The 139,553-nt window shown below is 41.2% G+C and overlaps 6 protein-coding genes across 15 annotated transcripts; 3 read left to right on the top strand and 3 right to left on the bottom strand.

The window, feature by feature from the left end:
* The first annotated feature begins 12,149 nt into the window (after nucleotides 1-12,149).
* On the top strand, nucleotides 12,150-22,944 carry LOC139765941 (creatinase-like). The gene is made up of 9 exons (XM_071693936.1): nucleotides 12,150-12,308; nucleotides 15,110-15,241; nucleotides 16,715-16,841; nucleotides 17,210-17,325; nucleotides 18,947-19,174; nucleotides 19,631-19,778; nucleotides 20,250-20,364; nucleotides 21,147-21,391; nucleotides 21,588-22,944. The coding sequence occupies exons 2-9, from the start codon at nucleotides 15,110-15,112 to the stop codon at nucleotides 21,788-21,790; spliced, it is 1,314 nt and encodes a 437-aa protein (XP_071550037.1). The 5' UTR covers nucleotides 12,150-12,308; the 3' UTR covers nucleotides 21,791-22,944.
* Nucleotides 22,945-25,356: 2,412 nt separating this feature from the next.
* LOC139765940 (creatinase-like) lies at nucleotides 25,357-41,361 on the top strand. 4 transcript variants are annotated; one of them, XM_071693931.1, is made up of 9 exons: nucleotides 25,365-25,515; nucleotides 26,729-26,860; nucleotides 29,614-29,740; nucleotides 30,315-30,430; nucleotides 33,939-34,166; nucleotides 35,317-35,464; nucleotides 35,900-36,014; nucleotides 37,791-38,035; nucleotides 40,910-41,361. In XM_071693931.1, the coding sequence occupies exons 2-9, from the start codon at nucleotides 26,729-26,731 to the stop codon at nucleotides 41,113-41,115; spliced, it is 1,317 nt and encodes a 438-aa protein (XP_071550032.1). In that variant the 5' UTR covers nucleotides 25,365-25,515; the 3' UTR covers nucleotides 41,116-41,361. The 4 variants fall into 4 exon arrangements, with proteins under 4 accessions (XP_071550036.1, XP_071550032.1, XP_071550034.1 ...); XM_071693933.1 differs by having other exon boundaries at nucleotides 40,913-41,361; XM_071693934.1 differs by having other exon boundaries at nucleotides 37,836-38,035.
* Nucleotides 41,362-43,053: 1,692 nt separating this feature from the next.
* LOC139765942 (uncharacterized) lies at nucleotides 43,054-62,596 on the bottom strand. Of its 6 annotated transcripts, none has more exons than XM_071693942.1 (8): nucleotides 62,574-62,596; nucleotides 55,429-55,509; nucleotides 54,473-54,626; nucleotides 50,649-50,811; nucleotides 49,214-49,362; nucleotides 47,415-47,552; nucleotides 44,975-45,166; nucleotides 43,054-43,751 (listed from the first exon to the last, which is right to left on the bottom strand). In XM_071693942.1, exons 2-8 carry the CDS (start codon nucleotides 55,506-55,508, stop codon nucleotides 43,620-43,622), a joined length of 1,008 nt encoding a protein of 335 aa, XP_071550043.1. In that variant the 5' UTR covers nucleotide 55,509; nucleotides 62,574-62,596; the 3' UTR covers nucleotides 43,054-43,619. The 6 variants fall into 6 exon arrangements, with proteins under 6 accessions (XP_071550043.1, XP_071550042.1, XP_071550038.1 ...); XM_071693941.1 differs by lacking the exon at nucleotides 62,574-62,596 and adding an exon at nucleotides 60,704-60,758; XM_071693937.1 differs by lacking the exon at nucleotides 62,574-62,596 and adding an exon at nucleotides 60,550-60,647.
* Nucleotides 62,594-79,905, top strand: LOC139765939 (uncharacterized). Its single transcript, XM_071693930.1, has 7 exons — nucleotides 62,594-62,863; nucleotides 71,530-71,689; nucleotides 73,241-73,417; nucleotides 73,834-74,075; nucleotides 76,917-77,162; nucleotides 77,865-78,337; nucleotides 78,631-79,905. The coding sequence occupies exons 1-7, from the start codon at nucleotides 62,594-62,596 to the stop codon at nucleotides 78,632-78,634; spliced, it is 1,572 nt and encodes a 523-aa protein (XP_071550031.1). The 3' UTR covers nucleotides 78,635-79,905.
* A 7-nt stretch (nucleotides 79,906-79,912) lies between these two features.
* Nucleotides 79,913-108,725, bottom strand: Pgm2a (phosphoglucomutase 2). Of its 2 annotated transcripts, none has more exons than XM_071693929.1 (12): nucleotides 108,555-108,725; nucleotides 98,336-98,503; nucleotides 96,178-96,266; nucleotides 94,916-95,108; nucleotides 93,986-94,255; nucleotides 91,839-92,026; nucleotides 90,843-91,020; nucleotides 87,788-87,901; nucleotides 86,209-86,318; nucleotides 84,003-84,105; nucleotides 83,617-83,843; nucleotides 79,913-82,731 (listed from the first exon to the last, which is right to left on the bottom strand). In XM_071693929.1, exons 1-12 carry the CDS (start codon nucleotides 108,720-108,722, stop codon nucleotides 82,629-82,631), a joined length of 1,911 nt encoding a protein of 636 aa, XP_071550030.1. In that variant the 5' UTR covers nucleotides 108,723-108,725; the 3' UTR covers nucleotides 79,913-82,628. The 2 variants fall into 2 exon arrangements, with proteins under 2 accessions (XP_071550030.1, XP_071550029.1); XM_071693928.1 differs by lacking the exon at nucleotides 108,555-108,725 and adding an exon at nucleotides 102,594-102,816 and having other exon boundaries at nucleotides 81,072-82,731.
* Nucleotides 108,726-112,927: 4,202 nt separating this feature from the next.
* APC10 (anaphase-promoting complex subunit 10) lies at nucleotides 112,928-119,671 on the bottom strand. Its single transcript, XM_071693943.1, has 4 exons — nucleotides 119,513-119,671; nucleotides 116,529-116,656; nucleotides 114,058-114,220; nucleotides 112,928-113,674 (listed from the first exon to the last, which is right to left on the bottom strand). The coding sequence occupies exons 2-4, from the start codon at nucleotides 116,653-116,655 to the stop codon at nucleotides 113,389-113,391; spliced, it is 576 nt and encodes a 191-aa protein (XP_071550044.1). The 5' UTR covers nucleotide 116,656; nucleotides 119,513-119,671; the 3' UTR covers nucleotides 112,928-113,388.
* Between the last annotated feature and the right edge of the window lie 19,882 nt (nucleotides 119,672-139,553).

The following is a 139,553-nucleotide window of genomic DNA, read 5'->3' on the forward strand; positions in this document are numbered from 1 at the left end:
AACGATATCCATCACCATCACCATGATAACGATGTCTATCTCCATCACCATCACTGTGAAAACGATATCCATCACCATCACCATGATAACGATGTCTATCTCCATCACCATCACCATGATAACGATGTCTATCTCCATCACTATGAAAACGATATCCATCACCATCACTATGAAAACGATGGCCATCACCATCACCATGATAACGATGTCTATCTCCATCACTATGAAAACGATGGCCATCACCATCACCATGATAACGATGTCTATCTCCATCACTATGAAAACGATGGCCATCACCATCACCATGATAACGATGTCTATCTCCATCACTATGAAAACGATGGCCATCACCATCACCATGATAACGATGTCTATCTCCATCACTATGAAAACGATATCCATCACCATCACTATGAAAACGATGGCCATCACCATCACCATCACTATGAAAACGATGGCCATCACCATCACCATCACTATGAAAACGATGGCCATCACCATCACCATCACTATGAAAACGATGGCCATCACCATCACCATCACTATGAAAACGATGGCCATCACCATCACCATCACTATGAAAACGATGGCCATCACCATCAACCCACCTCTGGCCCATACCATAACCCCATCTCTGGCCCGTACCATCACCCCACCTCTGGCCCATACCATAACCCCATCTCTGGCCCGTACCATCACCCCACCTCTGGCCCGTACCATCACCCCACCTCTGGCCCGTACCATCACCCTACCTCTGGCCCATACCATAACCCCATCTCTGGCCCGTACCATCACCCCACCTCTGGCCCATACCATAACCCCATCTCTAGCCCGTACCATCACCCCACCTCTGGCCCATACCATAACCCCATCTCTGGCCCGTACCATCACCCCGCCTCTCTTGCCTGCACCATCACCCTAACTGGGCGGCAACATCGTCTTTTTGAAGGCCAAAGTTACGGATGGAGACACAGGAAATGTATAAACAAACTCGCCCGTGATACCGGCACAAATCAAATCAAGGAACAGAAGGACAATACCTGGGTGGAGGCGGCCGACGTGGGTGGAGGAAGGGAGGGTGGGTGGAGGCGGCCGACGTGGGTGGAGGAATGGAGGGCGGATGGAGGAAGGCGACGTGGGTGGAGGAAGGAAGGGTGGGTGGAGGCGGCCCGACGTGGGGGCTGGCACTGTACATATGCCTTAAACTGTGAACAGGAAGACAAAAAGAGGCGGGGGAAGGGGGAGGAGGGGGGCACGTCCTGTAATTACCGTGATGTGAGAGGTGGGGGAGCTGGGGCAGGACCAGCCTACGGAGGGAGGGGTGATGTTGGGGTAAGACCAGCTGGCTAAGGAATGGTGGCTGGGGAAGATCAGGCAAGATGGGAAGAGATAAAGAAGCAAGAGGGAGAGGGATAAGGAGGCAAGACGAACACGAGAGAAGGAGCTAGAGACCAGAGGGTAAAAAAGAAGGGAGGGTCAATGTCAAGAGACTAAGGATGGATCAGCAGGCAAGAGGAACAGAGGATGGCAAGATAAGAGGAATAATCACACAGGGGAGGAGGAGGAGCAGGAGGAGGAAGTGGTCAGGAAGCCATAGGAACTGGCTCAGAAGACAGGGTGAGGAGGAGGAGGAGGAGGAGGAGGAGGAGGAAGGATCAGGAAGACCCAGAGTACATGAAGACAGTGTAGAGGAAGAGACGGGAGCGGGAGGCGGCTGGAGCTGTTATGAAGAGATTAAAAACCTAAGACTTGGGACAAGGGCGTCGTGGGAGGGGGTGGGTGACGCCACCTACAGGAGAGGCGGAGGGGAAGGAAATATGACAGAGGAGAGAGTGAGAGAGACAGAGAGAGAGAGAGGGGAGAGAGTGGGGGCGGGAAAAAAAAAAAAAAGAGGTGAGGAGAGATGCAGGAAGAAGCAGAGGGTGCGACAGGAAAGATCAGCGGCGAGGGAGGACTGTCAATGGGTGTAGACAGGAAGATGACGGAGGGAGAGACGGGCTGGAGTGCAAGATCCCTGACGACACGACTGGCAGAAGAGGGTTCCATAATGGGGCGAGCAGGAAATGTGAACGGAAGACGAATACACGTAACAACCAAGGGAGGAGGAGGAGGAGAGAGAGAGAGAGAGAGAGAGAGAGAGAGAGAGAGAGAGAGAGAGAGAGAGAGAGAGAGAGAGCCTGCAGGGAAGCATGAAGGGAGTATACTTCAAGGTCCCTGGGGGACGAGGTGAAGCCACGAAGCTGTAAATTTGAACCATGGAAGACAAAAAGAAAAAAAATAAAGAAAATCCGATGGAATAATAACGTTCTTTTTATAACAAACCGTGAAGGAGAAAACGGGAAATGAGAACTCTAATAATACAACCTCTATAGGACCCCTAACACCATTCACAACCAGCGAGGCTCACTTCCATACCATAAGAAGCAGGTCCTCTCTTCTCCTTTTCTGTAGACACATTGAGGAAGTTCCCAAACACTCGACGACTGACACAGATGCCAATAATTCATTAGTTTCCTTGACAGGGCCGCGAACACGCCCTCCCACCACCTGGCACCAGAGTTCGTGACCCCTAAGTCAGAAAACCCATATCGGAACTTATCACACGTCTGCTTACATTCGAGATATGATTCTCACACACATCATGATCAGTCTCGGGACCTTCCCTCTGACACCTGCCAATCACTCTGTGATCACCCGATGATCGTCCACCTCCAGGAGGACATTCTCTCTCTCTCTCTCTCTCTCTCTCTCTCTCTCTCTCTCTCTCTCTCTCTCTCTCTCTCCCTAACCTTCTAACTGCAAATATGGTTGTAAAGGCAATCAGACACGAGCACCATCCTCATAGGGATGGCTTCCTCGGCTCTCAGACTAATCATGTTTTCAGTCGGACCTGGAAATATTCAGCTGTTTGCCAAGACCTTCCACAGAGATTGCTTGCCTGGTTGAGGGATGGCCTCTCCCCGCTCTCTCCTACCTCCCTCACTGGGCATTCTCATCGTTGACGTCACCTCTCTGTCTCTGTCTGTCTCTCCATCTATCCCTCTGTCTGTTCTCTTGGTCAGTCTGCCTATAAGTCTATCCCATGAAATACACAAGAGATCTCGGTCAGCGTTAATAACTGTCTCGTTTAACTGATCGACCTAATCCAAGACGACTCGGCCGGGAGGCTGAACCTGGCTAACGGGAGGTAGCCTCCCTCAGGAAGGCTGTTCAGCTGGGGCCCAAGGTGACCTAGTCTACTCTACCTGACCTAACCTAAGCAGGACCGGGTAGGTGGACCCAGGCGAGGGAAGGAGGGGGGGATATGGGTGGGGGTCGTCGTCTTGCGCGGGCGGGAGGACGAGTCCTCCGGGACGGGAGGCTCCACCAGGAGAGGCGCTGCCTGGAATCCTGAATTTCAGCAGGACTGTGGTTGGTTGGCCCCCAAGGCAGACGGTGTTGTGTCCGGTCCTTACGTGGCCTTTACCCCCATGGGTCACTCCCAACGCAGGCCTGGCCCAGCCAAGCCAGACACTACTCTGCCAGTCAATAGCTTCTGAGTTTAATCCTGCCAGGCCATCCAAATCTTGATCAAGAAACAGCATTCACACACCGCTAACAGTGAGTGGAGTGCTACCCACCATCACCAGTGGACCCCCATCGCCCACACGGCGTACACCCCCCTAATGCACAGGACCGTCCCCATCCCCTTAACCCCCTCTACCTGAAGCACCGCCACGACCCACCCCCGTAAGCCAATGAGACCCGGACGGAGGAGGAGGAGGGAGGTCTCTTCATATGAGGCTGTTCATTCATCTTGGCCCCGGCGGAGCATCGATCTGCTGCGGCCATCACCAGGACCCCATCGCTGCCATGTTTGTTTTTCATTACCTAACGTCTTCCGGCTGGAAGGGAAGTGGCCAACCAGGGCCAACCTTAGCTCGGCCAGGTGTTGGTGTGGCCAAACCAGAGACACCTCGCTTGGCCATGTGTGTGTGTGTGTGTGTGTGTGTGTGTGTGCTCGGCCAACCAAAGACACCCAGCCAGGCCAGGTGTGTCTGTGTGTAAGTTCGCCATAGACCACACGTCAAACCACAAACCGAGTTACCTCACCATTCATCACGTTACCTCGCCACAAGCGGCCTTACCTCACCATAAACAACATGTTAGCTCAACATAAGATGCATATTACCTCACCATAAACCACACAGTAACCCATTAGTCGACACAAACAGAGATGCGTTACGACAAGGCTAACCAGACATTGCACAAACCTTTGACGAACCACAAACGGACCCTTGACGAACCACAAACAAACACTCGACGAACCACAGACGGACCCTTGACGAATCACAAAAAGACACATGAACCAGTGTCGAACCTTTGATGAACCATAAACATACCATGGACGAACCACAAACAGACACTTGAACCGCAAACAATCCCTTGACGAACCACAAACAGACACTTGACGAACCACAAACAATCCCTTGACGAACCACAAACAGACACTTGACGAACCACAAACACCCTTGACGAACCACAAACAGACACTCGACGAACCATAACAAACAATTAATTAGGTCTTCTAATTCATCAATCCCTGAGAACGTTTCAGAGTTGGGCAAGTCCCTCCCACCTCCAGCCTCGCCCCTGGCTTGCTCCTCATTAATTAAGGGGACTTAAGGATAATTTTCCCTCGACAAGCTGGCCACCTTTTAATGATGTATTATGAAGTGGTGGGTATGTGGGCGCCTGTGGACGCTGTGTGATGTCTGTGGTGGCTGTAGAGGTTGTGTGGTGAGTGAAGAGGCTGTGTGGCGGCTGTAGATGCTGTGTTATGGTTGTAGGTGCTGTGTGGGGGCTGTAGAGGCTGTGTGGTGGTTGTAGAGGCTGTATGGTGGCTGCAGTTTAAAACAAACTGATAACTTACATTAAACAGTTCTTACAGGGCAGTAGGGACAGATCAATCAGGGGATACGACACGAAAGTAAGCAAGATACTTGTTTAAGAAAAATATCAAGAAATACTTTTATCAGTATAAGGGTCATGGAAGAATGGAATGAAATAAATGAAGACATGACAAAACATAGAAAGCATCCAGATATGGAAGTAGTATAATAGCAGAGAATGTTCAAGAGAGATAGAGGGGGCACGAATGTAAAACTCTCCCTCCCGTACAGGAAAAAAATTGAGTAATTACAGAAAACAAACATCCAATATCGAAGCGACGCATTTTCCTGAGTCATAGATGGAGCTCCGCGCCACTGTTGCTTGCTTCCGAGTTCAATTTTCGGCCGGTATGTTTAGCTGGCGTGTCCCATGGTGATTCCTTACACATCCAACACTGGAATATATTTACAGCTTCCCGGATAATTAGGCTGGGAATTATGGAATAATTTCCAGCAGTTTTTAGCACCTTTTTTTATATGTTTATCACACGGAGGCAGTGGACCAGCCGTAGGTCCGTCACACTCATGGCACCAGCCCACAACAGTGGACCAGCTGTAGGTCCGTCAGAGCCAAGGCTCCAGCACACAGAAGAACACACGTCACAACAGTGGCCCACGTACCGGTGCAGACGTCACAGCAGTGGTCCACCAACGGGTACACACACATCACAACAGTGGCCCACCTCCAGGTAGACACACATCACAACAGTGGCCCGCCCGGCCCATCCCTGCTATTCAAGCGGTTCCCTTCCTTCCTTCCTACACAGGAGAAACGTATGAAATATTACCAGTTACAGCCAGGAAGAGGAGATCCATGAATCACTGTGTATAAGGGCGAGCCGCAGATAATTCTGTTGATGATAATGGCCTTCCTGCCCCAGGAGCCCCACTGTCTGCTGCCAACACCATCGGCGCCGCTCTGTTGTGTCTGCTGCCACCACCGCTGAGACAGCTGTTGTCTACTGCCATCACCAGTGGGACGGTTGTTTCTGCTGCCACACCACCTGTGGCGTCACTGTTCTGTTGCTCTGCCACTGGCTCCCCTGTTGTCTGCTTCCACCACCGCTGGCTCCCCTATCGTCTGCTTCCACCACCCCTGGCTTCACTGTTGTCTGTTTCCACCCCTGACAAACTCTTATCTCTTTGCACTGCTGTTGCCACACACACACACACACACACACACACACACACACACACACACACACACACGGTTCAATAAGCAATTAACTTGTTTCCCCTGCTGATGCTGGGGGTCTGAGCTCTGATTAATCTAATGAAAGGCAAAAAATAGGTTCAGAAATATTAGCGTCCTTCCTGGGAAAACGATAGAAAACAGAGTGTTTTATTTAAGCAGGGTAATCTGGATGGGGTCCAGCCGGCGGCCACTGCTGGCAAGCACCGCGTATACGGACGCTTCGCCTACCTACTGCTTGATTTTGCTGAGAGAGAGAGAGAGAGAGAGAGAGAGAGAGAGAGACGAGTACCTTACGATGAGATTTCGCCATTAAGGCCACCAAAGGCGAATCGCTGAGTTACGCAAGAGTCGCCGCGGCACCAGCGGCAGCAAATGGTTATACGTCACCCTTTCAGAGACAGTGGTCGCCAGTACTTGGTTATACCATCCTTGAGAGACGGTGGGCGTACGTGAGTCAGCGTGGAGACGAGTCGGCCTGAACCATCGCCCAGCCCAAGTTAACCTGTGACATATGTGAACTCTGGATGGACAGACATTTATACATGCGCGTATCAAGATATCCCGAAGGATTGTCTCAACGTCTCGACATGAAGCCATCAAATTGTCTTCGGGAGCGTGTGGAGAGGTCAGTGGAGCAGCTAGGAATGGCTGCAGGTAGGTGAGTGAGGCTGGGTAATACCAGAAGGCGGACGTGCATGTAGCGCTGCGCGCTCATTGGTTGTAACGTGATGCTGGGGCGTGTAGCTGTAGCAGTCTGTTTTCGCCTGTGTTCTGGTTGTTAAGTTTGGGTTGTTATTCTTCGATAATCTGTTGTGCTTCGGCGATGCGTGGTCGTCTTGTCTTATTCATGGCGTGGGATCCTTGAAAGACTGCAGACCTTCCACCACAATTACCACACCCACAGTACCCCCTACCATCGCTACTCCTCCCATTCACACCACAACCGCAAGAACCACCACCATCATGAGCACTTCCATCGCCATCACCGCCACCAGCACCATCAAAACCACCACCATCACCTCCACCACTCACGAACGGAGACCATCTACCACCTACCAATTACCACCATCGCTCACCAGCAACCACCATCTCTAACACCTCTCGGCTGCCCCCCTCATCACAACCACTTTCGGCAACTTAATTAGTTTTCTGGGATGATTGGGGCGAATCCATTGACGGGGTGCGCGGGAGGACGGGAGGAAGGCTGGGGGGGGGGGGGGGGGGTGAGGGCCCTCCATCCCCCCCTTCCCCCTACACCGCCATCCCTGATGACGACAGACTCAGGCCCGGCCTCCCCAACCCTGGGAAGGAGAGGAACACGACCCCCAACCCATCCCTCCACCCCCATGATACGGCTGAGCAACTCCGCCTTCCTCATGCACGGGATCCTTACATTCACCCAACTGGCGCCTGGAACCTGTCACCGCGCAATGGGCGCGTCCTCAACGAACTGGAGCCTTGAGCTTACCATAGACTAGGCTCATCTCGTCACCAAGCTGGAGGCTGAGCTCAACCATCAACTGTTTCAAACCCTCCAACACGACAAGTACCAAGAGCTTTTCATCGATTTGAATCAATTTTCGCAAGGGACAAGCAAATGACCGATGAAGGTGGTACGCTTAGGTTAATATGTTTCTAGTAGCCTCTCTCTCTCTCTCTCTCTCTCTCTCTCTCTCTCTCTCTCTCTCTCTCTCTCTCTCTCTCTCTCTCTCTCTCTCTCTCTCTCTCTCTCTCTCTCCAGCAAGGCCCACCGTCACATCATCTTTAGCTCCCTCCCGCAGCCACTAGGGGTTAGGGGTGATGGGGAGACAACGCAAAGTAGCCCGTGTACTCACTCCCCATCAATTTCCTCCTCTCGTTCCTGCTTTTCGCTACCACCGTGTGTGGAGCGGCGGCGCGGGCGCCTCCTGCAGGGAGATTTGACACTCCCGCAGGAGGTGGGTGAGGAGGATGCAGTGAGGAAACTCATCGTGGGCCCCTCACCTGCTTCCTACCCATCGGGACCTGCTACTCACGAGGGGCCGCCTTCCTCCAGTGTTCGGCCTTGGCACCTGCCAACCACCCACCCTTGCAAGACGGGTCGGTCCCCCTCCTGTCGACCACTCCCTGCTGAATGGCACCAGCCAAACACCGTATTATCCTCTCTCTCTCTCTCTCTCTCTCTCTCTCTCTCTCTCTCTCTCTCTCTCTCTCTCTCTCTCTCTCTCTCTCCATCAGCACAGAAGAAGAGTGCATTTAAGCTCGTGTTATACAGTCGCAATTCCTCTGCCCTTAAGCACTTAATGAAATTACCACACTTACACTTAACACTCCCTAAAATTGCCTTCAGTGACGAGTTTAAGCAAGTACTCTAACTTACTGAGGCTTACTTGCACTTGCTTGCCCGTTCCTGTAGTGGTGGGGTCGGGCAGACACACACACACACACACCAGACCATCCTGTAAAGACCCTCGCTAATACATCCATAATGGTATTTCAGCCTTTTGGTGTTTGCGACTGTGTGGCTTCTCATGTTCCTCTCGCGACGTTCATATCCTCGGCGAGGCAGAGAGTAAAGATAAAATGGACGATGGTGGTGAGTGTTCCATTATGCTCTCTCTCTCTCTCTCTCTCTCTCTCTCTCTCTCTCTCTCTCTCTCTCTCTCTCTCTCTCTCGTGCCCGTGACCCCGGCCACACTCAGGTATTCACTTAATACTTCCCTAATTAATCCATATTAGACCCTTATGGTTTATAGCTCAGTGATTTTCAACCGAGGTGCTGCTACCGCTGCTGCTGTTGTGTGCTGCTCCTGCTGCTGTTGCTGCTGTGGTGCTCCTGCTGCTCCTGCTGTGTGCTGCTGCTGTGCTACTGCTGTTGCTGCTGCTGCTGTGCTGCTCCTGCTGCTGTGTGCTGCTGCTGCTGTGCTGCTGCTGCAGCTGTGCTGCTGCTGCTGCTGTGCTGCTGCTGTGCTACTGCCGCTGTTGCTACTCATATTGTTGTTGTTGATGCTGCTGCCGTTGCTGCTGCTGCTGCTGCTGCTGCTGCTGCTGCTACTACTGCTGCTGTGGTTGTTACTGCTGTTGCTAGTTTTAGCGGTGGTTACTGCTACCATTCCCGCTCCTGTTGTTGATGCTGTTGTTGTTGTTGATGTTATTGCTCCTGTGGATGTTGCTGTTGTTGTTAACGTTTTCTTCAGTCGTGTTATCCTCTGAGCTCTCATGGACCTGCCGTTTTGTTTACTTTCATTCCAATTAATGCGAACACTTCACTGTAATCGTTCAAGTCAATCCGTGGCAAAATCATCACCATATACTCAACAGAGCATGCAAAGACGGTATCAAATCATGCGTGAGAAGCATCAAGGAGGGAGAGGGAGTGATACTCAACATGAACTGCTTGCAATTCCAGTCTGAGAGCACCGCCTGCTGGTGGGGGGTGTGTACTAATCCTACTGTGTTCTTGGGCAGCTTAGCGACTGAATGGCCGACACGTGTGGATTACGGAGCAAATGAAAGATAAAAACCCATGCTCCACTACCCCAAAGTATATCTTGTCCTCCCTGATAACTGAATGAAAAAGCTCAAAATGCATTAGCTTCCTCCTCCCCAACCCCACCCGACTGGAAGACTGTCTTGGGTCTACCTGGGAAATCACATGCCCATCCTACGAATGGAGCGTCGAGCCCCGGCAAAAGACAGACTTTGATATATCACCACAGTTTTCAAACGTCTTAACCATATTCACAAAGGCATGCACAAAATGTGCCATCAAGGGCTGAATTAAGATGAGCGTAGAAATCAAATACTATTTCTTTTTCTTTCTTTTGTCATGAAATAAAAAGTTGTTTGGAAGGAAATATTTCGAAACGAGACAAACATCTTTTCGAAACCAAATACATCTAAATGAAATGTTTCTCTCTGTGTCTAAATGAATACCCAATGGAATGAATATCTACATAAACATCAATCTGCAGACATACATTAGTCTACAATATGAACAACCAATGCATTCCCTACACTACATGTAGGAAAGGGGTAGGAGGAGCAGCCCACCCTCTCCCACCAAACACCTGTCCTCCCCAACCCACGTCATTCTATCTTGATTATCAAGGGGTCTGGGAAAGCGGCCTTTAAGCTTAGGGAAGTTTATTACAGCCTTCTGCACGCAAGTTTATTTCAGCCTTCGGTACTCAACGAAGCGTCTGGCTATCTAAGATAATAAGAATGTTGTCAAGCAGAGGCGAGGCTGTATATCGCTGCTCAGCGTCATATCCACAAGTGAAGAAGGACACGCACACACACACACACACACACACACACACACACACACACACACATGATGTCCAGGTAATAACCTCACCTCGCTCGAAGTGATCCTCGGCCAACCGTATCCATTCCTCTCACAGGAAACTGGCCAGGGATCCAGATCCGTCCTTCCTGGTACTAATGACACATCCCCCTGCAAAATACAGAGACAGTACCCTAAGTCATCGATGCAAGGAGGAGATATACAGGGAAGACACAGAGAATATACTGAGAAGAGCCAGAGAAAAATGATATTTCAGCCTAGCTTCTACCTGACTCGCCGATATCATGTTGAAAAGCTCAAAACAAGTAATACGTAAAGAACATGATATATAATAGAACATGATATAATATATATATATATATATATATATATATATATATATATATATATATATATATATATACACGAACAAAGTGCACATGAACGTGCACTTTCACAGTACATACAAACCTTCAACAGCCAGGATCGAACCCAGGACCCCTGAGTGACAGGCGGGAGCGCTACCACCAACCGCCTATGGCGACTGTTTCCTCAGACCTTAATTGATCCAACAGACAGACGGTGATCCAACGGGCGGGTGGGAGGGCGGCCTCTCTATCATTCTCGCTGGGGGTCGGCCTCCCTCCCTCTCTTCCATCCTTCCCTTTAAAATGTCTCGGGGTGTTTTACCACCTCCCTCTCTCGTCCCCTTCCTCAACCACCCTCGGTCGTCTTGACCCGCACAATTGGTCTCCTCACCTTCACAGCGCTGCCCTTACCCTCCACACTTTCATTCCCTCACCGTCACGCCTCCGGTCACTCACCTTCGCCTCGCCGTTGCTGTCATGCGAAGGAAAACACGTGTCACTTAACCAACTAAACTTTCTCGTCCCAGCTCCAAATGTCCGGCTGAAAAATTACGAAACTGAATTAGGAGGTTCTGGATTCTGGCAGCCGGAGACTCTGCCGGCCAAGTGCCACCCACCCACCACCTGCTGGGTCAGGCGTCACCGTGGCACCGTACCTAGGAGAACCGGTACCGTACCTAGGACAACCGGTACCGTACCTAGGACAACCGGTACCGTACCTAGGAGAACCGGTACCGTACCTAGGACAACCGGTACCGTACCTAGGACAACCGGTACCGTACCTAGGAGAACCGGTACCGTACCTAGGACAACCGGTACCGTACCTAGGACAACCGGTACCGTACCTAGGACAACCGGTACCGTAACTGGGACAACCGGTACCGTACCTAGGAGAACCGGTACCGTACCTAGGACAACCGCCACCGTAACTAGGACAACCAGCACCGTAACTAGGACAACCAGCACCGTAACTAGGACAACCGGTACTGTAACTAGGACAACCAGCACCGTAACTAGGACAACCAGCACCGTAACTAGGACAACCATGTCTGCAAACAAACCGGTTGGTTTCACTACCATTCATTTCACAAGGAGTGATGTAACATCATACATAACAGTTTGTATTAATCATCTTTTCGAGTAAAATAACCATTGCCTTTTTCGGGTTCATGGTGCCTATTTCCGCCTATTTCGACTGTCCGTCTTGCCTATTTCCCTACAGATTTTCAAATCATTTTAGTACCTACAACATCCGGGCTCTAAATACAACACGATCTTTCAGAATATATCATTAATGAAACAGTAAGCACGAAGACTAATCGAAGATACGTGTCATATCAGGAGATGGGCGCGATAACATAACTGCGTCCCTCACCACCCAGTCTACCCCCACCACTCCGCCCGTGACAGCCCACTTAAATGAGGTGCGAAGGCTGTGCACTCCCTACCTGGGTCGACACCGTCCTTAGTGCTGGTCCGCCTTCGTGGTGAAGTGCACGTTATACCGCCCTCCTCCTCGTCCTCCTCCTGAAGTACTCCCCCTCAAGGTAAACGCTGGCGTGGTTGTGCGGCTCTGTGAGTAGAAACTGTGATGGACGAACAGTCTTTACTATTTACTCCTTAGTCAGTTTCTGTATCGTAGTGGCGTCGACTTCTATTTTTTCTCAATACAGGTCCCGTGTTCCACATACCTTAAGCTATATCATTCTTCTATTGTGTTCGATTACGTATTCGTTTTTTTTTTCGTTGTTGTTGTTGTTACTAGGAAACTAGGATTAACCCCAACAGGTCATACCAGTGTTCAAGTCATGAATGAATAATATAATTACCTCCTCATATCTAGCTTCCTTCCTGGCCGATCTATCTCCTTGGCTGTTCATGGTCAGCCTCTCCACCTGCACCACTTTATCCTACACTTTTTCTCCACTTATCAGCGATGTTTTCTCTCACAAATAACCAAGTGCACTCATACGCTGACGACTTTACAACGCATATCTCCACATCCTTCAGTTCTGCTCCTTCTCTCACTCTCTGGAACAACCGGCACCATACTTAAAGACAACCGGCAGCAACGGGCATCGTACCTAGAACGGCCGTAGCTGTATCTAGAGCAGCCGGGCACCGTACTTGGAACAACCGATACCGTATCTCAGGACGGTCGGACTCCACCTCCTCAGCAGCTAAGAGTTCAAGGCAGGTGATAATCCCGTGCGGTTGACCTTCACTACACCAGGGCCGGTGTGAGGGTGTAATGCGGAGCACGATCCCCCGTCCCTGTGCTCGCCCTACCTCCGCCTTTTACGAAGGAGTTTTGGTCGAACTTTGCGGTCATATTCCTTATGGTCAGGAGGCTGCGGCCAGCCCCCCCGAAGACTAGGTAGATCCCTTTTTTACATCCTCCGAGGGCGGGTTTCGTACCACACTACCTTACGAGGGAGATGTAGGGCGCGGACACAAGGTGTCCCTCGTCGGTCTTCAGCTGGTGAAGGCCAGAGAAGCTGAGGAACAAGACTGGATACCCATGACAGGTTTAACAGTGGTACACACTGGGTCATGAGAGCGAGCGACACGGCCCGACTTGCTACAGACAAGAGCGACAAAGCCCGACTTGCCACAGACAAAAGCGACACGGCCCGACTTGCCACAGACAAAAGCGACACGGCCCGACTTGCCACAGACAAGAGCGACAAAGCCCGACTTGCCACAGACAAAAGCGACACGGCCCGACTTGCCACAGACAAAAGCGACACGGCCCGACTTGCCACAGACAAGAGCGACAAAGCCCGACTTGCCACAGACAAAAGCGACACGGCCCGACTTGCCACAGACAAGAGCGACACGGCCCGACTTGCCACAGACAAAAGCGACACGGCCCGACTTGCCACAGACAAGAGCGACACAGCCCGACTTGCCACAGACAAGAGCGACACGGCCCGACTTGCCACAGACAAGAGCGACACAGCCCGACTTGCCACAGAAAAGAGCGACACGGCCCGACTTGCCACAGACAAGAGCGACACAGCCCGACTTGCCATAGCCAAACAAGTGACGTAAGAAGCGTAGTGTGGCCGTGAAGTGGTACATGCGGCGTGGCGGGACCTTGAGATGCTGGGCAGGTGTTTCATAACACGGGCGGTAATGAGAGCGCTCTGCCCGATAGATTATGGCGGGTGCCAGACCTGCGACTCAGTATGGAGAAACACGACGTCATGGATGACAGCAGAAACAGCCTGACGAATTGGTCTGGAAAGCGGAGGAAGCATACTGTAGCCACAAATACTTCCCACGTACTACACACGATACAGTAACCTTACCAATCCATCAGCCAACCACCTGCATTAATAAGATCAGCTGCACACACCGGATGTATGCAGTTATGAAATATGCGATTTTCGTAAAAGATCTTATTCAGTTTGCTTGTTCATTCAGATGTTTTGCGTAGTTTTCGTAAGTCAATATGGTGCCAGGTGATACGATTTTTCCATTTTCCTGAGGTATATTTCATTCACTGGCTCATCATCACCCCAGCCGCGGCCGCCTCGTCCTCCAAATTGTTTACATGTGATGCAATGTCAGCACAATTCCTGCTGCTGGAATGCGCCCAGAGGGCGAGAGTCCTGTGGTTCAGAAGAGTTGACATCTTCCCTGGACGGACACACCTCCTGTGCCTTCTTCGGCCTAATATTTCTGTACCACAGTATTGAGGAGACACAAAAGGCAAAGCGGGCGAAAAACCACAGACGTAACACATCAATTATTACGGTTCTTCGTTGCTAACAGTATTTCCTCTTCCGCCTTGTTCCTTGTGTGAAATTCGGGTTTCGAACGCTTGCTTCCAGGATGATATGAGCGGTCAATTAGTCTGACGTGTCGCCCTGTGGTGTGTTTGTTATTACGGGGAGCTACCGCACTCTACCTTGTTTTTGGTAGAGGCTTCTGCGCTATATCTTATTATTGGTGGGGCTACTGCACCCTACCTAGTAGCTGGGAGGGGCTAATACACTCTACCTTGTTGCTGGGATAGGCTAATGACCCAGTCTTTTAATGGGAAGAGCTCCTGCAGTCCACCTACAGCATCTGACTTTGTTTTCCAATAATCTAAGTAGGAGACCGATTCACTGAGGTACACACTAAATCCTTGTCGGAACATTAATTCATAAGTATTTGTAAATTTGTTGTAGAGACCACTTCAGTTTTGGATGCATCACTTCAGCTTCAGTTTCCAGTGATTTATGCAATCTATGAAGTTTATTTACATCTGAGATTCTACCTAGGTGCTAGGGAAAGACTGATTAGTCCACAACACTAGTTAATTGTAAGTGGTTTATATTATATTGGTGTTGGTCAGATGTCCATGTGGTGCGGCCGACTACTGAGGGCAGCTGGGCGAGGCGTGCAGGCGTCGTGGTCACGGGCGTCCAGCAACGACGTCGCCACCTTCAGGGACACACACACCATGAAGTTTTACAACGGACAGAAGGTGACCAGCCTCTCACGACCCTCACCTCTTCCTCACACATAATGTGGCTTCTGTCGTTCGACGGTGCCGCATATCACCACCTCTTGCATCCAGGATGCCGTCCCTCTCCCTAGTCCATCTCAGGGATAGGCCCAACGTCCAAAAAATCCCTTCCGACCCTTCCTTCCGTCACTTTCAACACTGGACCTCTCTACCTGCCGACATGTCCACACGATCCTCCTCCTCTTGGCTTGAACCCTAACACCCCTCCCTTCTTCCCTCTCCTCCTCAACCTTTCATCGCACTGCTTGACGTGATGCGTTACCCTTTCACGTCCGGACTAACTTCACATTCCAGGGTCCCTCTCCACCACACCCTGGCCCACAATGACGCCCCAGTCCATCCACATTATACCTCAGGCCGCCCACCCACAACCCCACCATGTAGTCCATCCCTCCACACATGAACCACCCTGAACCTGGCATGATCCACAGCCTCACGTCTTGATCTACCTTTACAAATTTGTCCACACCGTCCTGCGCCCCAGTCTGGCTGTCCAGGTCTTGCCTCCCGCTCCCTTTAATTTTCACACAAGGACTGTTTCTATACGAGAAGCTCTGAAGAGTCTTCCATGCATAACACAGTCAGGGTATACCTAAGAGGTACCAGTTTTGAGACATGCCATTTCTAAAGCCATAACTGTTGCATACATTTGCTTTTCCTTTTCTTCTCGGCACCAACTAAGTGCAAAAATATGGTCAACACACCATCTTCCCTTCCTCACAAAGAGGTTCAGCAGTCCTTCTGTTGTGGGGACAATCCACCCGTCTCCGTTCCCTCAGCCACCCTTCTATTTCCCAGGCTTCCTTTGTGTTTCCTGGTCCATCCTGCAATGCTTTTGGTCTGTATTAGACCCTGGTCCACCCTACAAGACTCTGGAACTCTGCCGCACTCCCTGGTCCGTTCTAGTCCAATCACCTGTTTGCTCACCCAATTATTTCGTGGTAATCTAATCATCTTCCCAATCACTTTTGAATTACAACATACATGAATGAGGGCAGCAAGATGGCCTTGACATATATGTAACTTTTGACCAATACAATTAGCAGCTAAAGCACTTAGAGACAAAGGAACATAACAGGAGATAATACTGATAAAAGATCATCCAAGTACTGAAGATATCTGACGGGCAAATGAAGTCCAGATAATGAGCTCATTAAAAGGAAAATGTTATTCAGAGGAAGTCTATAAATGAAATCCATAATTGTCACATTTCTTTCCACTGTGGCGCCATCTGGGTGCCCTGGGCCTTTCTGTCTGCTGTGGACAGGGGGTGATAGAGAGGAAATCATAATTTCATAAAGGCCTACACTTGTCAGCCGATTATACGGCAGGGTTAAAAATACCATGTCAGAGAACAGGTCTGCCCAGTAGCATTGCCTGGTGTCACTACTAAGTTCTTGACCATAATCAGGAGTTGGCTGTGCACCGCAGATGCCGACGGGTCTGTTCACGACAGGAGAGGTTGAGGGGCGCATCACCAAGCTGAGGAAGTATATGGAACAGGAGGGCGTCGCTGCCTGCCTCTTCACATCCATCCACAACATCAACTACTACTCAGGTAAATTCCTACTGCAGTTCCTCCCTTTGCACCACTTTCCTGCATCAGCCACATCTCGTGGGTCACAGAGACTGTTAGGGAAGGCGTTGTACGAACCACATCTCATACATCGTAAACAGACATGAATCTATTTTCCCAATCACATGTTGTAGTTCCCACTTCATACACTGTAAAGACAGGGAAGGATATATTCAGTGTGTCCAGCTACAGTCACATCTTCACTGGAAGATCATAAGTAGAGTCAGATCTTATTAATATCTCTGAATCAATGATTGAGAAGCCTTGATTAAATTCTGTAATCAAACTTTGTACATGCACCAGTGTTTGTAAGCTGATGATGCTGGTTAACAACGTTGTGTTGCCGTCAGGAGGTTTCACCTACTGCGCCTTCGGCAGGCCTTACGGACTCCTTGTGACGCCGGAGAAGCACGTGACCATCTCCGCCCTCATTGACGCCGGTCAGCCCTGGAGACGTTCACTACAGGTGGGCACTTGGACTGGAGTATAACGCTCTTAAACACATTTTCTTTCACGGTAATGACTGCTCCTCCATCATTCTAATGAATATATTTGTTATGGCTCGTCTTTCAGCCTCGGAGGATTACACATAATTAGCATCATTAGGCTGTCTGTTCATCATTACGTTTTTTTAAATATGGGAAGTGATCAATATAACATTACTCCGTCCCTCAGGCACAGATAGTGGTTCAACCATGTTCTACAAACATTCAGATTCCTTGCAAACATTACATTCTTACGTCCACAATTCCAAATGTCACTGACCCCTGTCTCGGGAAAAATATTTCCTTCCGTCCCTTCTCAATAGCCTCTTTAAGTTAGCAATTATGTCCCTTTTGTCCTCTCCAGCCAGCTTTGAAGAATGTATCCTTGTGCAAATCAATTAGTCTACAGACTGGTGTAAGTCTTTACACCAGTCTCATTTCATCTGCTATTAATTCAGGAAGGCAATTTAGGTCTGCCGATTCTCCCACCAATAAAGTCGCACATTTCTGCACTTTCCCACTACTCTACAGCTTCTTTCAGTAGGAATGTCACAAAGGTAGTACATCATGTACAAGTTTTGACCCCACGAAATATGACCCATATTTTCCTGAGCATATATATCCGCTTTCGTCAAAATCTAATAACAAGGGAGGAGGGATACCTATGGCGTCCTAAAGTAATTTGCGAATGTTTTCCAGACGGGTGCATCAAAACATCTACAGAACTTCACTGCACACACAGCTGTAAAAAAAAAAAAAAGTAATGTAACTTACTCGGTGGGTTCTAGGAGGCGTTAATTTCCTTCGTTATGAAGGAGACGGACATCACTTGGTTCCACGCATCGTTGCTCTCGATAGGTAAACAGAACTGAATCCGACTGAATCCAACCCGCACAACAGGTTGGGTTAATTCTTATTTGTATCATATATCCTCCAAACGTTGCTGGTGTCCTTCCTGTGTCCTGCATAGACATTTTGACATTTTCCACACAGTGGCAAATTCACATATATTTATAGACATCAGAAATCCCTATTCACATCTCGAACCTAAAACAATGCATGACTTCATTCAGTGGAGTGTGTTTTCTCAACAACGAAAAAAATATTATCAGATCCCACTTGTCATACTATAGTACTATCGCGTTATCTTGTTTTTACATTGGCTGATATTTCATTTTATCTTAGAACCTCACATTTTCCCTCTCGCTCATATCCCGACTCGCTATCGGGTTATTTATCATCAAATGCTAGAAAACAATACGCGACCGTCCAAAAAAAAAAACTCACTTTACGCCTAGCAGAGAACAAAAATATATATGAAAAAAAATAACAAAGATTCTAAAGCTAGAACATTTACATCCGTTTTCTGACAAACTACCGTGGAACCCACTTCTTATCCTTAAATTGTCATCCTATAGACTTTTGAATATTCCAATGAATATTCTCACAATCACTTCCTCTTCTCTTAACACGTTGCTGAAGAAACAGGTTTATTGCTCGCTGCTGTGCCCGTGTATGTGTGTGTGTGTGTGTAGCTTGCGTTCTGACACTATGGCCAAGTTAATAATGTCTAAGTGAGCTGTGTTGACTGCGTGGTCACAGGACAACATCGTGTACACGGACTGGAAGCGGGGCAACTACTTCCGGGCGGTGGTAGAGGAGTTGGGTGAGGTGCGAGGAATCCTGGGTGTGGAGTTTGACCACATGAGCCTGGATATGAGCCACGGCCTGCGCCAGCACCTGCCCCACAGCAACGAACTGATCGACATCGGCCAGCCCACCATGAGGATGCGTATGGTCAAGAGCAAGGAGGAAATTGCCGTTATTAAGGTAAGATTCTTGAAGAGGTCTACTTCATACTTCCGCCCGTATCAACATTAGGTCTCACCCCTTGGAAAAACGCGATGATTTTTGCTGATTTCATCCTCATTTACTCACCAACAAGTAGCACCTTGACCCTTTCGACATAGGTTTTGAGGCTGTGATGAAGGTGTGAGGAAGATACGTTTTTGTTCAGGGTGAATATATATGCCTCTGGTGGTGTCTCCCTCCATAATAAGCATGAAGGCGAGGAGTGATGGCGCGGAGGAATACACAGCACCAGCTCACGAATGTCAGCGTGTTTGGTTTTTAGTTTCCTTGCCCTCTTGGCCACAAATCTCCATCGAGTGCCACTTGACTAAGACAACAGAAAAGATGGTCGCTTATTTCACAGTAGTTTCAGGTTGTCCTTCACATATGAGATTGTTCTTCCGGGAACTAATTATGTTCTTTTCCCTCCCTTAGACAAGTACAGCCACAGCGGACGTAGGTGGATGGGCGTGCACTGAGGCGCTGGGTGATGGCGTGCCCGAGTACGAGGTAGCTCTAGCCGGCACTCGGGCCATGGTCAGGAACATTGCCAAGCTCTACCCGGACTCTGAGCTGATGGACAGTGAGTAGCTTGGGGATCTGATGATGCCTACGGTTGGTATAGTACAATGTGCACGGATGATGATGGGTGTTGGGATACAAGGGTAATGATGGATGCTTGAGTACTATGGCACTCTGTAATACCCGCTGCTCGGGTACATGGGTGCCACAACAGTGTATCTTAGCTGCCAGGATTTGGTGGCGGATATCACAAGAACGACAGTTACTTGTCAAGGTCTTTTTTCCTGCAGGCTACAGTGTCTGATGTGGGGGGTGTTTGGAGAGCTGTGATTCACAGTAGTAGTACTTTAGTGAGACGATTGCTATGCGTTAACTGACCACTGCTTGCCCAGATGATGGTGGTGATAACAACGGGCGGTTACGAGCGTAACGCCAGTAGTGGCGGCAACCTGACGTGAAACTATAACATAAATGATAACTCCGGAAGCTTCGGCTGAAACGCTAACGTACGTAACCTGGGTGTTTTTTGCAGCGTGGGTGTGGTTCCAATCAGGAATCAACACGGATGGAGCCCACAACCCGGTCACTTCCCGCAAGATTCAGAAGGGAGACATTCTCTCCCTCAACTGCTTCTCCATGCCCCAAGGGTGAGTGCATGGGCCTCCTGGTTCATACATATGAGTATTTATTCATCATTTTCATTCATAATCTTCCTAGGGCCCCGTCTGAGGATCCTGTTGTTATATTTCATATATATATATATATATATATGTATATATATATATATATATATATATATATATATATATATATATATATATATATTTTTTTTTTTTTTTTTTTTTTTTTTATACTTTGTCGCTGTCTCCCGCGTTTGCGAGGTAGCGCAAGGAAACAGACGAAAGAAATGGCCCAACCCCCCCCATACACATGTACATACATATGTCCACACACGCAATATACATACCTACACAGCTTTCCATGGTTTACCCCAGACGCTTCACATGCCTTGATTCAATCCACTGACAGCACGTCAACCCCTGTATACCACATCGCTCCAATTCACTCTATTCCTTGCCCTCCTTTCACCCTCCTGCATGTTCAGGCCCCGATCACACAAAATCCTTTTCACTCCATCTTTCCACCTCCAATTTGGTCTCCCTCTTCTCCTCGTTCCCTCCACCTCCGACACATATATCCTCTTGGTCAATCTTTCCTCACTCATTCTCTCCATGTGCCCAAACCACTTCAAAACACCCTCTTCTGCTCTCTCAACCACGCTCTTTTTATTTCCACACATCCCTCTTACCCTTACGTTACTTACTCGATCAAACCACCTCACACCACACATTGTCCTCAAACATCTCATTTCCAGCACATCCATCCTCCTGCGCACAACTCTATCCATAGCCCACGCCTCATTTTGAAGGTACTACACGGCGCTGGAGAGGACCTGTTTTCTGGAGCACTGTAGTGACGCCCACCTGAAGGTGTGGGAAGCTAACGTGGCCGTCCACAAACGGGGTTTGGAGATCATCCGTCCGGGCGTGAAGTGCTCCGAGGTCGCCCAGGAACTCAATGAATTGTTTGCCCAGTACGACCTCCTCAAATACCGGATGTTTGGGTATGGGCATTCCTTTGGCGTCCTCTCCCATTACTACGGACGGGAGGCAGGTAAGTTATATGCCACGGGTGAACAGCGCTTCAATTGTTCACACCCGTCACCTCTAACCAAACGCTTGATCTGACGTCATACGCTCGTGTGAGAGAGTTGTACGTAACAGTGAGGTGCCTGTGTATCCTACCTTGTTTGACTGTCCACTAATCATATATATGTTAGCGTGAACTGTATACCATCTCTTCTCATCAGGTCTGGAGTTGCGTGAGGACATTCACACGGTGCTTGAGCCTGGCATGGTGTTGTCCATGGAACCCATGGTAACCATCCCGGAGGGGCAACCTGGTGCTGGCGGCTACAGGGAACACGATGTTCTCGTCATCAATGATGACAACACTGTGGACAACATCACTGGTTTCCCCTTCGGTCCAGAACATAATATAATCAAGAAATAACCAGTCGTTGGCCAGCGAGTTCAATGGACACTGTAAACGCTGTTGATGTGATGTGCAAGAGTACGATGGTGTATTTACCAACCGAGAATGAATCTGCTGGACACATGAAAGTACCTCAATGAGCTTTGTAGATACGTAAACACGGACACAGCTTACCATCATAGTGTTGCCTTATAAAACATGATAAGAGGCCAGCATAACAGGCTATTACATAGGACTAACCAAGATGATTAAACTTTTCAAGAAATGCAATATTCCTGTAAGGCTGTAATCTAACCGTCTTCTCCGACTTGCAAGATGATCATGGTGAGCGGCCACAGCTGTGTGAATTATAATCTTTAATGTTTGGCAATGATTTGTGATTTATGGTACTTTACCATCCCAAAGCTGGGGACCAAGGATTCCTTATTTTCTCAGGAAAATTGGTGATAAATCAACCTTTATTTTGCTATGTATATTGCTGAAAAAAAAAAAGATGTTATCATTCATCGCGATATGTAATATAAGTCATTCCAAGAACTACGTATCATCCCATACAAGTGACTGATACCATTGCAAGTATGTCCCTTTCTTCTGGTCAGGTAAACCAGTGGGGTTGATAAAACCATTGTCCTTTCAAGACATCAGAATGCCATCAAATGAGACACGATGAAGCGTCAAGCAGACGACTGTTGACTCGAGTGGGTTCTCCTGTACAAGGAACATTTATAGACGCACTGACCTCTAGCTGTACGGGTCCTGACATACTAACCACTAGCTGTAGACAGCCACTCCCTTTAACCATCCCAAACACCCCGCCAAGTTCCCAAGTGAGGATAACTGTCTTACTGGGAACGTACGTTACCTAGCTCTCGAGAAAAAAAAAATTAATATATACCAATTGGCAAAGTAGGAAGAATGAGAGTAGCTTACTGAATGGATGATGACCAGGGGGAACGCAGCTCCCTCTCATAGAGCCAAGGGTTTAGCTGTAACCTCATATAGCCACTGCTGGTGCTGGGGAGAGTAGTGTTAGGGTGGCTGGCGCTGAGAGGACTAGTGTTTGTATTTCAGCCGTGTTCCAGCCAACGGTCTGCTTATTTATTCTTCGCCAAAATCATAGATAACACAAAGGTCCACTTATAAGTACAGGAACAGTAAACAAAAGATGATCACAGGGAGTATTCAATCCTTCAACAGTATATCATAAGTGTCCTGAGTACACTGGAAAGACTCAGTGCTTGTGTGTGTGTGTGTGTATATATATATCTTATAATCATGAATCACTTTGCCTATAAGCTTTCTTCCAACGCAGGAAAACTTTCTAAGGAATCATATAAATTTCCGGGTCGACTGAGCCACAGTGTTACTGTAGATAAATACTCTCCTGTCCAGGTTTCACTCCTAAAATAAATTTCCCTCTGTACACATTTCAAGCAGTCTCCAAATGTCCTACTAATCCAAACGTAACCCTCTCCAAAGCCTATCACGAACTCCAAAATAGCTTCACTAATTCGTTCTCAACTCCCATTGTGTTCAGTGATTCATTTCAAAATTCATCTCTAAACAAGCCACCTAATTGCTAGCTCACCTCATCGTCTCCCTAACTGGATACCAGTCTTTCCAGTCCTACTGAGCTCCAGTACTGCATATCATAAAGCTATAACCAGTCTTCATCAACCTTTTCTTTAACTTTCTTTACGCCTTCTAATGTTCTCCCAGTCACGCTTCAGCGCCTGTAGAAATCCAACCCAAATGAAGTCCCAATCTGGTCACCAAATCCTCTCCTAATCCAGATGCAATCCGCCTCCCCTTCCCACTCTCCTTCTTCCCTTAAGGCTCTCTAACCCTCGTTACACATCCATCGATCGACAGACCAGCTCTGGAATTTTATAATTGTTAATTTGGCCCCAGAGAAGCGTTTACGGGCCTGAGCGTGTAATCCCCAGCAGGGAAATGAGAGGAGAGTTGATGAGCGGGCTGGATACCACCATCCCACTCTCCCCTGCTTCCCATTCCCCTGACCAGATAGGATTTACCGGGGATTACACCTGCAACACTTCTGCCAGATGATGAGAACGAATTCGCTGTAATCGCTGTGGGCAGGAGTATATCGAGGTCATGTTGCCGCCATACATGTCTACCTCAATGTTTAGTCTCCAGGCAGAAGTGTGGTGATAAAAAGTATGGCTGAGAGAGAGAGAGAGAGCTGAAGAGGGCGTGCTAAAAACGTTTGGACATATGGAAAGCATGAGTAAGGAGAGGTTGACAAAGGGGGTGTATCAGCTAGGAGTGGAGTGCACAAGGAGAAAGGGGAGACCAAATTGGAGATGGGATGGAGTGAAAAAGATTTTGGGTGATCGGGGCCTGAACATGCAGGAGGGTGAAAGGCGTGTACGGGATAGACTGAACTGGAACGATGTGGTATACAGGGGGCAACGTTCTGTCGGGGTCACGTTAGGATTCCCTTTGGGTGTACTGTTTGCGCAGGCATTCCATTAAATTTGACATATACTGTCGGTACGTCGATGATATATTTGTGTGCATAAACAGCGAAAACAGACCAGAACTGTTAAGAATGAAGATGCAAGGGGTATCAGGCCTCCAATTCACCGTGATGAGAAATATTTATCTACGTTTCCCCTTCCTTGACGTGTGTAAACAACAGGGGAAAGACGATTTCTAACTGACGTGTAAAGAAAACTGACGGACGCAGGGCAGTATCTAACCTCTGAGGGAGAGTGTATCGCTAGCTACAAGGATAGCGTGACACGTGCATACATCAACAGAGCATTGCAACCATGCTCCTCGTGTCCTCTCCCGGACCGGGAAGTACTGAGGATACGTCAGGTCTTGGTCAACAGCAAGTACTTGAACAGTAACTTCGATGCCTATAAGTTTTGGAAGCTGTCCATATACGTGATCGAGCCCCATTAATGAGCACTGAATCCTCTAACATGCTGGCCACAATCCCACTATTGGATGGTCGACCGAATCGACGTCGAGCAGAAGACCCCTCAACCCCATCAACGTCATCCGCAGCACCGAACTCAGAAGATGTGAGAGGATTAAGCTAAGGAGTGAAGTCAGCACCTGACCACGGGTCGCTCTGACATTTGGAACCTGCATCTGACCTGTGATGAATACCATCGGGACTAGTTTATAGTTCTAGCCCCACCTTCCTACGATAAAGATTGTAAATCTAGTTATTTGTATACTCCAATTTCACCTGAAGATGCCTAATGCACAGGCGAAACGTTGTGTACCTTAAGAAATTAATTATGGAGAGATATGGAGCAGTTGCCTTCACCCGTCTTCCTGAAATAAGGAAAGCTCTAAGATAGAAAATCTGGCGAGAAAACTGTACAAGAAGAATGCTGTGAATTTTAGCAAGCATCCGGGATACTCTCATAGAGAGAGAGAGAGAGAGAGAGAGAGAGAGAGAGAGAGAGAGAGAGAGAGAGAGAGAGAGAGAGAGAGAGAGAGTGCCTTGGAGAGGGGTGTTTTATCACTTACGTATATCTATGAATTAGCTAAAAAATCTTGCGTCACTTTTCCTCAAAGCTTCACAGCATTGGGATTTTTTCTCTAAGTTCCTCCGTTGTCCATAGGGTGTGGTGATAATCATGGCGTGGCATTATCGGCCAAGCATTATAAAGCATGGTGAGACTGCCTCCTATCTCAGTATTTGTCGAGCAGTGGAGTGAACGAAATCATCTCTCTCACTTATCCTGAAGACAAGAAAGGTTGGTATATCTTTGATGGTTTGTAGATTTATTTTTATCTATTTATTTATTTATTTATTTATTTATTTTGCTTTGTCGCTGTCTCCCGCGTTTGCGAGGTAGCGCAAGGAAACAGACGAAAGAAATGGCCCAACTCACCCCCATTCACAATGTATACACACACACACGTCCACACACGCAAATATACATACCTATACATCTCAATGTACACATATATATACATACACAGACACATACATATATACCCATATACACAATTCACACTGTCTGCCCCCATTCACTCCCATCGCCACCTCGCCACACATGGAATACCATCTCCCTCCCCCCTCATGTGTGCGAGGTAGCACTAGGAAAAGACAACAAAGGCCCCATTCGTTCACACTCAGTCTCTAGCTGCCACGCAATAATGCCGAAACCACAGCTCCCTTTCCACCTCCAGGCCCCACACAACTTTCCATGGTTTACCCCAGACGCTTCACATGGCCTGTAGTTACGTATACATATATATTTTTCGAAAATGTGTATGTATTCTTTTTCTGTGCATGCGAGCTCAGTGCAAATTTTCTTGTAATCTGTTGTAAAAAGTCTGTTTCTACCGGGAAATTGTTGCACTAACGTTAATCTTGCTGTTTTCTTGGAAATACCCTAATCCTACCATGGCCGGCGTGAGGGTGAGTTGCTGAGTCGGTACGCCGTCCCTGTGTATCGCATCATCGGTTCCATAAAAGTTAGATTAGATGCGCAAGGTCAGCACTCGAATGTTTTTCATTCGTTATCTTGTAGTTGACTGGTAACTCTTACCAATATTCCGATATGCATTTAAATCTTATTCTGGATATATTTTCTAAACTTCTTTATCAAATGCATACTTGCGTATGGAGAACAATTTAACACCACAAACATCACTTCACAAGTCATTCATCTCAGTCTCACCTCATGAAGAACGGTACATAAAAATGTCTTCTGCTTTAGTTCCCCCGCATTGCAGAAGCCTCGCGTGTTAAGTGTTACGGTTATTTATTGAGAAGTGTTTGTAAATGTTCTAAGATCACTTCAATTTTGGATGCATCACTTCAGCTTCAGTTTCCAGTGATTCATGCAATCTATGAAGTTTATTTCACATCTGAGATTCTACCTAGGTGCTAGGGAAAGACTTATTAGTCCACAACACTAGTTAATTGTAAGTGGTTTATATTATATTGGTGTTGGTCAGATGTCCATGTGGTGCGGCCGACTACTGAGAGCAGCTGGGCGAGGCGTGCAGGCGTCGTGGTCACGGGCGGCCAGCAACGACGTCGCCACCTTCAGGGACATAAACACCATGAAGTTTTGCAACGGACAGAAGGTGACCAACGTCTCACGACCTCACCTTGTCCTTACATTTAATGTGGCCTCTGCCGTGCGACGGTGCCGCCTATCTCCTCTTGCATCCAGGATTTCAACCCTCTTTCCCTAGTCCCCTCCCAACCCTACTTTCCCTCACCTTAAGCACTAAACCTCGCCATCCACCGTGATCTTCCCCCAATCCCTCTCACCCCCTGTGCAGAACAGTGTGCAATATAAACGTATTTCACAAATGCAGAAGCATTAACCTAATACGCATGTACTGACATCAACAGTATACCCTGTACTGACATCAACAGTATACCCTGTCAGAATAGCCTATCATATCAGAGACATGGCGAAATTCCGAAAAGAAATATATACATATATATAGTACAAGATCCGTTTGGTTATGGATAAACAAACCATGCTGTGGCGTAAAATGAAATGCTGCGTCTAACCTAGTTAGGACTCAAAGCGACATCCTGCTTCAGACATGAAAGTAGTTCCTAACAATAAGACAAATCTTACCCAAACGTTATTCTACATCTCAGGGGTGATTTGCCTGAGAGCTGCGGTAATTTTGTTCTGGTCAACATTGTCCTTGGAATATTGTGCATTCACACTGTTCTTCACAAAGCCCCACAGAAAGAAATTAGGCGGCGTTAATCAGGTGGATCTGGAGGCCAAGCGAGACCGTTGGCCTGATCCACCGTGACTTGTGAACAGCCACCTCTTTCAAAACACAGAAATTCATGTTCAGCTCTATGCACCTACAATCGTCAATCGTGCGATGTGGGTACAATGTCCCGTCAATGATGTGGTAGCAAGTCGTGTGTGACACCCACCTCCTGAGACAATCTCCTCGGGCTCTTCCTGCTGTTTCTCGTCATTGTAGCACCAGCAGTTGTTTCCACCTCAGGCAAAGGCTTACGACCAACTGCATGTGGCGTTGCGGTTCCCCCCCCCCCCCCCCCGTTTCTTTAAATATGTCAACATGGAGTCGTGTTTAGGAGCTTTTAAAACACCGTAAACACGCCGCAACTCGCTTTGCATCAGTCACATACAAACTCCCTAATTTATGACCGCACACGCAACGGATGAGCACTGTATCTCTTCCTGCTACATTCTCATTTCATCCATGCCAGATCACCCGTATTATCTTAAAAGATAGACTCCATGAATTAGATGGTGGTGTTCCAGGCCTAATGCTGTTAAAAAAATGGATGTCGATGCAACTCCTTCCTCATTTCTCCCTTCCCCTTTGTCCTGAAAATAACTCAGAATTTAATCCATCACGCCACTCAGTCCAGCTTTGTTCCGACCTTGGTCCAGTTGCCTACTCCCATGCCTTCGTCCATCCTCCTAAAACTCTGGCAAGCTCTCCTCACCGTGGTCCATCAACCACAAATTACCCATCTTGATAACCACAAGGTTATCGTTCATCGTACTAGTTCATTCTATATGATTGTAGTCCACTCTCCCACCTGATTATAGATTCTAACAGAATATCTAACAAATTTATAAGTCTCCGATCGAAGAAGGCTAACCATAACGTTTTCTGTAATTGTTTGTATTTTTTTTTATTTCTACTTTTTCTCCTTATCAATCAAAACTTTTCATATGAACTACTGCTGACTGAGACTACATTATATAATTGCTGACTGGTAACCTTATATCAGTGCTGACACATACTACCTGACACTAATGCTGATGGTAATACCTGTTGTTAATGATGACTGGTACTAACAGATACTGCAAATGACTGGTAATATCTGGCACTACTACTGACTGGTAATATCCGTTATGCTGCTGACTGGTACTACATGGTACTTGTACTGACTAGTACCACCTGGAGCCGCTGGTACTATCTGTTACTGCTGCTGACTGGCACTGATAATACTGCTCACTAATCCTATTTTGTAAGGCTACTCAGTGACACTATATGAAGGCACGGCTTACTTGCAGAATTTCTGGCTGGTATCACTTAATAATACAGCTAAGTAGCACTACTTAACATTACTGCTCAGTACTACTATTTGATAGTGCTGCTCGCGACTGATGCTTGATAGAACCACTCTACCACTGTTTAATAGGACTACTCTACCCCAAACTGATAGAAATATGTATTAGCACTACTGCTCACTAGCATTTGAAAGGAATACTCACTGGCGTTACTTGACAGTAATGCTGACTGGTACTGTATGATAGCACCACTCTTTGACTACATGTTAGTACTACACACTAGCACTACATGATAGTACTGTTCACTGGCACTATTTGATAGTACTTCTGGCTGGAAATATTTAATACTACTACTAACTAGCACTACTTGTTAGTACTGTTCACTGGCATATTTGATAATACTTTTGGCTGGGAATATTTAATAATACTGCTAACTGGCACTACTAGATAGTACTGCTCACTGGCACTACATGACAGTAGTCTACTGGTACTACTTGATAATACTGCTTACTGACACTACTTGACAGTACTGCTCACTGGCACTACATGACAGTAGTCTACTGGTACTACTTGATAATACTGCTTACTGACACTACTTGACAGTACTGCTCACTGGCACTTCATGACAGCAATGCACACTGGAACAATTTTATAGCACTTCTGGCTGGCACTACTTGATAATATTGGTCACTAGCACTACATGATAGTACTTCTGGCTGGCACTGCTTGATAACAGTGCTTAGTTGCACTACATAATAATGATGTTCATTGTACACTAATTAATCTTGAGGAGTTGGTTGTGCACCACAGATGCCAACAGGTCTGTTCACAGCTGGGGAGGTGGAGGGCCGCATCACCAAGCTAAGAGAGACAATGGAGCACGAGGGCATCGCTGCCTGCCTCTTCACATCCTTCCATAACATCAACTACTATTCTGGTAAATTCTAAATACAGACCCTCCCTTGTTCTTACTTTGCACCACTTGGGTTGCATAAATTGCATATTGTGGTTCATAGAGAAATGGGATGATGTGTTGCATCAAACATCTTTTGGTTTGTACAGAAATGTGGGAATCTGTTGCATCAACCATATCTTCTGGGTCACATATCACATACATCATAAAGAGGTTTCAGGAAAGTGTTCTTAACGCTACCTTGCTAATACAGGAAATGGTGACTACACATGAAAAAATATATCTATAAATACACACACAAGATTTTTCAAATTTTACATGTTCTAGTATACATACTTACTCTCCTATCCAAGGAACATCCATGGAACTCCCACAGCATTCAGGAATCTTGCTATATCTAGTGGGCAAGACCATAGGTCAAGAAGTATGGTGAAATGTATGTGTCTGTGTGGGGCGAGTGACATAAAATTGTGGAGTGTCTTCAGTATGGAATTTGCATCTTGGGCTTAAGGAGTCTTGTGATGAGCTGAATTGGTGACTGTAATGCTAGAGAGATGTATAGTGTACTCAGATGCTAACAGTCTTATTGCATCATTAGGGGGCTTCGTCTACTGTGCCTTCAACAGGCCTTATTGTCTCATAGTGACCCCAGAGAAGCATGTCATTGTCTCATCTCTCGTTGATGGTGGCCAGCCATGGAGACGCTCACCCCACGTAAGTAATTGCCTTGTGAATTCTATGGAAGTAAGTAGGAAGGAATATATATTTGGGTAAGTAGAGCACATCTTTATTCATCAGACAGAAAAAGTCATTTCATGCACCATTAAGATTTCCCTATTATTTTGTATCAGGAGGGAAACATTGCTTTTACCCACTTTTTTTTTTTCATATCTTTCATCCAAAAATCAGTGCCTAATCCTAGTCAAGTGTAGATATATTTGTTTAGACCCATTAGAGTCAGGTTGGCTTGAGAATTTGATGGTGTTTGAAGAAGCAGCTGTTGAGGATAAAATGATGATGACTTTCTCTGGGTGTGGAGTGAAGCTGTGATTGATGAGTGTGAAGTGAAAATGAGTTTGTCGAGGATTTAATGCAGGTAGCTGATATGGATAGAGTAAATCTAAGGTTATCTAGAATATAGTGAAAATGCATTTATTGAGGGTGAAGAAGATTTCTTAAGGATTAAGTGAATTCAGGTTTATCCAGACTCTAGTAAAGATAAGCTTGGTGGTGTCTCCCTTCATAGTTAAAAGGATGAGAGTTCACAGGAAGACAAACATAAGATAAAGAAGCATTTGTTGAGGGAGATGATTTCTTTAAGATTTGTGTGGTTAGGCTTATCAAGACTGAAGTAAAGAGAAGCTTGGTGGTGTCTCTCTTCACAGGAGTTCACAGGAACACAAACTAAATTCCTCATGACTGATTGAGTTGCAAGTTGTCTTTCAAGTCTGAACAGGATTGTTTGGCCTCCTTGGTTTATCATATATCATTAGGGGTAATGCACAAACTACCAAGCACTATTAACAAAATGTGATATCTAAAAAGAAATCAGTACCTTTAAAAATTTAATGATTTCTCTCATCAGACAGATTGGGTATTTATGTTTTAGGGTTTGTATATTTCTATACAAGGCAAGGCAGCAGGTTTGGATGGTATTGCAGTGGAATTTATTAAGAAAGGGGGTGACTGTATTGTTGACTGGTTGGTAAGGTTATTTAATGTATGTATGACTCATGGTGAGGTGCCTGAGGATTGGCGGAATGCGTGCATAGTGCCATTGTACAAAGGCAAAGGGGATAAGAGTGAGTGCTCAAATTACAGAGGTATAAGTTTGTTGAGTATTCCTGGTAAATTATATGGGAGGGTATTGATTGAGAGGGTGAAGGCATGTACAGAGCATCAGATTGGGGAAGAGCAGTGCGGTTTCAGAAGTGGTAGAGGATGTGTGGATCAGGTGTTTGCTTTGAAGAATGTATGTGAGAAATACTTAGAAAAGCAAATGGATTTGTATGTAGCATTTATGGATCTGGAGAAGGCATATGATAGAGTTGATAGAGATGCTCTGTGGAAGGTATTAAGAATATATGGTGTGGGAGGCAAGTTGTTAGAAGCAGTGAAAAGTTTTTATCGAGGATGTAAGGCATGTGTACGTGTAGGAAGAGAGGAAAGTGATTGGTTCTCAGTGAATGTAGGTTTGCGGCAGGGGTGTGTGATGTCTCCATGGTTGTTTAATTTGTTTATGGATGGGGTTGTAAAGGAGGTAAATGCAAGAGTCCTGGAAAGAGGGGCAAGTATGAAGTCTGTTGGGGATGAGAGAGCTTGGGAAGTGAGTCAATTGTTGTTCGCTGATGATACAGCGCTGGTGGCTGATTCATGTGAGAAACTGCAGAAGCTGGTGACTGAGTTTGGTAAAGTGTGTGGAAGAAGAAAGTTGAGAGTAAATGTGAATAAGAGCAAGGTTATTAGGTACAGTAGGGGTGAGGGTCAAGTCAATTGGGAGGTGAGTTTGAATGGAGAAAAACTGGAGGAAGTGAAGTGTTTTAGATATCTGGGAGTGGACCTGTCAGCGGATGGAACCATGGAAGCGGAAGTGGATCATAGGGTGGGGGAGGGGGCGAAAATTTTGGGAGCCTTGAAAAATGTGTGGAAGTCGAGAACATTATCTCGGAAAGCTAAAATGGGTATGTTTGAGGGAATAGTGGTTCCAACAATGCTGTATGGTTGCGAGGCGTGGGCTATGGATAGAGATGTGCGCAGGAGGATGGATGTGCTGGAAATGAGATGTTTAAGGACAATGTGTGGTGTGAGGTGGTTTGATCGAGTAAGTAACGTAAGGGTAAGAGAGATGTGTGGAAATAAAAAGAGCGTGGTTGAGAGAGCAGAAGAGGGTGTTTTGAAATGGTTTGGGCACATGGAGAGAATGAGTGAGGAGAGATTGACCAAGAGGATATATGTGTCGGAGGTGGAGGGAACGAGGAGAAGAGGGAGACCAAATTGGAGGTGGAAAGATGGAGTGAAAAAGATTTTGTGTGATCGGGGCCTGAACATGCAGGAGGGTGAAAGGAGGGCAAGGAATAGAGTGAATTGGAGTCATGTGGTATACAGGGGTTGACGTGCTGTCAGTGGATTGAAGCAAGGCATGTGAAGCGTCTGGGGTAAACCATGGAAAGCTGTGTAGGTATGTATATTTGTGTGTGTGGACGTGTGTATGTACATGTGTATGGGGGGGGGGGGGGTTGGGCCATTTCTTTCGTCTGTTTCCTTGCGCTACCTCGCAAACGCGGGAGACAGCGACAAAGTATAAAAAAAAAAAAAAAAAAAAAAAAAAAAAATATTTCTATGCATATGAGGAAGGATCTTTTCAGTCTTAACTTCTCATTTTTATTGTACGGCTTCTCATTGTTTTATGTTTGCCAGTACTATTTTCATTTACCTTATTTTAGTGAATGCTGTGTTGATTGCTTTGCAGCTTGAAATATATCTCCTCATTGCATTACTGAATTTCTTCCTGTTCATCTTCCTGTCAGACCTTCTTGTTTTGGATTGGATTCTCCAGCTTCAAAGAAAAGGTGTACGTTAACATCATCATAGTAACCCAATAAAAATTTACAGATTGTTTTCATACCTTCCCTCATCGTTCATCCTTCTAATATGGGTAGGTCTAGGGCTTCCCTAGACTATTCATAATCCATACCATCCTTGCTACATTCCTGTGACCCTTCCTGAGCAAGTCACTGTTTTCTCTTGGGGTAGATCAGATTGTTAAAGCAAATGTGAGTTAGGACCTGCTTGGAGTATGTATTATTCTGAAGATATTTTTGTCTGTTTATTCATTTTTGGCAATTTTGATATGACCACCTATAGCTTACCATTCTCATGATCTTCACAACACTATTTTCCAAAGATGATTTCAGAACTCTGAGGTTCCTTTCACTTTATCATTCTTGAAGACAGTTTTCCCAAAATATTTTGCAAGCACTATTTCTGACAATTGTTTTATTCCTAATACCACTGTTTCACTCCAGGCCAGATAAGCTTTCTGTAAAATATCCTTTTTGTTTGTATGGCAAGACTGTCCACAGTTCAACTTCTCTTAGGCTGCAATATACCAAAGACCTTATTACTCTACCCTTCTTTCACACATAACATCATTCTGTGTGAAATCTGATATGCAGTTAAAGTGATACTTAACAAACTAAACGTGATGAGTCTGTGGCAACAGGACAACATCGTGTACACAGACTGGAAGTGTGACAACTACTTCCTGGCAGTGGTGGAGGAGCTGGGTGAGGTTCGGGGATCCCTGGGAGTCGAGTACAATCACATGAACCTGGATATAAACCGCTCTTTGCGTCAGCACCTGCCCCACAGGAATACTTTAGTTGACATTGGCCAACCCACTACGAGGATGCGAATGATCAAGAGTAAGGAGGAGATTGCTGTCATTAAGGTACATTAGCAAGCAAACCCATATTCATTTTCCATATAATCAATCTCTTTTGCTTTCCTTCTTGACTACATATTCCCATGTAGGAAATGCTACACCAAATGAGGTAATAGGTACCTATGATTTTAGGACTGTCATTGGGAAATGAATGGGCTACACACGATACCTCCTTGACTCATGCTGGACATTTCATAACCCAAGCATTTTGAAAATCTGTCATTGTGCAGGTTACAGGGGAAAATCATAAGAGAACTTGTGTGAGTGGGTGTCTTTTTCATGCAACTTCACTTGGTTAGCAAGTGGTATTCCCATCATCTCTTCCAGCATCTCTTTCTTCTTAGTCCTATTGTATGTTTTAATGTGTTTACATTTCTCGAAAATTACCATGAAATCATTTGTGAGTTTTCATGAATTTTGTAATATTAATACAATACAGAAGTGCATTGTATCAGTATAACTGTTGGTTAATTAAGGTTCTTATTAACTCACTGTAACATTTTTCCCATTCTTTCCCCTGTTAACTGCAACTTTCCTTGTCATCTGTGACAATTCTCCAACCAAGCCTAACATGAACAAATGAAGGCACCAGAAACAAATGTGCATAACTATAAAAAAAAATGGAAATTTTAACTACACTTGGAAACCAAAGTGTTGTGAAAGACATTATTCAATCGATATAATGTTGGTAGGTCAACTGTGCAAGAAAGTCCTAATGTTTGGGACAAAATGAAATACTAAATGATAGAGATCACTTTTTTATGAAAAAGTGATTCAGGAATCCACAATCCAAACTCCAGAATACTACTCAAACCCAGCACCCTTACACACCAATCAATCTAGCTCTAAGAGGTATTACATAAACTAGATGTTTTCTTGTTTTACTTGACTATGGCCAAATGCAAACATGAGTATTAAAATGGATTGTGACTGCAGAGCAGGAGAGAAGAGCAGTTGTTTGCACAAGGCTTACGACCATTTTCTGAAATTGCCATGGGTACCAAATACATTTTGAGTACATGATGCACACCATTTGGTTCAGAGTGGAGTAATGATAAACAGCTGATGTTTTCTTTTTAATCTGAGTTGTGGCGTCTTTGTGTAATTTCTGTGGTTTATCTTCAGTAACTAATCTAGCATATTTTCAACTCCCTAGAACAGCATGGCTACAGCAGAGGTGGGTGGATGGGCATGCACTGAGGTGCTGGGTGAGGGTGTGCCAGAGTATGAGGTCGCCCTAGCTGGTACCCAGGCTATGGTTAGGAACATTGCCAAGATTTACCCCAACTCTGATCTCATGGACAGTAAGTAGTTGAGGAGCTGTCCCCAGTGGTTCAAGCAACTACAATGATGGCCATAAGGCATGTGGGCAATGGGTGTTGGATACAGGTGGTTGGGTGCTACAGTATTTTGTTACAGTGCTAGAATGTTATATGTTGGATACTTAAGCATTTGGTAGTGAATTTCACAAGGAGAGTTGCTTGCAAAGGTCTTCTTTGAAGCAAGGATGCCCAAGGTGAGGTCTTTGTATGCTTTGATGCATAGCACTTCAGTGGTGGATGTGGTGTGTTACAGTCTTGAGTGCTGGAAACTGGTTATAGGTTGTTCAGGTGCAAGAAATTGTAGTACTGTCTGGTCATGAACATAAACCTGGATTTGGAAGCCTGAATTTAAACAAATACACAGCAATAATGGTGGTAGCTTTAGTTGAAACACTAATGTAGCTCCGTTGTTTGCAGGTTGGGTGTGGTTTCAGTCTGGAATTAACACAGATGGCAGCCACAACCCTGTCACTTCCCGCAAGATACAGAAGGGAGACAATCTGTCCCTCAACTGTTTTTCCACACCCCAGGGGTGAGTGCCTAGACCTCTTAGCTCATGCCGTAAGGGTGCCCTTCCACTACTACAAAGGTATGTGGATACAAAGACAAAGCAGAAATACAGACAGAGAGACACACTATCAATACCAAGTGCAGAGGCAGAAAGTTTGTTCATTCATCACTAAAGCAGCATGCAGTAGATGAGGAAAGTCTGAATAATAAACAGAGGGTGAATACATCCTTAAGCATTACTATTGTAATGGAAATAACTAAAAACAAGAAATATCACTTGAAAAGTTATACCGATGATTTAAACAACTTTAAACAATTTAAACATTCATGCATTTTTTCATCACCACAAGATGATGGCTCAGTGATCTCCCAACAACTGCTGCAAGCCAGTAACATTAACCCTCATTCTGTATCACCTCTACCAGCAGTACCATACACCCATCACCAAACAGCACTATTCCATCAAATCTTTCAACTGAACTTAATGGCATCATCTCCACTGCCCATCACTGTAATCTATAAAAGACAACAAAGAGCATTAGACACATAGCAACCACTTAAACAGTAATTAAAAAAATTAATTACAACCCCAAACTCCCCCTCCAGCAAACACATCCATCAAACGGCAGCACATAATACCTTCCAAAAGAAACCCTACTACTCCACAAAACCCCATAGACAAACTAAATATTCTGCAACGGAAACACAAAGAGATATTAAACCAACTCTGAGAACACATCCACTTAGTCCCCATCCAAGGAACCAGAGTCACATCCAATATGTGATGTGAGGTGGTTTGATCGAGTAAGTAATGAAAGGGTTAAAGAGATGTGTGAAAATAAGAATAGTGTGGCTGACAGAAGAGAAGAGGGTGTGTTGAAATGGTTTGGACATACGGAGGGAATGAGTTAAGAAACATTGACAAAGAGGATATATGTGTCAGAGGTGGAGGGAACAGAAGTAGGAGACCAAACTGGAGGTGGAAGGATGGAGTGAAAAAGATTTTGAGTGATCAGGGCCTGAACATGCAGGAAGGTGAGAGGCGTGCAAGGAATACAGGGAATTAGGATGATGTGGGATACTGGGGTCGACGTGCTGTCAATGGACTGGCCCAGGGCATGTGAAACATCTAGGGTAAACCATGGAATGGTCTGTGGGGCCTGGATGTGGATAGGGAGCTGAGGTTTCGGTGCATTACACATGACAGCTAGGGAGTGATCATAAATGAATGTGGCTCATTTTGTCTGTTTTCCTGATGCTACCTCACTGACACAGGGGATGGTGATGCTGTTTCCTGTGGGGCAAGGTAGCATTGGAAATGGATGAAGGCAAACAATTATGAATATGTACATGTGTATATATGTATATGTCCATGTGTATGTATATGTGTATATGTTGATACATGAATGTACATGCATGTGTGTGTATGTATATATGTGTGCATATGAGTGGATGGGTCTTTCTTCATCTGTTTCTTGGCACTACCTCGCTGAGGCAGGAAATGCAATGACATATCATACTAATAAGAATAAATATATATGAAATATTCTGCCCTAATGTTACTGGACTGTACCTGCTTGTAGTTACACTGCAAGCGAAAAGTTACTTTTGGCAAGATTGAATCATTTTCAGTTGTTGAAAAGGACTACAGTCTCATCACAAAATTTCTTCCATGTAAGTCCACTCCTTTCCTTGCTTCTGACTGCAGTGTAGCCTGAGAGCTGTAGGAGCCCCATAGAATGCATTCTTGGGTTATGTATAGTAATTGTATAATACACTCTGAATTTCATCCATGAAGGTACAATGTATCGCTAGAGAGGACCTGTTTCCTCGATCATTGCAGTGATGCCCACCTGAAGGTATGGGAAGCAAATGTGTCTGTTCATAAAAAGGGATTGCAGCTTATCCAGCCTGGTGCTAAGTGCTCTGAGATTGCCCACGAACTTAGTGATATGTACGCCCAGTTAGGTCTTCTCAAGTATCAGATGACTGGATGTGGGCACTCCCTTGATGTTCTCTGCCATCGCTATGGACTTGAGGCAGGTGAGTTGTAAGTCACAGAATGCCTTAAGTAGTAGTACTAGCTATTGCCTTGATCTATCAAACTCCTAACTTATACACTTATCTATCAAATGTTGTATGCAGCTGAAGATTTGTATGAAACAGTATGTCACTTTGTTTGCAAGTATTCTAACCTGTTTTACTGTAAACTAATAGTATATACATGTTAACTGTCCCTGCACAATTAATTTGCTGCTCTGAACAAAATTGCAGAAGAACTGCATCCTCCTTAGCTCCAACTTTTAACTATATTTACAGTGATACCAAATATATTCTCCACCACATCTGTAATACTTCCATCTTGGTTCAATTACCCTAACTCATAAATAACATTTTCAAAAGTGATTAATTTGTTGTAACTCAATCATGTTTACAATTCTTTCCTAAGTGGCAAACCATGTTAAGTGCATTAACTTTGTGTTTCAAATCAAATTTGAGACTAACTCTCCCCTGCTGCTGTGTTAATCTGAACTAAATCAATTGAAATAGTACTGTATCCTGCTTGTCTCCAATCTTTAACTCTATACAAAATGACCCAATTAATATTCTCCACCACATATGTAATATTTCCATGTCATTTCTATTTATCCCTTTATATTTTTGATGCCAGTTTCCTCTGGGAACTCCCATCAAGAGGTGACTCATTATCATAATGAAAGTTGCCACTTAACTCTCTCCTTACATGCCTCCCTTAAATATACCATTTCAGGCATTCTTCCACTATTTCTTTGCCTCCAGTACTTTTTCACTCCATTTCCCCATGCTACAGGTGGCCTTCCTATAACTGCACTATCATACAGTCCCCTTATAAACTCCCCATCTTGCATTCTTTCCACCCTAAACCACCTCAAAGTATTACATTTCATCCACTCTACCATTCCACAAATCATTCTCTTTGCATTCTCTGCCATACCAAATCTCTCATACACCCCCTCATTACTTTCTTCATTACAGCTTGTCATACCAAACGCTCCTCTTGAATAGCTCATTTCACCCCCTGGAGTCTTAAAACAGAGGTCACGTACATGTTCTGGCTGCATAGGTCAGGGTCATGAGGACTATGCTGTCCCTTAGTCCTTTCTTCACTTCCAAACTTACATCTCTACTCTTCATTATTCGATTAAAGAACCCAATGACTTTTCTACCCTGTACTGCACTCTCCCTTACCTCTCTTTCCATATCAACAAACTTACTCACGATGGCTCAAAAATATTTTAATTTTCTCACCTCTTCCAGTCTTTCTCCCCCACTTTCCTCTTTCACTCTGCAGGACTTTTCAAAAGTCTGTACATTCACTCTGTTTCTTTGCAAACATCATCATTTTACTTTTACTTGCATCTGTTTTCAAATGCCTGTGCTTACAAACAATAAAACACTCTTAAAACCTTCAACAACTCTTCTTTACTCTCAAAAAACAACATAGTATCATCAAAGGATTGTCACTAGCTACCAAACTCACCACTATACTCCATCTCTGCATACCTTTTCCCTTGTTCTGTATATTTATCTTATCATTCCATCCCCATATATGTTAAAAAAAGCTAGGGTGACATCACACAGCCCTGACTCAAAGCCACAAGTATACTGAAACTGTTGCTCAACTCTCCATCCATTACATATGCATTTGCTACTCTATACGAGGATGTCACACCATCTAAAAGTTGTCATCCATCCCACATACCCTTAACACATCCCATAAAGTATTCTACTTGACTCTGTCATATGCTTTCTCCAGATCCGAAGATCTTTATAAAGCTTCTTACCTTTCACTACATATCTACTGACAATCATTCTCACCAAAAATTCTGATCCACACATCCCCTACCTTTCCTAAAAGCCCTATGCTCTACATTTGTTCTGCATTCAGTCATTCCCACCACTCTATCAATCAACACTCTTGCATACACTTTTCCTGATATAGTTACCAAATTTATTCCCCTATATTTGCTCCATACATCCTTAGCATCTTCTCTTTTGAATAGCTTTAACCCAATCCTCAGGCATAACCTTCTGTTTCTATGCTAAAGTACTTAAGCACTCTATCACACTTTCTCCTACAGACTTCAACATTTTAGCCATAATCCCATCCATTCCAGGTGCCTTTCCTATCTTCAACCTCATCATTCCCATTTTTACTTCCAGCACTTGTATCCATTTCCTTCTAGCTTCCATCCCCGTGTATGTAACAGCTGCTGCCTCACTTTCTCCCACATCCATCATTTTTCACAATACTCTTTCATTCTTCCTTTCCTTTCCTCCTTTTCATTTAGCTCCCTTTCCTTGCTTCTCACATTAACGTATTCAGTCTCACAACCACCTCTTTCCTTTTCCACTTCCTTCCAGTACAGTTTTATATTTTCCCTAGACTTTTCACAAACCTTCTTTCAGTCATTTAATCTAAACTAATCCATACATAAAATATCTTGAAACTGATTCATTTGCTGGACCTCAATCAACTTCGTAAGAAAATCTTTCCTGTTATGGACAACCACATTACATGCATTAACTAACACACAGACCAAATTTGAATGTAAATCTGGTTTATACATTGCACATTCCCATCTTCCTGTTTAGTGCCTATACTCTGCTTAGTTTCTTTAAGATCTTCAGATAATATTCATGGAAGGTCAGGGACCTTGTTCAGGAAGTAACACCAAGCCCCTTAAGTACAGTGCCACAGCAGGTACTTGTTGCTGCTTAGTTTATCATTACAATCTAAAATTAAACAACCTAGTATTAGAAGACTTCTAAGTTACTTAGATTAAAAAAAAACAGTCATATCCACTACTGTGTAACACTATCACAAAACTTCTAAGTCAGACAAAAGTGATTTTTACCCTTCACCTCTACTCTAAGCAGGTCTGGCATTGCATGAAGACAGTGACACAGTGCTAGAACCTGGCATGGTGGTGTCCATGAAGCCCATGATAACCATTCCAGAGGGACAACCTGGAGCAGGCGGCTACAGGGAGCATAGCATTCTCATCATCAATGATGACAACACTGTAGAAAACATCACTAGCTTTCCCTTTGGACCAGAGCATAATATCATCAAGAAATAACCAAACATAGATTGCGAAGTTCAATGGACAGAGAAAGCACTATTTTCCCAGTGACAAGATGTACAGGAAGTGTGATACTTTGTTTACAGACCAATCTGAGTCTTCAATGAAAATGAATATTTTCTTGATGGGATTTGCTGTGTTAAGGGAATGTTATACCATTCATGCATCATTTTGGATTTTGGATTAGCAACTATGAACACAATATATGGGACAGACAAGCAAAAGTACACTTTCAAAATAATCTTGGAAGAGTCTGATTTTAATGTTACCTTCTTTAATTAATACAAATAGTGCACTTATCCTCCATTCTTTCACAGCATTGACTTGGCTGCACCATTGCAGAATCTTCATAGTAAGTGGCCCCCAGCCACGTGAAGTGTTTTCTTTAATGCCTAGCAGTAGTTTATGATTCATGGATCTGATGGATTCTACCATCCCAAAACTATAGACAAACTGACCTATATTTTCATAACAAAACTTGAGATAAATCAACATATATTTTCATTTATATGTTGTTGCAGTAATATGTGAATTATCTTTATTTGTCCTGATAAATACTAATCATTCCATGAACAACAAATGATTCCTTATTGTTACCTGATACCATTACTGAAGTATCTTTTAAAAAAAAGCCTCCCGTCATGGACAAAAGTCAACATCAACATTGAGGATGTATGATTGAATGCAGGGAGTGGAGCAATTATTGGCCAAAGTTAGCTTTGGTTCATAGTCATTTGCTTCTGTTCATTCCATGAGCATTAGAAATTCTTAAAAAACACATGGATTTGTACATGGCATTTATGGAAGCAGAGCAAGCATATGAGAAAGTTGATAGGAATGTTTTGTGGACAGCCTTAGGAATATATGGGAGGAATGCTCCTAGAAGCAGTGAGGAATATTAATCAAGTAAAAGGTGTGTACTGGAAGCAGAAGAAAGGAGATAGTAGTCCTGAGTAAAGGTTGGTATGTGGAAAGGGTGTGCAACATCATACATGTTAAATTTATGTACAGATGGGGTGGTCAAGGAGGTAAAGGCAAGGGTCTTAGAGATATGGACAAGTATGCAGTCTGTTGGGAGTGAGGGAACCTGGGAATGGAGTCAGTTGTTGTTTGCTGATGACACAGTGCTGGTAGCAGATTTAACTGAGAAACTGTAGGAGTTGGTAACTGAGTTTGGGAGAGTACATGAAAGGAGGCAGTTGTGAGTAAATGTGAATAAAAACAGATTTATTAGGTTTTGCTGGGCAGAGGGACAGGTAAGATGGGGTGTGAGTTTGAATGGAGTAAATGGAAGCATAGAAATGAGTCACAGGGTGGATTAGGGAACAAAAGGTCTTGGAGCACTAAGGAATGTCTGGAAAGAGAGATCGTTATCTGGGAAAGTAAAAATGGGTATATTTGAAGGTGCAGTAGTATCAACAATGTTGTATGGCTGCAAGGTGTGGGGTATAGATGAAGACAGGTGGATATGTTAGAAATGAAGTTTTTGAGGATAATATGTGGAGTGAAGCGTTTTGACAAAGTAGGTAATAAAGGGGTACGAGAGAAATGTAGTGATAAGAAGAGTGTGGATGAGATAGCTGAAGGAGATGTGTTGAAATGGTATGGACATGAGTGAGACAGATTGAAAGATGAAGTTTAAAACATTTTGATTGCTTGGGCTGGAACATGCAGAAGGAGAAAGGCATGTATGGAATAATGTGCATTGGAATGATGCAGTATAAGGGGGAAGACGTGCTGTCAATGGCAAGAGGAACCATGGAAAGGTCTGTTAGACCCAAAGACCTGGTTATGGATAGGAGGCTATGGTAACAGTGCATTGCACAGAACAGTTAGGGAATGGCTGAGAGTCAATGCAGCCTTTCTTTGTCTGTTACTGGTGCTACCATGGTAAATGGAAAACAAAAATGATGGGAAAAAGAAAGAATTCTCAAGATAATTTTTGGAATAAAATTACAACTTACAATGAGTGATGAGCACTATTCCTTGACTGCACACCTAGTACAAAATGAATCTATCATGTACAACAAACATCATTCAATCCCACTGCATATGCTTTGCAGCCATTCATCTTTCACTAAATACAGTTTCCTTTGTGTTTTGTGCAAAGTGGGGGCTGATGGAAACATTATATGGAATATAAAATATACCACTGTACTAGCAAATATGTCATTTTTAAAGAATTAAAGAAGCTCCCTCAGCAGCAGCAATGTCAAATTCCGAGAAACAAACCATGTCAATGCTGTTAATAGGGAAATAACAAAAAGCTTTATCATGTAGTCAGAAAAAGTTAGTCCGTACTCATCTGTACTAAGTAAAACAGTCTACTTATATATTTCCTTAAACTTTACATATCTCTTTCTTATTATACATATCCACACAAGCTGATTAAGAATGAGACATGGACATATTACTCATTATCCAAGTCTTATTTTGAGAAATAATAAGGTAAAACGTATTTTGAGCAGATGCTAACTGACTTGGTAAAGCTTACAACAAACTCACTGCCTACTTCTCTTCATTTGTGTTTCTTTGATGAGAATATTTGCAAATTCTTCAACCTTGTCCTCTAATGAGCAATTCCACTTGATATTTAGAAGACCATTTCCCATTACCAACTCACTTTTATCAATCTGCAAAAAAAAAAGATATACAAAAGCTGTTTGTTTAACTATCACCATGGAGAAACAAGCGATGAAGACATGAACTACTGAAGAAGTGAAGGAAAGAAAAGTGAAATGAAAGAAGGGAGAGAGAAAAGAGGAAGCCAGGAAAAGGAAAACAGAGGGAAAGAAGGGTGAAGGGCAAAGAACAGAGAATGGATAAGGCAAGGGACAGAATGATTGGGAACAGAGATAAAGGAAGGTCAGAGATAGGGGAGGCTCAGAAAAATAAATTTGGAGGGGAGCTGTCTGCATGCATCGCAACCCCAGAAATCTAGACATATTGCAAGCAACTCTCCACTTCTTCCCATGATTTCTGTTCGGTAAAATCATTCAAATACAGGTCTGACAACTATGATGCCTCCTTATTTCCTCGTAGAGTGAAACTGGAATACTCTCCCTTCTCTCATCTTTCCCACTTCCTTGTAACCTTTCCACCTCCAGGATTCAGGTCTATAAACACCTGTAAAGCTTGAATTGATCCCTACCGTAGGGTTTTTTCATTTTTCATACTCATTAATTTACGATTAAATCTATATGGCCTTGACTGGGGCATACTTTTACCTGTGCCATGTCAGCGACTATGAAAAAATTTGGAAAAAAGGAGAGGAAGTGAATATAATGTGAAATCGAGAACAAATGAAAATGGAGAGGAAGTGAAGGGGTAAAAGTGAGGAGAGAATGGTGAAAGCAGGCAGACTGGAGAAATGCAGAGAAAGTCAAGCAAGGCAGAACAAAGAAGAGGGAAAGGAAATTCACGAAACAAAGAGGGTTGCAAATGTAATGAACAAATATAAAGAAATGAAAAATGTATAGGTAGACCATAAAACATGGAAAATGAGAAAGGCAATGAAAAAATGTGCAAGACAAGAGAATGTAAAAAGTTCAGTGACAGAGGAAGGATACAGTGTAAAAGATCAGTGACAGAGAGAGGATATTAATACATTGAAGTTGATTAATAAAAACAGAAAACACTATACATATGTTTACAATCTCATCTAATGGATTTATACCTGTGAAATGCAGAACAGCAAATCCTCTACATGTCCTAAAAAGAAGAGAGAGAAATTAACTACCACGATCAACAAACTTATGTCAGATCAACATTACTCAACATAAAACTTAACAATATCCTACCAAAGTGAATCCTTGACTTTCATAATCAAACAAACAAAAAAATACAATAAACTTACCTCTTTAATATACTTAGAAGGACATAATGCTAGACATTTGTAGTTCCTGCTCTCCTTACAGACATAATCATCCAAAGTCAAGCGGTACACATAGCGATTGTACCTTTTCTCTTTCTCTCTATTACTCTCCCAGTCCCGATTTTGAATCTGACGCAAAAACTGTGGTGAAAGCACTGGGACAACATAATCCACCTGTGGACAATCCATGATTAATTTCAAATGCCCTTTGAGCTCAATCATACACATATGTATCATGGCATGGTCATCAACACAACACATCCTTAATCTCTATGTCAACATGTGTGCTGGCAGACCTAATGTACTTTCTGAGTATAAGGGATGCATCTTAGATTAGGGGTACCTTTGCTTTCAAATTTAATGAGTTTACCATTAGAGCTACAACTGTAAAACAAAGACATAGAAAGATTAAAACAAAAGTAAAGAATAGCTAAAAAAAATATTCACTCATTCATTATACTTAACTTGCTGTTTCCCGCATCACTGAGGTAGCACCAGGAAACAAACAAAGAATGGCCCATCCACTCATTTACACATACATACACATAAATGCCCCCTTTTTTTTTTTTTTTTGCTTTGTCGCTGTCTCCCGCATTTGCGAGGTAGCGCAAGGAAACAGACGAAAGAAATGGCCCAACCCACCCCCACACGCATGTATAAACATACGTCCACACACGCAAATATACATACCTACACAGCTTTCCATGGTTTACCCCAGCCGCTTCACATGCCCTGATTCAATCCACTGACAGCACGTCAACCCCGGTATACCACATCGATCCAATTCACTCTATTCCTTGCCCTCCTTTCACCCTCCTGCATGTTCAGGCCCCGATCACACAAAATCTTTTTCACTCCATCTTTCCACCCCCAATTTGGTCTCCCACTTCTCCTCGTTCCCTCCACCTCCGACACATATATCCTCTTGGTCAATCTTTCCTCACTCATTCTCTCCATGTGCCCAAACCATTTCAAAACACCCTCTTCTGCTCTCTCAACCACGCTCTTTTTATTTCCACACATCTCTCTTACCCTTACGTTACTTACTCGATCAAGCCACCTCACACCACACATTGTCCTCAAACATCTCATTTCCAGCACATCCATCCTCCTGTGCACAACTCCATCCATAGCCCACACCTCGCAACCATACAACATTGTTGGAACAACTATTCCTTCAAACATACCCATAAATGCCCATATATGCACATATACATATTCATTTACATCCATTCTCTAGCTCATGTGTAATGCACCAAAACCATAGCTCCCTATCCATAACAAGGCCTACACAAACCTTTACATGGTCTACCCCGGCTGCTTCACATGCCCTGGTTCAATCAACTAACAGCACATTGACTCCTGAATACCACATTGCTCCCATTCACTACGTCCCATGCACATCTTTCACCCTCCTGCATGTTCCTACCCCCACTGGTCAAAATCTCTCACATTCCATCCTTCCATTTCCAATTTGGTCTCCCCCTTTTCCTTGTTCCTTCCACTTCTAACATATATGTCCTCTTTGTTAATGTTTTCTCACTCATTCTCTCCATATATCAAAACCACTTCAGCAAATCCTTTTCAGCCCTCTCAATTACAATCTTTTTATTACCAAACCTCTTTCTTACCCTTTTATTAACCAATCAAACCACTTCACATCACATAATGTCCTCAAACATTACATTTCCAACACATTTACCCTCATCTGTAAAATAAATATTGGTGTATTTATTATCTTATTCATGGCTACCAAGGGACCAATTTTTATGAGAGTCTTGGTGTTACTCAAGTCCGTTCTAGAGGCACCTACAGCTCAAGGATACAGTACTTCTACTAACAGAGAAATGTAGAGACTCCTTTGCAGTGAGAAGTTCTCTGACATGACTGTACGTACTCCCAATGATACAGCCTTACCAAAGGTGACTTTTAACTTGCAATGTAACCTTGGGTGGGCAGAGTCAGTGTGTCTTTGCAATATACCTATGCCTAAGCACTATTATGGAAACAAAAACAAAAAAAGTAAAATGGGTGTATATTTGATATCCTTCCTGCAACAGGGTGGCTATACAACTAGCAACTGGCAAACTCGAGCTTTATTCAAGCACTGTGCCTCAATCTTTTAAAGTACATACTAACCTAAAAACACTCCTATCTCCTGTTTCTCTATCACATATGGTTGTCAATTTATTCTTTCATCCTACTTCACTTACTCAAATTTGATTTTGCATGTGTTTTGAGTGCACCTAGTGGGTTTTTGACACTGGCACATGTTATGTACAATTAATAAGGAATAAGTCAGTATGATTCTATATGGATGCAAGAAACAGCACATACAATATAGACATAGATGTTATTCAAAGAGTAAATTTTTCTCAGCAATACACTGAGCAAGTAAAGAAAAAAATGTATCAACTCAAACCTGCTTAAACCACTTATGGATGCTATTGCATGGATCTTTTCTCAGCTGATGGCCAACAGAGTCAGCACTAGTTTCATCCAACAGCAGTACCCCAATTCTTCCTCTCTCAGAAAGTGGGTTCCTTAGTTGGTTGACTACCTGCAAGTATATGAGACAAGAAATAATCTATGTAACTATGTCAATCCTTCCACTGCTTAGGGACAGTTACAGAGGAAAACTATCCACAGCACTAATCAACTCAGAAACACAGATTTATGGTTACAGATTTCTGATTACCACTGTTTATCTGTCAGATTTATGGTTACAGATTTCTAATTACCACTGTTTATCTGTCATAGTGTCTCAGTTCTAAATGATCTACAAATGATATTTCTTAGACACTGTTTTCTTCCCTTAAATGCTTTGTTTCACCTTTTCACTGTGCTAACATGGAACATAAAACTTTAACACATAAGGGTAAAGTCAGTTCTGCATTGCCCATTACCAAGCTCAAAAAATCTTAAACTCACTCAGAATTCGTATCAAAGTGTGAAATGCATGAGCTACTTGCTGCACGTTTTACCAAAAATTATATATTACATTAAGAAACAAACCATGGAAAGGACTGTGGGGCTTGGATGTGGATAGGGAGCTGAGGTTTTGGTGCATTACACATAACAGGTTGTGTATGGATGAGAGTGGATGTAGCCTTTCTTCGTCTGTTTCCTGGTGCTACCCCTTGGATGCATGGGCAGTAATCAGGCATGGGGAGAATAACAGAATGCATATGTTGTCTTTTTTCTTTTCCTTCATGCATTTTGAGCTGTTTCCATTCTCGAGGTGTCAGGTGTAATGCAACAAAACCACAGCTCCCTATCCACATCCTGGCATCACAGACCTTACCACAGTTTACCCTGGATGTTTCACATACCCTGGTTCAGTCTACTGACAGAACATCGACCCCAGTATAACATATCACTCTAATTCACTGTATCTCGTACACGCCTTTCACTTCTTGCATGTTTAAGCCCCGAGTGCTCAAAATCTTTTTCACTCCAACTTTCTATCTTCAATTTGGTCTCCTTCTCTTTGTTCCCTCCACTTCTGACATAAATATGCTCTTTGTCCACCTTTCCTCACTAAAATATATACAAGCAGATTTTTACTTTACAGCAAACTGACATTATATCACACTTTGTAATCTTCTGACACAATAGTTCACTCTTCCTGGGGGCTTAATGTAATCCTATTATTCTACCACTGCTGGGGTATTTTGGATGAAACAAACCACATGAATTAATCAAAGGCAAACACAAAAGAAGCAAGGCGTACTTAAGGACTACTGATAAGTGAGCTTGCCCTTCTACAGGTACCATTAAACATGACAGTCTTACGACAAAATATTCTATCACAGATCTCTGAACTCAGCATTTGCCAAAACAAACAAAATTTAAATAATGGGAAAATCATATAAAGGAATGATTAAAACATTTTCAGCATTCCAAGGCTCAAGGGTCCTAGCAGACCTACTCCTCAATCATTCAATCAGTCACAAGCAACCATACTATCTAGTTTTAAACTACAGAAATATAAAACATCCCTAGAATACCCAATCCATAATTCAAGTAATTAATTCCTTTGCTAATTCCAACATATTCAATGTCTGCATACAACATTACTAACTTCCTATAATTTGCTGCACTCTCCAGTTTTACCCTCTCATCCTAATTAATGGTAGCAACAAACAATCCAAGCATTCCATCCCCTTTTTTCTCCTCCCTAAATAAAAAAATTAGGGGTTAAAAAATTCAAACCTTTACCTTCAAAGCTTCAGTTCTAGCATCATGAGCATAGATCAACATGATCAATGCATCATGCTCCGTATGTGGAGTTGTCCGTATCCAATCATTTACACTGGGTACATTGTGCTCACTGTCTTTGGAAATGTTTGATTCATTCTTGAGTTTTTCTGTGGGTGATTAAGCAGAGCAATAACATATTGAATTCTTAATCAAATCCATTCTATTTAAAATTCTTTTGATAAGCAGTAAGAAAAATATGATAAATTTTTAAGAAAAAAAGTTCTTGATACTTTCTAAGGTTAATAATCTGTTAACATACTAAATCCTTTTTTGTATCATAATAATGTAATTTCGTTCCACTGTCTACATCATATCTCTTTCACTAAATTACCACCAAGAAAATCGTAAAAAAAAATATAGGTCAAACTAAATTCTGACACTGCTTCTATTTGGATATGAATTACTATTAAGAGTACAAAGAAGAATGACCACATCATAAAACAAACAAATATATATATATATCTATTTTATTTATTTTACTTTGTCACTGTCTCCAGCGTTAGCAAGGTAGCGCAAGGAAACAGACGAAAGAATGGCTAAACCCACCCACACACACATGTATATACATACACGTCCACACACGCAAGTAATACATTGTCTGCAATAACTAAGGGGGTGGTATATAAGTGAATACACAGAAATAAATGATGATATGAGCAGACAGATAAAAATCTCGATATGCTCACATTTCTCTGTTTGAAGTAGTACGAGAAATGTAGACATATTTTTTCAATGTATTTTCTTGTTTCATATTTGTACACCTTTTCCCACATTAGCAAGAAAGTGCCACAAACAAAAAAACTTCGTTCACTTAAATCCATTCTCCAGCTATCGTAAGTAATGCATCAAAATCATAAGAAATGCATCAAAAAACATGGCCCACTATTCACAACCAGACCCCACACACATTACTACTGTTTTGCCTAGCTGCTCCATGTGCCCTGGTTCAACCGAATGATGGCATATTGACCAATATACACCACATCACTCCAATTCTCTCTATCCCATACAGGTACTTCACCCACCTGCATGTTCAGGCCCTGTGCATTCAAAACCTTCACACTTCATCTTTCCATCTCCAATCAGGGATACCCATTCTCCTTGTCCCTTCCACTTTTGACATTTTTATCTACTTTAGGATAGTGCATGAGAGGGAGGCATGTAAAGACAGGGATAAGTGGAGACTCTTTTGCCATTGCCATCCCCTTGATGAGAGTTCCCAGAGGGAAGGGACATCAGAGATATAGACAGATAAATAGAGTTTAGGAGATAATATTAACAATACCCATAAACATCAGATATAAAACTTTCACTGAAATTTTGTACCCTCTCAATCATATCTAAAAGAAGCAACATATGTAAATTTCATTCAAACAAACTGAGACATGCTTACCTAAGCCTTCTTGCCATGGTACAGTTTTCAAAATCTGATGATGATTTAATTTGAATAAACACTCAAGGACTTTTCTTAGACTCAAATCCTTGTTTGCCTCCTTATCTTCCAGTTTACTGAATATCATTCTGGTAGGAGATCCATCATGGAATTTGCGACAATGCTAGAAAAAAATAACATACTTTGAAGTAGTCATTAATGTGCCTCACATAAGTAAAAAAAAAAAGAACTGCAAACCACACAAATTTGTGCCAACCAACTACAAACACAACACCACAAAGAAGCAAAGATCTTTCCAATTCAGTTCCAATTCAATATCCTCGGCACACAATCCTATGCTTCAACAATAAGCCTCCCCACCCATGTCACTCTACAGCAAGCCACCAATTCCCAAGTAGAAATATTAAGTTTATACCTGCCTAATTTCAGTAACACCTACTCAACAAGCTCTAAACAACCGAACTCCCAACTTGGTCTTAATATTCATACCAGTGGGGTTTGTGAAATCTTGCTAAGTTTAATGCCTCCAAGACCCAGTTTCTACCATTCTCCTTCTCAAAAATTTCTCAACTGTCCACTCTTCTTTGACAGTTCTGTAAGTTCATGACTCTATATAACCTTGGTATTACTGTAAAATCCACTATATCCTAGAAACCCTACATTACAGAAACAGCTAAACCTGCCTGTAAGAAACTGAGAATCCGGTTTAGATGTAGAAATTTCTTTCCTTTCGAACAGCTGCTCCATTTATACAAAAGAATGATCCATCCTTGAAAGGAGTACTGTTGCCACATCTGGGATGGTTCAAGCCCTGCAGCCCTTCAAAACTTGACCCACTTACCCTACACCACATTGTTGATTCACTTTCCTTCTACTAGAGGGAGTTCTGACTAATTTCCTCATTTCTTTTCCCTCATTATCTCCTTTTCAATCGAAGTGAACATAAATGGGAAATGTTTGTCCGTGTCATGTTGGTCACCAATATTACTTTGGTTATTGCTCCCTAGACTACACAAATACTCAGAAAGCTAGTGCATCACATGATTACTGTGTAGCTGTTGGCAACTCAAGGGAGGGACATTTTTATAACTGTTTCTTTCCCTACACCTTGAAGTCTTGAAACTCTCTAGCCTCTCATGTTTTTCCAAATAACCATGACATGGCACACTTTAAGACAAGTTTTTCACTTCCTCCAAAATCTGTAAATACTTTCCCCTGTCTCTTCTTTTTCCCTGTCATTAACCACTCTGTATTTCAATTAAGGCACATCCATAATGTTGACTTTTGTCTATGGCTGGAGCCTCCAATCAACATAAGAAATGAATAAAAAATAAATGAAACAAGAAACATACTGATGGCACTGATGCAACTTGGTAAATTTTGTGTACACTGCTGGCACAATATGTAATAAATGTCAAAAGAAATAAATGAAAGTGATGAGAATTACATCATTTTCATTCATATAGTCACAAAAGTGACTATGAAAGTGATAAAACATTAAATAAAATGTTCTATTCAGTAATAATATATCTTCCAGCCATGGAGGGGAAGCTATAAAATCTATATTAACTAAATGCTTGATGGTACAGTTAGTTAAGGCTCATATCACTTGTTTCTTGCATTATCATTCCTTTATGATATTCTTACATTTCATATGGAGAAAAGTTTTTGAACTTTTTTATCTTGCTATTCAGAATGTGTAAAGGTGAATGGGAGACCAATCTAGAGACAGCACTAAAGCAAAACATTCAAATTTTCTTCAACATTCTACAAATCTTTATTTTCTATATCAAACATGGTTCTACCAATTCATTTAATCAAAACTTGGGCACTTTGGAAGGCATACACTGTGTTATTCTGGTACAATTCAGCTATTTTCAACCAATTTTGGCTGATTTCAGCATATCTCAGGTTTATGTTGTAGTGGATACTAAAGATGCATTGTTGTCATCAAAATAGTTGGCTAAGAAAAAGCTTTCTTAATTGATTCATTTGTCAGCTTGATGATGCAGATGCTGCTATCGTTAACCCTAAAATGGCGATCAACTGATGAAGCACCAGATCTCTGCTCAAGTTTATCCAGTATTCTAACCTTTTCCTCCAAGTCTTCCTTACCCTTTTGGCAAGTTCACTTGGAGTGGGTTTACTTGCTGGATGCTTAGGCACAGTAGTGACTGGTAAACGTGGGCAAGTAAAGAATTATGTGAATGGCACCTGATTTGTCCTTTCTTGGTGAATGCTAACAGAGAACTGGTGGGGTGGTCAGAGTGACATGGGGAGCATCAGCACCACACAGCAAGCTGTACCCTGTATCACAATGGATTGTGCTATATGAAAAAATATTTGAGTAATTTAGGTGCTCATGCTACATCAAAATCATTTAATCAAGTCTTGTTTTATCCTGAAACTTCCATATATGATTATCTAGCTAACTAATAATACTATGGATAGCCCTATTTATGACCTAATTTCAAGCTAAGTAGCCAAGTGTTGTATTTACAATAGTATGCAATGCTGTAAAAGGATTCTGCAAAAGATCTTTCATTTTCCTCTTATAATTGTTCAATGTTTCTCACATTAGCAAGGGAGTGCAACAAACAAAGAGAAGGCCTCATTCACTCACATGCATTCTCTTGCTGTTATATGTAATGCAATGAAACCCAAGCCCCCTTTCCACAACCAAGCCTCACAAATCTTTCCATGGTTTCCCCCAGCAGCTTCATATGCCCTAATGCAGTACACTGACAGGATTTTGACCCTTGTTTACCACATCATTCTAGTTCACCTTATCCAATGTATGCCTTTCATTCTCATGCACATTCAGGCCCCAGACAATCAAAATCTTATTCACTTCAACCTTCCCTCTCCATTTTGGTTTCCCCTTCTCCTTGTCCCCTCCACTTCTGATTATATATATATATTTAAACATGTTCACTACAAGATATCTAAATAACCTCACTTCCTCCAAGTTTTCTCCATTTAAACTAACACCCTAACCTGTCTCTTTGCACTACTAAACCTAATACCCTTACTGTAATTCACAGTTACTCTCAACTTTCTCATTTCACACACTCTCACAAAGTCACACACCTATTTCAGCAGTTTCTCATTTGAATGTGTCATCAGCAAAGGTCATGAGCAAACAACTTATTCACCCCCTAGGTTCTCTCTCTCTCTCTCTCTCTCTCTCTCTCTCTCTCTCTCTCTCTATGACTGATGCATTTACCTCCTCACTACCTCATCTGGAAACATATTAAAAAGCTATGGGACAACACAGACCACAGCTGCATACCCACCTTCACCTGGAACTATTAGCCCTCCTCTCTACTCACACACTTGCCTTACTCTCTTGATAAAAAATCCTCACTGCTTCTTACAAGTCCTCCTCCCACACCGAGTATTTGTAACATCTTTCACAGCGCATCTCCATCAACCATATCAAATGCTTTCTCCAAATCAATAAGCTCCACATACAAATCTTTTTGTTATCTAAGTATTTCTCACATGCATTCTTTAAGGCAAGCACTTAATCCACACATACTCTCCTACTCCTGAAGCAACACAGTTCCTCCCAGTCACATGCACTGTGCATTTCAATACCCTCTTAATCACCACTCTTCCATATAACTTGCCAGGTACACTACAATCACTCCTTCTTCAGAAAGGCAACTGTAGTACCATACATTCCAGCTGCCTTGCCCCAATTCTTCTTATGGTAGAATTTCACCACCTTTCCCTTTTCACCAAACTAATAAATTTAGCATGTTGACGTTGTAAGATATTCTGTGCTTGACATTCACAATACAAGTTGAAGAAAAAAGTACCTGTATTTCCTCGTACAACAGACCAAACTCTGCAGCCAGTAAATCCCACTGAGCAATATCCATACATATCTCAAACCACATTATGATGGTTGGATTTATATTTCTGTATTCCCAGAAATTTATGTTGCTGGCATCTTCAAACCAAACATAAGATCTGTAAAATAAAATAACTCTTCATGATTTAATTCATAAACTGTATGAGAATACTTAAACCTAGGATGGGAGTAGGCTCACAATAAACTTGCAATTATTTACATTCTTTTTCTACACCTAATTGCCTTTCATGTTTTAGTGAGGTAATATTAGGAACAAATGAACACTGACTTCATTTCCAAATGTAACAAGACAAAAATTAATATAAAACAATTTTCTCAATTGTCAACTATAAATTTTCAGTCATTCTTTCAATCAAAATATCTGCCTTAAACTTTGAAAAGAATGTTTCTAAACCAAACATATACTACCTGCCCTCCTGTTGTGTACTTCTTTAACCAAAACAATCTTAATCAAGACAGTAAGGTAAAAAGGAGAATTTCCCCTTAATCTTGTCATATGGCTGTGGCTTGCTGCATTACACATGACAGCTTTAGACAGGACTTGAGCAAAGGCAAAGGCAGTTCTAGCTCTGTATTCTTACCTGACAGAGTTGAGTCAAAAGCAGTCTAACTTATAAACTGTCCCAGGCTAACTTACAGACTTGACCGCCTTGCCCTATGCCACAATGTTGGTTCACTTTCCATCTTCTATAGGTATCATTCTGGGTTTTGCTCTCAAGAGCTAGCTGCTTGCGTGCCCCCACCACTAGCTAGACGAGGCAATATTTGGCAAGCTGCTGCATCACATGATTATTGTGTGGCCATCGGCCACAACTTTTATATTCACTTTCACTAAACTGAAAGATGCAATAAGCAAACAGATTGGACATGAAAAAACTACAAATGAAACTCAATAATGACCTCCTTTCTTCTTCATCTTTCTTCTCCTTCTCTATTTCTTCCTTAAGTTCTTCATATGCTGCAGCATTAGCCGGTTTCATTCTGCAATAAAACAGTAGACAATCAATCTTTAAATAAACATTTTGTTACTGAGCAAATATTATTTTATATTTTTATTTATTTTGCTTTGTCGCTGTCTCCCGCATTTGCGAGGTAGCGCAAGGAAACGGACGAAAGAAATGGCCCAACCCACCCCCATACACATGTATATACACACACGTCCACACACGCAAATATACATACCTATACATCTCAATGTACACATATATATACACACACAGACACATACATATATACCCATGCACACAATTCACACTGTCTGCCTTTATTCATTCCCATCGCCACCTCACCACACATGGAATACCATCCCCCTCGCCCCTCATGTGTGCGGGGTAGTGCTAGGAAAAGACAACAAAGGCCTCATTCATTCACACTCAGTCTCTAGACGTCATGCAATAATGCCACGTCATGCAATAATGCCCGAAACTACAGCTCCCTTTCCACATCCAGGCCCCACACAGCTTTCCATGGTTTACCCCAGACGCTTCACATGCCCTGATTCAATCCACTGACAGCACGTCAACCCCAGTATACCACATCGATCCAATTCACTCTATTCCTTGCCCTCCTTTCACCCTCCTGCATGTTCAGGCCCCGATCACTCAAAATCTTTTTCACTCCATCTTTCCTACTCCAATTTGGTCTCCCACTTCTCCTCGTTCCCTCCACCTCCGACACATATATCCTCTTGGTCAATCTTTCCTCACTCATTCTCTCCATGTGCCCAAACCATTTCAAAACACCCTCTTCTGCTCTCTCAACCACGCTCTTTTTATTTCCACACATCTCTCTTACCCTTACATTACTTACTCGATCAAACCACTTCACACCACACATTGTCCTCAAACATCTCATGTCCAGCACATCCACCCTCCTGCGCACAACTCTATCCATAGCCCACACCTCACAACCATACAACATTGTTGGAACCACTATTCCTTCAAACATACCCATTTTTGCTTTCCGAGATAATGTTCTCGACTTCCACACATTCTTCAAGGCTCCCAGGATTTTCGCCCCCTCCGCCACCCTATGATTCACTTCCGCTTCCATGGTTCCATCCGCTGCCAGATCCACTCCCAGATATCTAAAACACTTTACTTCCTCCAGTTTTTCTCCATTCAAACTTACCTCCCAATTGACTTGACCCTCAACCCTACTGTACCTAATAACCTTGCTCTTATTCACATTTACTCTTAACTTTCTTCTTTCACACACTTTACCAAACTCAGTCACCAGCTTCTGCAGTTTCTCACATGAATCACATGAGCAAATATGTGTGCTGTAATACCCTACAGTTAGAAATAAACATAATGTTCTTACTAAGCAAACTGATACAAAAAAATTCTAAATATCACAAATAAGCAATCAATTAATGTACAAAACAAAAACAAGGATATTAACCGTTTTCTACTAATATGCTTACAAGCTGTAGACATATTTTGTAAAGTATGAAGATACTACCATCAACGATAAAATTCAAGAAGAGCGACAAGTGTTAGTTTTCACAGTACTGGGTTTAGATATTAGAGTTGTCATCCCAATGTTGTACATACAAAAATTTTTTATTGCTTTTTGTGTTTTATGGGAGGGGGGTTTACATTCATGTTGCCCCATCTCAACCTTGGATATAAGTAGTACCATGTCTACATTCATATATGTAGTACCATGTCTACATTCATATAAGTAGTACCATGTCTACACTCATATATGTATGTATAAACACACACACACACACACACACACACACACACACACACACACACACACACACACCACCTTATGTCCTAAATAAATGATGCTGAGACCTATATCCAAACAGAGAGAATTAAATGATATAGGAGATAAATGATTTAGGAGATAAATATGCTAATAAGACTGTCAACAGCTGACTATGAAGTTAACAATACTATTATTAGTTATGCTTCTAAGGTCTCATGTGTTAATACTTAACAAAATGAAAATACAATACACTTAATTCTTTGCAAAGATGGATTATGTCACATCAAGGGAAAAAGTTTTTGTGATTTTCATAAATATCTAAGTACACAAGCGGAGAAAACAGTGAAAAACAAGAGAGCAAAAGGTGCACTCTCAATCACAAACAAGAACACTAGAGATCTAAGGATAGACATAGGTTATGCTACCGTATCTGACTAACCCTTAAATACTAGGTGACTTTCGAAATGTTTGTAACAATTTGGACAAGATAAAACAAGGCCTTCATGTTCCCCATCTCCCGTTAAAAAATGAAAGAAAGACATAAAAGTACAGGGTATATACAAAAAAGTGAGCTATGCCTGTAGTATGGTGAAGAAGAAAATGTGTATATCCCCTGGAATAGTACTGGAGGAAGGGTGAATGAGGGTGTATGTCAATGCCTGTTACAGTCACTGCCATCACTGATTCACCACCCAACACACACACACACACACACACACACACACACACACACACAGGCCTCTGTGGTCCATTGGTTGGTGTTACTGACCATGTGTCCACAGGTCAGCCCAAGATCAGACCAGCATGGGTTCGAATCCTGGTCATGACCGTGAGCCTACATCCAACCCAGGAGTTCATCCTCCACTCGAGGCTGGCTGATAATGGGTACAGAGTATGTGTGTGCATGTATACTTGCAGAGGAGTAAAGACATGGCAAATATATACAATTCTAAAATCAAAGCAACACAAGTGTAAGTTTCCCAGTAATGCACAAATAGTAATCACACACATACTTAAGATTTAAAGTTGCTTGCATGGGCTGACTATCACCGAAAAGATCTGGGCAGGGTAGAGAGACTTTTCAGAAAAAAGGATGGTTACAATTTCTGTTTAAAATCCTCTAACAATGACTTAAATATTAAGAGAGACCTTGCTTTAACAATATCCTCACAGAAAATCTGAACTCCCAGTAACATGTTCTGTCGAGTATTTGACTAGGCAGCAACTCATGAACCGAAGAAAAACAAGAGTTCAAACATAATTTCTAATTGTATCTCTTTCTAAATGTCACTAAGTCCTTTCTGCTCTATTTCAAAATTCCAAAAGCAATAGATTTTTGCATTTAAGAACAGGAAGAAAGCCTACAGAGACCTGATGTCATTTTCTAAGGAATTACAAGAGCAGCCATCCTATAGAAGCCTGACCAAAAAAATTTACCTGGCACTTGTTCAAATAACATCAAACTTTATTTGGTTCATATGGCCATATATAAAGTTAATGATGCTGAAAAAAACAAGAAATGCCTGTAGTGTAAAAAGCCTCTTATCCTTTGCTATCTTTACATTTCAGTGAATGTCACCATGCCTCATTACATATGAATCCAACTTTATCAGTTTTACATATATTCTGGGTGAGTTCAGAAGTCTATAAAAATTTGATGCTTGAATTCATGTTTATGTGGTCTCTGACAAATTCAGATAATTATATCTCTTCGTACATTTCAACTCACTGTTTATCTTTCCAACCATATGAAAAACAAAGCTAAGTGGAGTACCACAAGTTTTTTGTGATAATACACACTAATATTGAAAATTTTTCAAAAATGCAGTCTTTTTTGTCAATAATGCAGTCTTAAAATGTTAAAAGTGCATATTCTTTGATTTCCATATTTAGCAACATCACTATTTGTTCACTCCAAATTTTTTCCTATCCCTCATGACCCAGCCACTAACAGGTTAATATCGATATTGTTTTAAAAGCAGTAAAGCAAAATCCTCCACTCTCATACCATAAAGTAGTAAAGCAAAATCATCCACTCTCATACCATTCTTCATTTAGCAGCAAATAATACATATGAGAGAAACAAATACAGGAAACTTATAAAACTGGCTTCTCTACTCAAAACTTAAAATTTTTTCTCTTTGCATTAATAAAAACTAATCTGCCAAAGGGTCATTCTAAACTATTAGGTAGACCTATATGTGCACTACTAAACAAGCTACTTAAGGTTTTTACTATGTCTCTACACAAAAATCAAAAATTGGGAAAATTTATACATACATTGTAATTCTAATTACAATAAAGAAACAGTCTAGTACTAAAATATAATTCTTTGTGGGATCAGACTAATGAGGCATCAACTCTTTGCTTACAATTAGTAGGAATTATTTTGATTACCACTTAATGATTTGGATTTGCTTTGTATATATTTCATTATAATACATAGGCAATAGTGGGGAGTGCTATGAATACCAGGGAAATATGGAGTTGATTTACATAGAACTTGGTGAAACTACTTGTTGCCCGAGTTGATTGCTTATTTTGTCAAAATACATCGTGAACTTATTCAAATAATATATGGAAAATAGTACTAATCAACAAAGCCTATAAAAAACCTTAACTAACTTCCCCTCAGAGCCAAGATTTGCTGGAATTTCCAATGTTATGATTGGAATACAACATGGAATGATTTACCAATTAAGAGTATTTGGGAACAAAATATGTGGGGCCCATTGGAACAACGCAACTCGTAGTCATGGTAATATGAAGTTGGAGTCTCTGGAAACATTTCCAGTGGCTTGTTAAAGGTGAGGCACTGGGGGCCAAGTAGCGGCACTGGAGTTCATCAGTTATGGAGACTATTTTGCCATGGCCACCCACTCGAGGGGGCTCCCAAGGGGGACAGGCGTCAGACACATGTATTGACAGAACAGACAAACCAAGGATTAAATTGTGCACTAAATTAAAAAATATGTAAACAAAAAGACATCTGGAAGTGACTCTCTTTACAAATTTCTCGCATCACGCAATTGTCCTGCAGTTTTCTTTTTTATATTTATTAATAAGTTGACACATGTCAATACAACAGCAAAAATACATATGTGAAGGTTAATATTCCAACAACTTACTTCTTGATATTTCCTTTCCTATCCTCTTGGTGTGATACTTTGACGATATGTCAATTAACTTGAACACCCAAAACACATAAAGTCTACACTTTCTGCCACACACGAATTAAAATAACGTATCAAATAAGAATAACCAAAACGCCTGAAGTTCCTTCGTTACAATTATCCAAACCTTCCTAATGTACTAAGAGATACTCCAAAGTACGTCTTGAACCCAACTTGCCATTTGCCACTATCCAAACGTGTTTCACTCATGATTATGAACACAATTATACATTTAGCAAGATAGAAGGCCTGTTCTAATCTATAATTATTGTGTTTCGTACCAATTTCAGTGAAGACATCATTACATCGCTCTGCAAATGTGAAAAAGAAGAATTGGAAAGATCTGGCAAGTTACGGCTTAGTAGGAAAATTACTATTTTCTTACGTACTAAAAACAACCCAGTATCTGTTAATATTCTATCTATCTCTATATGAGAAATACAGTCATGATCAGATGATACAACATGAAATACAAAGACAGAAATTCCAACATTAATTTTACTACTTAGGACGGAGTGCCGCAAGGTATGTACCTTCGTACCCGGGTCCCTTTTCAGTTTTCACGATAACTGGGTTGAAATAACCAAGCAAAACATTCCCCTTTTCTCTAGTTTAATACAAAAGACAACATATTCCAATTTGACATATCCATCAGATAGTATGCAGTAGGCCATAGTGCTTCTGTTTCCTACTCCATAATCCACATCACTTTCAAAGAAAAATGTAAAAACAATATCTGAAAAATTACCTAAGCTTATCATCAGATTGGAAACTTCTTGGTTAGATTCGAATGACCAGCAGACGCTAGATCTTGTATAGTCTCATAATAAGCATCATTAATATTATTAAAATAAAGGAGCGGCAGATATGAAAGAGGAGGGGCTAATCACCCAGCCTACTGTTATAAGTTTGGTGCAGCTGATGTGATCGTATTCCACTGGGAGTTTATGTAAAGTGTGAGATATATCTGCCACGTAATTACAATAAATTCAAGTCAAAAGCAATGTTAAGTTACCGCGCTCGGGTTGTCGAGTGCTTGACTGACGTGGAGACTGGTGTGGCACTGGGCAAAAAATTGTGCCCTTATTTGAGTACTGTGTTCAACTTTGGTCACCCTAACGGAGGGAAAAAAGGAGACAGGTGACAATACAGAAGAAAGCTACCTAAATGATTCCTGGACTGGCAAACAAATCATGGAAGGCCGACTTCAACGACTTAAATTAATTAGCTGAAGAAAAGGATAAAAATTCATCTTATTGTTAAAAGTATTCAAAATTATCAGATGTCTCAATCTTGGTATCAACTATCTAGTTATGGATAGACTCGTCTGATTTTGTCCGTAATAATGGATACAAACTCGTGGGAAAAAGTTTTCATCTATTAAGGCGAGATACTTCCGTAAGATTGTTGATATATGGAATGATTTACCAATTAGACCATTTTAGAGCAAAATAAGTGGAACCCATAGGATAAACTTGGGTAGACTTCTAGTTCAACCATTCCATGATTCACCCCAGCGTTTCTCAAAAGCGATCACACCAGGGGACCTAATATTAGTATGAGATAGTTAAGGGCGTGGTATATATACATGGGCGGTCGTGAGTGGACACATGCGTGGAGGTGTGGACTAGAGTTTCGAGGTGCAGTCTAGGGAGAGGAGGCGCCATCGTCCACACACGCTCCCCAACGGTGTCGTCGGCCGGTTATCGTGCCTCCTGCCACCCCACACCAAGGCGGTACAGTACACGCCAGACAGACATGGTATACCCCATCGCCATACTCTTTTACAACAGACATTTGAACATTTTCTTCCGTTTTCTATAATTTATATATGAGCTTTCATACTCTCGTGTCGTAAAGTGTTTCTCGTTCACACCAGTGCTTTATAGGTTCCTGCCCTACATATGGTAAGAGATTCACCTTCACACCCTGCACTTTATGAAATGAAAAAGTCCTGTTTCTATCATATTCATATTCCCACTCATTCTCATTTATAACTTACTTCAATATTTGCCAAATTTACAACTAGATATTAAACATTCATAGCAGAAATTAGTAGATTTTAGGTTCGCCATCCTAACACCCTCTCAGTTGGCTTACATATACTACATACATCCGGACACACACAAGGAGGTGTGAGGGTGGCCTTACCGGTAGGAATCCAGGTTGACATGACGCCCACCACGCCACCCTGGGTCCCAGGCAACTTCCACGTGGAGGACAGCACCCTGGTGGCATGTGTGGTGTCTGGGGTGACGACCCTGGTGTGTGGGGTGGTGGCCAGCGCCGGGGTGTTTCTGGGGAAGGTCCCCAGAGGCACCACCCGTAGACTCACGGGAACCAGGGTTCTCTTGTGCTCCTACGTGGCCGCGGGACTAATCCACCTGTTCGGCTTCACGCCCATCCTCCTCGCTGCCGTCGTTCACAACAACAGGAGACTGGTAAGGGAGCTTATTTGCCTCTTTGTGACGCCATTGTGACACTGGTGGCCTTTTGTGACGCCAGTGTGACAATGGTGGCCTCTTGTAACTCCAGTGTGACATTGGGAGCCTCTCGTAATTAAATCTCCATTTGTACTGTACGGGGAGGAGGTTTTACACTCGTAGGGGTCCCATCTTTTGAACACTACTATCATACAACCTCTTGAATTTATGCATGATGTCTGCATTAACCACGTCCTCAGACAATCTGTCCCAATCATACACTATTCTTATACTAAAGAAGCATTTCTTTACATCCTTATTTACAAGTTTCTCACGTATTTTCATGTTATTTCCTTTGGTTCTCTAGTACATGCACCTCTCAAAGTACTCTTCGCTGTCCACTTCGGCTCTTTAAGAAAAATTAAAGGTTGTGACCAGGCCGCCTCTCGCTCTTCTTTTCAGCTTTTCCCTGTAGCTTAAGCTCTCTTAATTCTGGTGACCCCTGTAGCTTACTTCTCTTAATTCTGGTACCATCTTTATTGTTCTCATATGGAACTTCTCTGGGAGTTCTTTGTGCTTTCTTTTTTTTGGTGCAGTGACCAGACCTGGGAAGCATGTTCTAGCTTTAGTCTTATCTAAGATATGAATAGCTAGCTAAATATTTCTTAATCCGGATACTTGAAAGCTATTTTGATATTTGCCGGCAGACAGTTTGTCCCACTTATTTTCCTAATATTGGACTCTAGCGACAGATTAGAGACGATTCCTATTCCCAAGTCCCTCACACATAGAAGCTTGAAGCTTACTTCTTGCTAGGTAATAGCCAGTGTGATACTAATGGCCTTTTGTGACGCCTTTGTAACACTGGTGGCTTCTTGTGACGCCAGAATGACACTGGTGGCCTCTTGTAACGCCAGAGTGTACCCTAGGGGCCTCTTGTGACGTCAGTGTGACACTAGTGACCTCTTGTGACGCTAGTGTGACACTAGTGGCCTCCTGTGATGCCTGGATGACACTAGTGGCTTCTAGTGACGCCAGAGCGACACTGGTGGCCTCTTGTGACACTAGTGTGATATGGCCGCGTATGACGGAACATGTCTTACCCCTAGTACACACACACACACACACACACACACATTCACTTCCTGTCACAGACCCGGTAAACGCTACCGATTAAAAGTTATAATTTGATGAGTCTGATAATTTTTATGAGCTTAATAACTTTAAAAACAAGAGGTTAATTGCAGAGGAGACCAGGTGTGGGGGGGAGGAGGGTTATATTGCTCGCGCTGCCAATTATCAACTTGTAAATGGCCGTCCAAATGAAGGGTCAGGGCGGCAGAGTAGCGACTACCTACATGCTAGTTCTTCCGACGAGATTTAGCATGAGAGAGAGAGAGAGAGAGAGAGAGAGAGAGAGAGAGAGAGAGAGAGAGAGAGAGAGAGAGAGAGAGAGTACATGTTCTGTTGCACGAAGAGTTGATAGAGAAGATTCAGAGGGGATAATAAAGATGGCACCAGAATTAAGAGAGCCGAGTTACAGGAAAGGCCAGAAGCCTTGAATTTGCCCACTATAGATGAGAGAGGAGTGAGGGCTTACCTGATAAAATCACATTGATAACAGACAATGAATCAGTTCTTTCAAAAGATGTAGGGATAGAACAACCAGAGAACATAACATGAAGTTATGCAAGATTGAAGAAAAAGTTGTACAAACGTACTTTTATAGTATGAGAGTGGCGGATGAATGGAATGTACTGTTCACAGTTACATGGCAAATGTGAGTTTAAAAAGTTGTATGACAGTAGAAAGTGTTCAAGAGATGGGGCCCCACGAGTGTGAGACTCCCTCCCAGTACAGTACAAATGGGTAATTACAACCACACACATGCACATACATACGTCCTTCGAAATCTCTTAATCTTTTACACACCAAACTTCCAGTTGGCCTTTATTTTTGATATCTATAAACGCAGAATGGTAACGAGACCAGTGGTATTGACTGATCACTCGATACTACATAGATATACTTGAACGAGTGACTGACACTCCTTAAGAAATGGCCAGGCCATTATAGCCAGTGCTCGTACCGTCGTAGTAAAGAGGTCGAACACCATCTAATTTTTTGATGCTGACCTCTTGTCACGCAGATGTATAGAGCAGTGAGCCATGACAGTAAACGCCCACGGTAACAAAATGACACAAGTGGTCTGTCAGTGACCTCAACAAACAATCTTGGCTCATGTGCGTTGAGGTACAAGGGAGAAGGACGACCCTATGACAGTCACATGTAAGGTCTTGGTCTTGCCACGACACACTGATGACAAGTGGACGAACTGTGTCTCTTCGGAGAAATAAACATATAGTACGCCGACACCTTCGCGAGGTGGATAGGATTTCACCGTTTAGCTACCAGCTCGTAACATTGATTGCCTCTCAGAGTAACACAGTTGAGAGGACTTTAATTAGTGATTTCCCTTAAGGAGGAGTTACTATAATGTATTGCTGAGGCTAGAGAGAGAGAGAGAGAGAGAGAGAGAGAGAGAGAGAGAGAGAGAGAGAGAGAGAGAGAGAGAGAGAGAGAGAGAGAGCCCACGAGTCATTTTCTTGAACGTGTGTATCCCTTTTCGTCATTATGTAAAAGCTGTTATACGCTGAAGCATGACTCAACCTCCGGTTATTCGCATCGACTTGACACGCATGTGCTTCATGAACAGATCTGTAACACCTCAGATCTGTAGCCAGAATGCTGAAATGAAGTTTCGTTAACTACAAAGACAAACCATCTGGCAAGCTATAGCTATTAACCTGCAGTTTATTTTAGCTGCTAGAACGCACTGAAAACAGACTCTCGGGAATCACGCCACCATGGATATGCTAAATAACTGTCAGCTTTGGCTGAAGGTGTTGGAGTGAGTGGTTGATCCTAAGAGGAACGTCAACAACAGAGGGTTCTACGGCCCCTGACCAGGTGAGTGTTGATCATCTGATATGCTTTGATTAAATGATGCCCTTTGACAAGCCGGCGCGCGCGTTCGATAGGTAATGCTCTTGTGTTTTTAGCAATAGGTTGTCATTTCGTTTATAGGCTTTGCTCGGAGACTAAAGATCTAGCTGCAAGCTTACGATAACATTGAAAGGTTTCACTGGTGTAATAACTGACAGCTGGGAAAGTTTGCGTGACGCCAGCGTCCACTGGGGTAAGAGGGTCTTGTATACTTACTTCACCCCTGTACACAGATAACGACTCTGCCCAGATAAGGTCCAAAACTTGTACACGCCACTATATTTAGCCGTAGTTCTGATGATGCGGTACAGACCTCACGACCGAGCCACTGGACACCTCTGAAAAGAAGACATAACTTCTAACACCCAAGATGTTATCTTGCTCATGATAACGCATAGCTTGTGTTTATCGAGGGAAGGCGACGCTAGTTCTTGACTTTAGTTATGTCAGCGTGGCTCAGTTGATGGTACTTTATGACTGTTCTTGTGCGACGCACAGCTTGGGAATGAACTGCAAGGTGGCTGGGGGCATGCAGCACACGGGTCGTCTTCGTCTCCAGGCATTGGTGCAGACTGACTGTCGTAGAAGACTCCCGAGGGTTTTCGGGGAACGTTGTGGCCACTAACCCACTGACGAATATCCTACGAGTCTCATGGGTCTGGAGACTAAACGAGTATTTACCATAATCTCTGGGGAAAACGAGCGTCGAGTACACCTGCATGTTGTGGGGTACAATGGGAACGTTGATGTACGAGGTATCGAGCGCTCACGCAGGAGTAGAAGTGACGCGAGCCTTTTCTCCTGAGAGTCGTGGTTTTCCTAATGGTACGAAAGCACTCAACACATACAGCCGTTTATCTTCGTTGGCCTATGTTAGTCTGGCTGAATCTCGGGCGAGACACCAGAGGAAATCTTTCACTGTACTTGGACGACATGAATTTACGGGTCTAGAATGATTTTTCATACGAGAGGCAGTGCATTCTTCACCACTTCTTATCTCCGTGAGTTTCGCATGTATATGAAATCCCCTTTCCCGCAAAAAATATCCCTGTTGGGGAAATGGTCTGGAACACCTGTGCACAAGATATGACATGGGAGCAACTGTCTGTGGTGCGCCAAGTTCCCTCCCACAGGAACATGTTAAAGGCACCGGCACCATGAGTCGATTCTAATGTTTACCTCCTCGATGCTCAAAATCTAAGACCATTCGAAGGTTTCATCCTCATGACCCCCTACCATCTTTTTCCTTCTAGGGTCCCAGAGCTGTGGCTGGGATTGAGGTTATTTTTCATCACGTCCTGTGCAGCTGACGTCTGTCTTGGAGGGCAGCTGGACCGTCGTATGGGAAGTACTTACACGAGTGTTCTGCAGGTATAAGCCTTCGGCGATCCAAAATACGACCCTTGGGTAAGGTTATGATGGCCTAGCCTTTAACCTGAACCTTACTAGTCAGGTCAGTGGTTGTATTATCATCCTCAACAGACAATAGATTTCCGTCCTCTTTGAAATGTTTTCACTGATACTGTCCAGCCGCGGAGCTGCTTCGTTAACATTTGCCAGAATTTAAGACATTACCTTCGTCTCAGAGTGGTGGTGATTGGTGGGTCCTCTTTCTCTGTTGATGGTCGTCACCGTGTCCACCTGAGGCCATGAGGGTAGGTACTTTCTACTGTGGGTCCGACACATGGTTCATACACACTTCTGTGTTGTGTCTGCTAGGTGGCAGTTGAGCATGTTGCTCGGGGTGCTACACCTGAGAGGTGGCCAGTCACAGATTTTGTTTAAGGAACTTCTCAGAGGCAAATGATTGGCAGGTTGTTCCGGGTACGTCTGGTAAATAATTAGCAGGTTGTCCTGGCACGTCTGATAGATCGGTAATTAGCAGCTTGTTCAAGATACGTTTGACAGATAGGAAGTGAGCAGTTTCTCCTAAGCACTTCTGACGGAGAGATAATTAGCAGGTTGTTCTGGGTACGCCTGATGGTAAGACAGTGTGCGAATCGTGCAAAGGATGTTGTCAGTCAGCCAGGAGATGACATCTGTCTCCAGGCAGAGTTTCCGATTCAAAAACACACTCTAGAAGCTGGGGGTGCATCACTTTGTTCATGGTTTATGAGAGAGGCATTGCATTCCATTCAGCGCATCGCATCTCTCGTGGATTCCACTTCGAGCATCCATTCGGAGCATTTCCGTGGACGATTAAGTATGAAGATTCTACCGATGCTGTTGCCTGAAGCATACGACCGGGAGCATGGTTCTCAGGGGGTGTCTCCCTTGGAAGCATTCAACCCGGAGCATTCCCTCGCCAACACCATCCACCGTTACGACTAGGCTTGTGGTGATTTTGTTTTCATCATAAATCATTAACTCCGGTAAACACGATCCAGTAGTACATGTCCGTGTTTATGGCTGCCGTGGGGCGGACACCCATCGACCCGGTCCTCGGCCACGACTTTCATTTTCTGAAATAAGGGCAGTAGCTGGCAGTGACAAAGGCGGCGGGTCTGAGATGAATGGAGGCTAAGTTGGCGTGAGGGGTGGAGTGTCGCTCAATGGATCAGATAGGGGCGGGTGAGCCGCCTGTGGGGCTGTGCCTCCCGATTCCTTGCCTCATCCCTTAGTTCGACTCCCCTTTAATGTTTGCGATGAAGCGACCCGACCGTTTGTGTGTGTATGATGACGGGGTGGGAGTCACACAAGCCCATGGATACCCATTCGTTAATATTTCAGTGGTAATATTGAGATATGGTGTATATTACCTTCACTTGCTTGGTATGTGAGAAAGGAAGTGTACATGTCTGTACTAATATATATATATATATATGGGATGTATTTAGGGAATCAGTGATGGATTGCGCAAAAGATGCTTGTGGCATGAGAAGAGTGGGAGGTGGGCTGTTTAGAAAGGGTAGTGAGTGGTGGGATGAAGAAGTAAGAGTATTAGTGAAAGAGAAGAGAGAGGCATTTGGACGATTTTTGCAGGGAAAAAATGCAATTGAGTGGGAGAAGTATAAAAGAAAGAGACAGGAGGTCAAGAGAAAGGTGCAAGAGGTGAAAAAAAGGGCAAATGAGAGTTGGGGTGAGAGAATATCATTAAATTTTAGGGAGAATAAAAAGATGTTCTGGAAGGAGGTAAATAGGGTGCGTAAGACAAGGGAGCAAATGGGAACTTCAGTGAAGGGCGTAAATGGGGAGGTGATAACAAGTAGCGGTGATGTGAGAAGGAGATGGAATGAGTATTTTGAAGGTTTGTTGAATGTGTCTGATGACAGAGTGGCAGATATAGGGTGTTTTGGTCGAGGTGGTGTGCAAAGTGAGAGGGTTAGGGAAAATGATTTGGTAAACAGAGAAGAGGTAGTAAAAGCTTTGCGGAAGATGAAAGCCGGCAAGGCAGCAGGTTTGGATGGTATTGCAGTGGAATTTATTAAGAAAGGGGGTGACTGTATTGTTGACTGGTTGGTAAGGTTATTTAATGTATGTATGACTCATGGTGAGGTGCCTGAGGATTGGCGGAATGCGTGCATAGTGCCATTGTACAAAGGCAAAGGGGATAAGAGTGAGTGCTCAAATTACAGAGGTATAAGTTTGTTGAGTATTCCTGGTAAATTATATGGGAGGGTATTGATTGAGAGGGTGAAGGCATGTACAGAGCATCAGATTGGGGAAGAGCAGTGCGGTTTCAGAAGTGGTAGAGGATGTGTGGATCAGGTGTTTGGTTTGAAGAATGTATGTGAGAAATACTTAGAAAAGCAAATGGATTTGTATGTAGCATTTATGGATCTGGAGAAGGCATATGATAGAGTTGATAGAGATGCTCTGTGGAAGGTATTAAGAATATATGGTGTGGGAGGCAAGTTGTTAGAAGCAGTGAAAAGTTTTTATCGAGGATGTAAGGCATGTGTACGTGTAGGAAGAGAGGAAAGTGATTGGTTCTCAGTGAATGTAGGTTTGCGGCAGGGGTGTGTGATGTCTCCATGGTTGTTTAATTTGTTTATGGATGGGGTTGTAAGGGAGGTAAATGCAAGAGTCCTGGAAAGAGGGGCAAGTATGAAGTCTGTTGGGGATGAGAGAGCTTGGGAAGTGAGTCAGTTGTTGTTCGCTGATGATACAGCGCTGGTGGCTGATTCATGTGAGAAACTGCAGAAGCTGGTGACTGAGTTTGGTAAAGTGTGTGGAAGAAGAAAGTTGAGAGTAAATGTGAATAAGAGCAAGGTTATTAGGTACAGTAGGGGTGAGGGTCAAGTCAATTGGGAGGTGAGTTTGAATGGAGAAAAACTGGAGGAAGTGAAGTGTTTTAGATATCTGGGAGTGGATCTGTCAGCGGATGGAACCATGGAAGCGGAAGTGGATCATAGGGTGGGGGAGGGGGCGAAAATTTTGGGAGCCTTGAAAAATGTGTGGAAGTCGAGAACATTATCTCGGAAAGCAAAAATGGGTATGTTTGAGGGAATAGTGGTTCCAACAATGTTGTATGGCTGCGAGGCGTGGGCTATGGATAGAGATGTGCGCAGGAGGATGGATGTGCTGGAAATGAGATGTTTGAGGACAATGTGTGGTGTGAGGTGGTTTGATCGAGTAAGTAACGTAAGGGTGAGAGAGATGTGTGGAAATAAAAAGAGCGTGGTTGAGAGAGCAGAAGAGGGTGTTTTGAAATGGTTTGGGCACATGGAGAGAATGAGTGAGGAGAGATTGACCAAGAGGATATATGTGTCGGAGGTGGAGGGAACGAGGAGAAGAGGGAGACCAAATTGGAGGTGGAAAGATGGAGTGAAAAAGATTTTGTGTGATCGGGGCCTGAACATGCAGGAGGGTGAAAGGAGGGCAAGAAATAGAGTGAATTGGAGTCATGTGGTATACAGGGGTTGACGTGCTGTCAGTGGATTGAAGCAAGGCATGTGAAGCGTCTGGGGTAAACCATGGAAAGCTGTGTAGGTATGTATATTTGCGTGTGTGGACGTGTGTATATACATGTGTATGGGGGGGGGGTTGGGCCATTTCTTTCGTCTGTTTCCTTGCGCTACCTCGCAAACGCGGGAGACAGCGACAAAGTATAAAAAAAAAAAAAAAAAAAAAAAAAAAATATATATATATATTCCCATCATCATGCTATGCACTTGAATTCCATATCTTAAGACCTGTGTGGTGTGAGTGTTTGGCTATGCACCCACTAGGGTATTGTGTTATGGTGTAGAGGCGGACGCACAGGTAGCGCTGTTAATCCGATTGGCTGGTGAAGAGATGAAGCGCATATTCTCAACCACTGATTTAGATGTCGATGTCTGGTCACGTGCCATAGGGTGTGGACACTTGGTGTCGTTACTGCATCTTGGAAGTACTGTGTTACCTTCTTAGGCTGATCTCTCGGTGGTTGCTCGTATGCGACTTGGGGACGTTTCTCTTTGGGAAAGGGAGGGTCAAGAATCACCTTACCAGCATCAAACTACAGTAGAAACGTTGAAATTTATCTTCAACCAATCACATGAAGCTTGTCAAAGGAACAACCTGCCCCTCACCCCCTCACTGATTACGCCCTCAGCCAATCAACAGAACGCTTACGTACGACCAACCATTGGCTTACCCTCGTGTACAGGTGCACGTACTTCTAGATTACAGAACTGCTGTATTTATACGCTGTAAAGTCATGCAGGTTTCTTATACTTTATACCTTTTATTGACAGGAGATAGAGAGTTGGGCGTGCAGCGTGGGATGGCTGGCATGGACGTGGGCGTGGGCGGTGCAGGTGGTGGGCGTGGTAAGCATCAGCTACGAGCGGTACAGGGCCGTCACCAGACCCATGGCTGACCCCCTGGCCACCCGCCTGGCCCTCCTCCTGGCCGGTAGGTCCCTCCACATACTGTACCACGTCCCTCTACACTGTACCACGTTCCTCCACATACTGTACCACGTCCCTCTACACTGTACCACGTTCCTCCACATGCTGTACCACGTCCCTCTACACTGTACCACGTTCCTCCACATGCTGTACCACGTCCCTCTACACTGTACCACGTTCCTCCACATGCTGTACCATGTCCCTCTACACTGTACCACGTTCCTCCACATGCTGTACCACGTCCCTCTACAATGTACCACGTTCCTCCACATGCTGTACGACGTCCCTCTACACTGTACCACGTTCCTCCACATACTGTACCACGTCCCTCTACACTGTGCCACGTCCCTCTACACTGTACCACGTCCCTCTACACTGTACCACGTTCCTTCACATGCTGTATCACGTTCCTCCACATGCTGTACCACGTCCCTCTACACCGTACCACGTTCCTCCACATGCTGTACCACGTTCCTCCACATGCTGTACCACGTCCCTCTACCCTGTACCACATCTCTCCACACTGCACCATATCCCTCCACACACTGCACCACGTCCCTCCGCACAGTCTAAAACAAAATATTTTCTTTTTTGACATTCGTCCTGTGTGTATCATTTTGTCTCTTGGTTTGTGGACTGTTTCTTTTTATTCCACCCTCTGGGAGCAGCGATGGGAGACTCACACGACGGAGGGAGATGGTAGGCGCGGGACTTCACTCAGTGGCTGCTCCCCTTTTGCCCGCCAATTTCCCTTGATTTTGGCGAGACACGACCAATATGGTGTATGGTCACTCTGGCCTACCCTTACCAGCCCCGACACCATGTGGGCCCCAGGGCCTCCCGTGGGGGACCCAGTGACTTCCCTGATGTTCACGGAATCATGATGGGTTTAAGGGAACGAGTTCATTAACAGTTTCCACCATCTTAAGAATGGGACCAGGCAGCCAGTAACACTGTGTTCTATTATGTTGACAGCACATCGACCCCAGTATACCACATCGTTCCATTTCACTCTATTCCTTGTATTACCCAGAAAGTCTGTAACACTGTACTCTATTGTCCAGGTAGCCAGTTACACTGTGTTCTATTGCCCAGGCAGCCAATTCGTGTGTTCTGTCTCCCATGCAGCCAGTAATACTGTATTCTGTCAACCAGGTAGCCAATTACACTGTGTTCTATCGCCCAAGCAGCCAGTTTCGCTGTGATCTCTTACTCAAACGCAGACGGATGTATAACCTAGGTAGTGGTGCTGACATGATTATCATTTTAAGTTGATTTATAATATTGACATGTCCTCCATGTGGGGTTAGCCTCATGGCGGATCTACCATGAGTAGCTGACGTTCTACAATGAGTGGCTGACACTCCCCGTTGAATGGCTGACATTCTTGTGCTCAGTGTGTGATGTTCCCTGCTGAATGGCTGACGTTCCCTGCTGAATGGCTGACGTTCCTTGCTGAATGGCTGACGTTCCCTGCTGAATGTCTGACGATCTGTGCTCAGTAGGTGACGTCCTCTGCCTAGTAGACCGTTTCAGCAGGTGTGGGTGTGTGCAGGGTTGTCGTGGGTGTGTGGGGGAGTGGTTGCCGTCCTGGTGGCTGGGGGTCTTCCACACTCCGTCCTCAAGCTCGCGTGCGCTCCCGCCATCGACGCCCATCACCCAGACCTCGACTTCCTGAAGGCCTTGGTGTTCGTGGTGACCCCTGGAGGCCTGCTGGGATACTGTATCCTCGGTAAGTGGCCAAGATGCATCACCCGTTACTTATGATAAGTGGCCAGGACATAAATTACGTATTGTAAGTGGCTAGGATACGCCATCTGTGGTAAGTGGCCAGGATATGTTACCTGAGGTAAGTGGCTAGGATATGTTACCTGTGGTTTAGTGGCCTGCATACGCCTACATACACTGCCATTAGCAAGCGACTCAACCAAGATGCATTTTCTGGTGAGTGACTTGACCAAGTTGTCCTCAGTGAGTGACCTAACTAAACTAGCGTCAGTGCGTGTTCTGCCAGCTGCCCTTAAGGAAATAAAAAGTTCATTGGTGGTGCAACCGTCACCCCTCACTGTGTGGTTTAGTATCCAGTGTTTATCAAAGACATTAGCATACCGATACTTCACTTATAACCACTGTGCCTTCCTTCTGCAGGGTACCTGTGGGTGCGGACCATTGTGGTTGCCAGGCGCCAGGGCTGCATCCTCGCGGGCAACAATGACGAGGCAGACAGAAAGGCGTCGGACGTGGGCGTGGGATCATGTGGGCGGTCGCAGTGTCCCTGTCACGGTGAGGTCGAGCTGGTAACGGTTTCCCGCAGCTCCGGCGCCTTCTGCCCCTCCTGCGTCAGCCGCGGCTGGTGGACTTTGACGCCCAAGCCACAAGACCGCTTACAGGTTAGCCACGATAGGTCAGGGGTCGCAAGTCACCTCTCAGAGGTTAGTTATGACGAGTCAGCTTCTATTAGTTACCTCTCGCAGGTCAGTTCTCATAGGAATAGATAGACACATACAAGGCTGTGCACAATCGCCAGTACACACATTAATAGATAAGGTTGGGACTCGTTCACTCGACTGCCAATCCGTTAATTTACGTCGTGAAAAAAAAACGCGGTACTGAGAGAACTTTAAAACTGGGCTCTTTCACACGGACGCGAGTGGGAAGATTTCCTGTAGCTAAGGGCGGATGCAACACGTCTGTACCGCTAGCACGCGACGGGTCATGACACGCCGAGCGTAGCTCAAAACGTTCATATACCGACGGAGCATTTCAGAGGAGCGGGTTTATGTCAGATGGGTCAGTTATGGTTCATCTCTAGAAGGGGTATAGTACGCAGTAAAGGTTTCATGAACGTTTAATTTGCTCGATAATTCATTCAGCTTCAAACTTACGTCAAATTTTATGGTCTAATTCCTGGCAAAGTCCTTGATGTCTGATTCTAATAATTTGGTCTAACACTTACAATAATTTGGATGCTTTTATTTCAGGTATAGAAATCTAAGCCCGCTGGGTAAGTATACGGGACTCGGATACGAAGGACTGAAATAAAACGAAATTGGGGGCCAAGCGGTGAAATCCCGTCGCTACGTCTTCGCTGACCAATTTCCATTTTTAAGAAAGGTCATAGTAAATAGGGGAGCAAGAAAGAGCTTATTCTCGCTCCAAGAAACGGTGCAAGTGAATGAAGATACACTGGCTACAGCATACTCAGCAGTACGTTCTAAACCTACCAACAAAAGGAAAGAGGTTCACTCGAGTAGAGGATACTACAATTTATGGAAAGTAATACTGAAGAAATGGATAAAGATCATTTTTCATGTCCATGTTGCCATCAGTACGGTCTCTAAATGAACAACAGAAAATCGATTTCAGAGTGCGGGTCATAATTGCATTACAGAAAATCAAAACAACGCAATAGGAACCTACTGAATCCAGTCATGATTTCCAAGTATATATACATCCATTTAACATAATCCACTGATGTTCTCACACCATCACTTTCCTACAGTAACATACACAACACTTTGGACCGTCAACCTTAATATACGCTCAGTAAATATATCAAAAATACTCTACATTTAAAATCAATTTTTCGTCTGATTTTTTTTCATTTATAAATACATTCTCCGTTACTTCAAAAGCAGTTGAGCATGTATGTTTACTTATGAATAGTACACAAATTTGTACGAAAACAAAATATTTTTTACGTTATAAATATTGATAAATGGTTTCGTCTAAATCGGTTGAAGATTCAATTTTTTTTTTTTTTTATAAAAGACACTAGTTTTTTTTTACCCGACTAAACACTTACCTTACAATTATTGCCAAAGCTTCATCAGGAGGGATGGAGGGTATTATGTTTCCATCTTGTAGCATTAGTTAATCTTTCACTTTTAAACAAATGTTCTTCAAAAGTAGGATATGTCATACGAAGTTAAGAGAAGATATTGACTTCATCAGCTTTTAGTTCTGCATGTGTAAAATGCACCTCCCGGTAATCTGCTGTTTAGTGGATGAATCCACCTTAACGACATCTATTCTTCATAACTTTTTTCAGCAAGTACACATAGATGACTCTTTTCTTGACGTCCTCCATTATGAAGAGTGGAGGGCGCACTGATCATGGAACACCCTCCCGTGAAAGGCTGACAAAATTGCTCCCGCCGAACTGCGAGGGTTTTTCACGGGACATGAGCTCACACTTTGTGAACAGTGGACCGTGATGCCCTAGCTTCCTCTCTCAAGCCAGCTCTTACAGATTGGCACGATGAACACAAACAATGCTGTACACAATTGGCAGTACACACATTAATAAACATGGTTACACTGAACACTATACACACTTAGAAATCTACAAAAAAAAAGTTCACAGACCTCGGCACACAACGTCACCATACGTTACACCTTGGTCCACGACTGATCACAAAACATTACTGGTGGCTTCAACTATCCGTTGAGAGCTTCTCGGTATATTGGTGTGTCGTGAAGATTGGAGATAACCACAGAATGATACTAGTCAGTTTGCTATGGATTTTCTTCCCAGGTGGAGCTACCACGGGAGGTAGAGACAAGCTCTTTCCTATACTCTGACCTTCCCGTTACCTTTAAACCTATGGGTACGCATCTTTACTATCATGTAACGGCTCAAGTTTTTTTTCCTTCAGTTTTCTTTTTTCATATTTCAAGGTCTCGCTTTCAATCACATTTCTGACTTATACGCAAACAATACTACATACTTTTTAAATATGGGTTGGTAGGAGACCTCAACCTATAACACTCCAGACGTCTTAGGAGATAATAACTAGTTGGATTGTACTAAAGAATTTAGGCTTAAGCTAAGCACTGGAGTTTCTAACGCGAGGTAGCGTTAAGAACAGAGAACTGAACCTTAGAGAGAATATCCCCACTTGGCTCTCTTCTGCGTTCCTTCTTTTGAAAAATAAAAAAACGAGAGGGGGTATTCCAGACAGCAAGTATGAATTATGAACATGTGTATATGTCTGTGTATACGTTGAAATGTATAGGTATGTATATGTGCGTGTGTGGAAGTGTATGTATATACATGTGTATGTGGGTAGGTTGGACCATTCTTTCGTCTGTTTCCTTGCGCTACCTCACTAATGCGGGAGACAGCGACAAAGTATAATAAATACATATATAACTAGGAAACGTATCATAATATATCTTCATCGTCTGTCATGCAGAGGGATCTAATAATGACCATAATTATTTTGCAGGCTTTGGTACGTCCTCTAGGGCAATGGACAGCCCCGCTGCTGGTCCACAGTACATCGTCCAGCATGGGGAAACACATTCCTTCTACCGCCAGCGACACCACCCAGAAAATGGTACTGGCCCAGTCAGGGGGAGAGATGGGTGGATCACGGTGCCCTTCCCCTGCCCTGCCCGGACACGCCCCTGACCAGGAAGACACCTTCACTCTGGGAGGTGTTTATATAGGATCCCTCGAGTCTCACATCCGGGTAGGACAGCCTCCAGAACGCTACTGCACTAACCTTTTTACAATCTACATTTAATAGCATGAAAACCAGACATTTTTACATAACCAATCGCCGTTTCTCGCGTTACCGAGGTAGCGCCAGAAACAAAGAAAAGCCACATCCACTCACCATCTTCTGTTATGCAAAATATCTTCATTACATTACCAACAATGTATAAGTTTTTCGTGTCAGCTGTCTATTGAGAGGAGTCGGTATTTGTGTGGTCAAAGAAATATTGACGTTAAAACAGCATGGTTTACAAGATGATAAACATTTGCTTCTTCCCCATCTGTTCCTGTGCATTCCTCCACTGGTTATGTTGCAAAAGAGGTGTTTGACAACTTTCATCCAGATATCAGGCACCAGTCATGACCCCCATGCATCAGTCAGCCGACCTCATGGTCCAGGTTCTAGCAAAACATATGTACAATTGCACATGTACTCTTCTGGACTTCTCTTTCTACCTCCACTCCTCACAGTAACACTTTTCCCTCCTGGTTGCCCTATCTTCCCTAGTTACTCAAGTACCAAGTTTTTTATCGTTTATATTTACTTCCAAACTGTTCGAAACCACATCTTTTGATGCAAAATCACCAAATTTCTACTTAAGTTCACTAAAATTTCATCTTTCTGACATTATCCTTATATCTCTTCACCAGTAACTATTATCACGTTACCTTTCAGACACACCAGGCTATCTGCAGTGGCCTGAACTATCGAAGTCAGGGGTGCCAGACAGGAGAGATGGAGACCAGTCCACCCGTGATTGAATGGCGCATGCATCCCAGTGCATCGAGGGAGGAGTTGCCACAACGCCCCTCCCTGGCCCATGTTGGAGTGCAATGCATGGAGCTGTTGGAGGATACCACACTACGACTGCAGACCTCAGGTCTGGGGCAAGTGGAAGGGGATGTGTGTGTGCGGGATGCCAGGGCACGGCTCACAGGACGCACTCGTGTGGAGGCTGGTAGAGCCCGACCTGCCTTCGTAATGGCCCTTGTCCAAGCAATGTTTTGGCTACCTCTTCCTATAGCATCCCTCACACTGTACCTGATGCCCGTAGAGGTTGGATGGGCATGGCAGGTGATGCTGTTAACTCTCTCCTTCACCAGCCTGGCCCCGGCACTCGCCCCCGCTGCCTTCATCATAGCTGCTCGGTAATCACCGCATTGTCATCTTTATCATTGCCTCAGGCAGGGATGTGTTGTAAAAAATTGTATTCATGTCTCCAATTCAGTTGGTTAATATGTACACGTTTAGCATTTTTACTGTAATGTACATACTTTGTTCTGCAGGAATGACTGTAAACATGCATTTCTTGTGTTCAGTGGTAAGTGCATAGTGAAACACACTTACTGCCTTAAACACAAATATGATCCCCATATTTTCCACAATATACCAGACACCCAAACCAGGGTCTGTTCATTTCCAACCTTTTCATCCTTCACAGGTAAGTGATGTTCCTTCCTACAGGGTCAGAGGTCAGGGTTGCATACACCATCAGCAGACACACCATCACAGGATCACCCTACAGTGCTACCAGACACTATATTGCTAGCAGAGCTACCCTCAGACTACCCCACAGTACCGGCAGAGGTAACACCCTACAGTACAGGCAGCAGCACCACCTAAGGACCACCTTGCAGCAACAGCTTCACCCCAAAATCACCTTACAGTACCAGCATCAACCCAGGAACACCTTACAGTACCAGCAGCAGCATCACCTCAGGACCACCTTACAGTACCAGCAGCAGCATCACCCTAGACTACCATACAATACTGGCAGTGGCACCATCCTAGGACCACCCCACAGTACCAGCTGAAGCACCATCACAAGACAGCAGAGGCATCACCTTAAAAACCTACCACACAACACCAGGGCCATCCTACAGTGCTGGCAGAAGCACCACCCCAGAAAGACAGGAGTCCTGCAATGCTGCTGCAAGGAAGGCGAATCATTGTTCGGTCTCAAAATCCTATGGTTATTGTGTTCCCTAGTTGTGTTGAAGTTACTGTAGGTGGGAACAAACACTGCCGAGATCCCATCAGGGGTGGCCTGAGAGCTGTTGGTGTCCTAGACCATACAGTCAATTGGGGTCCTTGTAGAGGCTTAATTTTAATGATCTGTAAGAAAGCAGAACATCTTCGATTATGAATTCACTTTTCCCAGCCCATGAAACTGCAATGAAAGTACTTTAATACAATATTGAACGTAACATAAATCAAATCAAATAATAAATAGAACACAAAAACTGGAGGGGCCCTAAAGGGTAGGCACCAGGCAATTGCTCGGTTTGCTCTCCCCTAAGGCTGCCACAGGTCCCATGGTTGTTTCGAGAGCTGCAAGGGGAAGGATGTGTACTGAACACTCAAGGTCACTTTGCTTGAGAGATGTCACTGACAAGAGGAGATTGTATTTCTAAGGACAATGCCAGCAGTGCAGGTGTGGGTGAAGCTGAAAGAAAACACAGTTACCTGGGTCAAAGGTGTGCAAACTGAAAACCAATGAAGTGCTGGCTCACTATGCACCCGACACTAACCATCCTGATACCCAGGCAGGTATTGCCAGTAATATACCCCTCTGGTAAGTCCTTACCTTTGAAATATAGGTGAAAAACAACTTATTATCACATAAAACAACCTGATGTTACCACATTTTGCTTATTCCTGCCACTTTTTCACAGGTAAGTGGCACTTCATACGACATAAATCAACAGATGAATAAAATCATATTTGCCTTAACAATTCATTTATTCACCAAGCAAATTCTTTAAAGGATATCTCCTGTTTGATACTGAGTTAGTGTATATGTCTAGTTCCTGGTACTAAATTGAATGATACATTGTAAGCCATGTTCCCTCTAAATTGCTTCCCTGAGAGGCAATACAAGTTTATCAAGAACAGCAGACTTATCCACTAATAAGCTGAGAATATCCTGATTGACAAAGACTATCTTGTTCTTGAAAGGTTCAGTTATAAAGACTTCTCAGAATGCTATGGCTGCACAGTTATAAGAAGAGAGAGAAAATTACATTGTCTGAATTTTGCTCCATATACACTGGACTGCATCCGACATCTGTCTTCAGGCTGGAAACCTGAAACAAATGGGTGGTTCACATTTGCACCCTGCTATCTGTAGTATTGGCGCAAACAGAATTTTTCTACTCATGGGTAAAAAATATCACAGGGATATTGTTCGTAAGATTAGTGTTAAGAAATCTAGGTGAACATATTTTGCGAGTTGTGCACTAATAGGCCAATCAGACGTTTAAACTAGTGGAATGTTTTTAGCCTGTGCTTTGTTTGTCTAAATGATCAATTTTACTGTAATAAATATTTGGTTAAACAAATCATCAAAGTGCTGAAAACTCCAAAGACCATTTTTCTTTTTTGTCCCAATCATCAGTTTCACAATGCTTCATGTTATGACCAATGAGTTATGGAAGAATCAAATGTGGACAATCACTGCATTGTAGAAAGTCATAATAGTCACATATCTTTAACTAAGCTGCACATAAAATTCTCTGGGAAAAAATGGTGACACACTAAGAAAATATGGCAGTATCTAACCTACAGTAAGACACAGTTCCACTGCCTGGAGCTAAAAATGTTAGAAAAATAATAATTTCATCCTCTTGCCTATAAGCTTTTCAAATCAATCATGTGAAAAGCTTAACCTTAAGAGTCTACAACACTGGCCAAAACATCTTAAGCGCTGTGGAAAGTCACTATTCTTGGGCTAGACAAAATAGATGAGCAGTTTCAATTTTGAATATATAACACTAGAGAACATACCAGTAACATGGTCAGTAAGTAAATAGTGAGAGGGTTCTTCATCACTGTTGTAGCCAAAATATTACAGTGTAGTCTTGGGCTTATGAAAACTAGATCTTTATCTATGAATCACTGAACATTCAAGTGTAAAATTTTTAATTCGAGTGCTCAGTGATTTGAACACACTTGTATTACATTTGAATATGTACATATTAATGTTTGCCAACTGATAATCAAATCTAATCTTAAGATGATACTATTATACACAACCCTATACTTAGTACAGCATTAAAATTGTAAAGCTCTGTCACAATTCATAAGCTAACCTTGCACATACAGCACCACAGTCTGGTATAACACGATAGATGTAATATTTGTTACAACATTCATGAACCTGAACTACCTAAAAATGAAAATTTTCTCCAAAAACCTGGACATTCTTGGCTTCTACAATTTGGGTAATTTTACAGTGCAACTGGGCTCATAGATGGAGAGATGTTTAGTACAAAATGACAGGACAGACTTTATCTGTAAGCAGAATAACTCCTTCAATAATCACCAATTGAAGCAGTAAGAGCAATTCAGACATGTTAACAAGCATATGGGTCATACTAAACAACAGGCAACACATGTAACTGTGAATCAACTGATTATGCAAAGCAAAAAAGTAGGACAATCTTTTATAGGTGTGGAAGTTAAAGTTTTACTTTAATACAGTGGAAATAAGTGGATGCGTGTATGTGACTCATCCTATTCAACGAGAAATGGAGCGATTATGATGAGTAAGAATTTACTTGTATTCACTCTATTCTGAGTAAAAGGTATTGGAAGAATTACTATATCATCTAATTTGTTATAATAGCCCCAAATGATCTTAACTTTTGGCATACCTCTCACATGACGACATAAATCTGAAAAATTAGATTTTTTTGATCATTCTGCAGTTTGGAATGAAGAACTAATTCACGTTGGTTCAGAGCACAACTGCAATGGTCTCATAGCCAATAAGTTTCATTAATAGGGCTGCTCTATGTATATTTTCCTATATATCATACAAATCAAACAGCTTGCCTACGACATACCTTGGTAAAAAACAGAAGACATATCTTATTACATTTAAGTTTTCTGAAACTTAATTTCTGAATCAGAGAGTATTTCACTGTACCTGATGATTAGTTCTATCATACAATGTGCATCTAATGAAGTACACTAGATCTTTCTAATACTGTACTATTCAGATGTCAAAAGCTTTCAAACAAAAGTGTTCCATACCTACAACTGTTCAATGGTTCCTCTAAATAAAAGCAATCATTTCACGATGTTTTTACTTTTAAAGACTGCATTTGATGAACATTTACAAACTTACACCATCATCCAACCTTACTAAAGGTCAAAATTGATGAGTTTCAAAGAATGACAATTATCATGTTTTCTATAAACTCTACCCTGTAAAGTACTACTGGAACCATTTTACTTACCAATTCCTGAGATGTATATCACAAAATGATCTGTGTACAGCAGCTGAACATCTGATAGGTATAGATGCTACTATAGTAAAAAAAAAAAATAAATCAGTCAAGATTAAGAGTAAAATAAAAGAATCTTTTATATGAAACAAATTAAAACTCAAAAAAACTGCTGTAGATTTAGTATTTTACAAATAGTGTAAGGATCCTAGTCTACTCGTGGGATAAGACCATTCTCTTGAGGCTGCATTAGCTCCTGCACCACAGCTTCTACCAGTTCTCCCAGTTCAGCTTCCAGGGCTTTCCAGTCTCTGTATGAAAAATTTCACGACTGAAATCACTTAAAATTAAGTTCATCACATGGGCATTGCCTGTGCCACTAGTATACCAGTATACATGATTTTAGATATTCTAAGTGTGGTAAGGGAAGGTTTAAAACTTAAATCAGAAAGTTGCTGTTTATCTACATTCCTAAATTCAATCAGCAGCAGAAACTGGATAGTATAATACCATCTTTACTTGTTTTTATCATTTATCTAAAAAAAAAAATATCAAATGATGGAGATGCAAATCCTATACTACAATACTCTACCATCAAGTCTTTATCTACTACCCTGAAGTCTTCTCACATCTTGAATGTCAGCTGACTGCCAGTAAAATAATGGCCATATACAGAAAACAAAATTCACTAGCAACACAACCTATCAACAGTAGACTGGAAATGTAATTGTCCTTCAAGCTTCATTTGTTATAGTGCAGAAATTAATCTCAATGCAAAACAAGCTTAATCTGCTCTTAGTAAACTTGCAAAGTAAATCATTATTCTTTACTCATCATCATTTCTCTCCTAACTCTCTTCATACTTATATTTCTAACAACACATGAAGTCTGCAGATGCCTCACTTCTGAAATACACATATCAGTATGCAAAATTCTAATGATATCAATAAAGCTAATGAGTATCTAAAATTGCTATATAATAAGCAATATCAAAAAAGTTTTAAAGTTCTGTAAGCACCATTCCACTTCTAAATACATGAAAGGGGTTATAAAACATTGGAGACTTACAGTATACTTTCAAAATATGCTCTGGAAAGATCCAGTCTTTGTCCTACAAGAGAAAAAAAGTATGTGATACAGCACCTACTCCACATGGCTGAAAACATTAATTCAGGTAAACTTTTAAAACTACTCACTCTTGTTCTGGCTTGGCACACATCTCGGAGTAATATTTAATCTTGGGTTCTGTTCCACTAGTGCGAAGTGTAAGCACACAGCCATTAGAAAAGTAGAAAGTTATCATTTGACTAGAACTGGAGACAGGTAAAACTGCTTGTTTATCGGGTTGTGAAGAGTCATAGCCAGTCGTCAAGTCTCGTACACTGGCTATTGAGAATCTGCCATTACCAACACTGTTAGGATACTAGAAAGAAAGAATTTCTCTAGTTATATTTTTGTTTTGACCTTTAATTTCAGGGGTGCACTATCTTCCAATTTCTTAAATTAAGAGGCCTTATCACCCAATGAAGTATATTCATGTCCAACCAAACTTTATCTCTATGCTCTCTTGTGCTATACTTACAGTATTTGGTCCACTGAAATTTCTCATTCTTTCAAACATCTTAGTGATAACACTCTGATCATGGCAGATATAATATGAATTGTTGCATACATGATATCCATATCTGCAAAAAGAAATATGAACATTAATCAAATATAGGGAACAATATTAATCACATAATTTTCACTGTGCACCTAATTATGGGTTTAATCATATATTTCAATTACACATTCCTGTATAACTGGATGTCTTACATTTTTTGGTACTATCACTTATATTACATTTTTTGGTACTATCACTTATAACCTCTCTTTTCTTTCACATTTTTTTTAAATTCCTTGTTCTTCATATTTACTTCTACGGTAGTCAGCTGGTTCGAATCATACACCGCTCTTTCACAATAAAAAAATTTCCTGATCTTTCCTGACTCATGCTCAATTTCTAGTTGTGACCTCTAGCTGATTACTTCCTACCTTTCTCAGAGAAAAATTATATGCTGACATCAACAAATTTATTTTTGAACTTTTCAGCTATAATCATGTTGTTGTTCTCTCTTCTAATATCAACAGTCAAAGGCTGTTGACCTCTCCTTGTAGCTTACTTCTAGTAGAAATTCTCATACCATTAAAGGACCCATTTCTTTCTTTCTTTCATACTTTTTTCTTGATGTTTCCTATATTAACAAGGTTAAACCAGGAACAGACGAAGGAAAGGCCTATCCAGTAGTAAATTATTGCTTCCTTAGTAAGTTTACCAAGCTGGTGTGGTTTATTATAAATGGAATTTGATTTGTGATATGAAATTTTATTTATTCATCTTTACAGTGAACTTATAAACAATTTTGTTCTTCATCATTAAATTGTTTACTTGCCTGATTAATTTCCTACAGCAGTGTTCTGGTAATAGACCGAGTACTATGTCAACTCCAACATCTCTCATAAAGGAATATTTCTGGAATTTCCTCTCTACAAAATGATCATTCATAAATTGGCTTCACTTCACTTTGCCCTATTTTCAACACACTGTATTGGGTTGGGCTGAACTTCTTCAACCATGTACCTGACCAATGCTTGAGCCTGCCTAGGTATGTTTGTAGGAGGTTACAATCCTAAATACTTCAGCTGAATCATGGCTTTCCTCTGCACCCTCCTTTCTTTATTTCCAAACATAAAATATACATCAACTGCCCCCTTTATTATACGCTTCACAGAACCTCTTGTAACACTGCCCCAAACTCAATGTGGAATTACACTTCTGAGTTAAAGCTCCTAAGCAATATATTTGGCTAAGTTTACTTTCTTGTATTTCCTCTTGACATAAGATTGATCAGTGAAGCCTTTATCATCATATTCCTTGCCAAACATAAATTCACACATATGAATCAGTATGTGCATGTGGGTGGGTTGGGCCATTCCTCATCTGTTTCCTTGCACTCCCTCGCTAATGCAGGAGATGGCGATTAAGTATAATAAAAAAAAAAATAAACGAATCTTTTCCCAAAGGGGATACCACAGGTGATCTTCCACTTTCCAGTTTGTTGTGTGTGACAACAGGGAACTCAGTCTTGATAACATACCTACCCGATTGACTTTATTGAATTCAGTGACATTCTTGCAGCAAGTTTTTCTGAACATACTCTTAAATCTTTTCCATCACTAAACAGGGCCTACATCTTCCTCCCACACCTCCTTAGGTCTCTTCAATATCTTTTAAGGCGACTGTATAAAATTACTGGGGCAACATCTCTTGCTGTTATGCTTTTTGTTATGTACTACTTAAAATTAACATTATTCAACACTAGCCTCTGAAACTATAGGTTACCTCTTACTAAGAGGGTCAGACCTCTCCTCCTGTCTTCTTTTTCCTGTGTTGTTATTGAATATCTTTTGGGAAGTATCAACTATTAGTATTTCCTAGCTGAGCTTAACCCCAATAATCACACATCTTAACAGATTTCCCTAGTTCAGTATCTTTAAACTCACCATCCCTTCTGTTTCCTAAATATCTATCTGCAGTTGTTTATAACTCTTGGTCCTTGGTTAAAATGTCATCCCTTACTGTTGCAGATGCTTTGTTCCCTTGTGTCTCTGTACTCCCTCAATTTTCTGCCTTTTAAATTTGTGATTAAACTGATATGGAACACGAAGCAAACCAGGTGTAATTTGTCATACTATTAGTGCAAAGTATTTCAAAGTTATAAATGCCAAAATATACTATTAAAACTTACGTCTTGTAAAGGTCTTGCAATTTTTCTGCAAGTGTCATCTTCTGCTTAGACAAATAGGACACCATTTCTGCTAAGCGCATTGCAGCAGAAATCCCATCCTTATCTAACACCTGTAGGTTTAACACCACATTGAATGCAAATGACAAAAACCTTGAAATTTATATTGTAATGCTTCCCATAAATTCCCATGCTTGAGAAATCTAAATGAAGAATGGTTTACAGCAAATCTTTCCTGTATTCCACATCATCTTGGTAATAAATTGAGCAGATAATAATTTACATGGGGTTATATCTGGACTAATGCAGTCATCATTGGACTGGCATTACTAGTATTGTACGAGAAACACTCATATGCTTGGCATGGGCTTGCAGCTTCCCATCTTGCAGTCTTCATGGCATAGATTCAGTCTATAGTCAGAGAGTGCTACTGTATTTTGTAATGCAGCATACTATATGCTGCACATGTTTTGCCCCTTGCACCATGCCACAAAAGCATCTTTGAAGTTCTTCTAGTACGAGTGATGCTAAGAAGAATCTGATAATGTGCATCTAATAATAATAAAATATATACAGTAACACCATCAGATTTCTAATGATTAAAAACAATTCAAAATGTAAATAAGAATAAGAAGACAATCTTTTCACATTAACAGCAAAGGCTATGCTTAATGTTTCTAAATTAGAGACAACAATATGGCCAATCAAATGCTAAAGTTGACTTTCAACCTATCATAAATTACTTCTTGCGAACTGGAAACAGCTCCTCAAAGAAATCAAAATCAGTGGTGAAAAGTTAAGATTGGTGATTCATGATTTCAAAACATTTAAGCTTGCTACTGATTGGCCACCAAGTAGTACCAGCAAACAATACAGAATTCTTTTGTTGATGTGAATTTTCTTAGACTATGTATCAATAAAAGTACCCATAAGTATGTTTATGTTAGGGTTGCAGGCCAAAGTTCTTCAAAATAAATTCCCATAAGAGGAAGTAAGCTCATAACTTACTTGATCAACAATAAGTAAATAGTACTGAAGTTAATAATATTAGGAACAGGGAGTTATTCCTTAAGCATTCAAAATGAAAGGCAATATAAAAGAGGATGCAGTCCACTCTTCATTGCTCATTTTCATAAAACTGAGTCAATTGTCCACACAATCTCTTCTATTGATATATGAGTGGGCTTCCTTAATTTTCTGAGTCATCACACACCAATGTTTGTTTAGTCCTGTTTCACAAATGGTCAACAATCATTTAATGAGTCCCTAAGACATTCTGTAGGCAATGCACCCCTGAATCATGTTCTGGTAACATTCTATTTTCAAAAATTCTAAAATATATTTCAAGTGTTCCTTTTCTTATTGTTGTCAGTTATTACAAACTGCTTTTTGCAGAAAGCTGATATGGCCCAAAATACAAGTCTTTAAACAAAATATCAAAAATGCTGTAAACATTCTTGCTATAGATACTGCTCAAAATAAAAGCTGTATTGAAAAGATTACTATTCTACCAGCTGTAGCCATGTAAATTACTTTTATTATGATCACCACATTATAGTCAAGAGCTTACCAACATACATACCTCAGATCCATTCATAAATCCAATGGCTTCCTCATAGGCAAACAGCACAGTCTTACCCTCTTGCATAAGGTTGTACGATTTATTACCCATCCACTTAAAACCAGTTAGTGTTTCCTGAAAAAATATAAGCAAGACTGTTAAGCCAAGAATTTCTACAATATAAATCAAAACATACATCATCCACTCTGCTTTCCTAGATGTTTACAGGAATGGTAATTGCTTATTGTTGTCATAAAGAATGCCTACCCACCACCAGTACTGTTAAAGTTGCCACAAAGAACGATGGTTAAATCTTGAATTATATAATATGAAATATGACCTATGTTAATGAATAAAGTCCTAAATCAATGTTCATCAAAAATAAGAACTACATAGTTACACGAGTTCTGCTATGGCTTTGACAACTAATGGCAGTCCTGGAATAAGGTCATCTTCAAAATGGAATTCCTGAAACCATTTTACCAAGAACACATAAGACAAAGATGTCGAAAGACAAGTAGCATGGAAGACTGATACTTTCAGGAAGTTAGTTGATGAGAAAAAGAGAATCTGGAAAAAGCTAAACTTTCCAGGGAATAGAGATGAATAAAAAGCAAAGTTTAGAATGATATCATGACTGAAAAAGCTAGGGAATGATATTAAAGGAAATTATACAATCTCTCAAAAAGGATGAATGGTAATGTAAGAGTGAATAAAATGGTTAATAGCTGCAACACGACGGTCTGTCTGAAATGTGAGCATATTACCAAACAAATCCAAGACATTGCCTGTGAGAGAGGATGAAGTTTGTATGAAAGGAAGAACATACTTTATGGAAATCATTAAAGGTGGTGATATCGAAGACATGAGCATTAGTGCTGGAGCCTTGGAGGTAAGGAGAGCATGGAATAGGTATAAGTACCTAACTATCTACAATGAGATTTTACCCGAGATATGACTAGCAAGTAGCACTCAACACATATCTCTATTTTGCTGCTAATCTGTTTTCTTTTACTGCTACACTTCCTTTGTAACAATCAACTTTGAATAATCTGCTGATTCACTTAACTCATTCAGTGTCATGTCAAAAGCTGCATTTCTAATCTGCTTTTTCAAACTATTTTCAAGTTTTGATTTTTTTTTTTTTTTGCTGTCTCCCGCGTTTGCAAGGTAGCGCAAGGAAACAGACGAAAGAAATGGCCCAACCCACCCCCATACACATGTATATACATACGTCCACACACGCAAATATACATACCTACACAGCTTTCCATGGTTTACCCCAGACGCTTCACATGCCCTGATTCAATCCACTGACAGCACGTCAACCCCGGTATACCACATCGATCCAATTCACTCTATTCCTTGCCCTCCTTTCACCCTCCTGCATGTTCAGGCCCCGATCACACAAAATCTTTTTCACTCCATCTTTCCACCTCCAATTTGGTCTCCCACTTCTCCTCGTTCCCTCCACCTCCGACACATATATCCTCTTGGTCAATCTTTCCTCACTCATTCTCTCCATGTGCCCAAACCATTTCAAAACACCCTCTTCTGCTCTCTCAACCACGCTCTTTTGATTTCCACACATCTCTCTTACCCTTACGTTACTTACTCGATCAATCCACCTCACACCACACATTGTCCTCAAACATCTCATTTCCAGCACATCCATCCTCCTGCGCACAACTCTATCCATAGCCCACGCCTTGCAACCATACAACATTGTTGGCACCACTATTCCTTCAAACATACCCATTTTTGCTTTCCGAGATAATGTTCTCGACTTCCACACATTCTTCAAGGCTCCCAGGATTTTCGCCCCCTCCCCCACCCTATGATCCATCACCCTATGATCCACTTCGCTTCCATGGTTCCATCCGCTGCCAGATCCACTCCCAGATATCTAAAACACTTTACTTCCTCCACTTTTTCTCCATTCAAACTTACCTCCCAATTGACTTGACCCTCAACCCTACTGTACCTAATAACCTTACTCTTATTCACACTTACTCTTAACTTTCTTCTTTCACACACTTTACCAAACTCAGTCACCAGCTTCTGCAGTTTCTCACATGAATCAGCCACCAGCGCTGTATCATCAGAGAACAACAACAGACTCACTTCCCAAGCTCTCTCATCCACAACAGACTTCATACTTGCCCCTCTTTCCAAAACTCTTGCATTCACCTCCCTAACAACCCCATCCATAAACAAATTAAACAACCATGGAGACATCACACACCCCTGCCGCAAACCTACATTCACTGAGAACCAATCACTTTCCTCTCTTCCTACACGTACACATGCCTTACATCCTCGATAAAAACTTTTCACTGCTTCTAACAACTTGCCTCCCACACCATATATTCTTAATACCTTCCACAGAGCATCTCTATCAACTCTATCATATGCCTTCTCCAGATCCATAAATGCTACATACAAATATATGACATAAAAATATATGACAATAAATAGGTAAAAGTCAAATAAAGAGCCTCTTTCCTGTATGATGCATGAGTCATGAGTCTGAGCCTGTGAGATGGCATGAGGCAGCTTCCTTCATAACCAGTCTCTCAACTGGTGAACAAATGCTTACAATGCAACAATAATCAACTTTGTGAAGCTGTTTTTGGTCTTTCATCATATTTCTAATATGCTTTTCTTCACAAGTGATTGGTCTATAATAACAAATAGTAAATATCATAACTTCTCCATTACAAAGCAAGTTTCCTGAGATGCATGCTACTGCCTGTGCATACATGTTTACAATAAGGACCAATTTGTGGTGCTCTTGTGGACCTTACATTGGATATTTACATGCATCTCTTTGTAAATGGTTGCTATATCTATTTTTCTCATTCATAATTACCCCATGACCAGTTTCTAGAGAAGAATCATGGTGTTAACCAGGATCATACTACAGATTCTTGCAGCCCAAGGCTGTGCTACTTCCAACACCAAGGGTTACATCAGTGGTAGACAATGGTGGGTGAAAGAAGTTTTAGCTGTAGTATCTTATACTGAATTTAAAGTGTAAGAGTACACCTATACTACAATTTTCATCACTACTTACAACAAAGTTAAATCCTTCCTTGCTGGCAATTGCCTGTAGCATTTTTGAAGAAACTGTAGAGGCAACCATATAGCAGTCGGAAGGCGGGATGTGTGGGGTGAGTTGTCGGCTACGGAACCAAGCCCACCAACCAAGCAAGGAACCTTCTTCATTTCCTGTGAATACTTTCCACTGCCCACTGAAAAAATTTTTATGATAAAATATTTTTCTGTAACTTTTATTTCATCAATGAAAAACAATGTATGCTTCGTGAAATCTTCCAATAATCGATAATTTTCAAAAATTTTGCCCAATACATGAAAAATAATAAATCCAAATCTACGTTTCCATTTCTAGTAAAATGTTCCTTGTACTTCAAGCAGAATAGGAATTCCCTAATGTAAACCTATTGCTTAAGTATACATTGTGAAAGATAATACTTACTACCTGCTTGTAAAGATAGGGGTGTAAAACCTCAACTTAATGAGAAAGATTTCTTAAGGTAATGATTCTACTGCTAAAACCCTTAACAGAAGCACATACCATGTTTTGTAAAGCTTTGCAAGGTTCCTAAATTAGTAAAGACCCATAAGATACACGTTGATAAGGGAATACCTTAATTGCATATTTCTAAAAAACAAAGTCCATTCTAGAGTAATCAACCACACAGATACATGAGGTGAGAGCACAGAGTTGTTGAATCTGTGCAAAGTTAAGGTTGCAAGGAGGAGGATCTAGAAGGGACATCCTGTTGGATAGTGGGGACAGTGCACAGACACAGTGATCACAATAAATCGCTGACAGAAATAGGAAATGTATTTGAAATGAAAAACCATGAAACGGTGTTGGGATATTCTAGCTGAAGAATTTATCAAACACGTTAGGATGAACAGGAAAAAACTTCCAAAAGGCTTCTCTGTCAACCCATCATACACTTCCTCCAAATCCATAATTGCCAAACACATCCCTTGCTTTCTGTAAGTATTTCTCACACAAACTATTCACGCCAGAACTGACCTGGGTTGCTTCTCTGCTACAGCCAACCGATCAGCATCTGGATCATTAGCCAAGATTACTGAGGAGTTGTTTTCATCAGCAGTCTTGAAGGACAAATCTAATGCACTTCTGCCTTCCTCAGGATTTGGAAATCTGACTGTTGGAAAATCTGGGTCAGGTACCATTTGTTCCTTCACAGGAATGAAAGGCTGGAATGAATCAGAGTTTCTGGTGAATAAACCCAAATGAAAAGAAAATGTTCTCAGCATCTTAAAAATCATGCAAAAATGGATGAACTGTATATGTTTTACACATTATTAGAGTGATCATACTGAATGAAACATACTTCTGAAGTGATCTCTTTCACTGTTATATGAATAACTTCGAGCCTGTAAAGATTAAAAACAATTTTTAAACTGAAAAACTGACTTTCACAGGGTTGGAAAGGAAACCAAAGAGAGGAGTCAAAGAGTTCAGAAGCATGATGAAGTAGAGATCAGTGTCTACTATGGCTTTTATGGGAATAATTGAAAGGTAAAATAGACCCAATAGTATTTGGATCTTGAACACAAAAGAAAGGATGAGGGTGGACATGTTGGAAATGAAATGTCTGAGGAAACTTTATGGAGTGAAAATGATTGGTCATGTAAATGACATAGTAAGAAATAGGTGTAGTAGTAAGAGCTGTCTGCTTGGGAAGGCTGAGCAGGGTGCCGAAATGATTCAGAAATAAGGAAAGGATGAGTGAAGACCAACTGAATATTATGTACATGTCAGAAGTGGAGAAAGAAGGATTAGGGGAAGACCAGTGAGATGGAAGGATGAGTGAGGAAGGCACTGGAGTATCATGGCCTGGACATTCAGAAGAGAGGAGGAGCATGTATGGGACAGAATGAATTGGAACAATGTGGTATATGAAAAGATGACTATGTCAATGGTCTAATTCAGGGCATTTGTAGCAGTCAGGATAAACCATGGAATGATCTGTGAGGGTTGGCTGTGAATAGTAGGCTCTAGTTTTATTTTCAATACATTACATGATATCTAAATAGTGGATATATGCAAATGAGACAGTTGTCCATTTGTTTCTGACACTACCTTATTCAGATGGAAGAAGCAATTAGGTATAAAAAGAAAAAAGCAAACTTTCACTAAAATGACTATTTTCTACCTCTGTAAGAAAGTTAGCAACAGGATGATTGCCACTTTCCAATATATCTAAACCTGTTACAAACTAAAACGGGTTGATATTCTTACCTTCAGATTGCTTCCTAACAACCTTTTCTAATGACATGCCAAACAGATAAACAGTAATCTTTTCAACTTTCACAAGGAAACTGTTAAAACAGAAGTAAAATAGGACAACAGTGTTCACAGGCAAACAGGGTCAGTGTATATTTTTTGTGCTCTAGTGTGCACCTATATACCAATTTCTTTATTTTATACTTTATTCTTTTCTGATTTTTTCCACATTTTTGGACTTGTCACCTTTCCTTACAGATGACTTTACATGATGATGGACGTTTGTCTTTCTATTTACCTGATATTCCACTTGGGATGCTTTTTTTTTTTTTTTTGGCCCTCTCTTCTTTAAATTTAGCCAGCTCTTTTTGTGCTACTTGACATTCTTTGTGACCAGCATCTACCACCAACTTTGCCTATGATGCAAGTTGCATATACAAGTTTCCTATGCCATCAGCTAACATACGCCCTTCTTCTACCAGCTCCATACATATCAGTAGTTTATCTCTCTTTTTGCCTTCTCTGTCACCTACAGCCTCTTCTTGATCTATTCAAGGTTCCTTGTCCTTTCTTAATTTCTTTCTTTTGTCAACATCTCTTCCTTCTGTGTGTATTTCTCATGACCAAATTTTCTGATTTCTGCATCAATTCTTGCTAAATATGCCCAATGTGTTGAAGCAAATGATGCCATAATGTGTGCTGGAAATCTGTGTTTGAGTCAAATCATTTTAAGTCAGTAAAATAGCACTTCAGTATACAATCTTAGATCTTGCAGCAAACAGGAAGAAAATAATCTTTTGATACCAACAACAACCCCTCTGCTGTTTCCCATCTCTGCAAGGAAGAGCCAGGAACAGTCGACTGAGCCTTTGAAAAAAAAAGTATACATTAATTCACACATCATTTATTCCTCTGAAGAAGTTTACCTTAAAGTTGCAATATCTGAATGCCTCTACCATGTAATCATGAGACACTCCATGCATAGCAGTGACTGTGAAGGTATGTGGTGATGCCTGATTCATTTCTTTGTCCAGCATGGAGGCCTCCAACTTATTGAAGTATTTTTCAGACATATCCACCAGGGGATCACTCAGCCTGGAATCTGCCAAAGCCTTCTCTGTAGCCCAAGCGTTTTCCCAGGGTTCACAATTATCTTCAATACTCTTTTGAATACCTTTGTCATGTGGTGGTATAATCTGGAATTTATGAAAAGGAAAATGTTTGTACAATAAAGGTCAGTGAGTTATAAGCAAGGTGTTTCATCAAACATGATGAAAATCCAAAGTCATTTAATTGAAGCAGTGGCCATAAATTTAATGCAAGTGCACTCTTACAAATCTCAGACCAAATTGGAGATGGAAGGATGGAGTGAAAAAGATTTTGAGCGATCAGGGCCTGAACATACAGAAGGGCAAAAGGCATGCAATGAATAGAGTGAATTGGAACAATGTGGTATATCAGGGTCAATGTGCTGTCAGTGGATTGAACCAGGGAATGTGAAGTGCCTGGGGTAAACCATGGAAAGTTTTGTGGGGCCTGGATGTAGAAAGGGAGCTGTGGTTTTGGTGCATTACACATGACGGCTAGATACTGAGTGTGAACGAATGTGGCCTTTTTTGTCTTTTCCTGGCGCTGCCTCACTGGAAGGGGGAGGGGGGAATGTTATTTTGTGTGTGGCAGGGTGGCGATGGGAATGGATGAAGGCAATAAGTATGGATGTGTACATGTGTATATAAGTATGTGTGTATGTATATGTATATTATTGTTACTATATCAAAATAAAAAAAAAAACAGAAAAAACATTCTTTGCATACAATTAAACCCACTCCATTTATAACATTTCCCCTTTATTTTACCTGAGCTCCATTGGCCCAATATACTTTATAGCCATTATCTTCTTTAGGGTTATGTGAAGCTGTGACCATCACACCAGCGGCTGCTCCAAGCTGTATCACAGTAAATGGCACGAAAGGAGTGGGCACAATCTTTCCAAAAAGGTACACAGGAATTCCAGCATTCAAGAAAGCAGCAGCAGCCAATTTAGCAAACCTGTAAGAAGAGTGATTAAAATGATATCACATGCATAAAACCTTCACCCCATATATGCAAAGGTGCTAGGCAGGCTCCAACCAGGGAGATATTAAAGCTTGGGTGTCAAGTTTGAATATGTGGTAAAATAGGACATCAAAAAAGTAGAGGCGAGAAAGAAATAATGAGATATAACTGCAGAATCAACAAAAACCTCAATGATTTCTATGGTAAAATTTGGAGAAATATGCCAAGACACTGTTACATGAAGGGGGTAACTAATCCCCTGTATAGCAAGGTCCATCTGACTTGTTTATTTATCTATCCACTCATAATTACCCAGGAATGATTTATAAAACCTCCTGCTACACAAGGATACACTAATTCCAGTTACAGGGAAATGCAGACTCTTTTCGTGTGAGAAGTTCTTTTACAAGTCTGTATTACCAAAGATACAGCACTGCCAAAGATGGCTTTTCACTCACAGCGTAACCTCAAGCAGGAAGTCTGGTAATAAGATCATATACTTGTAATCACACAAATGGGTGGAGATTTCAGTACATCTTTAACATGGAATGTAGAAACAATAAAATCTTACTGTAAAGAAATATGTGAAACATTTCTCTATGTTGAAGGCTCCAGTCACGGACAAAAGTCCACATCAAGGCCAGGCCTCAATTGACATAGAGAGAGAATTATGAAATGGAAAATGAAAAGACAAGGGAAAGTATTTACAAATTTTGGAGGAAATAAAAGACCTGTTTTTTGAAATGTGCCAGGTCATAGTTACTGGTAAGAACATGAGAAGGTACAGTGTTCCAACACTTCAACGTGTAGGGAAAGATGCAAGCATCAAAATGGCCCACCCTTGAGTTGCCAATGGCCACACAACAGTCATTTGAAGCAGCAGCTTGCCAAGTATTGCCTGGTCTAGCCAGTGGTGGGGGCACACAAGCAGCCAGCTCTCAGGAGCAAAAACCAGACTAATGCCTATAGAAGAGAGAAAGTGAACAAACTTACACAAAGAAGCAAAATAAATCATCAATAAACAAAAAATATTTATAAATCAAAAATTGCATAAGAAACTCACCGATGGCTGTTGTGTCGGCTGTCATAACCAATGACAATACCCTTTGTTTTCGCTTCTGAGTTAACTGTTGTCAAGTACTTGCCAAGCCCCTGAAATAATCAAATACTCAGAATCACTAATGAAGATGCTAAACAACCTGGATATGAAGATAATTCCCTCACACAACAGAATCAGTAAATCAGAGTAAATCAAATCTAATAAGCTTAAGAGGAGTATTTGTCCTAACTCTACCGTATGGATGTGTAATCAAAGTTTATACATAGGTATGGACAAGTAAAAAATTAGAGCAGCAGATCTGGAAAACATGCATGGTACAGCAGAAATAAGATAAACTGAAGGATGATGATGAGAAAGATATATGTAAAAAAAAAATAGAAAGGCACATTGATGAGTCTTTTTAGGATTCTTTTTCATGCAGTATGCGAAGCATATAACAGGTTAGTCAGCAAGATATATAAAATTGCAACTTTAAGTATAGGGAATGGAGAGGATGGAAAGATGTACTGGGAGAAGTGATTAGGGCTACAGATAATTCAGACAAGGGTGCCAGAGCAATTATCTGAGAGCAAATGCAATGGAGTTCATCAGTTACAGACACTCTTACGCCATGGTGACCCCTTGAGGAAGTTCCCAAAAGGAACAGGCATGAGAGATAGAGATAGATAGATAGAAATACAATGGAAGTGTTGTATATATAAATGTGACTGCAGATGTTCTCACTTGATTAATCAATTCCGTTGGCAAACTGAAAAACTACAAGCCCTTTTTTAAGAGTGGAAGTTCTTTTTTCACTTTAACACAGTGGCATGGGTCCATGAACTGTCACCCGACTACCAGCATATACAAGAAACATCATTAGAAATACCTGGAACTTCAATGTCAGACCACATAAGACAGTAGGTATAGACTAGGATTATCAAATCATATGACTAACGTGGTCCTTATATAGGAAGTTTAAGGCCACAGTCCATAATGTGAGGGCTCATAACAGGCCTACATAGCAATAGAGACTAGGGGGCCAACAAGGGGAAAATTATAGCCCAGTGTAGCATCATGTAATATGCATGTATGACACAGATGCTCTGCCAAACTTAACCAATATTCTATCGCATATGTATACATTTATATGTACAAAGTGAAACTAGAACAACCACATTTTCTACAATACATACAAGTATGGTACACACTAAGAATAATACCCTGAAGTAAGATAAGGCCATAATGAACCCTTGAATGCAGCCTTGAGCCCAACAGACCCAGCATGATTTTCTACTGCTTCAGTTTCGTTATGCTTTTGCTATTCTTGCACAATCTATCTATCAATAACTTCAGAGATCAGTTCATGAAATTCAAGTTACTATGGAAAAATATGTCATTTCAATTACTATCCTTACTTTCCAATGCCCAAATCCAGCAAACCCTCCCCTCTTTACAGTGTTTCTTCCAAACGTATTGATTTTTTCTGCAATGTTTCACGACAGTTCACCATAATGCCCACTAACTATTGTAAAAGCCAGTGCAAAAACCTAATACATGTAATTTTGTGGCATTCTAAATTACTCGATGTCATCACAATTAGCACCATTAGGAGGCTCATGGAACCCCATAAATTTCAGCTATTCCATGTCTCTGTTTCCTTTTTCTCTCAGAGTTCATTTTATCCTTTATAATGTCCCTTCTATAATCTTCCTTGATGTAATCTTGATAAACATAAATACCAGTGACTAATGAACAAACAACAGTTTACTGGCAAATACATAATATCAGCTATGAAGGCCTACCATATCTAAACACCAGCATAAACGTTTTTTCAGAGCTGCATCTCAGGGTTAAGTTAAATCAAAGACATAACACAACACTCAGAATACTAAAAATTTAATCAGTTTCAGTAGTAAACAAATGTGAAAAACAGAGATCCATGAATATGAAATATAATTTGCTTGAGAAAATATTTAGTATTAAATGGAAAAAATCAAGTTTTCAGGGAGATAATCATAAAGAATACTTTTCAACTTTAGAAATGAACTTCAAACTAAATTATATGCTACCCATTAATGTATACCTTCAAGCTCTAGATCCAGATGGTGTTTGTCTGCAGACTATGAGAATTTCAAGTACAGTATACTAAACTTTTATCACACCTTCAGATATTACTTACCTGTGATGTCTGTATAATAACAAGGTCATTCATTTGTGCATAGCCAGGGCCCATGCAGCCCCTAAGTCCAGCAGTGCCAAAGACAAGGCGTTTCAGTAGCAGCTTTTCAAGCAATGCCACATCCTTACATGTCAAAAGCTTCACGATTTCTTCAAGAGTTTTTTCATTCTATGAGAAAAATGAAAGAGACAGATTAAGAACGACTTTCAGGCACTGTTAGAAATCAATGACAGAGAAAAAAGTATTAAACATTTTACCAACAACCTCATTTGTTCTGTAAAACCTGCTTATGAGTATCTATAGCAGGATACTTTTAACTTATCTAACTACTATTCAGCAAATCTAGTCCAGCATTTCAAACTTCACTAGCTCCTGAAATGTTGCTTATCCTTACAAAATTTGCCACTCTGGTCCAAGTACTGGCCAGGCTACAGTCCATTACTTTCTCAACTTAACTCACTTTCTTCCTTTCCTAACCAAGGCTACCCTTCTATGGGATTCCCACATCACTCATGAAGCTGGCCTTGTCCATCAGAAAGGACCAGTTAATGAAGTTTCTGTCGGGGAATGAGGGACAACTGAGGAGTAAGTATTCAATTTCTTCAGAGGGGAAGTTGCTTCATGGATATGAGAGGTCTGTATAAGGTCAAATTGGTGTTTATAATGCTGATGAAATACAGAGTGTCTAGAATACAAATGAGAAAGTGTAACTCATACATGCCTTGGGAATGCATTTTCATAAGAGTGTGCACCAGGTGGAGTAGACCGAATTGTGGGGTGGCTCATTAGCAACAGTCAAATCATTACAGTACGTAAATGATCTGTTGATGAGGTTTGTTGGGAACAGAAAAATCTGCAATGTATAGATTACTGAACAAGCAGCAGGAGTAAGCTTTTGTTTCTGCTTAAGCACTGGTGTGTGTCGTTATGGGGTGTTTTGGGTGTTAAGGATCTAGCATTGTTGTAAAGAACTGATCACATGAAGCAAATGACACTACAAGAATTGTTTATGAAGGAATCAAAGTATTGTACTGTAAAAAACATAAGTCGGTTCCTGGTTTTGTCCAGTGATCATTTACAAGTGATGAAATAGCAAAAGGCTTGCCTCTACATCTTGGCAGTTGGCAAGCCCGATGACAATGAAATTTCAAGTTTTTGTTTGTTCGGATCAAGGTCTGAAAAACCTTCTAGTTGATGCCATACATTTGTTCTATATTTGGTCATATCAAAATAATCTGTAACGCCATTACTTTTTTTAAAATTCTCATTCTTTTTTAAATCTTCGGTTGGAGGAAATACAAAATTAGACAAAGCTTAGGAGTGAAAGGGTTAAGTTCAAGAACAGAGAGATGTTTATGAAAATTTTTCAAGATAGGCTTAAACCGATTAAATTATGCAATATCAGTTTGGTTTCCTTAGCACTCTCAGGTTCTCTTAACTAACGAGCACTCCCAGGTTCTTCAAACCAACCAGCATTCACAGGTTTTCTCTACTAGCCCAATCTCCAAGATTCTACTAAACAGCCAACACTCTTTACTTCTAACCCAGAACTCCCAGGTTCTCTTAATCTGCATTCCCAGATTCTCCCAACTGGCCTGCTCTACCATATTCGACTACCCAGCATACACTCCCTAGTAAGTCTCAACCTAGCTCTGCCCGATTCTCTTACCCACCCAGCACTACCAGATCCTCCTAACCAGCCATGATTTCCTGGTTTTTCTAACCTGCCAGCACTTCCACGTTCTGACAACCATGTTCAAAACTGCCAGAACTACCAGGTTCTACTAACCAGTTTGAATTCTTAGGTTCTGCCAACCAAGAAGCAATCCCAGGTTCGACTAACAAGCCAGCATTCCAATGTTTACCTTACCTTCCAACACTCCCAACTTCAGACTCCTATCCAGCCAAAAGCATAATCCTATGTAGTGCACAGAAGGACACATCTGGCCTCTTGTAATTCCAGTTAAACCTAAATCCCAGTGCCAGACAATGTTTCTCCAAACACAAAAGTTCCCGCCCATGGTTTTAACCACATATTGAACACAATAATGAACCTTGGATATTACGATCTGGATTTTGATCGGACTTTTAAATCCTCACAGCAACGTGCGCAAATGTCGTACGTGCTCAGGACGTTAAGCTTTTGCATAAAATCAGCAAACACCAAGCCACCATCACGTCTGAGGTGAGAGTAACAAGAGGTGGCTACCAAAGCCGTGTTCGTCCTATCTTGTGCATGATATATCTTGGGCTCGCCTTCACACTGTCATGTGACCTCCATCCCATGTGGTGAGCGCTACCACATGCCTGTCAACCACGAGAGCACCATGCGATACCACAACCACACTTCCGCTGCAACTATGTCGTTGGTGGCCACATTCACACCATCGCTGAACAGTACCATTAGTTACAATCACCAAACCGTGTCTGACTTTACCACACTACGTTACCACTTCAACACGCCGGCGTTACCAAACCTGTTACCACCGCCGAAAGTACATGCAAGGCATTATCACCACCGTAAAGTGCCATGCGTATCACCCATGTATATCACCATTAGGAATCACCATTAGGAATCACGAATAATGGTGATACTATATAATTTGCTGGTGCCACATTCTCGGAGTATGCTCATTTGTTGAATTTTTTGCAGGCATTTTCTCACTTCAATATTAATTCCTTAGATGTAACCGACAGCACGATCCTTGAGTATGACAAGCAGTGGGTAGGAGCGTGTGAATGCCAAAAATATCGTAGTTCCCATTCTGACAACACTACAATACAAACTATAGATGACTACCTTGCCTCCTGTTAGCAGCAGCCTAAACCTTTCATATTCAATACACCGAGAGAGTGTCTTGTTCCGTCCGTGGTGGGTCAGTCTACTGGCAGTAGTGGTACAACAAACCATAATGGGCCAATATACAGGTGTACGTGGTGTCTGTTTACAAGTATTAGTGGTAGTCTACCGTGGTATGTCAGTATACAGGGGGTAGTGGTATTATGTATCATAGTATGATTACTAATTATATTTGTATGGTATGGGAAGAGAGGTTTACAACTGTATATATGGACCACGTCTTTGCTTATATGTTTGCATGCAGACACACACAACATACACACCATAACATACCAGGTGTGTCTATATCAGCAGTGGTATCGTGTACTGTGGTGGGTCAGTATGCTGGTAATGGTACCAAGTACCGTGGTGGATCAGTGTAGGTGGTCGTGGTACAACGTAATGTGGTTAGTCAGTATGCAAGTAGTAATTGTACAGCTGATCTGGTCCGCAACATATGATACTGCAGGAGCGACCACACACACACACACACAACGGCCCGAGTTGTCACCCTTTAACCTAATATTTCAATCAACACTGCCCTTAGGTCGTAGTATCAGTGTTATACAGATGATGTGAGCGGCATCGGGTGTGAGATGCTGTAAGACCATCCTGATATACAGCCGTGCCTTACTCAGACCTGAGGCAGCTCCACATCAACGGTACAAGCTGGTCATGTGATCCCCCCCAACTCGCTCCCCGTAAGGTCCTGTATGAATGCAATCCTATGCCAGTAAATACAAAAAGGATTCTGAGCGCGAGTGCCACCAGGCCAGACCCCGAGGGTTCAGTATTAAGTCTGGAGCGATACACAACATCAAAAGGTTTACAACGTCAAGTTTTGGCTGCCGATCACGGTGACTTTAAAAACATTCCACGCTGGTTATGCATTTTGCTAAAATGTTTCTGCATCCTATGTGCCATGCATATATAGAGATTGTGAGGCTGATTCTAGCTCCTTAGTTTGAAAAGAGAAACCAAGAAGACTGTTACTCTAGTGACAACCACCAATTGTATCGGTCAACTCAAAAACAAGAAAGGAAACTTTATCCAAACTTTACAGACTGGGAACTGACAATATACCATATGACAAGCAGAAGCAACTGATGTCATGAAAACTAAAATGTAGTTAATCTTGGTAACAATATACATAAATCAAAATGGATGGATACTTTTCATTTCAGCAGTTCAAAACTCTGGCTCTGTTGGCAGAGTTATTTGTTAGGACCAAAGACTTCCTCAGAGACTGTGTGTATCTCAGTAACGAAACTCAAGTATAATGGTGCTTCAGTGTGAATATTATTGTTTGGACAAAAATTAAGGAAAAATGTTTACCTGTTATGTTAATGTACTATCATTTTTGTCGCTAAACCATCAAACTACCAGAATATAATAGGGGCCGGAGAGGTTGATACATACCCGAATCATGAGGATGTTATTAGTGATGTTGCCACTACTGCAAGGATGTGATGTCATCCGTGATGTCATTCGTAGTGATGGCGCCCCTGATAGGGTGAGGACATCCGTGTTGATATCCTTGTTACGGAGTGATGTCATCCATAATGTTGGTATCCCTGATTGTGATGTCACTCGTGGCATTGGTACTACTACAGGGCGTGGTTATCCCCGGTGTTTACACCCTGATATGAAGTCAATTCGTACTGATGGCACCACTGGCAAGATGTGACGTCATCAGTGGCGTTGGCAACCCTGATAGTGTGTCGTCACCTGTGGTAGAGCATACACAACGGCGATGTCATTTCTAGTGACTTCACACCTGATAAGGTGTGATGTTACCTGTGGTGTTGGCACCACTATAGGACATGATGTCATTCTTAAAGTTGGCACCCTACAAGACGTTGGTCATCCGTGGCAGTGGCACCACAGATAGGGTATGATGTCATCCGTGCTGATGGCAGCCCTGACATGGTGTGATGTCATTCGTGGTGTTGACACCCCTGACAGCGTGTGGTTACATCCGTGGTGTTGGTTTATCTGACAGGGCACGATAACATCCACGGCGTTGGCATTCCTGATAGGGTAAGTGACCATCTGTACAGTTGGCATCCCAGATAGATGTCATGCGTGGTGTTGGCACCAATGACAGTAATGTCATCCACTGTGCTGGCAACACTGATAGAGAGCAATGTCTTGTGGCGTTCTCACCCCAACAGGATGTTAAGTTATGTGTGGCGTTAGCAGCCCTGATAAAGTGTAATTTCATCCGTGGTGTTGGCACCACTGATTGTGTAAAATCATGCGTGCGTGGTGTTGGTGCCCATGAGAGAGAGTTCGATGTCATGCGTGTTGGCAGTACTGACCATGTGTAGTCGGCACCTCTAACAGGGTAATATGCATAGTGTTAGTATCCCTGGTGCGATGTGATAAAATCCTTAGTGTTGGCAACACTGAAAGGGTGACATGCGTAGTGTTGGCATGTGATAGGCTGTGATGTCACGCATGGTGCTGGCACTACAGATTGGGTGTAATGTCATCCGCTGCGACGGCACTACAACCCTGATACGGTGTGAAGTCATGTGTCTGATACGGTGTGAAGTCATGTGTGGCGTTGGTATCCATTGTAGACTGTGATGTCATCCGTAGTATTTTCACGTGTCAGGGTAATATTCGTGGTATAATGTTAACTCCCCTAATGAGACAGCCTTAACACCTGAAGCGTGGCTTGCGATATGAATCGTGATATGGTGGAGGTGATGGGAGATAATGTGTCGCGTATGAGGGGGGGGGGGGGGAATGTCATGGGTATGATGGGGGATGGGGCGTATATGTTAAAAGAGGTCATCATCTACAGCGATGAAGGCCGATATAGAGGTTACACCAGTCATGATACTCAAAAGCGCGTTATGCAAAGGAAGTGGTGGAAGGTTGTCACACGGGTGAGGCGGGGTAAACACCCTGGCCAGTAGAGTACTGGGACAACGTACTCGACAGGTTGTCCCGAGCAATGAATGGGGCTGGCGTTACGCGTGCTGTACCAGCCTGCAGGGTTCGTTCCGGTCCATGAATGGCCGCACATAGCTGAGGGGAGGTTTTTAATCTCAATGGTGAATGGCGAGTCATGATTAGATGGCTGCCTGAGATTAGTTGCTATCCAACCAAGTCAACACCATGGTTATAATCGGCATCTCGATTCGAGATTGTTTGTACTTGTTAAGTCACATGTCCCAGTAGACATCACATTAAACACTGGAGCATGAAGGTACAACTGAGTATATAAGCATGAAGGCATTAACAGCACAACCAAGGGCCATAACATCCTGTTCAAGGACGTTTCTGAGCTGAGACTAAATCCATTACCACGCAGGCACTGTCCCATGACTGGCTGGGTCGCAGGAGACTTTAGCTGCGGATCCTGCTTTTTATGCCAGTGCGTTGTAAGAGGTTCCTGATGTGCATTCTCTCTCTATCTCTCTCTCTCTCTCTCTCCCCCTCTCCCTTTCAGACAGCGCCTCCTCTATCATTCATTATCTCAATGTTGCCACATACTTTACTGGCATAATAAACAATGTGAAAATAGATTTTTGTTTTCTATAAAAAGTGCTAGGCCAACCAACCAACTAACCCAAGCCCTACTTTAATCATAGACCCACTGTAATTTCACGAGGGTGAGTTGTAAAAAATTAGTCAGGTCGCTAGAAAACCCTCACACTTAAACCAGCCCAGAGCCAACATTCCTACACTAACCCACAGCCCCTCATCACAAACCTACGCTCCCCTACACCTACCAGCCATTGACAATAAGTGATTTCCTGCTCTACATAACCTTTCAACAGAAGTTTGGAAGAACGTTTGACATATGATACGGATTTTGATTGTTGGTAACCGTTCAATCCAATTATATGCGCACACATGCAATGGCTCAAAGTGGCGCAGTTGTGAGCGCTGACACAGCCAAGCGCCTAACTTGCAATAAATGAAGCAATTCCTGAGTATGCACGCCATAAGAACTGATTCGACAGACTAGTGACACCAACCCCAAGTACCAGCAATTGAGTAATCCGTTGAATAATATAATGGCAATGAAATAGAACGACCTACAGCAATGATGTCACACGAGTAAATATGGTTTGGTACCACAAAATATAAGCGCTATGTTGTCTAGAACTGACCTCTCGGCCAACCTGCCAGACGCCTCCAGCTCTACCAATTCTCACAAGTGATCATTATTCTGAGCTCTGTTACATAACATTTACTATTTGCATACAACTCATGAAGAGTTGAACAAACTTTTCATTTTTTTTCGCACAGGAATGAGGTAACTGGCTATCTTTTCTATCCGCGATTTTACGTTCTCAAACCCACGTTAAGTCTACGTCTCGAACATTTTGATGCATTTGCATACATTAGGGTATCGACAATGAAAAAGTACCAACAAAATGAACCTTCAATGTCAGGATTTACGAAGTTTTCTTTGTCCCATTAATACCTAGCTACCAGACTATACTTAACAAGAAAAGGGATTTTAAAGTGTATCCTTGTATTAACCAAACCATACAAGACCACAGACAAACAAAAAGCGTGTAGAACGACCGAGTTTTCCTACAAAAAGTAACTACCAGAACTCCCAACCCATCGCATGGGTGCACAACAAAACTAGGAACGGCCACTTATTAAATCACATTATACATAACAAGAATATTAAGCAAATATCATTTTGTATATAAAACTTATACATACATTGTGTGGCATGGAATCATATCAGACCTCTCCGATTTTCTAACATTCACGAACAACACACAGTGTTAGAGGATGATTGTGATTCTGCCGGCGAACTTCAATATCTTGTCTAAAATCATATCAACTAAAGGACATCACGGTTATTATGGGGTACCCCTCGCGTGATCAATAATTATAATCGTTAGATGGATCGGCTAGAATGCATTTTCTTTACACTTGCGTGTAAAATAAATTAACAATGAATTGTCAGAAGCACGCATAAACAGTCAACCTAATCTTTATAGTTAAAAACTTTTACCTCATTCATCAGTCATGCCATGCAAAATGAGATAATATATCTCTCACAATCTGCGTCGTTTCCAAATAGGCATACACCAACAATGTTGAAGGAAGCTTTATGCAGATATTCAACTCGAATTATTTATAGTAAAAAAATCTTTCTTAAGAGACATTAAAGGCTCAGGACAATGAGATAATATATCTCTCACAATCTGCGTCGTTTCCAAATAGGCATACACTAACAATGTTGAAGGAAGCTTTATGCAGATATTCAACTCGAATTATTTATAGTAAAAAAAAATCTTTCTTAAGAGACCTTAAAGGCTCAGGACAATGAGAAGGCAGTTTGGCTGGAAGGTGGTTACCAATTTGTTGATCCCGACTCTCCGTTCTACACAGGAACAGTGTTACAACAGTTCTTCCTGACACGCAAGTGTTTGTAGATCCCATCTTTTTGCGCAATTTGTCAGTGTTTGTGTTCATTGGTGATGGTGTACGCGTGACGTCACTAACAATGTAATATATGATTCCCACCCTCACTTCAGGCTGCAAAATACCTTGCCTTAAAAGGTACAATTCGTAAATACCACGCATTCTGGGGTCAACAGCAATCAACAATCTGATAGCATCATCCAACATAGTCTTGAACCATTAAAGCCTTCTATCAAAAACCATAGCAAGAAAAAGCGTGACTTAACGGTTTAAAAATATGCATGACCAGAATTTCATTCTAACCACTGTAACAATGATTCCATAACATAAATTAAAACCAAGCACAAAAACAATGCATATCTGCAAAGGCGCAATTTCTTAAGTATATCGCAACCGCTATTACGGACGATTGTACGAAAGCTAATAAAATATGGAAGGAAAAATAAGATAGGGAGGGTTGAGTAAAAAACAAACTTTACCGTGATTAATACCATTCATTAGTAACACACCAAATACTGACACTGTGGAATATATAAACGTTGCTACACAAATAAAATCAATGAAATAACGTAAGACGCACATTTTTCTATCACGACACGCACTACGATAAGATCAAGAAATTTTATCAGTTTTCTAGTTAAAAACATAAAATTCGATTCCTGTATATTATGTTAGAGGAATTTCAGTGCCAGATAAGGAAACAGGATAGTCATTTCAGTTGAAAATGGAAGAAAATTTGTCAAATTCCACGAAGCTGTTTTTAGATATTAATCCATGAAAGCCATAAAATATCCTGAATGCCGGTTTAAAATTAATTCCACAAATGCTCTCTGACGGCAGAATAATGATTTGTGATTTTTAATTTTACCGCAAATCTACGGATCTTAGCTAGGCTGTATTAATCTGGATTGATCCGCTGTCACTGAATCATTTACACCATATACGTAACGCAAAGCTGTTCAGATGGATTAATCTAACAACAATATCAAATCCATTCTATGTTCGATCAGTGTAATGCAAATCATGTTAAAATTCCAGACAGTTCCGGGCGTGTAGAAGGCTATGAGATGACTAAATTACTGTATACAAGAGTACGTAAAAGGGTAAGAAAACAGTACCACACCATATAGTATAGAAACTGTATTCTGCCACCTTTAACTTACTTTGTTCCTGAGAATCAAATCATACTGTCATATTGACGGACGGCGTGCTGTTAATGGGGTGAACCAGGGAATATGAAGGGGTCAAGGGTAACCACGAAGAGGTCTGTGATGCCTGGTTAAGGGGTCTGTGGTTCCGGTGCCATACACAAGGGACAAAGTAGTGTGGATGTTAATATGAGGCCATTTCTTGTCTGTTCCTTGCGGTAACATGCTAACATGCAATATGGCGTATACAAAAAAGTTAATAAATATTCTCAATATTATCCGAATACTTAATCATGGATTACAATGATGGCAAAACGTTGCAAATGTCCAATTTGCTTCGATAGCCACTTACATGTTGGTGTCCTATCAGCGTCTGAGGTTGCCATGGTGATTAAGTAATAGTAAATGGGGTTATATCTTCCAAGTTTATTCCACCATTGTTTCCATATTGGTGCATGAACATTGAACAATGCAGTTATAACATCTGTCATTGATAGTCTGAGTGAACATATACCCAACGTTCTAGTGTTGTAATGATTCCATTTATCTTGATCACTTCCTTCAAGATCCAAAAGCCGGTATAAAAACCAAGGTTTATCAACTGTAGGTAGATGAACGGGTTATATCAACTGTGACAACGCTCAAACTGTTTTCCGTCAAGCATCAATAACGCTCCCTAAACTTTGTGCAATTTCACCATATATCTTTTCAAGACATTTCTTCATCAAGGACCTGAGCCTTCAAGTGATACCTCCTGCTTGATGCATGCTACCTCGAAACAAGATAAAATCAGTTAACTACACTTTAATGTCAGTATGCTTACCTTATCCCATTTAAGCCACTCCTCCACTTTCGTATCAAGTGTAAGGTTACCCGTATCAACTGTAACGTTGGCCATGTCTGCTGAAACCAAGAGGTGACGGGATATTGACGTGTTACACACAATAGCACCAAGTCGTGTTCTTGGCTGTACGCAATCGGCGCACTGCATGAGCAGACTGCAGACGACAAGGTATAATTCCTAATTGTCAACTGAGTTCCAGTAATATTTCTATGAAGTCGTTCTTTCTTATCATTATTCTTACAGCATCATATAGGATGAGAACACAAAGAGTTAGTATTATAAATATATACCAGCTGAGTTTGAACATTTTTATACGGACATGATCTGCGTTCTTTATTTCCTAGAAAAAAAAATTACTTGTATGACGAGTAGAGGAAAAACTTTTAAAACGTCCTTCAAGGTCACGTCACGGAAAGGGTCAACAGAATCTAGATTAAGCTTGGTATACCAAAAATACAACTCTATTACCAGATGTATGCAAATATCCAAACAGTCATGCGACCGAAAGAACTGCTGAGACTATTACACAAAGAAAAAAGAGCATCAATAATAATGATTAACTAATATTTACCGTTGAGATTTCAAAATCCTTCATCAGACATCTTCATAAGTCAAACTCAAGCTTTTCTGAACATGGCATGAAATACATGATCATAGAATAATCATGCTCATTGTTCACTGTTTACACGACGTGCTTAGAGAGATTGGAGAAAAAATTGTAAGTTTGTTTTTTAAGAAATTATTGCTAAAGTGAGGGTAAATAGGCAAGCGTGATGGCTTTGCCTTATAGAGACTGGATTCCTCTCGTTTTATCGGCGGATGTATGACTTGTCAGGGAAGACACCCATAATATTGATGTGACTAAAGCGTGTCATGATGTTTAAAGCATCGCAGATGATTGTCTGTGAGGTAGTAAGGAAATACCACATCCCCTTTACAGATGAGTGTGATTGATTAATGCTTACAAAAAACACATATACAAGATTATCGTCAAAGAAACATGTTTTAGGCTTGTAACGCACCTAAGATCGATATTTGGCTGTTACCGGCTTTAGCTAAACCGGTGCCTCCGACCCCTTTTATGTATATATATATATATATATATATATATATATATATATATATATATATATATATATATATATATATATATATGATGGTTAGAGGAGAGGAGGAAGAGGTAAAATATGGGAGGGATAACCCTTATTCATCTTGCGTCCCGTTATTCTCGCCTAGATGGGACAGGTCGCGCCCGATAACTCTTCAAACTTTTAACGGCACCGATTAGCAAGCTCGGTACCACTCATATACGTTCAAAATTAGGTGGAATTGACGTCCTACAAGATGTCAAGTAAATTCAATGTGATCTTTCCTATACATAACAAAAAAAACAACTAAAGAAAAGTATGTCTATAGGTAAGAGTAGCCAGACGCAACAAAGTAACCAGTTTATAGCAGCCAAACTACCGAACCGAATTAGTCATACAATGGCTGACGTCCTCTGAGATGCGATAGAATACCAATTTATCCTGGAGCAGGCCCCCGGCCCCTTTAATGTTTTGTGCTCTAACTTTCCGTTTATTGATGGTAATAACAAAGAAATATATCCTGAAAATTAATGAAAGCTGTTGATGCAGAAACACACCCGTTGATTTTGCCTCCAGCCTTCTCTTGAGGACCAATTTTTACCACTGCAGCTAGTATTAGAATTATAAAAGGAACGAGAATATCCCCATAAAGAAAAAAAAAAACATTAGATCATCAAGGCCTATATAACAAAAGAGTCTCATGGTAGGGGTATCCTAGGACCTAACATGCTTGTAGGCCTTAAAGCACGTATTGTGATGAATGATAATAATAGTAAATAGTTTCCTCTAGCCAATTGCCTTCCCTTCCTTAAAAAGTCAGTATCAGAAACGAACGAGTAACAGCTTCATTTGCAAATACAGATTCTCCGGCTTATCATGTATGTGAAACCGAAACCTAAGCCTACCTATCACATAGAAAGCCTTGTCACGAAGTGTCACCCGTGTACATTAGAGTAACACTAAAGTTTTATATAATTCAAAACTCAAAGCTAAAAGATGTAGTACGAACGTGAGAAAAGCTTCTTTTCCTATAGGCGTGTTGAGCTCCGGAATAATTTACCGCCAAACGAAGTGAATGCTAAAACTATAAATACCTTCAAAAGTCGTTTAGACAAATATCTTATAAATTCAGGTATACTTTGAGAAAAACGCAAGAAATAAACGTATAAACGACAGCGGTAACGGAAACACTTGAAGGATAATGTGCAGCAGCAGGGGTTGGTGATAGCTAAAAAAAAGTACTGAGCTTTATTGTATTGTTACATTTTTCTTTGCAGACAACCCAGTCGTGGGCCAATCAGGCCTTCTATTGTCAGTCTTTCTTGGGTGAACATGTAAAACTCATGGCTTGGTCCATGCCACTAAGAGCACATTGCCTCAATGTATCATAGACCTTATTAATTCTGACCGCTATACATACCTCTTGTCCTGAATGTTCACGCCCGATATCTCACGGCCTCCATTACATACCCTTCCTGGTCTTCCCTTCCCCCTAGCTCCACTCAGTGCTTTCTGCTTTACTACTACTAAGACCTGGGAACCCCAATAAAACTGTGTCTGTCTTGGAATCAGAGAATCTCATCATGGACCATCAAGTCCCCTGTCACCTGTTCTTCCCAAGTGCTCCACACCTGACACACAGATCCTCTTAAGCAGTTTTCAATTTTCCTTTTCATATATCCGAACCATTTCATCATACCTTTTAGTCGGCCATCTTAATCAGATTGTGGTCACTAACACACCACTCTCGTCAGTGACTAGTCTTCGCTTTCTTGTAATCATTTCTTACTCAACTAACCTCACTCGAACCTTTCTAGCTATTACCTATTGCTCTTCATTTCTCATCTCCACTTTCTTCAAAAATCTCATCACTTCAAATTCAAAATAGTTATTAATACATAATTTTCTTAAAAAGACTTTGAACCTCATTCCCCTTTTGAAGAATACCACACAGTGCTCCTGGGAACATTAGTCCTCTTTTCTGAGGGATTTTTCCAAATATCTTGTCTCTGGATGTATTTAAAGCATTTGACAAAAGTGTGGCACAAATCTTTGAAAGAACTTCCTTCTTTTGGATTTCTGCTTCTTTGTTAATACAACATCCCACTCCTGTTGCTCCGCTTGAGAGATAATGTTGATGATGGAGCGATGTCTTGCTGGTTAAGGTTTTCTCATTTACTCTCCCTCTCTTCTCTCCATTACTAATCTTCCTTCAACCCTCCAACCCTATTCATTGGCACGCCCACAATTCCGCTCTCCGTGCTTAAACTCATTTTACCTTCCTGCTTCAATACTCGCTCTTTTCTCACAAGAAATGGATTCTCTTCTTAAATTAAGACCATGCAACAAAGCACAATGGCGAAGCATTCACATTCATACCTAAATGCAGCTCTAACCCATTTCTGTCTCTAAATCTTATGTTTACTTTTTTGAACTTCATCTCCAACCATGCATATACAAGTTAGACATGATCATATCTTCCACTTTTTCATGGAAACCCAACATAATGAACAACTCAAAATACTGGAATGTTTTTATAGGTGCTGCAATAAATTTACTTGTGGTCAACTATTTCGTATCTACATAGGTGCCATTTTCACCAGTCTAGATGGTTCTTTCACCTTTCTTTTAGCTGGAGTGGAATCACAAGCCCTCCGCCTTATTAACTCTTGTTTTCACCTCTCTTCAGACAGTCTTCTCTGTCCCTTGTAGTATTTTACTTCTCTCTTTGCCTGCATATTTCCTAGCCTCTATGACCTGGACCCATGGCACAAGTCTAGCTGCTGCTTCCCAAAGCTTGTGTGGAGACCAGCCACACAAGGATTGATCCTCAAACATTTCATTTCCAATACATCCACCCTTCATCACACAGCCTTATCTGTAGCCCAAGCCTTGCACCCACATAATATTATTGGGACTACCATACATAACTTCAAACATACCCATTTCTGCCCTCTTGAGATAACGACTTCTCTTTCCATGCATTCTTCAGCTCTCCTGGACTTTGCTTGCAAAAGGATACACCATCAGTGAAAAGTCATCCATGGCAAGGCTGTGTCATTAGGAGTACAGTCTCATAAAGAATTTGTTACTCCAAAGCAGTTCAGATTACCCTGCAGTTGGAAGAAGCACAACCTTGGCCTGCAGTAACCTCAGTAAGGTCATGGGTAAAAGCAGCCCTCTTTATTACAAAAAAATCCTGGGGTAATTGTAAATATAAAGTGATCTATAAAAATACATTTTAGAGGAATAAATAAAACATGGTTGAAAGCCCAAAAAGAATTTAATTAATAATCTGCTATCATAATTGTTTCAGCACCTATCTACTACAAACATAAAATCTCGCCATTAATTTTCCTCTTGAACTTATTGCCTTTTGAAGTAGTTAATGTTCTTTGCAACAGAGAAGCTGTGAATGCAACATTTCTTTGCAAAAGAGAATCTGTGATATGCAACATACACCTGTTTTTAGCAATATATATGCTAATTTGAATATTGTGAAGCAAAAGACTCCTCCATCTTTATATCATTTACTACACATGCTACTGGCAGAAAAATTTGTTCTTTTGGTCAAAAATATCCTTTTTGCAGTTTTCAAAATCCTTACATAAGATAAATTTATAGAAATATGCTACACTATACACTAAAATGAGATTTAGGGATACACTTAAAAAGTTTATTATATAATATAGTTCTCAACTGACATGCTCAACTGGATCAAAACATCATCTAATACAGCTATATCGTTTGAATGCAGATGATGTAAATGCACCAACACTCTCTACAGCAACAGCCTTATCTTCAACTGGGGAATGAATCTTTATTTGCCTCATATGTGTATCTCTTCCATTCTGATGGTTTGATAATACTGCAATTTGGACCATATAAGTACGGATGGGTCGATCGTGTATGTCCTTCAGAGGAATAAGGAGCCACCCTGTTGGTTCATGTAAATCTACCACTTCAATTTCTTGAAGATCATTAAAGTGAGTTCCACAACGAATGGAAATTCTGGAGAAAAAGCCAGAATTAGGAATGTCAAATGAAATGGTGTTCACAATAAGATCTAAAGATTATGTAAAACAAATATATAGAAACCATTAACCCTTATTCTGTTGTACATAAATTCAATGAGCTCTGTACACATTATGTCAAATAACACATGCATACATCTTTACAAATTGTAAGTTTTCAATTCATCTTGTGGTAAAAGTAAAAGAAATATATCACTTAAGAATTCTTCATGTTGGATTGGATAATAAACAAATAATTTTCCTATAAATGAATGCATACAAAAATAAATTCTTTGTAAATGAAAGCAATTGTATTTCCATTTTCAATGCAACTTTACAATAAAAAAAAGCTACATGTTCACAAAACACGGTTAACCATACCTACTGGGAGTATAGCTTTCATCAGCTTTATAGTCTGCATATATCCAAACATCCTGGATGGTTGTTTTTCGACGAAACTGTATGTTGACTAGGTGTGGCTGAGGACCGTCTGACTGCCAGTATGTATCTAGGCAATCATCACGTAACTGCTCCACACCAAAACCTTATATCATATATATATATGATATAAGTGAGCCCCAGACTGATGTGGGTAAGAATGAAAGTAAATTACAAGAGGTGAGTGACTATAAGTGCTTATGTACCCAGAGACGAGAGGACTAATGAAGAGAGGCAAGTGTCTTAGGAACAGTTGAGTGAGTGTCTCAGCAGCTTTTGATGGAAGAGGTCAGGTATTAGCAATGGATGATTTAAATGTGAAAGTGGGTAATACACCAACTCAGAGTACAATTAGGTGGCATGAGGTATTCAGTATGGTGAATGGAAATGAAGACCTTTTTTTGGAATTGTATGCTGAAAAAGAAATGGTGATTAGGAATATCTGATTCTAGGAGGGGAAACATACACAAGTATATGCAAAGTGAGAGAGTAAACGGGCATTACTGAATTACATACAAATTGAGGGGTGTGCAAAAGAGAAACTATTTGATATGAATATGGTGAGAGGGGCATCTGGTGGAATCTCTGATCATTATAGGGTAGAGGCAAGAGTGAAGATTTGTAGAAGCTTTTGGAAAAGAGGAAATGATTTGGGTGAGGGTATTGCTTCAAACATGTGGGAGTAGATATCGCAGTGAATGAAACCATGGAAGTTGAAGTGAGCCATATGCTGGATGAAGCAGGAGAGGTACCAGTCACCAAAATAAATGTGTGGAAGGAGGTCACTGTTTTTAAGGGAAAGATGGGTATGTCTAATGGTATAATAGTTCCAATGGTGTCGTATGGATGCAAGGCATAGGCTGTTGTCAAAAGTGTAAAACTGCGGTAGATGTGTTGGATATGAAATGTATGAGGATAATATGAGGATTGAATACGAAAAACAATAAGAGAGACAGATGTGACAGGAAGAGAAGTATGTATGAGAGAGTTAGAGAGAGCATACTGAAAAGTCTTGTCCATATGGAGAGGATGACAGTGAAGGTATACACTCCAGAAATGAAGGAACAAGGAAAAATAGGAAACTTAAGGAGGAGTTGCAAAGTTGGAGTAAAAGATGCTCTGAAAATTTTGGTCCTGAACATGTAGGAGCGTATGAGGAACAGAGCAAAATAGAGTGATGGCTATACAGGGGGTCAACATGCTGTCAATGACCAGAACCTGAGTATATAAAGCAGTTGGAGAAATCACAGAGAGGTCTGTCAGGCCTAGTTGTGGATGGAGGCTCCAGTTTCAGTGAATTATATATGACAGGGAGTGGCTGTGAGTGAAGGAGGCCATTTCTTCGTCTCACATTGGTGAGCAACTGGGTCTACGCCAGTTATTTCCCAACAGGCGCAATAGCCAGCAGATAGCATTTTACCAAGCCTATCTGTGCAACGTGGAGGTATATGAATACAAATAAAGTGCATATGAATGCGCACCTTCATAGAACATACAAACCTCCAACAGCCAGGATTGAACCCGGGACCCCTGTGCACCTGTTGGGAAATAACCGGTGTAGACCCCGTTGCTCACCAATGTGTGTGAGTGTATATGAGTGGATGGGCCATTTTTCATTCATTTCCTGGTGCTACCTCACTGACACGGGAAATAGCAATTCAGTATAATAATAATAATAATATCATTAATAATAATAATAATTACAATAATAATATATTGTGATCTTTCTTTCTTTGTTCCTGGCACTACCTTGCTAATGTGGGAAACTGTAAACAAGTTTCATTGTTTCTCCATACATGTTTGCAATTTCCCATATTAGTCAGGAAGCATCAGGAAAGAAGAAGAAATGGCCTAATTTGCTCACATCCAAACTAGCTATCAGGTATAATGCAGTGAAACCAGAGCCCCCTATTCATAACCAAACCCCACAGACCTCTATGTGGTTTCTCTCATCTGCTTCATGTGCACTGGTTCAGCCCAATGACAGCATATGGACACCTGTATACACACTCTTCCAGTTCACTCTATCCCTTGCATGCCCCAAACTTTGCCATGTTCAGGCACCAGACCTTCAAAGTTTCTTTCACTCTATCTTTCCCCTATTCCTTGTTTTCTCCACTTCTGACATGTAAACCCTCTTATGTCATCCTCTCCAATTACATATATATATATATATATATATATATATATATATATATATATATATATATATATATATATATATATCTTAATTCATTAATAAACTAAAAAACTAAGAAAAGTGTGACTGGAAATTCTCCTTCCCTGAATATTACAAATCAAATATTGTGTCGTTGTATGAGAAAGTCACTAGTATAACATGAATAAAGATATGAAATAATAACAAAAATTGGGAACAAAAATGAACAGTGCCCTTAAGACCTTCACATACAAACCTGGTTTACAAGAAGATAATGACCAAACTGCCTGACTACCAACTTCACGAACACGACCAGATCTTTCTTCACGTGCTGGGTCTGGTTCCTCTCCAGAAACACGAACAGAATTGTTCAGTGATATCATCCTATAAAATAAACATGTCTACTGCAGTCTGAATATCAAGCAGCCCATGCCAAAACTTAATGCATTCACTTTTTCCGAGTCATTTCAATTTCTCTACTAATCCAATCCAGGTCGTGATACTATATAAAATCAAAATGCTGTACATAATAACAGCCAGTGCATTCAGAATAAATGTAAATATAACTAAAATTAAAGTAATGAGAATTTCTGGGGGAGTACAAGAAACTATAGCTGTAAGCTTTGAATCAAACACTTGAAGAAGTAAAACATTTCAAGTAGTTAGAAAGTGCTATATCTTGCAATAGAGATGCTAACAAGGTGATCACAAAAGAATTTAGTTTAAAGGTATGCTGAACATAGTACAGAGATTATCATGAAGCACATTTATGTACAGTGCAGCAACAGATGTGAAACTATTAGAAAGCTTTGAAATGCATACTTGGAAAAGAATAATGAAGTTGAGTTGGATGAAGTATTGAAGCAATAAATCATCTTTATACAAATTGGGAGAGAGATGTTTACTAAAAGTAATAGTGTGACATCTAAAGAACTGAACAAGACATATATTGTAGGGATGTCCACTGAAAGATTGTACAGAAAAGAGATATGAGGGCAAAACAACCAAGTAAAAGACAGAGATCTCAAAAAAAATGTAAATATGACATGAGGAAGGCTAAAGACTGAGAAGTCTGGTAAAAGCTGAATCAATGAAAACAGGCCTACCAACTATCAGAACATCTGATGCTGAGTATGCCATAGACACAAAGTGTTTCTCAGGTATTCATAACATTACTTTGGTATAAATAAACACATCTTAAATTTATCACTGAAGTATAAGTCAGTAAATATTTTGCATTTCCAGTGACTTAAGGGCACAAGAAAGTGCACTGTGAAGATAAGGCTAATGCCCACTGCATGCATGAGTTACACTTTCTCATCTGCATTCTAGTCTCCATTCATCTCTTCAATTCTTCAACTTCACAACATATTATTTCCACCACCTTAATCACATGGAAATTTTACAGGTTTTTCTCTGAAACATATATATGCCTTTCTACTCTAACCACACTAAACTGAGTTTATAATCTCTTCCACCATCACAAAGTGCCTCATTAGGGTATTGTGCTGACATACAAAATTCTACACATTATGAGTGATAAATAAAGACCAAGATATACTTTAGAAGTGATTTTCTTTCTGTCTTGAATATTTGAAATTGAGAGAATAAACACAATCTTTCTATATAATTTGAAAAAGGTGAGATTCACAGACTTGGAAAGGAAACCTAACTTAGGCAGTAAAGGGTTTTAAGAAAACTGAAGAGAATGGAGTGCAAGGGGATATGGGTATATAGGTGTTGGACACTTCAGTCCCTTCTGACATTTCATCCCCTCATATTTACCAACAGTTCATCCCCAAACATTTACCGACATTTTGGCCCCCTCCTGTTACGTTTGTCTCATGTGTTTCACATATCCATGGGCCATAAACACAGAAAAAGTGTTTGTGACAAATCCTTGAATAAGCTATGAATCATTGTTTTACCATCACTCAACAATTATGATAAGAGTAAGCTAAGATGCACACAAATCAAGATTGACATTGAGATAATTCTATGTGCACAGCTTTGTTTTTTGTGTCTGCGTTGACCAATAAAGTTGAATAAATAAAACAAGCTATCATTCATAGTCTTAAGGATCAAAATGCACATTTTATTAACTTTAAGGGTGGGCTGAGATTGAGATAACAATCTAACAAGCATCATATTGTTGGTACTGATGAATGGAGTTAAACAGATCACTAAACAAGTTATCAATCATTGTCTTATCATTCAATAAGTCATATCAATCCAACAACATCTCTTGATGGATATTCATAAGAGGTTAGTGATGCTTTTAAACAGATTTTTACACAGAATTGCTTCTCTATTTCTCGGATGTGTGGCTAAGCCTGGGTGGTCACTGATGCAGTTATGTATAATAATTTCTCCCCGTAGTCAATCATTCTCCAGTCATTGCAATAACCATATATTTCATTGAGTTACCTAAGGAGGAAACTGAGCAGTTTTCAGCTACATATAGAGGATGAGGTAGATAATACTGAATTACCTGACAATAATCATCTGTCTTCAGATTGCACAGAGATTAATTTTATAGACATCTGACTCTTTCAGTGTTGAAAGATGAGGCCAACATGAGACAGAAGGTGTTCTAGCAAAAATGGAGGTAGTGTTTGACAATGTCGAGTCTAACTGGTGCGGCTGGTAATAACAAATGTTTCTATGAACTTGCTGTTATGAAAACATTATCAGTGAAGCACATTCTTATTATGATAAAAGATTTATTATAAAGACAAAACATAAAAATAATCCGTAATAAATCTTTCAATGCAAGAAAATATAAAACATGCACTGTGACAGTTCACTTGGTAACTATGCTTTGCCCCCACACCTTTCAGTATTCTGAAATGAAATATCTACATTTTACATCAAACGCTAAGCTCAGTCCTCCCCAGATATTTCTGTAATCACAATGAACTACATAAAGCCCTCAAAAGCAGCCATTTCCCAGTAGTAGTTTGAATGCGGATCGAAATCAAGAGAACTTTACCACTACCATGGAGTTAATAGGATTTGGGGCTTAAAAGCAACTGTCCTCTGGGTCCCGATAATTCAAAAACCCATGCTAAGTAACAAGTATCAGAGGAATTAATATTGAACTCGTGTTACCCACAGACCCTGATATGCTGACAAATTCAGTAATTCTTAGATTGAAGCACTAATCGAACCCAATATTCTTAATCCTCTACGAAAATGCTAACAACATTAAATTCACAATGTTTCAATGACCTAGTTTACCTATAATTGTTTAAGGGAATCTGATCTGCTCCTGATGACACGACATGGCCTTTACCATGAATTTCCTCGAGACATTAGATGCTTGGTTCCGAATAAACAGGACACAAGAACGCCATTGGTTCAGTCAACAATAACATGAGCATAACGGCCTATAACAATTTTTCCAATATATACAATTTCAGTAGATTTTAAGTTTAATTATAATCCTCATAAAAAGCATATTTATATCTATAGGTTTATTGGCTGTACGGTCGTTGTAGAAACTCTTTATGAATAATTGAAGAAAGTCAAGAAATACCTTATACGAGATTCGAGACACGAAATTATTCCCATTATTTCTCGCAGTCTGTATTTATCAATTTTGCTAGTTTGTCCCATGTAGAATGATGACCAAGAACAATCAGAACAATAAGAACAGATATGAGTTTTTAAAACTTTTTTTTAAAACGTTTCTGCACCTAAACTAGCAATGAGATAATCAAAGAAAAATATAAGGTAGATGTAAAACGAATTCATTAATACCAGTTTCGTAACCAAAAAAATGCACGTCCAAATTCTATAATATTACCGGTAATACAGTCGTAAAATATCAATATACCCCATACAACTTCATTCAGTAGCTGAAACTTTCATTTCTGTCTGTATTTAGCTAATGCATGGATACCTGGTGTCTTCAGTTTGTTGGCATCTACTGTCATATTTATTTTCATGAGTATGACAGCTATATATTTCGATTGAAATATTTGATATCAAGATTACTCATGACTGTTTGGAGGTTGTCAAATTTTCACATGTATATTATTATCGTTTTGATTGATATAGTTCGTTAAAGTATCATACTGCAAATCATGTGGAGGGGTTTCTGTAATCTCAACAATCAGCTAAAAAGATTTAAAGCACATAAATAGCAATTTCTCAACGGTATTTCATGTGTAGCAAAATTGACTTTCTAAGAATTAATTATAATTCTCTTTACTCTCAATGCCATATCGATAATTTCTTATAGGTTAGTAACATTTTTACATGTGATGGAGTTGGACGAAAATGCGTATGGAATTGGACGAAAATGCGTATACTCAGTATGCGTGACTTGAGTAAGATATTGTATATTGGTAAGAAGAGAAGGGAACACATAGGACATGTAAAGAAAACACCTCAAGTCACTGGTATCCCTAACCTTACCTGAAGCCTCACCATAGAGCTCTGCCAATGTTAAAGGGAATAATGCAGTCGATTGCTAACATTAATCTGGCCCACGCAGTCTAAAGACAGCCGTCAGACAACTGCACCTTAACGTACCTTTACTTCACCTTCAGCCTCAGTACACAGGCAACTGTGTACAGGGATTAATACAGCCCAATGCTCATCCGAGCTTCCTTAACTTTACCTCACCTGAAGGTTGGAAGACCAAATTGGCAGGGTCATGCCAGAGTGAGCAAGCACTCTTTTTCCAAGATTATAACCCAAGCTTTCGCATCCATATAACATTGTTGGGCCTATTATATTGTGAAGTGTACCCAGTTTCGCCCATTCCTCTCTTTCCACATTTCTCAATGCTTCCAGAAACTTCCCTTCACCAACCCTTGTGACCCCCCTTCCCTTTCGCTAGTTCCATGTTGTTACCATGTCCACTCTCAGGTATTTTAAAGTCCTCCCTTCCTTCATTTTTTGTTTTAACATTCAAATTCACGCCCGAACCAAACTAACCTTCCGTGCTAAAAGTAGTAATCTTGCTTTTGTACACACATACTGTCACTTCCAAACGCAGTCACCAACTTCCGCAGTTTCTCTCGAATCTGCCACCAGTGCTGTGTCATCAGTTAACAATAACTGATTCACTTCCCCTCCAGACTTAACATTCGCCCTCTCTGTAATACCCTTGCATTTAACCTCCCCTCACCATCGCATCCAAAAACGAAATAAGCAGCCATAATGACCAACCCATACATGGAACCAATCGCTTTCCTCTCTACCTACTCGAACATATATATTCATAAAGCTTCTCTCTGCTTCCATAATTTTCCTACTACTCCACATATTCGTAAGACCTTCCACAGCGCCTCACAATATATCCCATCGTATGCTTTCTCCTGACCCTAAAAGCTACATGTAAGTCCTTCTGTTTCTGTAATTATCACAAACATTCTTTAAAGCAAACAAGTAATCCACACATTCCTAGGCTAGTCCATCGCAGTAGTCGCCATAGAGCAGCTTCCCCTCCTATCTTGCCAACAGCTGTGTTCCTATGGCCTTCTCCCTTTCTTTTCTCAGTAAATGATCTCTTTTATACTTCTAATTCTAATCACTCTAATGTTGATGATTTCACCTTCCATTCACTTTTCCTCCCCTCCTCTCTTTGCTGTTCGTTCTCTTTCTTGTGCTGATCATAATTCCACTTCAACTTCAGACCAGTACAGCATTTTGGATTAGGAAAGCAATGAATTTGTAAAATTGAATCATGCTGGGATGCAGTTTTCCCTGTATTTCTTATTAAGAAATATTTACTTCTCACTGTTTAATATTAAAACCACAATTCATTCCTGTAATAATATAAACATGTTTGGCATAACCATATCCACTCTGTGCTGGAATTCACACATAATCAACGTAACAAGGCTACTCCCCAAAAGTTGGGAATGTTGAAGAGGCATTGTAACTATTTTTCGTGAGATCAGCCATTTCCCACGTACAAGGATTTATTTGCCAAAGTAGGGAATACTGCTCGCACATCTAGGGTGGCTCAACTTCCATCATTCTAATAATTAGAGTGGAATCAAAGCTTTCCATCTCATTAATTCTACTGGCATCAGCTCTCTTTCACTTTCCTTTTCCCTATGCTGTGATGTTGCCACTCCCTCTATTCTATAGGTATTAAGTTGGTCATTGTTCCTGTGAACAAGAACAACTGATGACACATCCCTACGGTTTGGACTCATGGCATGCGTTTGCAGCAGCTTCCTATAGCTTCTGTGTGGAGACCTGCCACTTGAGATTGGTTGTTATAATGCTTCCTTCTTCCCTTGAACAGCTAAGCTATGGGATTATCTTCCATCTGTTGTCTTTACCTTTTTATATAACCTTACTTCTTTTAAGTCTTATCTACAATCACTTGCAGAGCCCTGATTAATTTTTCTACATTAACTTTGTTCTTTCACTGGAGATGCGCTTGACTGGGGCATGTTATTTCCTGTGCCACTTTGTTCACTATAAGAAAAAAAGTGGTCACTTTTGGCCAGAGTTGATCAAATATGAAATGATGTAGGGTAAGACAGAGGTCTGGGAGGAAGAGATGTATGTGAGGTCTAAAGAGGATTTCCTGAAATAGTTTGGACATATTGAGAGGATGATCAAGAAGGTATACATGTGGTGGAAGGATGGAGTGAGAAAGATTTCAGTGAAAGGGGGACTTTACATGAAGGAGGGTGTGAAGCATGAATGGAATAGAGCAAATTAGAGCAAGAGTGATGTGTTGTCACTGGGCTGAACTAGGTCAAATGATGCAGAAAGGGCAAGCCACAGAAAATTTTGTGGTGCCTGGTTGTGGAGACCTGCTGTTGAAATTTTTTTTTTTTTTTTTTTTTTTTATACTTTGTCGCTGTCTCCCGCGTTTGCGAGGTAGCGCAAGGAAACAGACGAAAGAAATGGCCCAACCCTCCCCATACACATGTACATACACACGTCCACACACGCAAATATACATACCTACACAGCTTTCCATGGTTTACCCCGGACGCTTCACATGCCTTGATTCAATCCACTGACAGCACGTCAACCCCTGTATACCACATCGCTCCAATTCACTCTATTCCTTGCCCTCCTTTCACCCTCCTGCATGTTCAGGCCCCGATCACACAAAATCCTCTTCACTCCATCTTTCCACCTCCAATTTGGTCTCCCTCTTCTCCTCGTTCCCTCCACCTCCGACACATATATCCTCTTGGTCAATCTTTCCTCACTCATTCTCTCCATGTGCCCAAACCATTTCAAAACACCCTCTTCTGCTCTCTCAACCACGCTCTTTTTATTTCCACACATGTCTCTCACCCTTACGTTACTTACTCGATCAAACCACCTCACACCACACATTGTCCTCAAACATCTCATTTCCAGCACATCCATCCTCCTGCGCACAACTCTATCCATAGCCCACGCCTCGCAACCATACAACATTGTTGGAACTACTATTCCTTCAAACATACCCATTTTTGCTTTCCGGGATAATGTTCTCGACTTCCACACATTTTTCAAGGCTCCCAAAATTTTCGCCCCCTCCCCCACCCTATGATCCACTTCCGCTACCATGTTGAAATACATTATGCAATTATTGTTGAATGAAATATGACACCTCAATGTTGAACACTGCAACAACAGTAAATATCATTCAGTATTAATCTACTTGATTTTTCCATTCAGATTCTTTGATGTTATACTGAAATGAATGAAGTAAAATCAAGAATAAAAAGCTTTACATGACAAATGCTGTCTTTAGATTAGTAGAATAGACATATGGAAAGGCTTTATTAAAGATAATCCCATTTTTTACTTTTGTGAAGATACCTAGGACAAGTTAAACTAAATAATTTTTTTTTACAGTTTTGCTGCCCTTATGACCTGCAGTACTATCTCATAAATCCACACATGCATTTCTGTGCTAAACCTCGTACACCCTTTACAGTTTCCGAAAATCTTACCCTTCATTATTGTCCATTATACCACATTTTATATGCCTTTTTCACATTCTGTTAGCATGCCGGTCAGTAGTACTGGGTGGAGGACTGAAAAGTTATGACCTACTTATTACTTAAGAGATCTTATTTCATTCTTTCAAATCATCCTTTACTTCATGCACTGGATTTCAGTAGTTTAAGAATTCTCCCACACCAGATCAGTCAGCTCAATAAGGAGCATAAATTCTTTGACTATGGTAATTTTCTTTTGAGTATTCCATAATGGACAAGACACCTAACCAATGTTGAAGCTGCCTTGTTTAAAGTGGAGGGAATTTTAGAAGCAAAGTTGAATGCAAGTGCTAAACACAAAAAAAAAAAAAAAAACTTTTGTTGGCAGCCACGCATTTACAAACCTTCAGCTTAACTCTGCTCAAAAGATATCCAATGAATCAAATGCTAAAAATAAGTCACCATGATTTGTTGGTAGCCATGCATTTACAACTGGGTTTACCACCTGATTAAATGGTCTAAGACAATGTTTTGGGAAAGACAAAAGCTGTTAAACCTTCAGCTTAACTTTGTTCAGAAATATCAAATAAATCAAATTACTGCGAATTACAGAACAACATATCACAAAGATGAAGTGACTTTCATGGACTCCTGCTCCATTTATAGTATAAAAGTTAATGGTGATGAACCAAATGGTTTTATTCTTTATAAGTCACTAAAATCTAATGATTAAAGTTATCAACATTATCAACTTTAAAGGAAATTCTGTCCTCAAATAATGAAAGAAATTACAGTAAACATAAATATTGTGCTCACGTTTATTTAACCTTCAAGAAATACAAAACATTAATCCATATTTACACCAAAGATATGCATAAACACATGCAACTGGTCTTAACCTACAGTATGCAACCTTTAGCTACCCAAGTAAACATGTAGGAACATATAATTTCTTTGAAAAAGTCACCACCAGACCAGTGCTTAGCACTTAATATTAAACATTTCATGGCAAACATGAACTATCCTGCCTGTGCTTAGCACTGGATATGAAAATTTTTGAAGCAATATGGACTAGTTGTCGCTGTGATAGAAGTTCTAAGTACCAATAGTTTTTGTGTTACTTTCTGCTGTAAGAAATATAAAAAGTGGATTATTTCAGCATGTTTACAGAAAAAGAACTGGATGATAGAAACAGAAAAAAAGAAGATTAAATGATATTAATTCTCCCATACATTTGCAGATATCTTTTTCATGCTAAAAAGGTTCAAGCACTTTACAAATACCACAAAATGTCAATCCTTGCTCCCTGTTACTTATGCTAATTACTTATTCCTTGTACTCCTCATCTTGTCTATACAATGAAGCAACTAAGTCTTTTCACACAAACTAATCCCTCATGGTGGTGATAGTCACTCATTCGATAGTCAAATAAAAAAAATTATTTCACAAGTTTCATTCCTATTATGCCTTGACTAATAAATATGTAATGATTGTTTGTTACAGGTTTAGGAGCAAGTCCTGATATGCATTTGGATAAGAATTTTAAAAAAAGCATAATACTGTAGATGTGCAGATAGATTTTTGCTGTGGATCATCTAGGTGACTGCATTTTAAATCTATAGTTCTTGTCAGCATATAAAGCCTAACAGCAACTGTAGAACACTTCAGAAATTGTGCAAGTTTACGTAGCTCACCAATGCACAGTTATTCTCTTTTGTGTGTCTTTCTCAAGTCCTCTTATCTACACAGATTGAATGTTGTTTTGCACAGCAGCATCAGCCATTTGCATGATAATGTGCATTATATTAATTTGCTTATCACTGTGTTGGTTATACATTTCTTATTCTTTGATTATAAGAAAAAAGACTATCCATCTTTTTTGATGTTTGTAGAGATGACAGCTAGTATTTTTAACTGGTGAAAGGAAGTAGAAGTGAGAGCCAAAAGTGTAATGGAAGGATAGGCGAGGGGTTTATGTGAATGGGAAGGATGTTAACAGTGTTTTGTGAGCAATAATGGAAAAGTATAGAAGAATAATTGGGCTAACCTATTAGTTTGAGGAAGATGGTGTATAAACATTGATTTCCAACAAGATTACATGGGACAAAATATTTAGAAAAATAAGTCCAAGATTTACTTTTAAGCCAAGGTGAGCCAAGACTATAAGTCTTCATAATTCCTGTTATTTTCAATAAATTACGGCAAATGTTCCATATAATCATGTTATAGCCTAATCACCATAAGTGACTGAACAGTGGTGAACATTTGATGTATACAAAGGTCTGCCATACCGAAAATGCCTGCCATCAGATAATATAGTCCATTATAAGCCCTCGCTGTATCATTTGCATGGTAAATTAAAATAAGCCTCTTAGAATTAAATCACTCTTTTAGTTTAATGGAAAGCCAAGAAAACTACAGTACTAAGTGGAAATACAGTATAGATACAATCATGTTTATAACAGATGCAGATATCTGCATATAGCAATGCTGTTTTCCTGTGGGGAGGGGTTGTGACAGGAATGGATGGAGGCAAGCAAGTATGAATATGTGCATGTGTATGTATGTATGTGTGCATTTATGTATATATATATTTCTATATGGATGGATGGGCCATTCTTTATCTGTTTCCTGGTGCTACCTTGCTGACACAGGAAACAGCGATTGTGTAAATCAAATAAATAATATATACACATATTTTTTTATACTTGATTGCTGGTTCCTGCATCAATGAAGTAGCATAATGAACATTCAAAGAAAGGCCACATCTGTTCACGTCCATTCTCTAGCTGTCACGTGTCATGCACAGAAACTACAGCTCCCTATCCACGAACAGATCCCAAAGACCTTTTTATGGTTTACCCAGGATGTTTCACATAGCCTGTTCAGTCCATTGACAGCACATCAACCAGTATACCACATCATTCCAGTTTACTCTATACCTGCATGCCTTTAACCGTCTTGCATGTTCAGGATCCTGGTCACTCAAAGTATCTTTCATTCCATCATCCCATTTCCAAATTGATCTCCCTATTCTCCTTGCTCCATCCACTTCTGACACATATATCCTCTTTTGTCTGTTTCCTTGCACTACCTCGCGAATGCGGGAGACAGCGACAAAGCAAAATGAATATAATATATATATATATATATATATATATATATATGCATGCATGCGCGTCCACATACGCAGATGTGCATGCCCATGCATCTCGGTGTACACATGTATATGCACGCGCGGACACGTACATGTGTACACATGCACACAATTCACACAGTCTGCCTTTATATATATATATATATATATTATCCTGGGGATAGGGGAGAAAGAATACTTCCCACGTATTCCTTGCGTGTCGTAGAAGGCGACTAAAAGGGAAGGGAGCGGGGGGCTGGAAATCCTCCCCTCTCATTTTTTTTTAATTTTCCAAAAGAAGGAACAGAGAAGGGGCCACGTGAGGATATTCTCTCAAAGGCCCAGTCCTCTGTTCTTGACGCTACCTCGCTAATGCGGGAAATGGCGAATAGTATAAAAGAAAAAAAGAAGAAAGATATATATATATATATATATATTTTTTTTTTTTTTTTTTTTTTTTATACTTTGTCGCTGTCTCCCGCGTTTGCGAGGTAGCGCAAGGAAACAGACGAAAGAAATGGCCCAACCCCCCCCCCCCCATACACATGTACATACACACGTCCACACACGCAAATATACATACCTACACAGCTTTCCATGGTTTACCCCAGACGCTTCACATGCCTTGCTTCAATCCACTGACAGCACGTCAACCCCTGTATACCACATGACTCCAATTCACTCTATTTCTTGCCCTCCTTTCACCCTCCTGCATGTTCAGGCCCCGATCACACAAAATCTTTTTCACTCCATCTTTCCACCTCCAATTTGGTCTCCCTCTTCTCCTCGTTCCCTCCACCTCCGACACATATATCCTCTTGGTCAATCTCTCCTCACTCATTCTCTCCATGTGCCCAAACCATTTCAAAACACCCTCTTCTGCTCTCTCAACCACGCTCTTTTTATTTCCACACCTCTCTCTTACCCTTACGTTACTTACTCGATCAAACCACCTCACACCACACATTGTCCTCAAACATCTCATTTCCAGCACATCCATCCTCCTGCGCACATCTCTATCCATAGCCCACGCCTCGCAACCATACAACATTGTTGGAACCACTATTCCCTCAAACATACCCATTTTTGCTTTCCGAGATAATGTTCTCGACTTCCACACATTTTTCAAGGCTCCCAAAATTTTCGCCCCCTCCCCCACCCTATGATCCACTTCCGCTTCCATGGTTCCATCCGCTGACAGATCCACTCCCAGATATCTAAAACACTTCACTTCCTCCAGTTTTTCTCCATTCAAACTCACCTCCCAATTGACTTGACCCTCACCCCTACTGTACCTAATAACCTTGCTCTTATTCACATTTACTCTCAACTTTCTTCTTCCACACACTTTACCAAACTCAGTCACCAGCTTCTGCAGTTTCTCACATGAATCAGCCACCAGCGCTGTATCATCAGCGAACAACAACTGACTCACTTCCCAAGCTCTCTCATCCCCAACAGACTTCATACTTGCCCCTCTTTCCAGGACTCTTGCATTTACCTCCCTTACAACCCCATCCATAAACAAATTAAACAACCATGGAGACATCACACACCCCTGCCGCAAACCTACATTCACTGAGAACCAATCACTTTCCTCTCTTCCTACACGTACACATGCCTTACATCCTCGATAAAAACTTTTCACTGCTTCTAACAACTTGCCTCCCACACCATATATTCTTAATACCTTCCACAGAGCATCTCTATCAACTCTATCATATGCCTTCTCCAGATCCATAAATGCTACATACAAATCCATTTGCTTTTCTAAGTATTTCTCACATACATTCTTCAAAGCAAACACCTGATCCACACATCCTCTACCACTTCTGAAACCGCACTGCTCTTCCCCAATCTGATGCTCTGTACATGCCTTCACCCTCTCAATCAATACCCTCCCATATAATTTACCAGGAATACTCAACAAACTTATACCTCTGTAATTTGAGCACTCACTCTTATCCCCTTTGCCTTTGTACAATGGCACTATGCACGCATTCCGCCAATCCTCAGGCACCTCACCATGAGTCATACATACATTAAATAACCTTACCAACCAGTCAACAATACAGTCACCCCCTTTCTTAATAAATTCCACTGCAATGCCATCCAAACCTGCTGCCTTGCCGGCTTTCATCTTCCGCAAAGCTTTTACTACCTCTTCTCTGTTTACCAAATCATTTTCCCTAACCCTCTCACTTTGCACACCACCTCGACCAAAACACCCTATATCTGCCACTCTGTCATCAGACACATTCAACAAACCTTCAAAATACTCATTCCATCTCCTTCTCACATCACCGCTACTTGTTATCACCTCCCCATTTACGCCCTTCACTGAAGTTCCCATTTGCTCCCTTGTCTTACGCACCCTATTTACCTCCTTCCAGAACATCTTTTTATTCTCCCTAAAATTTACTGATAGTCTCTCACCCCAACTCTCATTTGCCCTTTTTTTCACCTCTTGCACCTTTCTCTTGACCTCCTGTCTCTTTCTTTTATACTTCTCCCACTCAATTGCATTTTTTCCCTGCAAAAATCGTCCAAATGCCTCTCTCTTCTCTTTCACTAATACTCTTACTTCTTCATCCCACCACTCACTACCCTTTCTAAACAGCCCACCTCCCACTCTTCTCATGCCACAAGCATCTTTTGCGCAATCCATCACTGATTCCCTAAATACATCCCATTCCTCCCCCACTCCCCTTACTTCCATTGTTCTCACCTTTTTCCATTCTGTACACAGTCTCTCCTGGTACTTCCCCACACAGGTCTCCTTCCCAAGCTCACTTACTCTCACCACCTTCTTCACCCCAACATTCACTCCTCTTTTCTGAAAACCCATACTAATCTTCACCTTAGCCTCCACAAGATAATGATCAGACACCTGGGCATGAGAAGAAAGATCATGAGAGGCAAGTGTTTTGGGAGCAGCTAAATGAGTGTGTTAGCGGTTTTGATGCACGAGACCGGGTTATAGTGATGGGTGATTTGAATGCAAAGGTGAGTAATGTGGCAGTTGAGGGAATAATTGGTATGCATGGGGTGTTCAGTGTTGTAAATGGAAATGGTGAAGAGCTTGTAGATTTATGTGCTGAAAAAGGACTGATGATTGGGAATACCTGGTTTAAAAAGCGAGATATACATAAGTATACTTATGTAAGTAGGAGAGATGGCCAGAGAGCGTTATTGGATTACGTGTTAATTGACAGGCGTGCGAAAGAGAGACTTTTGGATGTTAATGTGCTGAGAGGTGCAACTGGAGGGATATATATATATATATATATATATATATATATATATATATATATATATATATATATTTTTTTTTTTTTTTTTTTTTTTTGCTTTGTCGCTGTCTCCCGCGTTTGCGAGGTAGCGCAAGGAAACAGACGAAAGAAATGGCCCAACCCACCCCCACCCACGGGAGCGGGGGGCCAGAAATCCTCCCCTCCTTGCATTTTTTTTAACTTTCTAAAATGGGATATATATATATATATATATATATATAATAATAAATAATAATAAATATATATATATGTCTCCCGCGTTTGCGAGGTAGCGCAAGGAAACAGACGAAAGAAATGGCCCAACCCACCCCCATACACATGTATATACATACACGTCCACACACGCAAATATACATACCCATACATCTCAATGTACACATATATATACACACACAGACACATACATATATACACGTGCACACAATTCACACTGTCTGCCTTTATTCATTCCCATCGCCACCTCGCCACACTTGGAATAACATCCCCCTCCCCCCTCATGTGTGCGAGGTAGCGCTAGGAAAAAACAACAAAGGCCTCATTCGTTCACACTCAGTCCCCAGCTGCCACGTAATAATGTCCAAAACCACAGCTCCCCCTCCACATCCAGGCCCCACAGAACTTTCCATGGTTTACCCCAGACGCTTCACATGCCCTGATTCAATCCATTGACAGCACATCAACCCCGGTATACCACAGTCAATCCAATTCACTCTATTCCTTGCCTGCCTTTCACCCTCCTGCATGTTCAGGCCCCAATCACTCAAAATCTTTTTCACTCCATCTTTCCACCTCCACTTTGGTCTCCCACTTCTCCTCGTTCCCTCAACCTCCGACACATATATCCTCTTGGTCAATCTTTATGGGTATCCATAGACAGTATGAATTATGTACATGTGTATATATATGTATATGTCTGTGTGTGTATATATATGTATACGTTGAGATGTATAGGTATGTATATTTGCGTGTGTGGACGTGTATGTTTATACATGTGTATGTGGGTGGGTTGGGCCATTTCTTTCGTCTGTTTCCTTGCGCTACTTCGCTAACGCGGGAGACAGCGACAGAGCAAATAAAAAAATATAAAAGATATAAAAACACAAAAGTGGTAGAACAATCAAACAAAGGAGAGAACTTATTGGACTCTACTCAATTTACCATGCAACCTCAAGGGTTGGTGAGTTTACACAGGAAAAAAATATCTTCATTCTAGTCTCAACTGAAATTTGTCTGGTGACTCCATTCCTGAAATCTGCTCATCTACATATTTTTCATATGCTTACAGAAACTTTACTTCTTTTCCTTTCTAAGAAATTCTCCTAGTATCTTTTACATCAATTACATTCAATTATTTTTCACAGGATAACTCAATGCATGCTACCTCACACACACATTCTTTACCAGTGTCGTGAGTGCTCAAGTTAGAAGATCTCAACTGATCCTCTGTTAAAGCTATTTCTCTAACATGCCAAAGTACATCTTTCTGAGGGATGTACATTAAATGTACTAACGGTAAAGCTTTTTGACGTATTGATGGATAAAACCGAGACACACTCTAGAAGAGGAGAATAAAAAGACCACAGTGGAAGAAAAACTTGTGAAGCACATACCAAATTTAACTATTTCTAACATTTGTAAAATGTTCCATTTAACACAAACAGTATAGAGCAGACCTCTGATTTACTTTTCATGTCAACAACAGGTACACTTCCTGTATACCAGGAAAAGTGTATGCAAGAATTTAATTGGCAGAGTGATGGAAGTGACTGAATGCAGAATCAGTGAAGAGCAAGGGGATGTGTGGATCAGATTTTTGTAGTAAAGATGACCTTGGAAAAGTATTTAGCGAAAGGTAAGGAGTTGTATGCAGCTTTTATGGATCTGGAGAAGTATATGACAGAGTTTAAGTGAAATGCTTTGTGGGATGTGTTAAGGATATATGGCATAGGGGGAAAACTGTTGGATGGTGTAACAGCCTTCTATTGAGGAGGAAATGCATATGTAAGAGTGGGTGAAGAGCTGAGTGAAAGTTTTGGGATACATATAGGTGTGAGGCAGGGTTGCGATGTCACCACAGGTATTTAATATATGTATCGATGGAGAGATAAGAGAGATGAAAACAAAACTAGGGAAAAGGGATGCAGAGATAGTGTGTGGCAGTGTTATGGTGGCTAGTGGCAAGCCTGTTTCCTGATGGTACAGTGTTGTTTGCAGAGAGTGAATAGGTGTATTTTATAATATGTGTAAGAGGAGGAGATTAAAGGTAAATGCAAGTAAAGTAATGGTGTTTGAAAAGAAACAAAGTGAAAGTATAGATTTTGTAAAACCATATAGAGTGAAAGAAGAAAGTGTACTAAATTATGCTGTGGATATGGGGGAAAAAGACTGGAAGAAGTGAGGGAATTTAGGTATCTGGGAGCTGTCTTGGGTATGTGTGATGATATGGAAGGAGAGATAAGGGAGAGAGCAGCACAAGATAGAAGAGTCATTGGGTACCTTAATAGAATAATGAAGGGTAGAGGTATAATTCTGGAAGTGAAGGGATTAAGGGACAGCGCAGTCCTCCCAACCCTGACCTATGCAGCCAAAACATAGATGTGGAATAAGGCACAGAGGTCAAGAACCCATGCTGTGGAATGAGCTATTTGAGAAAAGCATGTGGTGTGACTAGAGGGAATGAAGAAAGAAATGAAAGGGTGTACGAGAGATATGGTTTGGCAAGGGATGCAAAGGGAATGAATTGTGGAGTGGTAGAATAGGTGCAATGTAATACTTTGAGGTGGTTTGGGCATGTGGAAATAATGCAAGACTGGGAGTTTACAGGAAGAATGTATGATAGTACAATTAAAAGGGTTGGTGTGAGTGGAAGACCACATGTGATTTGGGCAAATAGGAGGGGAGGAATACTGGAGGGAAAAGAAGTATGTAACAGGAGTATGTATAATAGTACAATTAAAGGGGTTGGTGTGAGTGGAAGACCACATGTGACATGGGCAAATAGGGGGGAGGAATACTGGAGGGAAAGAAACTGAGGAAGAATGCATGGAATGGTGTATGTGAGGGAAGCATGTAAGGACAGGGACAAGTGGAGACTTTTGCCATGGCCACCCTTTGATGGGAGTTCCTGGAGGGAATGGGCATCAGAGATATAAAATATGTGTGAGCGGATGTGGCCTTTCTTCGTCTGTCTCCTGGCACTACCTCGCTGACACAGGGTGGCGATGCCGTTTCCTGTGGGGTGGGGTGGTGCTGGGAATGGATGAAGGTGGGCAAGTATGAATATGTACGTGTATATATGTATGTGTATGTGAATGTTTGGGTATATGTGTGTATATGAGTGGATGGGTCTTTCTTTGTCTGTTTCCTGGTGCTACCTTGCAAGTGTGGGAAATGGTGATCAAGTATAATAATAAATATACAATAAATAGTAAACAACTGGAAGCATAAATACAAGAGTTAGAGGACTATCATATCTTTATCAAGAATATTGTTGTATAGGAGAAAAAAGGTCAACAAAAGTTTCCACTGCCTTCTAAAGAAATTATCCTCAGATTTATTAATTTCATATTGTTTCTTTCTCTGTTCAAATAATTATTACACAAGATGGGGTCTAGACTAGAATAAAGATGCAACATTTTCAGAAAGTTTTCTGCAACTGAATTTTCCACATTCACTGATGATAAGGTTGCCATTTTGTAGTTTTTATAGTTTTATCTTTAGTAAAAGGATATCTCATCCCAAGGAGAATAATCTACTCCCAAAATTGGCACATACAGATATGAGTCTAATTATAACTTGGGATATTTTAATGTAATGAGCCTACAGTGGCTTGGAATTTACAAACTGATTTTTATTCTCATGCACTTTATACTAGGTATGCCCTGCAAATGATGTTGCTGGTTCCTTAAATTAGCTGAACCTCAACGGAAAAGTAGTTTCTTTGACACGGTATCATTTCCATTTGTAACATATATTAATTTAACTATTGATGACTCTTATGAGGCTCTGCAGAAGTAGGAATGACCAAAAAACAATTATTAGGCCATTTTATCAAGTACAGTAATGCATGTGATCTTTAATTAATGGATATAAGTACTGTAACATTAAGATACATCAATATCAATTTCCCAAAACTAAAAAAATAAGGTCTAATGATAAGGTAACTGCTACAGTATTACATAAATGGACTTTGAATAGAATCACTGGAAGACAAATGGCACTTGCCAAACTGAATATAATAATTACTGGAAGACGTCTGACACCTGCCAAACAAAGTTGTCATCCTGATGTCTAGGATGATAAAATCATTATAAGCTTGGTATAAATGCATCAGGTACTATTATCCAGTTCTCATTCTTAAAAACAAGACATTTCTGTCATTCAGTCAAAATCTATGTTCATCAGGTAAAAATACAGAAGCATCACTCCCCCTCAACACAAAGTCCACATAAATGTCCAAACAAACAGATTACCCTCATCTTATCTTATTAGCAATGCAAGTGTCCATTATGCTTGGGAATACAGCCTACAAATGGCATGAAAGATTGTGAGGCCCTCTTCTTCAAGCAAATAGGTAACCACATATAAAAATAAACCACTATGGATGATTCATTTCAATCATTTTTTTTCTCATACCCTTACCTACCAATAATCAAATTTATGAATCTTAAAACTCACTACTAGTTCCATATGGAGATAGGATTCACTCACCAAACCACTTTTCAGTTTACTAATTCCTCTCAATGGTCACACCAGGTGCCTAAATTGGCTCTTTGGTGTCATCAAAGGTTGAAAGCTTGGGAAAAAAGTAACATTATATTGGGAATTTTCCATGGACTAGTTTAACTTAATTAAACAGCTGTCCCACCTTTGCTAGGGGGTCCCTCAGCTTCAGTTCTGATATCTGTTATTGTTCTGTGTGCTCTCTCAAAATGGGACTAAGTGCCAATCATAATTCAACTTGTTAAAAGGCTGATTCTGCTCTTATCATTTATGGCATGAGCTGAGGGCTGTTGAGGGTCAAATTTTATTGCAGGAAAGTCACATGAGCACATTCTTCACCATAGCTATACTCTGTTCATGTAAAAAATGTCATAGAAGCCCCAACTTCTACACAGAGGCTTGTGATTGGGTGCATACAAAGAGTGCTGATAGATTAAATCACAGCTACTCATATTTAATGATTTATGCTAATTTTTTTTTTTGTGCCAGCAATGTTCGAGAGCAGAAAAAACATTCCAGATTTTTCAGCTTTTAATAGCAATAAAAATATGCCTTAATTAATGGTGGCATATTTATAAAAAAAAAAAAAAAAAGATTAACAAAGACTGAAAATATCATAGATTTTCTCAGTGGCTCCTTTACAAAATTGGATGAGGCTTATTTGACATTTCTTACATGAACGTATTATAGTTAGGTCACTCTTAAGTCGTTCCACATCGTTAAATATCTTTTGTTGTATTTCAATTAATCTGAGCAACAACAAAGTGTACGGGACTGATGAGCTCGGAAAAGCCTTGCTCAGCTCCCACTTTCATTCTCTTGAAGGTCATCAAGCATTTTTCTACCTCAACAGCCTATATGAAAAGGATTGTAGGGCAATCTGTTCTTTTTCAGGTAAAGTGGGTTTATCACTGGCTAGCAGCACAGACTGCTTAGTGACAAGAAAGAGCTTTTTACCATTTGGAGCCAGCTGCTAATAACTGTTTTTCTATTATCAGCAATAGGAAACTACTACACTTAATCATATGCTATGTTTAGTCCAATTCATACGTACATGATTTTAAGTATGCATATTTGGATAGCTTTCAAATTCAGATATATCTGAAATCTGAGAGACTTGCTTAACAATGAGACTTTAATGCAAATAATTTGTTATAACATCAAAATACAGTTAAATTAAATGACAAAATATAAAATACAGGTATTAGCATAGTTTAATATTTGCAATACTTAGCTCTTTAATGATTACAAATCTTGATTCACGTGCATAATTGGGGTATTTTTAACTTCACTCATGGCTACAGTTCCAGGTTTCAAGGGCAAATACACTTTACTCCCTTCCACTGGAAGAATAACATTAACAAATAAAGTTTTTTGAAATAGAAGATAATGTTGATTTATTCATACTGCAAACAAGCTTTATGCCAGAAGCAGTATAATTAGAAATGCCTCACAACAGAGTTGACGCAGGGACTGTATGCGAGTACAAGGAGATGATCCAAAACTTATGGGCAAATAAGTGGTGCATAAAGTCAAAGGATAGGCTCTTGCAGTATACAAGTAAGAGGATAGATGATGAAAGATGACGTGTTATATCAGAGACTTCATACAGCTTATGTAATATCACTGAGGGAAAGAAATTTACAAAATCTGTTAAACCAATGTAGATAATGTACCACACCATAAAGACATAAATCAATAAATGTATTGTAAAACTAATCAAACATAAACTTGTTAGTTTAGCAATTAGAGTGTAAGGCACAGTGGTGACAGAAAAGGTAATCATGCGCCTAAAGAGATAATGACCCATGAGGATTAGTGTATGGATGTGAATGAAAGGATAACTTTCAGTATCAGAATGAGAGCTGAAAAACTATAGAAAGAATGATGATGTCCAGTGTTTACTGAATTGATAAAGATTTGCCAAGTACTGTAAATGGGTGATGCACTATGACAGCAGTTCTAAAAAATATATGCCTCTACACAGTACAACAGGTTTCTGAATGATAAACTTGAAAAACTGATTTGTCTGAAATGTGATTAAGAGGGATGAACTGTGTCACCATTATGCAAAGAATATATGAAGGGGTACTGGAAGAGGTTAAGAATAGCTGTGAAAATATCATACAATTAATGTGCTAAAAGAGACTGAAGGTTAGGGCTGTTAATCTGTGTATATGAAAACAGTGATGAAGGAGAAATCAAAGTTTCAGTTCTGAAGGACACAAAGAAACTACAAAAAAACTAGGGTGGATGCAAGTGATTACAAAATTGTTTTCTTTGAGAGTTTAGTTAACATAAAAAGTATGACAGATGGAAAAAGAAGAGATATTAGAGAAGACTTTCTGCTAGAACTCCTGAACATGTTCAGCATCAAAATAGAGTGCAATAAATATGAGATAAATCTTATATGAAGCAGATGTGAGAATACAATGGCCTTTGTACAGAACAGAGAGAGGAGACATTTCGTAACAGAGAATAAATTATAGATGAAGAGGAAATGCGAGTGGAAAAGGTGAAGGAACACATTAATAAGGGTCTTACAGTAGGAGGCAGTTAATAAATGAAGCAATGTTATAGGGAGGAGCTTCTACTTAAACAATATTGATCCAGTAGTGTGGAAGGCACAAATATAATATATTTAAGTAAATAAACAGTTATAATATTCTATTAGAACCTGTCCAGTAAATATTACTGTGGGGGAGAAGGCACAAGGCAATGTTCTTTGGTAAAGAAAATTCAAATGTTCAGGTATCAGATCCCTAAGCCCTATTTTTCTGTTAGAACACTGCTATAAGGAAGTAAAGGGTGGTCAGGAGAAAGGAATATTCACAGAATCCCCATTCCATAATTTACCCTTTTGACTACATTCACATTCTGTGCCAATTAACTACTTTCATTTACCTATCATTTCGTTTTTATATTTTCTCTATTCTCTACCTCACCTGCTTAGGGCATCTGCATTCTATCTACATCTTAACTGCTCTATACTAAATGGTATGAGCAGGAGATAATGCTTCCCAAATGTGAAAACCCAATCAAAATACAAAATCCCTCAGTATACATTCTGAGCACTACTGTTGCATTTCTGACAGCAGATTCTCTTTGTACATTAACCCATGAATTTTTCAATTCTGCATGGATGTTGATTTTGATATAGAAAATGGCATTAACAATTTCTTCCTTTTTTTTTTTTTACAAAAAAAAGGTAGACTTACTACATGACATACTAGGGTTTACTGAAATCAAGCAATGTATCAATAGGGTTGGCTGCATTAAAAATCTAAAAAAATTACAATAACAAAAATATATAGTAAATTATGTGGTTGCTGAATCACCTTTAAATGCTAAATCTGATATTAAAGCAAAGAACTTTTGTACCTCCTATAAAAAAATAAGATGCAAGAAAAATGATGCATTCATCTGACACTTCTGGAGTTAGTGGACCCCACCTGCATGTGGTAGCACCATAAGCAATAAGTCAACTTCGACAAGGCTGTATCAACGTCAGTGGACGGAAAAGAGTACAGCGCCATCAAGGACCTTCTCACCCACCTTATGATGCACTTCAGCTCCTATGGATCCATATGCAGCCAAGTTCACCCCTACGTATCCAAAGTACTAAACTTCTTCCAAATTTTCTCCATTCAAACTCAAAACTCAACAAGGCTGTGTCTCTTCAAAGCTAAACCTAATATCCTAGTTTTTTGCTAAATCTTATAGCATATTCTATTTCACATATACATTCAACTTTCTCCTGTCATACACACAAACAAACTAAGAAACCAATTTCTGCAAATTCACGCTTGAATCTGCCACTGGCACCATATCATCAGCACACAATAAATAATACACCTCCCAAGCACTCCTACCCCTGCCAAACTAAAGACTTACTCGTCCCTAAAACCATCGCATTCACTTCCCTCACCACCCCATCCATAAAGAGACTGAGCAGCCTGTTGCAAATCCATGTTCATCTGGAACCGTTCATCTTCCTCTCTAGCTACTTGTACATAAACCTTACTCTCTTGATAAAAACTCTTCACTGCTCTTTATAGCATTCCTCCACAACATACATTTGTAACACCTTCTACAAAGCAATAATAATGATAAATTTCTTTAATTACTCTACAGATGGACCAAAGCAAGAATGCTCATTACAATGATGCAGATACTGTACAATTCAAACACTGAGTTTAAAAGTACCATAT

This window comes from Panulirus ornatus, chromosome 56, assembly GCF_036320965.1.
Source record: "Panulirus ornatus isolate Po-2019 chromosome 56, ASM3632096v1, whole genome shotgun sequence".
Lineage (NCBI taxonomy): Eukaryota > Metazoa > Arthropoda > Malacostraca > Decapoda > Palinuridae > Panulirus > Panulirus ornatus.

Coding starts and splice junctions, on each gene's coding strand:
- Pgm2a (XM_071693928.1), bottom strand. CDS start 102,773: ATGCCACGAGTGACATCACAATCAGGGATACCAACATTATGGATGACA. Junction 92,027..93,985: donor TCAGATATTGCAACTTTAAG/GTAAACTTCTTC, acceptor GATTCATTCCAG/CCTTTCATTCCTGTGAAGGA. Junction 83,844..84,002: donor ATTTCAGTGGACCAAATACT/GTAAGTATAGCA, acceptor CTTTCTTTCTAG/TATCCTAACAGTGTTGGTAA.
- LOC139765939 (XM_071693930.1), top strand. CDS start 62,594: ATGACGCCCACCACGCCACCCTGGGTCCCAGGCAACTTCCACGTGGAG. Junction 62,864..71,529: donor TTCACAACAACAGGAGACTG/GTAAGGGAGCTT, acceptor TTTTATTGACAG/GAGATAGAGAGTTGGGCGTG. Junction 71,690..73,240: donor CCTGGCCCTCCTCCTGGCCG/GTAGGTCCCTCC, acceptor GGGTGTGTGCAG/GGTTGTCGTGGGTGTGTGGG.
- APC10 (XM_071693943.1), bottom strand. CDS start 116,655: ATGATATCACTGAACAATTCTGTTCGTGTTTCTGGAGAGGAACCAGAC. Junction 114,221..116,528: donor ATTATCTTCTTGTAAACCAG/GTTTGTATGTGA, acceptor ATATGATATAAG/GTTTTGGTGTGGAGCAGTTA. Junction 113,675..114,057: donor GAAAGCTATACTCCCAGTAG/GTATGGTTAACC, acceptor CTTTTTCTCCAG/AATTTCCATTCGTTGTGGAA.
- LOC139765942 (XM_071693937.1), bottom strand. CDS start 60,632: ATGAGTGAAACACGTTTGGATAGTGGCAAATGGCAAGTTGGGTTCAAG. Junction 47,553..49,213: donor CTAGAACTGAAGCTTTGAAG/GTAAAGGTTTGA, acceptor ATATACTTGCAG/GTAGTCAACCAACTAAGGAA. Junction 45,167..47,414: donor TCCATAAGTGGTTTAAGCAG/GTTTGAGTTGAT, acceptor GATTGTCCACAG/GTGGATTATGTTGTCCCAGT.
- LOC139765940 (XM_071693931.1), top strand. CDS start 26,729: ATGTCCATGTGGTGCGGCCGACTACTGAGAGCAGCTGGGCGAGGCGTG. Junction 26,861..29,613: donor AGTTTTGCAACGGACAGAAG/GTGACCAACGTC, acceptor TGTGCACCACAG/ATGCCAACAGGTCTGTTCAC. Junction 29,741..30,314: donor TAACATCAACTACTATTCTG/GTAAATTCTAAA, acceptor TTGCATCATTAG/GGGGCTTCGTCTACTGTGCC.
- LOC139765941 (XM_071693936.1), top strand. CDS start 15,110: ATGTCCATGTGGTGCGGCCGACTACTGAGGGCAGCTGGGCGAGGCGTG. Junction 15,242..16,714: donor AGTTTTACAACGGACAGAAG/GTGACCAGCCTC, acceptor TGTGCACCGCAG/ATGCCGACGGGTCTGTTCAC. Junction 19,779..20,249: donor GGACTCTGAGCTGATGGACA/GTGAGTAGCTTG, acceptor TGTTTTTTGCAG/CGTGGGTGTGGTTCCAATCA.